Genomic DNA, 144,179 nt, shown 5'->3' with positions numbered 1-144,179 from the left:
TCCATGAAAAGCACAAAGCATAGACTTATCGCTTCAGTTTTTTTTATTACCGATTAATTAGCCGTCGATTAATCGTCTGTCAATACGACAACACTTTATGCTGTCCAAAATAGTTTCTTTCTTGATTTCGGATCCTGTCCATCTACGGAGAGAAGAAATCAGAGAAGAAATCAAACCAACATAAAACCATTAACAAAGTTTTCAACAAGGTTCACTGTCAGATTACTAGAGAAAAACAATTTTGAAAAGGTTCGAAAAACAAAATGAAAAGAAATCCAAAGAAGAAATGACCTGAAAGGGAAAAAAAGAGACTATAAATCCTAGAACAGTCTACAAAGAATGCTTTCATTTAGTTAACCATGCCACCATCTGTAAATTCAAAATTTTTTGAATTTCCACTGAAGATTCCGTATCAGTATTTTGATCTTTGAAACAAAACCTGTTCGTTCACAACAAAATACCATATCAATGTTGCGTACCGATGTAGAATCACGATAATAAATGTTTCCATGATCGATGTTTTTTTGTTGTTCCGGGTTCCCGTTATTTTCTTGTTTTAAAATCACCACAGAACAATGTGTAGTGAAGCAAAGTTACTATCTGTCGAAGAGTTACAGTTTGTGCATGATTTTTGCTTGTGAATATGCGTCATATAGAAATAAATAACAATTTTTTCCAGCAGAATTTTTGAAATAGTTTCCCTGCTCACCTTTCTAGTTTAACATGGAACTTTTGTATTGTAGCTTAACAAAAATTAATTAATTACCTGAAAAAAATGAACCTATGAGAGGTTAAATAGGAAATAGAGGATTAGAAACGCCTAAAATGTTGAGAGGAGGGGTTCCTCGCATTGCATCTTCTTAAATGACATCTAGCGCCAAAAATAAAACTGCTGAAGTCAGCAGTCTCCATAATTTTTCAGAATTTAACAGAAAATCGTTCAAACAATTATTTTTCGTACTTGAAAAGTCCTATAAATATATTGTTAGTAAATTTTTTTTTTGATTACGTTAACAAGTCGGATATAGTCCTTTTTTACTTGTTTCTTTTCAGAAGAAACCGCCTTTAAACGGACTATCTAACACTGTATCTTATATGACATCAAACATAGTCATCCTTAAGCGATTCTCCGATTTTCCACTCTATCATTCCGTTCATTTCAACTCGTTTTGACATATGCAGAAGGGTTACACCGTTGCGATCATTGCGATTCACTTCCAAATGTGTTGCGTTTTGGTCTTTACGACCAAAACGCTAAAATCGTTTATATAAAAGACATTGTTCAAAGACGAGTAAGATCCCTGGAAAAATCTCCAGGGAATCACCACTCGATTGCGTCTCAAATCCATGCCGTTTCTCTCATTCTCCGTGTACGTCACTGCGTCGTCTCTGAAAATTACTAATTGATTTTTTTTTCAAATTCTTCAGCTAATTGCTGAGAAAACGAATCTTTGCGGACATCTCTCCACTAACAATTAATGTTCATATTGTCGTGTGAATTTTTTTCTAAATCACTAAATCACGCAGAAAATAGCTTTATTCCAAGAAGGTGAAAGTTCTCGATTTGAATATTTATCTGAACATTTTGTTTTTCTCAGATACGTCGAATTCCTTAATGTAAATGACAATGAAAGGAACATTCCAGTATACTTCTTTCTGCGAGGAGTTTTTAACTTAAAAATGTTGGTGTTTCTGATTTTTGAGATGATGTGTTCCGTAATCCTTCTCCTTTTCTTACTTGGAGCTTACATTCCTCCCTGTTATTTTTAATTGACATAAAAAGAAAAAAAATTACTACAAAAATTCAGTTCCTCTTGTTCCTCTCTTTCATTGCGATCTGTAACGAAGAAATCTAAGGTTCTATTCACAGCTTCCTTTACTTCTTGGATTTCGTCCTATTTAAAGTTCATATTAAGATTTTTAGAATTGTTTCCGATCGTTAAATATTTCTTTTTCTACTGCATGTTTTTTTCTTCGGTTTTTAGCAGAGTATTACCGCTTATCTGCGTTTTTGCTACCGTGAGAAAAAAGAAGAGCAAGACTTCGCACTGCCGAAAGGACGAGTAAAAATAACGATATTCCTCTTTTTTTGAACTTTTTCATCGAAAAACATGGAATTAAACACGTCATGTGTGAACTACTTTTGCTGGTCTTAGTAAATAACATCCTCATTGATTACATGTAATTTTCAATTTTCAATAAGAATGACAATTCGATCAATTGTTTTGACACTGAGCCGCAATCCCCGATCTAGATAGTAGGGTGATTATTTTCCATTCCTGTTCATCCCCACTAATCCACTATGTCTCTTTCCCAGCAACAGCCTCAACCTCTGTCGGGCACAACAAATAGGCATATTCGTGGATCATATACTCGAGAATATTTTGATATTTTACAAATGAAAATATCCTTGAAATTAGCTCTCACTAGCCGACTGTTCCTAACACATTGATTACAATCCGAGCCACAGGGCTAGGTCGTATACATTTAGGTGTTTAATCCTGTTCGTAATTGCGTACATAGTCCTATTCATGTAGCATCCTGCGCTAAAAAGGTGAAAAACTAATAAAGACAAGATTAAAAGAAGAGCTAATACAAAAATAAAGCTAATGGAATGATTATGACCCACGGGTGGTCCTCCATAGATCAAAAACATCAAAAACGATAGAGATAACAAAGACTAGAAACAACCCATGAGAGATCAAAAATACTGATCTAATCCCATATCCCACTGAAATTAGAAACTTGCGACTTTGTCCGTCGTCGTCTGTCGCCCACGCATCATGCATGATCTACGGATGCACTGGGAAATCATCGAGCCTCAAATTATTCAATGAAGCAGTTTCCATCACACAAGAAATTACTCCCGTAGCATTTTTTTTTGCGTTTCCAGTGCCCCCAAAGCAGCATTATTGATTACTTCACAAGAATTTGAAAACTAAAAATTCCCAAAACTGGAATTGTATAACTATAGCACTTTTTGTTGACAATATCTATGGGAAAATACGTTCATCCAACGCGCAAATTTTGCTGCCACATCATTTAAACAACAATTCTGCTCAATGTTTCACTGTTCATTCTTATTTTTCTCAAATTCCCGATAAATCAGATAATAATAATTGTTCAAAGTGCTCACTAGACAAAGCGTTACTTACAATTTTTTTCAAATAAAACCAATCGATTTCAGTTTATTTTTTGACGCATTTGCAAGGTACTATAAAGCCATTTAATGATTTCTCTTTTACGAATTTTATTTATGATATCGTCATTATGGCATAATTTAGTTTATTGACAAATGGAATTCATGAAGCTGTTCTGAAGAAAAAAATCCCTGAAAATCCTAAAACTGGCGTCCAATAAAAAAAGAATTTTCGCTCATTGTTACATTATTCGAATTCTGCGAATCTTACAGATGAATTTTTTGTTTATATTCAAAAAGAGTAGATGATAAATGAGCTAACTAATGCCCCTTGCTATATTCCAGAACACTCTTTGTTCCCCATATTCTTTGTGTGGTTGAGATTTAAAATCTCAAGTAAATATTGATTATGGCAGATTGCAATTCCCTTGCACTTTTTTTTTACAGAAGTGAAGGAGAAATGAAAGTGAAAAGAGAGCAGACTTCGACCCGGACGTTGTTGTTCACTTACCATGAGAACTTATTCGAAGTTAGGCTGCATTTCTCCTCTTTTGCTACTCTCCATTTTTAGGATATTGCACGAGTAAATGGTGGATAAAAGGAGGTAACGCAGGCATTAACTTAAAAAGACAACTATTTGTTTTGCTTAATTTTTTAAAGCGAAAAAAAAATTGTATTGTATATAATTCTTACTTCGGCTGAAAACTTTTTTTTTATTTCTTACCCTTATTCCCCTATTTTATTACGTAGTGCCGCTGCTCCTACTGTCCCTGCTGAAACACGTAAATTAGTCGCGTAGATATAGCTGGCTTCACAGCGAAGGTCCTACATGGAAAAGAGCTTTCCGGCAGCAGATTGAAGTCATAGTCTTTAAACAGAAAGCAGGATAAGAATCTTTTGTGGACAATCTATTGCTCATTCATGTTTAGAAATCAAAACATCGTCTTTTTTTTAAAGAATTGGAAATCTCATCCTAACAAGCTGTTCCTATTCAATGCTTCCGAAAATGCTTTGAAATCCATCTACACGCATTTACTTTGGGAAATTACTTGGTTAAAATAAACTGACTATTTTATTATATATTTATTATTGTTTGGTAATGTTATTATTTGTTTATTGTCGTACTATTATTACTATTGTGATTGTCTGTACCTTTTATATAGTTCCTGTATTCGAGCGTTGCTTCAACTATGGATTAATAATGCTTGTTCAGAGTCCATAAAAATCCATCAAAGGAGGTGCTAGTGGCTTAAATATTACCACATTTCTGAATTTTAGAAAAGTTTTCGCCTATTATTGCAAACTTTATTGTTCTTGCGATTTCATTTTTTTAAATTTTCCCTAAAAATATATCAGGAAGAACACATCTTCCTGCATATTTTCGTACCACAAAAGTCTAATCGAATTGATTGACGTGTTTCCCAAGGACATTCTTTGTGGTCCTACCATCTGCAACGCCCGACAAGCACTTTCTTCCACTCTTGCAGAATGAGTTTTTTAAGAACGCCAAGAAATGTCAGGAACAAATCACTCGATCGTGCACTGCTCATAATTTTTAGTTTGGAATGTTTTGCGAGTGAAAAAAAATGAAATTCATAGTCGATGAAAATAATGCATTGCAGTAATCCTTGATGTGGTTTATTTTGTTACTCAAATGTATTGGATCACAGTGAGTTCATACAGAGATCAACCGAGAAACCTATTTAAGCGGCTACTATGAATAATCCTATAGTAATGACGAATATGGGTGTAGGCCCGACAGGATCGTCTGGTTTCCCATCTCACGAGGTTCTGTCCGCCCCCATATATTGCTGGATACCAGTCACAATTTTTTTTTTCTGACTCGTTGTGTAATGCCGCTCGGTGAGGGTTGTGTTACGAGTGGTCATGGTTCATTCAAAATAAGGATGTTTACCAGACCGAGGTCATTATCGCATCCTTGCACATTTTCACTTGAACCTTTGCTATCGTCTCTGATCGTCTGTAACTCTACACGGCTAGTTTAAACTCAAATTACTTATTTTATTACCATTAGTCTAGTTTACTGACTGGTCTAACTAGTATATATAAAGCCGCCGTTCTGGAGTACTACCATTCGCATCCGAGATGTATTTTGAATGCAATATTTAACACCGGGCGTATTCTATTGTTCGAAGTGTCAGTTGCTCCCATTCTAGGTATCAAATTTACCTCCAGAAGAGTCGAATGTCTATCCTGCATCAGGAAAGAGAGCCCACTTCATAATAAGTTCAGAAAAACCTGGATCGCATCCTTCACAGCTAATTTATGAGGCGAATTGCAGAAAATTGAGAAGACTTTGAAACATTTTTGCGATTTTCCACCAATTAAATTGCGTTTAAAAATAAATGCCATAGATTTCCTCACCCCGCTCACCCCTTACCCAATAGGGAAAAAGCAGATCCATGAATAGTTATCTTTTTTTCCCCCTCAAAACTATGTTTTTCCTCGCTTGAAAGCAGGTTTTTGCACAACAGAGAAGAAAAACCCTATGAAATCGTGATCAAATACGGTATTATTGTATTGTTGAATACTTCCACGTTGGTGTTTTTTAAGTAGATTAAATACAGTATCCAAGGAGGGAAATGTATACCAGGATTAAAATAAACAATATTCTCCTCCCTGGTCGTGTTGTGTCTGATTCCACCCACAATTTCGCCACTTAACTTCGTTGCTGATGCTGATCGCAACGCACAAAACTTGTCAGATTATGGCAATTATCCATCTGCCATTCAACTACTGGATTATATGACTAAACCTGCGCGTGATTTCAATTTTGCACACATTGTGTCTACGAGAACCACTTCAGAGGTGGTTCCACCAATTTTTTTTCCTCCTCATTCGATTATGATAGTAAACGCCAAAGATCAGTTGAATGTATGTTTTACGTTGTAATGAAAGCAACAACAGCCGTCCGACAACAGATCATCACCGCTATGTCCGGATTTTCTGCGAAAAATTTAACGTTCTTTGATTGTTACCATTCGATGTCACTCATTCCAATCTTCAATGTCATATTGTTTACTCTCCTGGTTCTTTTTTTTTCTTGTTCTTCCAACAGCTTATTGGGGTTCTGATATGTGCTGTAACTCTCATTGACAAATGAGGAGATGTCGGCGACAAAGGAACGTGAATTTTCGTCCGATATTGTCTATTTCAGGGACATTCTCGTATACACGTCTCATATCTATGCACAACTCATTATCTAATAATTTTTGCAGCAAAAATTCATAAAACATCTATAAATTCACATGAAACACATTACTTTCGCTTTACTTTGATACCTTGAAGTATGCTCTCCTTCAACATCTCTCCAATCTATCATGTGTCCTTTTTCAGGAATAGGGCGAAAGCCCTTCTATGTACATGAAACCACATTCTGTCACGTATTTTTCCCTATGAAGAAAATTACACAAAACAGAAATCTTCTGGGAATTTTCCAAAAAGATACTTTATTAATCGTGGGTAACTATAGACGAGGCTTCATTCAGCTGAGATTAAACTAATTATAAAATCTACAGACTCTTTGCTTTTCCTAGATTTTTCACTACAGATAGATAGATTTTTATTATTGAAAGATTTTGAAAGTGCATAGTGAAATAAATAAATAAATAAATAATGTACAGTTTCTCAGACATAATACAACATCACCTTTTATGTCCATGAAACGCCATTCTGTCACGCCTATGAAGAAAATTACACAAAACAAAAATCTTCTGAGAATTTTCCAAGAAGATAAGTTATTAATTGTGGTAACCGTAGAGCAGTTTTCATTCATTTGGTATTGAATTAATCATAGAATCTATTAACGTTTTGCTACTTTTCCCTAGATTTTTTTAGTGAAATAAATGAACAAATACTCTTAATTTATATTTTTCCACCCGTGAAAAAGACCTGAAGTTAGACATAAACTTTCCAGAATGTTTTGGTGCGAACAGCGATGCAAAAAGTCTCTTGAAATTATTCTATTTGAAAATCAAAATCTCAAAAAATCGACATAGGCGTTCGTTTTGTAACAGGTTTGGGTTCATTTTTTTGTGGATGTCACCGACTCATCGTTCCTAACCACACGTGGATTCGAAGTGAATTTGATCACGCAGCATTAGTCATCACCTCTTAAATCCAGACAAATTAATAACAAATAGATTGTCACTTGGTTTTCGTCAATTTTATCCTTCTCAATAATCATGCAATAATTCTGAATGATTATCCTCGGCTCACTGTTACTCCTAACCCTATATTTTTCTTTTTCACGTTCTTCTGCTTATTCTTTGCACATATGTATGATGAAAGAGTTGACGTAAACAAAAGTTTTCATTTCAAATGTTGCAAAATTTTCATACCATATTTATTATTTTTACTTTTATTATTCTCTTTGCATTCATTTTAACTGCCTACAATTTTACAAGTCTAGAATACTATTTTTTAAACAGATTTTAGTGCAGGAATTTTAGGAGGAAACTTCCTTTATAACTGTGGATAAGAATAACCACGTTTTACTTTTTTTTGACTCTGCCTTAATTTTTAATTTATTATTATATTTAATGGACAATGAAGAAACGCATTAATGCCATAGGATGACAACATTCTTGATGAAATTATTCTGCATCCCTTAAAAATGAGTGACATTCTTTTCTGTTTCCGTACCTCTCACTATTATCACCTTTGGCTAGAAATAATTACCTTAAAAATAGTGAAAGGCTCCAGACTACCTGTTTGGATTCGAAGACAAAGATCCTCCAAACTACCCTAATTTCTAAGTTAGACCTTCTAGGCTAAATACCTTAATATATGTTAGATTTCGAGTGAAATCCATGTACTATCCTCTTCAATAATTTTGATATGTAAATAAGTTGTTCGCTACCATGAACGTGTTTTTTTTTCAAAAGTATTGATAAGGTGCTTCGAAGAATAAGGCCACAATGTTCTATGTAGCAAAAAAAAAGAATTGTGTTTTGAAATTTTGTCCATTTTGTTCTCGTTCTGACTCATCTCCCTTTTTTTCTTAGATTCCTGTTCATATTTCTTCGAAAAAGTTACTTTATGTTTATAAGGTCTTCTTTCATAATTTCTAGTTATCTAGTATTGACGTAGAGTTTTGTTCGGGTTCTTCTTACGTTAGTTGATTGATGGTGTCAGAGAACGTTTAAGACATTCGGTGATAATGATCCGGAAACGTTTTCGATAACAACACAAACAGTAGTATGGTCATATATACAGTAAGCAGCGTAACCAGACCAATGTCTATATTCTTCTATTTGAAATCATACCATATTCCCTTAGTTCGTTCAATTACACAAGTTTATTAGATCCTCTCCTCGCACCTTTCCTTCTCTCTCTCACTTCCTCCTTTCCTTCTCCATTTCCTTCTTCCTTTCCCTCCTCCGCACAGCTTATATCTGTGAATGCTTTAGCGCTTCTTATTGAACGACATTTTTTCCACATTTTCATCTCTCCAACATAACATCTTATATTTATAGGGAACATGAGGAAGAAGAGTCTGAACGTTGAGGATATTGGATGCCTCACAACGAGAACTCGATATATCATTTTGTTCTTAGGTAAGAACTTATTTAAAATCTAGATATAAAAATATATGGATTCCCTCCTGAGCTATGTACCTCAATCATAACAACAAAATAATTCAAAAATCCCCTTGCCTATCCGAAAAAGTTAAATTTCATCTCAGGATCTGCATGTATATCGTCAATAGCGTCAAACATGGTTGTGCTGAACTTCACTTTGATCTGTATGGGTAGAGAATTTAATGAGGTAAGTAGATCCTATTTGGACACCTGTATTTTACACCTGTATTGAGTAGATCAGATCAAATCGATTAAACCTCTTGTAATTTTCAGACGAATCCAATAGATCTGGAAAACAGAGGTCCATACGACTATACACAATCCGAGAAGTCAATATTGATGTGGGCGGTTGCGGTCGGTACTTTAACAGCTGCATGGCCATTTCACTGGTGAGGAAGTTAATAGATTTTAAATGAGTTCAAATAAGGGTTTGACTCAATAAGGTTGTCTGAATAATTTACTCCAAATTTTGGTCAAAACATTTTTATTAATTCGGTTACTTTGAACTGAATAGATAAGACGAAACGCCAGAAATTGGTGCCTATAGATGTAGACTATCCAGAAATTGGGTAGTATAAAAAGATCCTAGGAAACATGTGAATAATTTGTACACTATGTATGTATAATAGTCAAAAAAAATGTTAACATTTTAGGTTCTACCAGAAATATGGAGCTCGTTACGTGTTTTTCACTGCCGGACTGATTTCTACCGTCTCAACAGCTGTAATGCCATTTACGGCAGGTTACAGTTGGCTAGCGTTTATCGTAGCTCGATTCTTCCAGGTTTGTTGAACTTTTCTGGAAAGAAGAACATCTATCTGAATCCAGTAGTGCATTTGTCTTAAACTATACAATAGAAAAGACGTTCTGTTGCCAATATTTACTCGACCCATCAACATAAAATCTTTGTAAAACATGTAGGGACAACTGAGCCAGAAAATCATAGAACTTTTGCTTTCTACATTCAGTTTCTCTGAAATCTTCCATCTTTTCTGAATTTTTAGACTAGTTCTACATGATTCTTTTTCTGTACCTGACATAGTATAAGAAACTTTGAATGGATAAATCAAGAAATTTTTGATGGATATCAAATTGCATCCACATTTTATTCCACACGGATCGAAAGTACTTCTGATCATCGGGATTAGAATGAAAATAAATATCCGATATTAGAGACTGCATCTTTTTACCTCACGATAACTCAGTAATTTTAAAGAACCACCAAATACTGTCGTTTCAGGGAGTCTCATTTGGTGCAGATTTTGCTGCTATCGGTCTAATCGTTGTTCACTGGGCTTCATTAAAACAACATGGATTATTTATTTCTTTACTTTCTTCATTTTCTCAAATATCTGTAATATTTACTATGCCAATTGCTGGTGAAGTGAGTCAATTTCAACTTAAATAACTTCTAAGAAATACTTTTTGAAAAATTCTTGTTTTAGTTATGCGTATCATCATTCGGCTGGCCGTCAGTGTACTATGTCCATGCAGCCGTTAGTGGAGTTCTGTTCGCTGCTTGGCTCTTTTACTACAGGCATATAACAGGATTTAGTTTCTCTTAGATTTATTTATTTATTTGTTGAGTTTCCTTTATAAACGAAAGCACCTCTGTTCCAGAAATACACCCGCCAAACACCCAGCTATGACAGAAATTGAACTTGAAAAAATACAACGTGGTAAAGGAGAGGTTAAGGAAAAAGAAGACACTCCCATTAAGGTAACCCTTTTTAAACTTTTCAACAATTCATGATTTTGTATATAATTGGATTAATTACAGGCGATTATGACAAACCATATAATGTGGTCCGTTTGGTTATCCGCTTTTGGTGAGCTCATGATGTCTCAATTCATCGTCATGTACGGTCCTACTTACTTAAAAGAGGTATTTTGACCACTTTTCGAAAATATAGGGCCTTCATACAGTAATTTTAATTTAAAAAACCATTACACATTGATGATTTTGAAAATCTGAAGGGTATTCTTTCCAATAATTATAAAATCCCCAAAATATTCAGGTTCTTGGATTCCGAGTAGCTGAGACAGGTTATTTTGTTGCTATACCTCGAGCCCTTCATTTAGCCTTCAAAATTATTAGTGGAATAGCTAGCGATAGGATCCAGTAAGTCTATTCTATTTTTGATACAATTTTCCATAACCTACTAATATCTTTTTCTTTTAGATTTTTATCAGAAAAAGTAAAAATGCGAATTTTCAACACTATCGCTTTGATGGTAAGTTACATATTTTCTGATCTCCTTGAGAAAAAAAAGAACACCGAAAGCAGGTCTCGATAAATAAATTACTTTAGGTATCTGGATCATTCTTTTGTGTGCTAGGATTTTTGCCAAGAGATTTGGCTAATTACGCCTTAGCCTCATTGCTTATAATTGAATGCTCAACAGGATTCATTTGTGGTGGATTTTACAAATGCGCTACATTAGTTGCAAGGTGTGCTACTTTAAAAAAATTCCTTAACGTTCACGGGAATCAATGGCCATTTAGAATCTGACAGTTCTAATTCAACAAACTTGTAGTGTGATGCGATAAAAACATCGCGCAATCTGGTCACAGCTGCAATTCATCCTAGAAGAAACGAAAACTATTTAATGAAGAAACAAAATTCTCAGGATTCGTGGACAATGGTAGATAAATACATCGAAAAAATCAACACCTTTGTACCTTAAGAAAACAGCCAGCTTTTTTCTATTATTGTTCAAAAGCAATTTTCTGACCAGGACATCTCCGACAATTACGATAGTAATAGTAAAACACTGAACATAATTTTTCGTAATTCGCTCTTAAATAGAACATTTTTGCAGTACTAATAGTATTATTTAATAAAAAGGATTTTAAGTAGAAAAGTCAGCTTAAATGCACTCCTCTTCTGCTTTAGTACAGCTCCAATTATTAAAGGAAAAGGAAAAAGATTAGGAATAAAGTTTCCAGTTATTATCCTTGATAATAATTGAAGCCCTTACCTTCAAGTCTGCATAATTATCCTGAAAGAACAAATAAGAAACATCGTCATCATTATACATGCAATTTTCGACGCTATTCTCAAATGAATGACTGGTGCCAATTAAAAGGAAACCCTATTACCAAGCTCAACATTGGAATACTACTAAGGATACAAGTCTTTTAGGAATAACGATATCCAGAGAAAGAAGAGTTGAACTTAGTGAAAAAATAGAAAAAAAATAGTAAAGCAAGGAGACATGGAGACATGTGACAATAAAAAAAGCACTTTTCTGATTCTACCTATAATCTTCCTTATTTTTCAGGCAACATTCCCACTTTGTACTGTCACAAATTCAATTTATCAAGTGCCTATCTTTGTTTATCGAACCATTACTGGTGTTCCTTATTTGTAAACACAACTCGTTGACCGAATGGAGAGTTGTGTTCCTATTCCATGGAGTTCTTCTTATTGGTATGAATTTTTACATTTTACATCTCCACGTCACTTTTTTTAACGGATTTTATATAACTGGAATCGTGTTGATACTTTTAGCATTCGTGGATTTCTATTATACAAACCCAGTTGTTTTTATGAATTTCTTTTGCGTGAAAGTGTATTTAGATATTAATGCTGTACTAGTACTTCTTTGCTTCACTTAGAAAACTAAACTACTTTTTTTCTTACAAAAATGCTAGTCATTAGAGAAGAATAAGGGGCAAAATCGAACACATAGCCGGAAAAAGGCGAATTCGTTAGGGAACAGAGGTAGATGAGGGGGAATTTGGGTTCAACGATCTACCGTAACAATTCTCCAATGACTTTTTTTTTAAATTCTTTTATTGTTATGAAAAATTCAATATTAAAAATTTGTCTGAAAATAGTGAGTATAAAGAAGAAAAAAAATTAAATTAATATTTTTCAGTCGGCAACATCATCTTCTGTTACTTTGCAACAGATAAACCAGCCGCATTCACTATACGAGAAACGAAGGAATCAGCCGAAGAGAAAAGGTGAAGACAATCCAAGAACATCATACATCCGCTTGGATGTTTGTTAACGAGTATGGTGCATGTACAACTGGGCTGGAAGCTATCTAGTCTGAGTAGTTTGTTCGGTTGGTTCCATAACGTCAGAGAATGTCAGCTAGTACAGTGTACACAACAACAAGGACATCCATAAATATACATATCGTGTTCTATATCCGAAATATTTTGTTTGTGTGCATTAGGAATAGTTTTTCGTACTGAATAGTACCTCACATTATTATGCTTCTATTAACTTCTCACACTTTTTTCATCGTTTAACTATATGTTAATGGTGTAATAATAAGCGATACTTGAACTTTTATTGAGAATTTCAAACGTAGAAAAATTTGAGGTTTCGTTCTTTTTTGATAACCATTAGGTTATGGAGTATAATTAGCACCATCTAAGATTCTAGCGGTATACTTTATACGTCTGCATATATCCAACCTCAAATCTAAACCCTCTCATATAATATTTACTAAGTCCGAATGTGATTTTAAACTTTAAAAGTATATACATGTAAATAGAGCACGTTCATTCCCTCTCTCAATCAAAAACCTTCCTAATCTCAGTAATAAATTGAATATTTGAGTGAAAATGTCTTCGGCATTGTTGTGAGATGAAAAAGTAGCCTAAAATATCAAAGAAAAGCAATTTTTTCAAGTTAATTTCACTAACTCAAATTCAAACCGTGGCGTGATGAGCTGGGGAAATGTTCGTTTGAACTTTTCCCCATTCTGTTGCTCCCGCGATAACGCCGAGCGCATCCAACGATATCGTCTCACATTTTTGTATGAAGTTGAACTCGGAACTGACATAAAGAAGGATTTCGTTAGATGTAGTGGATTTGTGAGGTTCCTTTTTTTCCTCATTTTGAACTTACGGTTGCAAAAAATCATGACCAATACACTACTATTCACTTTTTTTCGAGGTTAAATCATACCTCATACCGTAAAATATTAACTTTTTCTTGACCTTTAGTTTTTCCGCGTGAACGTTCTTTTTTCACGATTTCATGGAATAAAACGAACCATCGATTCGATTCGTATCCTATTTCATTGTGCAATTTTTGTCAGTATTTGACAGTTAAAATACTGTAATGAAAGGCATGTTCGTTTTTTGGCTTGGTCTTTGTAATTTCGATCGGAATTTTTCACTTATCTCCCTTTGTAAATTGCATTATTCTATACTGTTTCATTTTTTTTGATAAATGAACAATAAAAATAAGTGTATCATCGATTAACATTTTCGCTTATATTTCCAAGAATAATTGGCTTTTTTGCGACTGTGATCGATTTATTAACGTGGTGCTCTCGTACATGTATTCATATATTGTATTTATTTACAATAAACTTAATTGTGTTGTGTTTCCTGGCACAATGGAAATCACCTCACAATAATCAATCTAGTGTGCACAAATAATCTGTTTCATAGAATTAAGTGCACTAACATTCTCCTACGTTTTTTTTTCTTCTTTGCACGAGAATAAAAAAAAATATTAGTTTAAATTAGTTGCTTTATTACAGGTTGACGGCTGATGAGGAATGACAAAATCACATTATATTGCACAAGATATGACTACCACATCACTCATATATCTCACTGATGAACTTCACTCAACGTTGTGATTCCCTCGTTTTCCCTCATTATGATTTGACCTTTACTCATCTACCTTTCAGTTACGATGACGATCTTTGTTATACTGATGAACAATGAAGTTGATTTATGGGTTGTAGATCTTGTAGGTTTCAAAACTCCACAACCTTTGTTATTATCCTTAGTTCTTTTTTTTCGTTTTTTTTTGTTTCACCCACCACATATGTGTGCATCACAATACAAATTTAAATAACTAATTTGAATGCAATATTTAATCAACGTAACCCACGTGTGTGTTCGATAACTTGAGGAACGTTTCATTGGTTTTTTTTACGGATACGCAAATATTTACACACGGTTTTCTCAACGCAACCTCGAAAGACTGCGTTATGAACGTAGCGAAAGTTACTATTACAAATTTCCTCAAAGGAAAAGAAAATCCACAGAAAGCAAAAAATTAAAGGAGAAACTAGGACGCTCACGACTTTTTAAGGTTCTCCATCTAGCACGCTTTTAAGAGCCTACGAGTTTCAGTGTAGTGATTAAAAAATTCGAGATAGCGGCTACAATTAGGGTGATTTTTTTTCGCGCTATACAATTCTATCCCCACTATTTCAGGTTTCTAGTATTCTCTTTTAGTTACATTTTTATTTTTCAGCACAATAATCGCTAATTTTTGAAGTGAATATGATTGCTGATTAAACAACAGAACCTTACCAGACAATGAAATCCTATCTACTTCCCCAAGAATAAAGAGAAAATCAAAAGTCGGACTAACGTTACTTCAGAAAAAGATTATGGATGAAAAGGCGAATAAAAATGATCACAATAACTGTAACCGTTGTTTCTAATTTTTTTATTACTAGACCGAAGCACGTAAGTTGTTTAAAGGCATCACTCCACGAATCTGAGGTGGTGCAGATTTCAGGTGGAGTATTCGTATACGGGATGGGAGACTATAGAGAGGGGGGTGATTCCGTCCATTTCTTCCTAATTGCCGTAAAAAACGGCCCCGAAGATGCGGCGCGTGCACAAGGCTGGCGCGCTCCAGTCGAACTCCGTGTAGAAAATAGTGCGCCAGAACGCCTGAAGCCGTATCTTCCGGGCCGTTTTTGCGGCAATTAGGAAGAAGTGGACGGAATCACCCCCCTCTACATGGTCTCCCACCTCATATACGAATACTCCACCTGAAATCCGTACCACCTCAGATTCGTGTAGTGATGCTTTTAAAGCGTGCGAGATGGAAATTATTACAAGAACTCCAAGAAAAGATGATTAAAATGAATGACATACTTCAATAAATTTCAAATAATTTATAAATTTCCTTCAATTTAGAAATGCAAAAACTGAAACGCGTAAAGCAATAGCTGTTATAAACACTAAGTTTACGGTAATGAGTAGGTTCGGAGTGGAAAAAAGAAAAAAGAACCATGAATTAAAGGATAAACATTGAGACTGCTAGTATTTTCCTCATATAACAAACTTGGACTGGACTCTCAGATAAAATCCATACTTCGCCATAAAATTCTATTTTTGATCTTTTCGTTATTACTAATGAGTAACTCTTAAAAAGTGAACGAAATTCATGGATAAACCAATTTCTAGCGGAAATAATTTTAGAAAAATAAATTTTTTTCACAAGTAAACCTCTCGAAAACGATAGAAATGAAAAGAAATTTCGATGAAGACGATTATTCTTTGTGTTTGTGCAGATGTTAGATTTATTATCAGAAATCCTGAAATTCTCAAACTCTAGGAAAATCGCATTGCCATACCATGTAATTTTGTGTTATATAATATTTCCACATTTCCGAAATGTCGCTCTTAGTAGAAATTCAAAAGATTGATAAATCTACATACATTTTTCGTGTTTCAAGAGAGTTACCAAAATTCGTTCCAGTGCACTCCTCAAGCTCTGTCTGTTTTTTTTTTTTTTGATATTCTAGTGAATTCTTCCGTTTTCCTGGCTAGAGTATAAAAAGTGAACTTTGGAATGGACAATTTTGTCCCGTGAACAGATGCTCGCATAAATCTCTCTACAAATTTTGCAAAATTGCAGTTTTTATTTTTTTAAATGAATGGTGGTGAAATCGACATTACTGAAACGTATTTCTTGCAAATGATCACTTTCATCCTTCCAATGTTGGAAAAAAACGCTACATCACGTAACCTAGCCTTATAAATGGAAATAAAGCCAGTAAAAAATATTCCCTCATTATTTCCTGATCTATTTAATTCGAATTTCACATAATTTTTCCTACATGCTACATATAAACTAGGCTCATTAAAGATCTTTGTTGAAAATGTTTCATAAAATTCGAGTGGTCTCCGCTTCTTAACATGCTGCCAGAGAATATTTCCTTGGGACAATTTTACTGCTGAATATAAAGTCGTTTTAGGTTGGATAGCATTCGGATTTGAGAATAACGCATCCTGGAAATCTTAAAAGAAACAACTGTTACTCCGCTTACAGATATGATCGTATTGTGTTGTGAAATTAGAGAAACAATAATGTGTATTATCTTTGATAAATGTTTTTTCTTATTTCGAAACATGGATTTGTAGTGGTGCTCAGCATGATCGGAAAATATGGAAGATACCTGGTTACAATTAACAAATTCAAGCGATGATCCCATCGAAAGTTCCATCCTGACACTTGTTTTTCGAAGGAGAAATTCATGTCACACAACTGTTGTGTACGAGAACGTATTGCTGCCGAATCCACGTCAAAACATCGCGATGTTCTTTGAGGTTTTCTCAGCAAAGAGTTACAAATAATCTGAATAAGCCCGGCATTACTGTTAATACTTTCAGTAAGCAATGAATGCAGCAAAATGTTCCCCCTCAATCATATTGCATGCTTGAGGCATTATAGAGCGGATTGTGTTTGTTTAGCGGGAGAGTTCAGCAAACTATGCCATTCGTTGGGTACCTCAACAAGAAACTGCTAACTCTGATCTTCTACCGACCGCTCCGAACCGTTCAGGACTCAATCATACGCTTTTTTCCGGTTTTCGTATCTGAATCCGTAACCATTTTGAGAGTTTATTGCGTCATCTTTTTGATCCCTTAATATTCAAAAACTGTATAAATAATCATTGATTTCTTTACAAACAATTCCTTCCACATCGTGGATCTCTTTCTTCCTGAATGTTTATAGTTAGTGAAAGAACTAAGTTCTGTTGTCGACAATCACAAAATAGGAATCTATTTCAAAAAAAAAAAGGAAAAGGTAGCTAGGAAAATATGAGGAAAAATGATCTACACGAACGAGAAATCCATGAAAAATGACAGAAAAAAGGAAAAGAGGGTACCGAGATCCTACATTACGTGCTTTTTCCTTCTTCTACATGCATTATACCGTACTAGTATAAGTAGTATAGTATAATTTTGATGTAAAAATGAAATTAAACTGTATACTACCGATTGTGAGCAACTTGTGCTTTCAAATCAATTTTCTGTTTTGTGTTCGCAGAATTCTTTAATTGACCCAAATTTTCCAGTGGTTTGGAATTTCTTTAAATTTCAAATTGAAATTTTACATTTTTTTCATTTCAACTAACTCTAACCCTTGACTTTTCTTGAGATAAGAAAAAAAGATTATAGCTTGTCGGATTTTGAGAACGCAATGGCTACTTTATGTCAAAGTAATTGTCAAAGTCAGGAAATTATTGTTAGTTTAAAAAATTCCCATGATCGATTAGATCCAGATCTTTGTTGTGGGAGATCTTAATCGGTTCCGTTGGAAGCATCTGTTGCTTCGTCCGTTTTGTTTTGTTTATTTTGCCGCGAGTAAGAAATTGCTGATCATAGATCTATGGATACTGTAACACTAGCCTATTCACACCACGATCTTCAACCTTAGCCCGTTTTTTCTTCAAAATGAGTGTGGCCTGTTAGTTTGTGGAAGACAAATTCCTGAACCTTGTTCTCTAGGACGACCTCTCATATATCCAGTAATTACGTAGTTAATCCGAGTCTCTCACACGCTCGAATGACGAAGATATCCTTGTTAACTAGGAATTCCTGGTAGTTAATTTTGGTATTAAAACCCAAAGTTCATATTCACTCTTCGGAACTTTCAGCGGTTAATTCCTAACGAGTTTTTAACAAAATCCATCGATTAAAAAGTTCAAAAATTAGTCTTGAAAAAGTTGCTGAGTAATCTTACCTATCTTATCCTTATCTTACCTCCTTACGACTCCTGTACTGCCACCCACTACAAACGTATCTTAAGTAGATGGGAACTCGTACGTGATTCCCCATTGTATGAGAGATCTCGTCTGCATTTGCACCACCTACATTCACTTTGTGCAGTGTTTACGCGCAAACGTCCGGATTACCATTGGGATATTTCTGGCACAGATTTGTTCCATATTGTACTGTATATAGTCTATTGATTGATGTGAACATGGCTCTGCAAATAGTAATAATGTAATTTTGCAAATACTTTTTAGCTGAGATCCACCTATTTTTGCATGACGTGGCCTTTCTGGATCGATTTGAAAACTTATTATTCCCTTCCATTTTTTTCTATTTGTACAATAGGATTTTTCTCTCTGGATCGACACCCGTTTTACATTTCATATTCAATGATAGTGATATAAGGAACTAAATAAAATTACCAAAAAAATCGAATAAAATAGGTGATCTGTAAAATTCTAACAGATAAGCATTTGGACAAATGGGTAAGAATAATAATAGCTACAAATATATAACAATATATAAATATAGAATAAAATAATACATAAAATATGTAAAACGATAATAGATAAAATTTTGAGTGAATATATGGCACATGAACGCGAACTGTGAAGTTAACTGATTGATTGTAGTCGATGGGAACCAGCCAGAAAGATTAAAGATCTCTTACACCTAGTATATTACGGATCAGTCGGATGTATCCACGCAACAATGAGCAGCAATTCATAGATGCACCGAATATTACATCGAACTATGTCACTGGTTATGTTGATCGTTAGGACGATAACAATCACAATATTTTTTTTTCTGGAACACACACGTTGCTAAACGAAGCGTTTTGTGATCTACCTCTTATCCTGCTGCAATTCTTGCCATAGTGGCCCGAAAGCGCGGTCAAGATCTAAAACTTGTGGAATCAAATTTTTTCACGTGATTTTGATCTTGATTTCAAATCAATAAATGTCATATCCGAAAACCTTTGTCTCTTTTAAAATAGTGATATTCTACACCCTCCTTGGATATAGTTGACATCATCGCACGAATAAATTTCGGTAAATAACTTCGTCCTTGGATTCTGTGAATCCTCTTAATTCTGGATTTTCATGATTGTCTCATTTTGACTGTGTCCATTACAAATCACATGCTGATCTCTGCTAACTAGTGTGAACAGCATTTTCTCGAGAATTCCTCCACTCGTTTCTTTTAATTTCCCTGAAATATCACATAAATATTTTTTTAACACGAAAATACCAGAGAATTCATGTTTCCGTTGTAGAGCATAAGTCTGGACAAACTAAGATTCTCTGTGCAATCGATGAATCCATAAGGGAGGGAAACAAATAGGAATCGGTATCCTAGAACAACTACTAATGAAACGTGTTGAACAAGTAATTTGTGTTTTTACTGGAATGTTTACTCAACAAAACAGTCCACTTACATAAACATCAGCTGAGCGGATATTATGAAGCAAGAGTCCAGGAGAAGGAGGAGGTCATATGTCAAACGGCCACCACCACCGCGTATGTTCTGCCGCGATCCGTTCAAAACACTCTTTATTTGTTCTGTTTCCGGATACTACTACTACTACTACGTTCATTGCCAATGTTACATCATCGTTCGTTTGAAAAAAAACCGCATTCTATAAAATACATATTATTTCCCATTGTCGGATTTTTGCTATTCTCTTTCAATGTTTCCGCCAATGTTTGTGCAATTATTAACTGGAAAATTTGCAAAAATATGTATGTTGGCAATTTATTTCTCCGGATCTTTGCATGAGACGTGTACAAAGATTTTTAAAAACACAATTTAGTAGCTGGAAGAGAGGAGATTCTTTTTTAGTTGCTCATTCATCATTGCGTACTAACACATCTGTTAAGTGCACACGAAAATCAGGCCAACATAAACAAGCGACATGTGAAGTATGGATTGCTGGAGCGACAAAAAGTGGCATTAGATCCAGTAGTAATATGTTTCTTATTTTTCTAAAGAATTGAATCGACTAGGGATTTCTATTCCATCCAGAAAATGGAAGACGAGGCTAATTTATGAGGTGAGTACTGTGGTCTGAGTAATCTAAGTACTTGCCCTTGAAATCACTTAGAATCACAGCAAAACATCAATTTCTAGGATCTTATGGATTATTTCAGGTTGTTCAGAAAAATCCCATAGAAACAAAGGTCCCTGAACTTCTACAAATTCTAGGAACTTGAGAAGATACGTTAAAACAAATGAAAGCCAGTAATTCTGGGTGAGCGATGACGGCTCTACACAATTATCTCTAGGATAATGATCAGGTGGATCAACTTTGTCCTGCTTGGAGAAGTCTGAATAACTATTCCTCAGATCTTTTAAACGTCAACAAACAAATGAACACATAGTATGGATTTATACTGAAGCGGCAGCATTGCAAACTCGTACACCAAGTTAATTCGACATCTGTGTTCCTACGAAACAAAGAAATTGGGCGTAACAGTACTTTATGTTCACGTGTTCACGTAGTATGCATGATAACTCGTCCAGTTCCCAAAAAAATATCTAAGAATTTCTTTCATAGATATGCTGTGTGTAACTTCTGTACTTACGTCCTTCTGAACTTTGATACGTATTCTGAATGTTTTCAAAAGTAACTGAAATTCCTCGAATGCGAGGATGACAGTACCACCCGGACACATCCACATTTTAATTGTTAAGAATGAGCAGAATCATTGGGGAAAGAGAAAAGATTAGCTTAAAGGCATCACCCCTGAATCATCCCGAATCTGGGGTGGTGGGGTGGTACGGATTTCAGGTGGGTTATACCTACACGGAGTCGTAGATTATGGAGAGAAGGGTGATTACGTCCATTTCTTCCCAATTGCCGTAAAAAACGGCCCGGAAGATACGGCTTCGAGCGTTCCGGCGCGCCAGTTACAACGAGTTCGATTGCAGCACGCCAGCCTTGTGCACGCGTAGCATCTTCAGGCCTGTTTTTTTACGGCAATTAGGAGGAAATGGACGGAATCACCCTTCTCTCCATAGTATGCGACTCCGTATAGGAACTTTCCACCTGAAATCCGTACCACCCCAGATTCGTGGGGTGATGCCTTTAAACATCGTGTTTTTGTTCCACAGTTCTTTAGTTTTCTTCAAATAAAGTTGGTACGGTATCTCTAAAAGCTAGTTTTCATTGGGTTACTGTCGTCGCGAAATTAAACCTCTTCGCCTACTGTCTTCGGCTTTTTTTCACCAAACTTTAGAAACGAACTATTATAATGAATAATACGAAAGTATTCTATCATTTAATCATCACTAAGTATCCGCAACTGTTTGCATAATCAGCTAATCCTGAAAACTTCTTAAAATGTGAACCATAAGCGTAGTGAAGGAAGAAGTGATCCACAAAGAGGGGAAATTTTGTAGGTTCACATAGATTTATGATTTCTGAATTAGAACATAGGTTTGCGTCCGCTGAGGCAAATATCCTCCTCTGGTAATCTAAATGCAAAATTTGAGAGAAATTGTGGAGGCAAAGATGGTTTAACATCCGCCCTCATAATTCTTTACCGCTTTTTTCTTGTTCACCCTCGTTTTTCATGCCTCACTCGACTTGGATTAGTCTACTCTGTCACTTGTGTCCTTTGCTATAGAGCTACATACACCGTTTTCTGCACTCTCCCTTCTTCGGTACACCTTTTTCTCTCATATTTTGTGCTCATTCACTCATTGTCCTCTTTTCCCTGAAATCCTTCGGTGAGTTTCATCACAATCCTGGAACTGTTCTCGCAAAATCTTTTGAGACAAAAACAACGAAAAGTTTCATGAAAAATGCGAATTCCAATGAAAGTTGAAAAAAAAACAGTGTGATCGGTCCCGAAGTTGCCCTTTTATAAAATCCCGTAGTAAGTAACACCCTGAGGCACTATCTTGAATCTTGAAAAACGACGGATACGAGCTGTAAATGAGAAGTGCTCATTTTTTTACAGAATCTCAAATTTGACACATTCTTAACGTCAAAAAACAACTTTTTACTCAACTTCAGTGCATCTTCTTCAATTTTCTAGTGTAACAAAAGTGGATAACGGGGAAATTTCGAGAACTACAAACTGATCCACTACTCTTGACGACTTCATTAGTTCTGGAGGATCAGTTTTCGCAAATTTTTCCTTCACATTGATTAATATGCACACTACTTCCATAAGGCAAACAAGATATATTTTTAAATAACACAAGCACCTAAAAGTGCACATAATAGTCCTCAAAAATGTAGTAAACGTGGAAGAACAATGTTTTCCAGACTCTAGGCGGAATTTATTGTAAAGTTGTGAAGTTAAGAAAAACGACGTCAGCTGATGAATGATGAGCACTAAATTGTACGTGACTTCTCTTTTCAATTTTTTCAAACACTCTGATTTCTCTATGTACTCATGAGAGATAAGAGGGTCCATCAACAAATTACTGTAACTACTTTAAAATTCCATTGCAAATCACAGCGACAATACAATCTTGTTTTATTTGCACTAGGCCATTTCACCAATGCGCTTACTTTTTTCACGAATAAAACCATTCTTATCATTAAGGTAAAGAAAATAGATCCTCTTATACCATGAAATCTTTCCAGGAAGTATAGGTCAGTCATTATTTCGTGTCGACTTTACTGTTTGAATATAATTTCTCCTTCGAAAAAAAATTACCTTCAAAAAAAAATCTCAAAATTTATTGAAGTCATTTGAATATCTCTCAACTTATCTGACACTTAGAGTCTTCAAATAATCTAATAACAATGCTCTATCCTAGGACATAGGATCTCTACAGTAATCCGAAGATATATTTACAGCAATTTACCATTACTCCATTTTTATATCATGGGAAAACCTAACAAACAATCTTCAGTGAGAATTTTTTCTGTTTAATTTTAACTGGCGCTCATAGATGTAAATTCTGGACCATAAACCCATTTCTTTATAGTTACAGTAACCACAATGTAGGAATTGTACCACTTACAATCTTGAACTCTTTAGCATACTTATTTCTATTTGTCTTAATCAGTTCGGATGGGCAGAGCACGTTATTTGATATTTGCTTGTCTACTTAGCTACGGAGCACCTCTACTCTTCCTAAATTCTTTGTGATTAACCGCAAATTTTCTATTCTGTAAAGATGAAGACTGTATAGCTATTGATTTTTTCTTAGAATTAATCAAATAAAATCATTGAAAGTTCCCTTTGACGTTCCTTTTCCGTGACATGTTTCCGCCGAGGGAGAAGTGTCGATTTTCAACAAGGAAATAGTAGAAAGAGCCCTTCACAGCCGAGAAGCTGAAAAAGTGAGCTGGCTCATTTCTTGCCTGGTCACGTGTTCGACGAATGTAAACATGTGCAACACGTCATTGCAACTAAAGTCGCCTGACGCTTCGGGCGAAAAAAAAATGCGACGTAATAGATCCTTGACTCGTTTATCACCCATACGTCGTTTCGTGGCCTTCGCTTCCTCCTGCTTCTACGACACGCTTCGTTCAGGAGAAATGAGGCCACGTGGTAGTTGGTAACTGATTGACCTGAGCGTTTCTTTTGACTGTAGAGAAACTTCCACAAAATCCACATCTGGAAAATTTTTGAAGGAAATCGAAGACCCATCAAACTCCTTACCATAAATGTATACTTCCAAATCAGAACATCACTACCACAGTACAAACACCTGATCATGTCATTAATCCTGAAATTTTGTCCAGAGTCCCAGTAAAGAAGTACACATTAGAGATGCTAACATAGAGTTTAAGATCGTCTTTTTTTTTGTTCCTACTCAGTTTTTGTTGGTAGTCGCACTAGAAAAGACAAAAAATCCATAATTTATAGAATATTTCGTGTTTCTGCTACAAGAATTATGTCATTAACTAAATAACGAAGGAAAAGAACTTCATTCAAAGTTTCATGGATTGAAAGATGATTATAAAGATGATTGAAATATGATGAAAAAGTCCACATTTTCTCCCTGAAATACTTTTTGTTCCATTTTGTCCGCTGTTTCTGCTCAAGAAATTTTTCAGGATTTCTTGATTACGCAAACATTTGCAAATTCTCCGCGATCATCGAACGTTACAGAACTACATCACTATTCTGTATAGAATCAGGATCTGAAATGGAAAAAAGATAAAAATGGGAGCGGTCAAATTTATGTTGTGGTCTGATTAGATTTTGGAAAACTGGTTCTAGTGGATACCGTATCTACTGCAATTAAGGGAACCTGAGAGCAACAGGAAGAACAGGCACATGACTTTAGTTCACATCTTCCTCTATGCCTCAAATTTTTAACAAAACGTTTGTAAACAGGAGATTAGAGTGACTTCGTAATCCGTCGTCTCTTGGAATTCTCGGAAATCTTCCGACTTAGTTTCAGATTTAGAAATGTAGATTTGTTGGATCCAGTCAATATACTGTATGAGTGGATTTACTATCAAAATGTACAAATACTGTGTTTAATCACTAAAATCCACCTTATTTACTGTTCATTCAGGTACAGTATTTGTTTGGCTGATGTAAACTCGTACTAGGAGCCAAACAACAACAACAATTACTGTAATCTTGCTTCCTCCAAATCTTAACAAACTGTAAAAGAGTGAGGTCTTAAACATGAAAAGTCAGTTTTCTAGAAAAATCAAACATCCTGAAATTATGAAAGTTTCCTTGTCAACGGCGTTGTTTACACCTATCTAAGAGTAATCAACCAATTTTTTTTCGTTCAATATTATCTCTCACGTGGCATTTTTCTATTTATATAACCTATTACATGTAAAAAAAATTGAATGTGACAAAATTACTGGGATGACTGAGGGAAAAGGGCAATAGTTTTTGCTGTAAAGTGTTATTCCTCAAGAAGCAGAAGGATGCTCGTGTAGCAAAAAACTATGTACAATTCAACCATCATTTGAGGCTTTATTCAGCCCTTATGGGCTCCCCGAATTATTTCTTTACCTTGTTTACATATATAGTACAACCAATATTCCTAGATTTGTATTTATTTGGGCTCATTTATTTATTTTCGACTGCATAAAAGGGTATACAGTAAAAGAAAAAATGCAAAGACATGAATCTACGGAAGTGGGTGCAATTTTAACAGAAATAGCTCGACAAGATGAGTTTTCTTCTCTGGTAAACAAGAAAATTTCGAATGAATTTTTTTTTCTACGTGCTCCATGATTTCTTGGTGAACAACCATAGTGGGAAAAATATGTAGTGTCTGAGGTTCCAGGAATCTAATACCAACAAACACATAACTATTGTATGTGGGTAATAGATAATATAAGTTAAGGATTTCTGAATAGATTCCATCACAATGGTGCGAAGATATGAGTAAGTCATTTTTGGTCAGAAAAGTTAGTTTTTTTTTTTTCGTGAAGGTTTTCTCAACGCATTCAAAGAGAGGTTACGCAGTTATTCCTCCCAAATGGGTTGTGGATTGAACTCTTCATTTATGGTTCGCCAACAGCATTCCAACCAAACCACCAGCATAATTTCCTGCATTTCTAGAAACAGAAATATCCGATTATTTTAAATTCTCTGTATTTTCGCGGGCACAGTTAGGTCTCCGTTATTTTAAACTTATCATTTTGCTGGATTTTCTTTCCAAATGTGGGATATTTAGTGACTGTTCAGATAAGAAATTTATGACGAAAGTGATGCTTCCAATACTTCGATCAATATTTATTTTCTCAACACATTACAGTAATTTGTCATATGAGGAATTCATAGATTTGAATATAAGGGAACATTTTGTTAATGATGGCAGACACTTGATGATTCTTCGAAAACTTTCATTTTTCATACTATTTCCACGAGCTGTTTTCTGTTTACAGTATCCCAGTGTTTTTCAAATTAATCTTGATGTTTATATATCCACTAATTCTTTATCCCTTTTTCGTAAGAAAAAAGACTAACGTTAAATTATCACTTTTGTCTCGATCCATCTACATGCATAGCTGAAGAAACAAATGTTATGTCAGAACATTTTCCTGGAAATCACTCTGGCCATAACAAAAGCCATTATATATTTCTTGGAATTGCGAAACAACTATTTCGCAACAGCCATTTCTTCCAGAATGCTGCCTGTTCTCTTCTCCATCCTACTTTTCAACTCTGGATGCACTGTGGAGTAACATTGAAAGTTGATTTTAGGCTTACTAAAAGAGTTTCCATCAATGTTTGATTACTGTGTAAATTAGTAACTGTTCTTAGTACTTCTTAGTGTTGATAATTTGTTAAATTTCAAATCGCTATTGTAAATGTCTTTTTTATCTATAATCCAGGTACATCCATATAAGTGCACATAGTATGAAGTTACAATCCACGCTTGTGCAGTGGATTCTTCCGTATTCATCCTCTTCCACCCTTACCTAGTCGTATGATCCACATTTCCTTTGAGAAATTCTTTGTTATTGGGTCCTACCTTATGGAAGACTTCCGTTAAATTAAAAATATCGAAGTAGATTCGAATTTAAGGGTAAACAAAAAATTAGATATTTGTTTTAGATGACCATATCCTTATCGAAAACTCCTACGTATATTGTAAAAGCGTTCATTTACTTTGTATGGTGTGAAGGTGCCTTACATACTATGGTATTCTGGATATTATGTCGAAATATATGCATAGCAGAAAGGATATTATCCTATGTCAGGTAAGTTAAGCAAGATATCCATACGATTACGTCAATTCGTTAATCCTTCTCCTTTTTCGTAGATGGCTTCGATGGGGATTAATGGCTCATACAGGATTCGTTCCCACCGCATCAGATGATGCGATTGAGGTTTATTTGAGATTTCTACTGGATTTATTAGTAGAAGACCCTTCATATACTGTAAAAATATGAATTATGCGTAAAGGGTAATGTATTTTTACTTGATTTGACTTCTATGCTCATCGTTAATGTTGCAATATTGTTCGATACAGTACTTCGTCCCTACCATGTCTGAAGATAAATTTTCTCCACTCTCAGTCATATTTATCACTCTGTAATAGAAAAAAAAATCCTGCGAAAAGTAGGATAGGCTGTGACCGTTTTTTCCAAGGAAATGAGTTCTAAAAAATTCAGAAAAAAAAGTGAAATTGCCTTTCTGTGATCGTGTCTATCTTCCCCACAAGTAATTAATCAAGAACACCTTTGTTTGGATATCAAGACAAACAGAGCCTAGCAAATTTATATTCTCCGAATGGAAAGAAAAAGTATGGTATTTTATGGAGACATTTAGATATAAAAAAACTTCTCTTTGTTTCCGATATATACACTTTTTACACTACCATCACTTCTTAGGAGTTCCCTTATTTATTGCTTGCATTTGAAGACTTTGTGTTTCGCTGTTGTTCTCTTCTGTTCTTTTTTTTTTTGAAGGACCATAAAAAAATAGAAGAAAAAAAAACAAGAAGATTTCTAAGGACAGTGATTGGAGACATTCATTAATAGATCATATTTCCCTTACAAATCCAACAAATTCAATTTCATTTTTGTACAAATCCAGAATGATACATAATTATGTTTTAGGTTGGAACTCTTTCGTCGCCTAATTACTTTCTCTTTCGGCCGAGCTGCTCCTCCATTCGAATGGATAATTCAATCGGTCAGAGTCCTTTATTTCTCTTTTGTCTGCTTTTCCCTCTCTCCCTCAAAAATCTATTCCGGAAATATTGGAGCTATTCTCTACCACTTTAACTTGACGATAGTTTATGAAGAAAACGTATCACTTTACAGCGTATGTATCTGTTATTGGTGATTTTGTTTTCGAAATTCTACTATCCTGATGTCAGTAGAAATGTGGAAATTCTACACGATGACGTGATGTAGCCAGACTGCAAATCAACAAATTTCCACGTTTTAAATGAAATTGCAAGTGATTACCAGGAATGCGTCTAATACTAGCAAATGATGTCATCATCGAACCCATTAAATCCATGTTTTTCACGGATTATTCGCGGAACATTCTGGAAATTATCGTTGCTCTGATTATCGTACGGACACGTGGAAACATGGCGATGACCATCCATCATTTATCTCGTGATATAGCGCTATCTTATTAAGTACGTGTGCTTATACGTAATGATCGAATATCCCGAAATCTCTCGGTAACTCATTGAACACAAGCGTTTCCCATAAATTCATCAATCCTACCAATATACTTGTCAGCTAATTCCATATTCAAAAGATTCGTGGATGATTTCTGTGAATTTCATGAATATTTATGGTTTTATAAACAATGTGTGACGTGAAATCCGTGCAAATTCCTGCAACATTTTTCTCAGAGCTTGCATCAAAGAATTACCTTTCCTACATTTTTTCTTCAACACTTTTCGAGTACTTTGAAGCGTTGGAAAGGATTTAATTCGAACCATTTCCACATTATTCATATTCAGATGACAATTCGATGACAATTTCAATGTGGGGCGTCCATAGAACACACGGAGAATTCAAAGAGGTAAACGATTTATTTGTGCAAATAGTTTGTATGAGAACGATTTATTTTATGAATCATCCGATAAGCAAAAATTAGCTATTCGTTGATATTGATACATGCGCCAAAACGTTGAAAAGAATTGCAAATAACAAATGACAAATCGCCATTATCCTTGATTTTCATATAATACGACACATATCAAGTGTTATTACACATTTAGAGCAGATGGAATGTCTGGTATTTGTGATGATGTGTAGCGGAGCATTTTCGTGATATAGCATTGTTTACGCGATCGTGTGACTCAATCCGGGGGGTCAGCGGCTAATGCGTGAACACATAGAACGATCATAATACGGATCAACAAGGATATAGTCGTTCTTTGAGGTGGTTACGAGCGACGAGCGACCACCACCTTCGCACGGGGGCCCCAAACATCGCCGACGACTAGTAGTTAGTCGACTGGCCGGTGATCATTTGCAATCATTCGGTCTGCTACAATCTTACTTGGCTCATCGAATTGAGGTCAAATCAACAACTTTGTTTTGATACCCATCGTGGTTGTTTGGAACGAAATCGCCGTTATTCAAGGTCGAAAAAGTGCGTCCCGGGTAATCTTTCTTCAAGTACGGCAAGTATCTCACGTCAAATAATTGTCGGCTATCACGAAAATGTATCATGTGACAAACGTTATGACTTTGAAAACATCGCTAATTGCCGTATCTCTCCTGAATAAGATACGGCAAGAATATGATAATGGTACATTTCCGTATATCGGATCGCAACAGCTAACAAACACTATGTAAACATTCAGTCATTCAATGAAAAACCGCTTTGTAAACAGAAATGTTGAGTGCTGCGTCACCTAATAACCAAATCATCACTTCCTGGAAAAGAAGGAATAGTCGTGAGAACGTGCAAAATGTTGAGGACCATTTCGTGCTTTTCGTCCACTGTCAAAACATTCATTGGAACTTCGAATACTAGGACTTTTCTTTCATTTTATATATAAGCGTACGTACATAGTATTCGTCCGAGGAAATTTTTTCGACTTTACGATAGAATAAGAATGATGGAAATTCTTCGAAGAAAAAAAGCAGTTTGTTGTTTCACCTGTTTTTTTTTCTTCAAAATGGATGAATAATAGGTATTACACACTAGATACCTTTTTTTCTACTTTTTTATCCTGAATTTTGCTGCAGCAACAGTTTTTCCGCTATTTACAATCTCTTGGATTTAAGTACAACTCAAAGAATTGATTTCGAGCTCTAGCAAACTTCGTATGCTTCCGTTCTAGTTGACCAAACTCTTAAAGGTGGAAATCCAGGAAATGTGCAAATAATAATTTCGATTTATTTCTTTGTGATTTTATTAGTATCACAACACATGTGCATAAATTATGGAGATTCTTTTCAAATGTTCATTTCTCCTAGATTATTATGAATGATGTTATCCATCTGCACATCTGATACGATCATATTACTGTATCTTTTTGCTCTCCAGTTTGTAATTGATGTTTGGACGATTCAGGAGACGAAAATAACGATACGTGACATGTCCGATTACCATGCGACCAAAGGAAAGAAGAATTACAAGAGAATTCATGGTCGGTCTTCACTAATTTGATAAGAACCGTTCACTCTTAAAGACATTCGAAGACTAGAAATCGGTAGAAGCAGAGATCTAAACATTTCGGATTATTCCATTCCAAATGATTCATTCTCGTATCGGACCGGATACACACGAAGCGAATCAGCTGCAAAAAAAAAAACGTAACATCCAGACGTTCTATGCTTTTCATTGAAATATCGTGAAATCCATATATAAAGCCATAGATCGCGCATGTTCAAGCTGCATTTGCACCTTGGATCGTTTCACTTCTTGTTTTTTTTTGTTTCTAGAACCTTCTGAATCGGTTTCTTTCCACTCAACTCCGATAACTTCTCTTATGCCTAGCGCTATTCACCATGGGACTATGTATGTAATTGTTATCTACGTATCCCTCAGTCTCTTCCATGTCATTCTACGTGGAATGATGGTCCTGAAGTCCCATTTAGCGTCGGTTCATCACCTCAGATTCACGATTCGCTCTCTCTCTCGGGTGGTTACTTCACTTTAGTAAGGACGAACATCTTCTGTAGGAGTTCCCTCCCATCTGGAAGAGTTTTTTCGTTGCATCACTCTAAGACTCCGCCCATATGGGTCACATGAGTGATGACTACAAAAAGATACGCTCAAACGACTCTCGGCCGAGTTCGCGTATTCATTCTTCACAGTGTGGTCTGATCACAAGCCGTATTCCTCGTTTCCATATGTCGTTCTTGTGATTCTTTCGAGTCACACAGTGTTGAGTCAGACCTCAGTCTCAGATATCATTGGAATCCGAGATCCGCTGATTTTCATTCTCTGATCTCATGGCGGCTATATAGGTGAGCGCACACGGCTCCTCCTATGTTCTTCTGCACCTGCGGCGGAAGATGTCTCGTCAGTGGCCACACTTCATTACTAGAAGACATGTGTTTCGATCCACAAATTAGACTAATCAGGTAGATATCCTAAGGAACTTTGCAGCGGTTTTCCAGAGGTGCAAAATTACTTACTTATGTATCTTGGAGAAATCCATTGCTGTTATCATGATGTGAATGTTTTTCTTCAGGAAATCCTCGTATCGTTGTCGTTGATCCTTTTCAAAAATTAAAAGAAGATGAGTTCCACACACTGTCCTCTCGTAGTTTTCAGCTGTTGAGAGGAATTGACGATTGGATTTTGCCTAGTCACTTCATTAGTCGTAGTTTTTATTGTTTCCTAATTATCCTCGGATGCATTTCCTTTATTCGAACATTTAGTTGGGCAGTGAGTATGCCGTCAGGGAAGCCGAGTTCAGCTCACGTTAAACTTTCTCTAATGACTTGGTCCTAGCTATTCACATAACGTTTGTACTTTAAATCCGCCGAAAGTTTGTCTATGCAGAGGAATCCATACAAATATCTACTGGAAAATGGACCGCATTCATTCGAGGATCAGAATTTCTGAGCAGTCCCTATTCACGCCCGGCCGAAAAAAAAGCACAATTGGCGTTCGTTGGCCGTCCTATTCCCAATGTTTGCATGGATTCATTTTCGGCGTGTGTGAAACATGAATGTGCAATTTGGCAGCGTTTTTTGGCTTCACACACGCTCTGTGGCCCTGATTTCGACCAGTTTCCGGGAATTTCTCTGTGATATCTCAAGGATTCATTTGCCTCCCCTTTGAATACCTCATTCATAGCGAGCTGCCAAAAAGGAAACTAAGCGGAATTTCAGTAATCAATTGAAATTTCTCCAAGGATATTCTGAAGCGTTCTTCCAGAATTCCTTCATCCCCTCTTAATCCATGTCTTTCTCTACAATAAGTAAAACTCTATCCACTATATTTTAAAATAGTATGAGATCGCAGAACTGGAACATATGGCTACCATGGCTCAACTCCAACTGAACATATGCGTGTATGTGTGTGGTCTGTGAGCGATGAACCTGCTCGAAGGTCACGCGCTTCTCTGGCAAGCAGCCAAACAAAAATTTGGCATACGGCCAGCGCAATTTTTTTCTCCACTCTTCAACCTCCTTTCACCCAGACGTAGACATTTCCGCTCGCTCAAATAACACCATCGCATTGCTTATGGTAGTGACGGTCCCCGACTAAAAATCGCAAACGATGGTTTAGTCATCCAGAAATATACGTCCGACCTTAACGTTGGCGAGACTACTTTGATTCGATGAGGTGAGTCAAGTGTTGCTTTAAAAAAACGAATACATTCGTATGAGCTTCTGGCACTACCAGGCGCCGTCAGCGTTCTTCTTCAATATTCCAATACAACGATGAGTGATGGGAAACGTTCTCTTGGACGTTTAGTCAAATGTTCGCTTATTTGCACCTTCTACTTCAACATGAATTGAAGGAGAATTGAAAGAGATTACTTCGATTTTCTCATTTTTTCCCCCAATGAAATTGTTTTGAGTCACAGGGGACTACAACATTTAAAGTACGCCTCTAAAGAAAAAAAATGCGCCTCTAAAAAAAGAGTGCGTAGGGGATTTAATTTTGCTTACAGTTCCTTTTCCGTTTGTGATCATAAACACGAAATGTACATTGTTGAAGAGGATGAAAGATTGTTTATTGAGGATCCTTGATCATTTGTGGATTTCACCTAGATCTTAAAGTTATCTTATTCTGATTTCCAGGTGACTTTTTAAGGGCGTTGATGACCGCGTTTCGTTTAATTCAATACTGATACCGTTTGAATAGAAACGATATCAGTATTGAATTAAACGAAATTACTGATAATATGAAATATATCCGTAGCAGAAGTACTTCGTTGTGTCACTTCCTTTAATTCTTTTAATAATAATATGGAGGGACTTTGAAGAAGTTCATTTAGCTAGATTTCTTATCTAAGCAATGATTCATTGAGACTCAAATAGGAATGTCTCACTATTCATGGAAGGGACATCCATTTATCCCATGATAATAAGAGCTGATTGATCTTGAAATGATTGATACGACTGATCCATGTCTGCCCTCCTTGTTTTGTTTGCAGTAATTCGTTCAATTAAATTAGTTTAGTCTAATTTTAAGGTTAATATGTCTTATTTGTACACTCCTAGTGATTTCGATAGAGTAAAAGGTGACAATTTCACGAAAGCCACGGTGCCATTCGAAAAATATGACCCCAGTACGTGATCCCAATTCTCGGAACTCGCTAAAAAAATTTCTAAAAACTTGCAAAAGTATTGTATTTTATTACCAACATATATGCACGAATCTCGACACATTTTATACCAACCAAAAACCTAGATAAACATGCTGAACGGAAATGTTTATGCATATAATTGCTCGAAAAGTGAACACTCGGTAGTGAACACTTACGGAGGCCAGTGTTTTGCAGTGTTGAGAACAAAGCGGAAAAATGCTCGAAAAGCGCTCCTCCTTTTTTTGAAGAAGTCAAAATATCATTAACTTCTGATTTTCGTAAGTGATGTTGATGGATTCAGCATTCCACGTACTCGTAGCATTTATTTGCATGAGATTCGCACCACGAACGTTGCTCTCAATGTCATCACTCTGGCTGACACTTCGCAGCTCCACCTCCCACCTCCTTCATCTCCTCCTCCTCCTCCTACTACTACTACTACTACCCCTCCTACTCCTCCTACTGCTCCTCCTCCTCCTCGCCCTCTTCGCATTCCTTTTCTACTCACGTCGTCGCTTGGCTCGTTCAACTGCTGCTGCGAGGCTGTTGTGCCGAGTGCACTTTGTTGTTTGCGAGCTGGCCACACACACACACACACAGACAGACGCACACACGCCAGCCCGTCAGTCTGCGAACCGCTCAGCCACGCTGCCGGCCAGCTAGCTGTTCACGTCGGATTTCGAGTCTAACCGTCCGTTGATCTCTGCACTCGTCTCAATTTCATGCAGCTGTTTCCTGTCATTTGCAGCCGCGAAAATTCCCCTTTAATTACATGCTTGAATTACCGTCGATAACTATTATTATTTAATCGAATCCTATACCTTTGTCGGGTTAACATTTCTCCTGTTTACTCGGCAGCGAATAACGGCTACCAATCATTGTTTGCCTTTGTTCTCGCACCGAAAAAAAAACAACCAGTGGTCATTTTAACAAGATATATATCAGGGTCGAACCAATTTTGCTGGAACCTACAATTTTGAACGATTGAAATTGACGGATTGAAATGGAACGACATGATATGGAGTCTTCTTTTCGTAGCAATAGAGTTCCAGAGGGTCCCTGGGTAGCTGCTCATTTTCTGAAATTATTCGTTACGAAAGGGAAAACGTCCAGGAATGTAGTCAACCGTAGCTGATTCCAATAAATGGAAGAAGTAATTCTTGAGCTGTGCCACTTCTCATATACTTCTGTGTCTGTTAATTAAACGTTTCTTTTTTCTTTATCTCCAGGTTAAAGAAACAAATTTGAATTTTTCTTAAATTGAACGTTCTTTGACAGAGCGTACCTCCCTTTTATGTTTGCTTCAATAACTTCTAGGGCTTGCTAACTGTAAAAAGTTCAGAAAGGCTCAGGCTTATAAGAAAATTTTTCCGCATTCATTCTTCCGCAATAACGAATGTATTTCTTCGAAAAAAAAGCATAATTGCGAGTTTTTCGGAAAGTGAAGAGGAATTGTGATTCATAATATGTCCATATCTATGTGTTAGAGTTCGTTTAATCAAGTTTGTTTTCCTGAATATATTAAAAATATTTTGTCGTATTAGTCCTCCTCTAATCTCTTCGAGAAGCTTTTCTTCAGGGTTAGTCGTCCGGGGACAATAAACAATACCCAAGAAAGCACCTGTCTCTAGAGAAAGAGTGAAAAACAGTCAATTTCATATCTGTATAATTTCTAATTATTTATCCTATTTTTGAAATCACGTCACTTTTCTTCGAAAATAATCTTTTTTTTCTTTGCATTCTATTTCTTTTCATGCTGCTGCTTTCAGAAAAGTGAAAGAAACCCGGTTAAATCTTTCCATTCCTCGAAAAGAATAGAGTATTCTCACTTTTAAGTCAACTTTTTATTCTCAAGAGAAAAAAATGTTTCGCCCCCGGTGCACCGAATCTATGCGCCTTCTTTTCCTATGTACCGGAAGAAAAGCGTGTTGCCTCAGTAACAATGTATAGAATACGTGTAATGAGTTTCACGAAAGGTCGCAAAGAATAACAGTAGAATAGAGTTTTCCATGAATATTCATTGAGGATTGCCATAATTAACGCAAATTGATCTATCACTTCTATGCAGCAAAAATTTCGATTTTTCACCAGTACATCTTTTTTTTTTACAAATGAACTCTCTTTATTTTGTTTTGAGTGAATTGATGTGGGCAAGTTATACTCCACTATTCTCTTCATTCGAGGTCATTTCTGAACACTCTTTACTTCTGAATGATGTGGCTCGTTCACAACAAATTTTAAAAGGACTATATATGTGTAATTGAAGTGGTTTTTTTTTTCTTCCATCGCTCATTCATTCTCCTTGATTTTCTGTGCTCCGATTCGTATTTAGTGGCGTTCATTCCAGACTGCATCATTTCATTTTGCATTGAGTCAATCATCGAATCCCGTAGTCTCTGAATTCCCATGTACTACTTTACACTTTCCATATTACACCCAACGCCTGTTTTTCCATATAAAGAAGAGATTCGACGGCCATCATTGATAGCACTTGGAGCGTCCACCACTTAACGATCCTTATCAATGTTTAATTCTTGGACTATATCCAGAAACGTAGTGTTGGGCTAGTGCGACGTCTCTGATAACTCTCGAGAATCGTCGGCGTCCTTCGTTGTTGGCTACGATGCGATGGGCCACCCTCGTGATCGCTCCGCCTCAGCCCCGGCCGTTAGATCTGCAGGTTGCAGAAATGTTTACGCCCAGATCCATTTTCGGAACAGTGACTTTCGTGTTCCGCATGGCTGCGATCGCGTTGCTGGTCGGCGACGACGTTGGCGCCGGGGATTCGCGATTCTCGTCCTGTTGTCGTCCGTGTGCTTCGTCCCATCGCTCATTCTGTTGCAGTTTTTTTTTCCAAATGCATATTGAAATCGTTTTGCTTGGTTGAAAGCCAGTCTGGCAACCGCCCGCTCGGAATAGGATATCCTGAAGTTTTTCCTCACGTCATTTGTCCACACAATCATAGCTTGAAACTTCGTAATATTTATGTGATTTGCTTCTGATGATGTCTTCTCCAAAGTACACTCGCTTGCAGATACCACCATGTCGTCAGCAGAGGTGCTACGTGGTTCAATACAACCACTCGGCATAAACACATCCATGAATATTCAGCGAAGTGAGGTAGGCATTCGTGTTAACTGCACCTTTACACGATTTCTCTGGACTCGCATCCCAGATTAATCCTAGAAAAACCCTCGAATTCAGCTCACTCATTCTCTTGAAATTTTCATTGAATTTTAAAATTGCATCATGTCTTCAGAACACACCAAGCGTCGGATCGAATATGTCGTCGTTCCTACAAAACGGTCAAGGTGAGCTGGTGTTTTTCGGCATCTTTTCGTTTCGCAATCGCATTTCATCCAACATTTTAACGGAAAACCATCAAATAATTCTCGTCGCTCTCGTTCCCGCCCCGAAAAAAAAAGCGAACAATTACTATTTCATGGATATGCGCGCATCGATGCTATATGTCATTGAAATGCGGTACGTTCCCGCGTATTTCCCCCGTTGGCATTCGTTGATGGAATCGAAAACGTCTGCGAGCGATAAGAAGGCAATTATTGCGTTGCCTGCAAAAGAAGAATAGATCGAGAGAAGAGCGACGACCGAGCAAAGGCCAACGTTCGCCGCCGCCGCCGCCGCTGCCGCCGCTGCCGCCGGCCGGCCGACCTCAGTCAGTGTGCCTCCGCACCCCCGCGTCCGGCCGCCCGCCCGCCGCCGCTTACCCGCTCATTCACTCACGTTTCTCACGAGTAAATAACTATGCGACCACACGTTGCCACAGCCACAATATGACGCTACGAAAAAAAAAACGTCGCTGGAATGCGAAGGGGACGAATATTAAATTTGCGGAGGACGTTCGCGACGTCAACTCATTAAGGCTCGGCCACAGGACGGCGTTGAGGGATTCTCGAGGATCTCAAGGTTTTTCGACCTTTAGAGAAAACTAGCTACGAAACATTTTTTTTTTTTTTTGGAAAACACTTATCCTAAGTGCTGAATATAATGAAGTGTCGAGTTTTGTGTCAGATTTCTGAACAAATTTGATTACCGCGAAATTCTCGGTGGAGAATTCCTATGTTAATGCTTTTAATATTTTTTTTGCTAGTAATCCTAACGGTGTATAGAATCTAAAGTTTTTTTGGCTCTCTCATCTTTCGCAGATTATTTGGCTTCCTTATTTATTTTCAATTTTAGCCAGAAAAAAAATAAAAGCAAAGGTTGTAAGTATGTTGTTGGAGGAATTCCTCCAAGAACACATTTCAACAACATTTCTTCGAGGCTAACAGTATTGGAAGCTCTGAAACTACAAGAAAATTGTAATTAATTTATGAGACGTTTGTCCATCAATTACATTACCAGTTATTTAGCCATGTTATAGCTATGTATTTTTCATTTTGTGTCTCTGTCCACATCGAATAATTATTTATTGCGGAAGAAACTTTTTCGTTTCGAGAGCTTCCTGTGTGCTGCTATGTAAAATGGACTTCTGGAAAAGAACCTTGTGAAGAAATCGTAGCGATTTTTTCAAGGAAAATGAATCCGTTTTCGAGTTCATCTGAACTGTAAAGTGGGAGAATTCTCGTCTAGGCTACGCTTTCGATGCCAGGGTTCTAGAGAGTTTTTTTTTTCTCCCGCGAAGCACTATACATCCACGTTTTTCATTTCGAACAGCTGCGATTACTCCTCGAGGACCCGGCACAACCTCGAACAATTCACACAACTCATTTATTTTCTCCGCCGCTAAAAAAGCACTTGAGTTCATTCACGAGTTTGTTTGTTCACCATAGAAATCCACAACCTAACGCATGGATGAACCACAAGGAAATGATTCATAAAAAAATAACTCATAAATTTTACTTTCAAATTTTCTTGAAATATCCCGTGTAGAAAAGCTATTTTTAGATCGAGTCCCCATCGACCGACCACTATTTGTTAACACATCCATGACTGCACAGAACAGAATCGACTTGTACCGACGACTTGACGATCCACCACAGGACAGCGAACCAGCGCTACTATTCCGACTTCCTTAGAAATGTCAGAGGTGCTTCAGAATAATAGCAGATCACGTTATCACGTGCTGCATTTAAGGACTACAAAAATCCGTGTCGTTTGTTTAGCCATGTTATCATTGTAAATACGTTGTTTCGTAGCTGAACATGGATCGTCTACGATCCAAAAATGTGAGTGTGTATTTGTCGTTAGTAACCGGCAACAAATGTTGCACAGACGTATTAATGTCAGAGAAACTTGGCAAAATGTGATCGCGTTCCTTCATAGATGTGTAGATATAGTAAAATATTGTGTATAATAGTGAAATTTCGCTATTTATGCATCAGTATCAGCAGTAATGGCGTAATAATTTTAGTCAATAATTTTTTAGTAACGTGATCACATAGCCTTGATTGTACACATGTCTGTATTCTACGGTCCAATCATTCGCGTTCGCAATTTGCTCAGTTGTTATTTTTATGTTAGACAGAGTCGTTTTTACTTCATCGTCGTATACGCCGAGATGATGCCCCAAATTTTTAACGGTTGACATATGAAAAACTCGGTGAAATAGTAGTAAATGTAGAACATATCCGTTGTACTGGTATTTGTCGATACATGGTTGTCTGAATTCTTTAATACAATTTGGTTACAACACAGGAAAGTCTATTTGAGTGTATTATTTAAAGCGTAATAAAGCTTTTCTACTGTATATATTTATATGAGGAGATGCTTTGCTGCTTGGAGAGGTCATAATAATTTTTTTAAATCTCACCAGAGTTTTTTTTTTTACCCTGTCCCTACTGAATAATAACGTATTTCATCACTGTAATGTAGCAGTTCTACGAAACTCCATGAGAATCTGAAGATTTTCGTAGAGTTCACTTGTAACTATTTTAATTAAATTTGAACAGGACACAAGTATTCACAGAAAAGAAAATACTCCAACTTCAACGTTACTTAGAATCCCAATTTTAAGTTCCGGATATGCTTGCCCCGTTTATCTTTTAATTACAGTCCAAGGTTGAAAATTGTGTTGTATCGATGCCGAGAGAGTCTAATTACAAGAAGAGAAAATTATTGCCCATTACCTTAAAAGAATTCCAACAGTTCTTTTTAACACGAGAGAAACTATCCAGAAAAAGAACCATCCCATTATTCCGCCTTCTCGGAAGCATGCAGCACGAAGCAAGCTTTTGTTCCTTCACCCATATTTCTTGCATAAAATATTCTACGCAGTGAAAATTTCAAGCTTATATAGAGTCTAGGAAGCCCATAGCCAAGAATGTGGATAGTAAATCCAGAGAAAATAATCCTAAGCATTTATGTGCGTAAAAATTTCAACATTTCATCACTAAACGGCATAAAATCATGGATAATTCAATGTTAAAGCCTATCCGGACACTAATATCGTATAGAAATATATCTTTTTATTGCTTTATAATCACATAAAAATCACAAAGCAAGTTTTTCTTTTCCGAATGGAGGAATGTTAGTCAATCAAAGGAATGATCAGCGTTTGTGAAGAATTCTAATAGTCGTTCTTATAGTTTAACATATTTTTTGAGATTCACTATTAAAAGTACACTTACCATACTGTAATATGAATCCTAGCACCTATGAATATGTCCGATTAAGACCTATAAACGCGCTCTAATCGTAATTTCTTTGCCGCCGGCTGTAAACATGTTGGCCTCGCGGAGAATCGATCGGTGGGCAGGTTTTTTTGCTTGGACATCACAGTTGTTTCATGTGTCAGTAGGAGCTGTGGTTTCGTGGAATTTTCATGTTTCCAGAACTATTTGTATCCTTTTTTTTCACAAGCTGATATCAAGGTGAACGCTAAAGGGGTCAATGCCTTTGATAACACGGTTCTTTCTTTTCTTTTTGTAATGTTTTCCAGACGTTTTTCTTCATTTGACGTCATCCATGTCCGTTTACGTTCTCGCGTATCGTAATACACCCTCGTCAGTTTTCTTTCTTTATGTTCTCGGTTGCAAAGAAGAATGATACTATGTGATTAATTACATTACATCTGTATAAGAACTTCTCTATTGCTGTAATACGTTGTTCCTATACGACATTCTCGTACAATTTCCCTTATACCCTTTGTTTTATATAGGTTTTCGAAAAGGTTTTTATTAATTTATGTTGTTGATAATTGTATTTGCAGATAGTTTGTATCTTTTTTAGATATTAGCATCGTGTATGAACATCCAGGCAGCTGCTAGAGGGATTTTACGACTGGTCCTCCAGAACTTTGACCAAGCTGCTGCATCTGGTAAGAATTAACTTCTAAATGCTTTCAGTTCCATAGCAATTGTTTTCGCTGCTCACAATTTCTCTTCTTATTGTTTTTTTAAATCACAATTTTATACCAGGACTCTTCGTCAATTTCTATCATCTTTCTGCTTGATTTGTTCTTAGTTATTTGGTGCCAAAATTTTATTTATGATTATTAGGTCATGCTCTACTTTTTTAAGTTTATCCTAACGCAAATATTTGCACACAATGTTTGATCGGTAACAGCTGCTTTCTTGAAATATTATACCGTGAGAGTGTTCAACTTTTTGTCGTTCCGCCTGCAAAAACTACTTGGTGGTTGAGAAAGAAACATTTTCGGACCATTACGATAATAATTTCTATTTTTCAGGCGGGTACGTTGGACCTACCGTAAAAGGAGTTGGTTTAAGACCAGTGCAGAATCGAGGGGTATTGTTGAGGGTTAGTTTTTTATTGCCTCACTTTTTTCTCCTTTTTGTTTCTTTCGAAGCGAATCGTTTATTGTAGTGATCTTATAAACTTCCTTTTCATATTTAAAAGAAAAATCAGGAGTGCTTCATCCATAATCTTTTTTAGCGCAGAGCCTGCAAGTGCATTTCTTCCCTTATCTAAGTAGTTGCGGTTTTTTTTTTGCGTAAATCTGTTTCCTTGATGTACAGATAAGCAGGAATAGCTCAAAATCAAACGTATTGATCTTTTTCACGTTTCTGATTTTATTAACTAAACGCGTTACGTTACGCGGAAGCCTGAGCCAACCGATCACAATCGTGCCTAACGCAATTTGTGAGTTGTTTTTCATTATAGGTTTGCGATTCTGAGGTTTATAACTAAATAGTTATTACTTAGTTAGAAATAGCCTGAGCGTTGATCATGCGTGATGGTAACATAAAGTTTCATATTAATAGCATTTGTTAAAGTCGGTTTGAAGGGTCGATGAACAAATTTTTATGGCTTAAAGTCGATCGACTTGCTGATTATATCGATGTAAATTTACCAGTAATTGAACATCTGCGAATTTGTTTCACCTGTATCGCTCAAAAAACCTCAATAATCTCGATGTTTTCCAATTAAATGTTATATTGCGATCTCTCATCTTTATCTCTTCTGGTTTCTTTTTCCTTCAAGCACATCTATCAAGATCACCTTTAAAATAGCTACAGTCTGGCTCATGGATACATTCATTCAGCCACTCGTTGTCTCCGGACGGACTTTTATCCGATTTGAGAAATACGTCACTTCCTGTTTAAAATCTCGCTCGCAAACACGTTATCATCATTCATCTGAACTATTTTCTTAAGCGATCGTTCGAACTGGTAGAAAAACGGTGATATAGGGTATCTACAACCCAATATTCCATTATCTATACGTTTTTCTTATGAGTATGATATGTAAACATTTGTTTGTTACCTTGCAAAATCGAAAGACTACACCTACAGTGTCAAGTAATTACGGCTACTTTCCAGTTATGCCTCGTAGCCGTCTCGTCGCTGTACTTTGGTGGTTTTATCGCCCATAAAGGAGCGTCGTACCTGGAAGAGAACGAGATCTTCGTTCCAGCTGACGATGACGATGATGATTAGCAATATTTTGTCAATCTATATGTGTGCATATAGTGTTTACAATTATTATTATACAACAATTATTTGCACATTTGCCTGATTATCAGTATTATACGACATCATAACTGACGTCAAATTTGTGTGTTATAAGCGGGTAGGTGTTAGAGCAGTTTATTCCACTGTTTTTAGATTTTATGATTTGATCCGAAGTGCGACAGAGAAATCTACTATTGATTTATTGACTAGCTAAGTAATTAATCTCACCTGGAATCTCTTTTTCGCTTAGATTTGTGCATATTCAGTATTACTGAATAAATGATTTGCTTTTATTATGTTTATGTGATATTGAGGAAAAAGAGTGGACTGTCCTCTTCCCCTACAAATTCGTTCGTTCTAGTTCTTCCTGAAAGTCCTTCCTGTAGGGTTCATATAGTGCGATGGATCTGTCAGCTTATAGTTTACTGCCACCACTGGGACGTTTTTTATGGATGCGTCTGCTTCACAACTCCTTATATCTGTCAAAATTTTATGATAAAATTGAGACTTGATATTCCGTGTTGTCACACATGGTCTAGTTGATGATTCTGAACAAGTGAGGGCAATATATCAGAAAAGGTTAAGCGAAAGGCAGATATCTTGCTAAAAAAAAGCCAATCTTTAGATATTCTGGCAGATTTTCGGTAGGGTTATGATCGCAGACCTTATAATGTCAGTATTTCTCATTTATTGACTACTATCAGTGTTTCTAACAATCATATGAAGAGTCTGATTTGTGGAAATAAATAATATTTAGTTAATATTAAAACAGATCCAAGGAAACAGGTGGAAATTGTAAACGAGAATTAACTAAGCTATTCGTATGGTCTGTGTTTGTAAAATATTTCTCTAAATGAAAATTCATTTATATGTAGCTCAAACATTGATGAAATTACCTAATTTATATTAATTTTGATAGCGACAGTAATTCCTGATTTTCAGAGGAAAAATGTATCAAACTCGGAATTCTATCGAAAATAAGAATATTGGATAATATCACCAATTCTACAGGATATTATCCTCTTTAAATGTGTGTGATGTTTCATCGCTTTCAAGTTTTTCAACTCTTAAGATTTGATTTGTAATCCGATTGAACTAGGCCAAGCTGGGCAAAAAACATCTGACCTTTTCCGGCAATTTGAAAGAACTCTATGTAGACCAATGGTTTTCATGAAAAACCCCTATCTACAACTGTATATGTTATCCGTTTCAGTTCCTGAAGAAATATAAGATTCTGGAAAGTTTGGATCAATTTTAGTGAGTCTTCTAGAAACTTGTTCGTGGAGAACTTCATATCACTACTCTGATCCTGTAGAAAAGGATCTCTTTCCCACAAAGAATTTCCTAATTAATAACTTGAACCAATGTAGTAGAATAAGTACCAAAGAAAATGCAATAAATTGTGGAAACTATATATGAACTAGTAAAAACAGTCTGATATATGGGGAAAATCTTACAGAAATTAATAAAAACAAATAACAGCTATGTGTTGTACACATATATACGGGAAAATTCAACAATTTTTTAATTTTTTAGTTTATGCTAAACATTCATTTAAATACTGCGTATAAATTCGTCTAATCTTGTACACCTTAGAGACCAAAAACTTGAACAAATTGTGGATTGAACAGATTGATTCAGCCATGTGAATATCATTCTGGCACCACTAAAGCGAGGACAACTCTAGAAATTTGTTATTTGCTCTTCTTACAAAAACTATAACTAGAACTATAGTAAAAAAAAATTCATTTTCTATTAATCTTCGCCTATTTCACCTTACGGTAACATATGGTTTTTTTGTAAAAGTAGAGCCCCCAAAAAATCCACTAACTGGAACGAAATCGAAAAAAATCCAGTAGCTGAAAAAAAAACATTTAAACCCTTTAAAAATCGTAGCTGATATATTCACATGGGATTTTATTCAATTCTATAAGAAACTCGCTCTTTTTTCTAGTAGATTCGTGAATAACGACTTCGATTTATCCCAAGAATTACAAATGAATCTGAACGAAATTCTACCGTATCATACTAAATAATTCAACCAAAACTTTAATGGTTGAATTCTTACATTATTATGTATAAAAACAAATTGTTTACAATTTTAAACTAACACTAATATGTCGCCATTGATCACAATGTATTCGATGCCGGTGGCCTTAGTTACACATTTCCTGGCATGTCTTGAAAAATGTCCTTTCTTTAACTGGTGATTTGGACGAAGGCGGCAAATTTATGCGAACGCGCCATCGCCATCAACAAAGTGCTTCCCACGCGAAGCCCGGGAACAACGCCGAATATCGTTGTTCAAATTTTCTCATCAAAACTGGGGGAAAAACTTTGAACTTAAACACTTGCACTTAAAATCACAGGGCACATCACAAGAACTTCAACTCAAAAGGCCTCGCTAGTTGTTCAAAAAAAAAACGCGTGTGAGGGAGCGTTCCGCCGACATTTCACTCAAAGTTCTCATTTACTGTATATTTTTCTTTCTGTTATGCACTTAATTCTGGTTCAGAAACAGAATTGTTCGCTTACGATGAAAATAGTAACAATACTGGAGTATTTATTTTAGGTCTATGAAATTCTTTGACCTTTTTCGAGGATCCAAAAACCTAGATTTAGAACAATATTGCAATAAGACAGTTTAAGGCAGTAGGATGCTGAAATTGTTACTTTGTAATCGGTTCTGAAAAAAGTAACCTGTAAAGGGAGTTACAACTTTATCCAGTGTCTCTTCTCATATTTTTGTCGCTTATTTCCATTCACATTTTCTTCCTGAAACTAAAAAAAAATAATTGCTATTCCTTTGTTTACATATGAGAACATTACAATACAAAAAAAAATATCGATGGCATCTTACATTATACATATCTTATATACAAATAAAAGTAGATGCACTTAAAGAATGAAAAAAGATATTTGTGAGAAATAAAGGATAAGAGGAACTATGAGCGATATATTCCCTCAAAACGAAAGCCGTTGGATACAAAGGTGAAGAGAGAGGATCAGAAGAAAGGAAATATCAGAATTCCCATAGAGATATGAATATGGAACAGTGAAGTACGATAAGAAACAATAATAAAATAAATAATGAATAAAATAAAATAATGAATAAACAATATCCTAGAACCGATGCACCTTACCTAGAACATGAAAAATTACTGTGATTGTAAACGACTAGGGTCCACCTGAGCAGCAGAAAGAAATAAAGAGGTTTTTATGAGTTCTTGAAAAAAAATTGTTATAATTTCCCTTTCTCTACTTGCAGAATATTTTTAGGTGTGGTTTCTTTCATAAATATTAACATTTGGTGAAAATTCAAGACTGTAGAACTGAACTTTGAGTCTGATCAGAAAAAAGTGATCGATTCGGCGCCATTCTTGCCACGTCGGCCTGTATGCCACCTTCCCATATCCTGCTGGTTTTCAACTGTGTTGAACCTCTTTTTTTGCACTTCATATAAATTCTATCCGTTTATTTTATTAAATGAAGATGAAGGTGAGAATAGTCAACAAATTCCATAAACTTTTGGCTATCAAAACCACTGACGGATTCTAGGAATCCTTGAGGTATAATTTCATATTGTGGAAATTCTAACGGAATGATTTAAAGTGAATCATTTATCACTCATTTAGAGTACCATTACAGTTCCAAAAACTGTCCAAAATAGTTCTACTCTTTTTAAAATTAAAATTATTAAAATTTAAAAGTTCAAAAGTACTTTCTGTTTGCTCTTAGATTTTGGATAAGAATTCGTGTAATTTTCAGTCCTAGCATTTTTCTATGCTTGTATCAGTTGTTTCATCGTTGATTGGAACCCGTGCATTTCTCTTTTAGGACAATGGAAGGAAAAATTCTTAGAAGGCACCGCTGAGGCCAGCACAAAACCCGTTAACTGCATATTTATTACCAATTGAAAAAAAAAGTTGACGAAATGTATGAGGTTTCTTCTTTTGGACAAGCCCATGCAGGTTAGAGTAGAAGTCTGCGGTTGTTTTTCCCATTAACATAGTGAAAAAAATATTTATTAGATCAAAATCTTAACAGAATAATTGATCTGGCATCATTTATAACTGCGTTGTTTGTATTTATCACTTGTATTAAAAATAAAATACAATAAAATATAAAAAAATTGGGGATGATTATTTATTCTGGCCCTATCTTTCCTTCTATTTTTACTGAAGCTTCCAACAAAGGTTGGCTCTAACAAGAAACTTTTCAAAATTAAATGGAACATCAGTCATAAATATGACTAAAAACAACTGAAATGTGATAGAACACACTTCCGATAACGGAAAACAACTTCCATTGGAATTCTTCTTCAGTTTTTTCCTCTTCATCACACGTGCATTTCTGTACACCATCCCCTCACACAATCTTTCTATGTTACTGTGTTCGGCTCTTATCAGATCTGATAAGTCTACATATAGTATCCATCTATGTAAACGATTCAGATTTGTTAGAAGATCGTTCTTTCTCTTCTTTCTCTCCTCTTTTTCTATTCTTTCTTCTTTGACCACTTCTGCATATTTCCTCTTGACTGTTTTTCACCTTTTTCACTCTTGTCGGCTTTTCATCACAGCTTATGCTTTAAGTTATGCGAGAAAATTGGTAGTAGGTAAATTTAGATAAATTTTTGGTTAAGCTAAACTTAGACAAGGTGTTAATCTGTCCTTTTTCCAGTCAGGATGATATCAAGCTTTCAGGATGTAAATATGACCACCGGAATCGGTTATATTGCCGTAGGTGAAAGTGTTACCGTACACTAATTCTGTTCATGACACTCTTACTATATATATTCATTGTTAGCCGTCATTTTTCCTGGATGAGTATCTGCATCAAAGTACTGTTACACTATCAGCTAACAATAAATTTCACTGATTGACAAGAAAAAAGACTTTGTGTTCTATTGTAAAGAGTAATGTGATAATTCTGGAGAAGGAACAGCCTTTATAAGGTTAACGTTATCCTTAGTTGTGTTTGTCAGTGATAGGCACAAAGCAATATCCTGGAGAGCTAATCTCTTTTTTTTCATTGCCTCAAGTAATTGATTGAAGTTGTACTGTGCAGTACTAAATTGTATAGTCGTGATAGAGTGCAAGGGGACTTCTATTTCTATTCCAAAACATCTCTTTTTTCAGGATAACACTATTTTCAACAGGGCTATGGCTAACAACGTGGATAGTGATGAGGAACAATTATTTGGTGGGTCATATTTTAGAAATTTTATAAAAGAAGATTTTAATACACATCAGATTCAATCACTAATATTTGATCTTCCATGAAAGTTTTTCTTCGAGTACAACAATAATCGATGAGTTCAATAATGCGCTTACAAGTTGAATCAATTAGATTTTAAATTATGGACATCTTAGAGTGAAACAATACGGTAGTAAATCAAGAGATCACTCACATCTACGAATCCAGATGAGTCAAAAACATCCTGCGAATTAACTTTATGCTCATTTTAATAAATTTCTGACTAAGCAAAACTAGGAAGGTGAAGTGAAACAAAAATTTCTGTTCTATTAGTTAGTTGTACCTAGTAAATGCGATAATGGAGCCAGATAAAAGATAGTGACCTGTTCGTAGCCCTGGATGTATCCTGAAACGTTTCGCCGACTTAGAATTTCTAAATACAGAAATAGTAAGAAATAATAAAAGATAGGTGCTTCAATAGTACGTTTTTAGTTACTAATTACTTGAAATTACTAAAAACTTGCTTAGCTTCGAGTTAAAGGTCCCAGGTCCCACTTACTAGACAGATATGTGCCCTCATCATAGATCTGTCAATAGGTCTGTTTGACCATTTGCTCAAGACAGCATGTCGCTGTTTTCACAAGTGTGGATATGGGCTTTGTCCCCGCTACAGTAAGCAGTGGTAAATAACAAATAAACCACATACCTGCCAGAAAATTGCATTTTCTAATTTATAGCCTAATTAGATTACTAGCCTAGTGAGTAGTTTTTATAGCTTAATTAGCTTAACTAGTAATTTTAGATTAATTATTAAATCACTGTCAATAACTACGGTCAAAAAGTACGATAACTTACCCCACATAATATTTCTGTTGTCCGTGGACAATAAAGTAGGATTAAGTGTGTATTGTATTAGCGATATTCTGATCCTCCTGGAGGTCGGGAGTTATTTCCACGAACAAGTCTTCATTCTCATCCTTAGATAGTAGATAATGAGAGTGTTTCCAATTCTTGTCGCTAAAGTAAGCTTAAAAATGTGTGTATCTCTGAAGAAATGCATTCTTGGAACATTTAAAAAATAGAAAATTGGTTTCCAGATATCAGCTTTAGTGAGAAGGTCCTTCTTATTAAACCTCGGTATAGTTTAGAGGGTAATTTTATTACTGACAATTAATGATATCCAGTTATGGAGCTACTAACTATTTATCTAATAATTATCAAGAATTTGATCCACTTCACTCACAACAAATCGTCCAGCGTTTACTTGAAGTCGATCGGACCTAAATTTCTCGTGTGCAAAAATTTCTCTTCAGTGAAATTCTTCAATGAGATTCAGAGACCACTGTTTATAAGACTTCGTTTTACTTAAAAACCTCTAAAGGAGGTCTTCAGATAAGAATACAAAAGAGTAACATTGCCTAAGAATTTCTAAAAATTTTCAAGTAAAGAATTCTAGCTTTATCGAAAATAGATATAATAGGATAAAATAGATAAAACATCTGAAATAATTTTCATAATAATAATCCTCATCAATGTAGAATTGATCTAATCTTTAAGGGGAATCATGACAGTACGTGTTCAAGGAAGGGTCAGTTGAGCGTATTCTTAAGGATTGTGTTTAGCACGATGCTGTACAAAAAAAAATTGAAAAATATTACCTTGAAGTTTGTTCGAAACAAAGATTAAAAGACTATCTCATTTGTTTTCACTTTTCGTTCAACAAACTACGGTCACGTAACACATCCAACAGTTCATTTTTATTCCAGGTTACAGTGTTGTTCATCTTCAACCTTTGAGACAAAGTCGAAAACAACCATCACTTTTACTGATACAATAACTGGATGATTACTTCCACTAACTTTTTTGGTTTATTTCAAAAAACCTTTCGAGCACGTGACGCCTTCACAATTTTTCCTTCTAAACGTGCAGATTAAAGTCTCCTATATTTACGAAAACAACAAAAAAATATTCAATATTTCCCTTCACATGCTTAGCTCAGCACAGCTCCTAAAACTGCAAGGAAATAAGACGAAGAATAATTCTGGTTCAGAACTTTACGATTTGAGCCCCTCATTATATTACATTTCGAGAATTTCCTTGAAGTTCAATCTAATGTGGTCCTCTATGTATTTTGTAGGACTCTGCGGTAATTCAGGAACGCGGATCACCAGGTTCGTAAGAGGCCTACAGAAGTTAGAGCTAGCTAATTTTATTACAAGAAGAAAAATAAAGAAAAATCTTTATGATACTTTATGAGGTGGTAGTAAATCACACAAAAATCATCTGTCATTAACAGAATGATAACAGCTGCCTGACTGAGGAAAAGAGGAAGAAACTTTTGTAGAAAGTTAGCAGTTCTGATAACACCAGCGGATTTACAAATAATCGCGTTTTTTTTTACGTTGCGTTAAGAGCGGATCTACCTTTACCAAGATAGTTGCTTATAAAAGTGTTGATGTAACCAGAAAAATCTGCAGTTGCAAAGAATGGGCTTCTAACATTCATTTGTTCAAAAAGATTGCTAAATGATGTTTATTCGATTGAATATAACTCATAATCGCATTGCTCCAGGAATTTGATGATCATAAATTAATATTCAAATAATAGGAACATTTTGTATGACAATTTTTCTCAATTAAATTCAGTAGTTTCAAGTGCGCTTAATTACTGGAGTTTTTCTCACTAAGATATGATGGTAACCTTTGAAAAAACAAAAAACACTCGAAGAAAAATACTGAGCTTCAATTTTTCCTAAATCAAGTGCAGGGCTTCGCTCAAGAGCGTCCAATATATTGTTGTCCACGCGAATCATACGAAAAATCGATTATTTTGATCATAGTTGGGAAACGTTGGAGGATATATGATCATAGATATAAAAGTAAAAGGGTTGCTGTTTAAACTTGCTGACTCCTCAATTTTTTATATCTGCGATCTTTACAAAGGGCAAATATTTATAATCTGATGATTTCTCCAGGAATTTTCTTAGTTTAACATTCCAGTGGCTACTATTTGCACGAGGAAGAATTCCCATACTTTTATTACTGAAATTATGTTAGTGAATTTTATTATAATCATAAATATCGAAGCTATGAAATCCTTCGCTGATCGCATTTCGTTACGACGGAAGGTCGAGCATCGATCGGGTACACAGGAGGCAGTAAACATCCCAGCCACTTTTGCCGTTTCTCGTCCGCCTGCCCGAATGGACAGTGGTCTTAGCAGAGTTTTTTTTCGGATTTTTTTTGCTAGAAATCTGGATGTCTGCAGCTGATAATATTGCTTTATATCTGGAAAGGAGTAAATTACCCTTTTTTGAACTTTGAATTTCCCATGTCTACTCTTAAATCGTATTTTTTTTAGCGACTATACAATATTATATGATCTGTCCTTTGCTTTAGTAATTAATCTTATTTTAAATTCCATTCCAAATAATCCCGTAAAAGCTGTAAACTTTTTTTAGTGAGAGCAGTAAATGTTATAGAAATTTTTTATAGTGCTTAATTTCCTCAGAATTAAAGCAGAATTGATCGTTTATTTTTTTTTCAAAAAAAAACTTGAAACTCTTGTTTTTCGATTAAAAATAGATTAACTTTTACTTTCCGTACTTTTTCTGGCTTTATAACACTGCTCCGCAAAACGATACCAAAGAGAATTTATTGCTAAGAATTATCAGTGGTTTTCTTAGCGCTGTTATCTTAATTCTACATTGATTTCAACTTGTTCCCACATTACTGATAAGAAAGCTTGAACAGTAAAATATTTTGTTGTAATAACGGAAACCTTTGACAGCGAATGATTCAGTCGGTCGAATGTTCAAAGCATCCGTGTGGGATGTTGTTGTGAGCTCCACCTTTTGTTCGGACAAATATCGACTGCCAGCTGCACTTTGTTGTGGAACGCTGAACAATGATGACCTCGTGATAACAGCCGACCCGTTGTTGATTGTCATTTCTATTCCTGTTATTTCAAAAGAAAAAAAAAACAGACTGTTTATTCTGCAAAAACATGTCGTCATATGCTATTTTTCAACTTTACAACTATTAGTAAATATCCATAGATTGCTTTAGAACAATCACTATAGAATGGCTGTGAAAAAAAAATAATCGCGAAAATATTTAAGGAAAATAAGGACTCGCTGTAAAAATACATCCCAACCTTTCATCTCGCCTGCCGTGTTTATTTTGTTTTCAACTTGTTTACAAGGGTCTCTCGAGCCCACCGCAATGAATCTTCCTCCGTCTACAAAAATATCTAAATAAAGGAATTTTACTAAAGAAAACGTACTAGGAACCAAGAGATGAGCTAAGATTTTAGTAAAATTTCACTATGGATGCTATTTTTGTAGATCCTTGAACAGCTAAATCAGATCAGAGGAGTTTGTGTGCAGAAAATCACTTATTGATTTTTCTGTCAGGTGTTCATTCTCTTCTTCATTTTTCTTTCGTTCTTCATCCCATTTCGTCGTTACTAAAATTAATGTTTTGTATTGTGTTATTCTGATATTTTTTGTTCTTGCGCAAAGACTTCATTCGCAACAGCTGACAGATTCTTTTTACTTCTGTGTAGCAAATAAATTTTTTTTCTGGCAGATAGATATAGAATAGAGATCTCCATGATTTTGCTTAACACAAATACTTTCGATCCGATGAACTGTTCATTTTCATTTTTTCAAACGATTCTCTCTTTCTTAAAAAAGAATTAATGTTGAGATTTACTTAGCTGATTGGGGAGAGTATGATCTTGACCCGATCATTTTCATTCGTGGGACAGAAGAGGATAAAAATTTTCCGAAAAATTTAGAAGAGACTAGCAATGTACTCCTTTCAGTTGCATGATGTAAACGTATTTTCGCAAAAAATTCGTGGAATTTGTTTTCAAGTTGAAGACATTCAAAAAAAAAGCGACAAACTCGAAAAACTTATTATCGTGCTTCCGTTTTGAAATGAAGCCTTTAAGAAATTAATTTTTTCAAGATCAGCGTAGAGTTACAATGAACGAAACCTCGAACACGTATGGCATCGAGACGAATGCTATGACCCTGCAGAGGTTCGTACTGCATGAACAAAGAAAACATCCGTCGGCTTCCGGTGACCTCACACATCTTCTCACTTCACTCCTTACAGCTTTCAAGGTTTGTATCATTTTACAAATTTTATCTTGTTAGCCACGTATTTTATTTTTTTTTTCATTTTTTTTATTTTTATACGACCATCTCCCTTCATCATTGTAATTTCACGGCAGATAGAAGTCATTGGAAATCTCACCTAGTTTTAAAATAACCATAATTTCGATTTAAGGCTATCACAAGTTCTGTACGAAAAGCTGGACTAGCTCGACTATACGGTATCGCCGGAAACACAAACGTACAAGGAGAAGAGGTTCAATTCTTTGAAAACTATGAACCATAATCATTTTAGATTTAAATAATCTATTTTAGGTGAAAAAGCTTGATGTTCTAAGCAATGAGCTTATGATTAACATGATCCGCTCCTCTTACACTAGCTGTGCCATGGTTTCCGAGGAAAACGACGACGTAGGTCTCTTTACTTGCATCCGTTTCTTTTTTTAATGTAAGGTAATCAAGGCGCATAAATCAAATGAACTTTGAAAGAGGTAAAAATTTCCGTTGAGGTACGTTGAGGTAAAAATGGTGGTCTGTATAGATCCAGAATCTCAGTACAGAAACGGGATAATAAATAGTTTATATTTTAAATGATTAAAAACCAATAGATATGCAAAGAACAGAAAAAATCTTATAATTTATGGTCTGGAACTAAATTTTCTCTCCAGGTTATCGAAGTGGATGAAGGAAAACAAGGAAAATACATTGTCACATTCGATCCTCTCGATGGTTCATCCAATATTGACTGCTTGGTGTCCATTGGTAATTTATTTATTTACATTTGTTTTTTATTTTAATCCAAACCTTTATTTAACTCACAGCAAATAAACATTTTGTTATACGTTTCTTCTACAGGCACAATTTTCGGGATTTGGAAGAAACACACTGATGGACCAGTGACAAAAGCAGATCTATTACAATCAGGAAGGTAAGCTGCTGTTATAATAGTAATAAGTAACTAGTAAAGAGTAAACTTCAGAGCAATGGTAGCAGCTGGTTACTGCTTGTATGGATCCGCAACAATGGTTGTGCTTAGTACTGGACGTGGTGTGAACGGATTCATGCTTGATCCTGTATTTTTTTTTTCATTTGATTAATAAATTCGGTGACAATATCGCTTCTTTTCAGAGTATCGGAGAGTTCATTCTAACTAATCCGAAAATGAAAATGCCTGAAAAAGGAAAGTACTACAGTATCAATGAGGGTTACGCTAAACATTGGCCAAAAGCATTGACTGAATACGTTCATAGCAGAAAGTTCCCTGAGGTGAGAGGTATTTTATCTGGCTGTTTTACTTTTTTTAAAACAACTACTTTTTAACTACTTATTAGACCATATTTAGCTTTTATTTGATATTGTTTCGCTGAAAATAAAATACTTTACGTTTATACCATACAAAACCGTACCGTATAATTATTTGGTGAGACGAAGACCAGAAACAAAACCCATTTCTTGAGATATGATGATGTTATTTTCCCAGGACTTCTTGAAAAATGTTAGAACTCGTTCAATTCAAATAAAATACATATGCAGAGGTTAACGAGGTGGAATCCTCTTGAAGTATGTCCAATTTATCTTCATGGACGCAGGGATTAGGAGTCGCACATGTCTTCCTTGACCTAAAAGTAGCACATCATTAGAATGACGTATGGGAACTCCAGAAAACCCGCTAAGTTAGGTTTTAGATTACGGAAAGCACCGTGGCTTCGCTCAGTTCTCCCTAATCTTCGTAAAAAAAGCAACGTGAAAGGCGGCGTTCTTTCCTACGAAATCATTGCAATGCTCCACCCTTGTGCACGCTTCGCGTCTACGTGCGAGCGTCGAAGATCAATTAGGTCGGCTCACTAACCTATTCAAGTATAACCAGTAAAGAGGCTGCAGGTGAGACCGAAGCATCTACAAAGGGACACGTTCTGACGTAAACGAACAAACACCGTCTCCACATCGTTTTCAGGATGATTAGAAGAAATTGAACGGCGCCACACTCATATTCGTAATCCCTACCTCAAACTCTAAGTTTTCCATATTACAGCAGTTTCATTATATGCTGTCTCTAATCGGTAAGGTGATATTTTCGCCTGACGCCTGCTGTTACCTGGAACTTCGCCGAGGCGTGTCATTCTTGAATAAAGCTCTACCCAGATTTCTGGATCTACAGCTTTCTGGATCTAGCGCACAGAATTCATCCATTTGTCAGTGTTCCAGAGCTTACGAAACTTCGTGTCTCGCCTGCTGAAGGACTTACCAAAGATTCCACTCACCTCCCGGATGTTTCACCTATGTGGGCTGGGCTTTCGCGGTGTCTTTGAAGACAGCAATTTTTTAAACAATATCTATATTCCGATATTATTAATAGTCCGAGTAACTTCCGTCGCATAAATGCGCAAGTAGTATTCCTCGTACGTGCCTAGAGTGTACACTAAAATCCCTGATTGCACTTAGTAAAAGCAGGGGACCAAGAAGGCAAAGGTACCAATCAGACTCGTATGCTGGGACTCAGGAGTCGCATTTACTGACTTTAGCTGTTGATTTGAAACCTTGATTTAAATTTGAAAACTCATAAAATACTGGAGTTTGAGCCGTAAATGCAGTCACAACTCCAAAAATGGTGATCATATGCGAAATTTCAGCCAGGCAAGAAAGGAATGGCCCAACGATATGTTGGATCGATGGTTGCTGACGTACACCGTACACTTTTGAATGGTGGTATTTTCCTTTATCCAGCAACTGCGGATGCTCCTAAAGGGAAGGTAGGTTTATTCAGGGATTTGAGCATCCGGTTGATACTAATAACCAATTATTTTTCAGCTTCGTTATCTTTACGAGTGCGCCCCAATGGCTTTCCTTATCGAACAAGCAGGAGGAATAGCGACCACCGGAGAGGTCAGCACATTCTTGAACCCATAATTTCAGTTCCTACGTCACCAAATTTGAAGATCTCCCTAGATTATTTCTTAAAACTTACTCGTTTTAGCGACCAGTCCTCGACCATGTTCCCACCGACATCCATGAACGTGGCATTATTTATTTGGGTAGTAAACTTGATGTAGAAGAATTACTGTCATACTTTGAGAAATATAAGGAGTGATAGGCTCGCTGTGATAGAATGTTGCAACATGACATAAGGACTGTTTTATTTTGAAATAAAGCGATTCAGTTTGATGCTTGTGAGAAATTGTTTATTTTTTTCTGAAACTTGAACATTTTCACTCTTCCTAAGGTAGTAATTCGGGAGCACTCATTCACTCTCAACATACAGATATTTGAAAGATCACACATCGAAAAGGAAAGAAAAGTGGCCTTGCCACAGGAAACGTTGAAGATACAGGGTTCTGTTCATTATGTTCGTTGTTTCTTGACACTTCCTGAACGCAGTTGATTTCTACTGATAAAATGAAATGGTCATTTCATGGTTAGACTTTATTTGAGCAGTTCTTGTAAGGTAAAATGTAGTGAAGAGGTAGGCCACTCAACTGTGCTCCAATCGACTTTTGCTTCGGCGCCCAAAAGAACGTCACGTGAATGCAGAGACCGTTCTTAACTGTCGAATGCGGATTACGAAAAAGCCATATCTCAGGCCATTTTCAATTTTCTTGAAAGTACTATCATGCTATATAATAATGCGTTTAGTCCGTATATGTGTGTATGATTTCCAGTGTTTCACAAAAAATAAAATACTTATTAAAAACGTAAAACTTTCCGCAACCGAACCAGCGCTACCCACTTGATAGGCAGGCATCTGTCATAGAGCTAGCGTCAAAAATTATGTGAAAGTATATGAAATACCCCATAGGACAGGTTACATTCAATTGTATATTAAGGAGAGCATACAAACCTATATGAGCATGTTCATCTTCAATTCTACAAAGCAGTAAAAGCGAATAACGCTTTGATTATACAGCTGGATTGAAAATTTTGTTTAGCGCATTCAGAAATCACAAGCTAATCGCATTCTCTTTCGAAATATTTTTACTGAAGTTTTTCAAAGGTGGTGTAACTTTTTCTTACAGATCTGAAAAAAAAAACTAAGAAATTGTAATTTATAATTCTTCTCTGGCCAATATCTTCACAAGTTTTACTGGTATAACACTGACTATATCCAACAAGCAATTACGTAAAACTCTAAGAATTACGTCCATAAATTTCGTTGCAGAGAAAAGGTGTTGTGATGTTCAAGAGTTTAAAAGCATCACCCCACGAATCTGAGGTGGTACGGAATGGCACGGCTTCGAGCGTTCCGGCGCGCTCTTTTCTACAACGAGTTCGATTCGAGCGCGGCAGCCGTGTGCACACGCAGCATCTTCCGAGGTGTTTTTTACCCCAATTAGCAAGAAATGGACGGAACTACACCCCTCTCCATAATCTACTATCCCGTATACGAATTCTCCACGAAATCCGTACCCCCCCAAATTTTGGGGGGAAACCTTTTAAAAAACCACAAAAATTTTTTTTTTAAAAAAGGGGGGGGGGGAAACTTTTTTTGAGTAATCGACGCAACTCAACTAATCAGCGTCAGATTCGTTAGGTTATGCCTTTTTCCCTATTAACCACTTTGGAAATGTTCGGTTTTAGTAGTCACAAACTGAGGTAGACCGAACGAGATGACTTGAGTAATTTTGTTGTTATGACGCAATGATTCGTTCTAAGAAAAAAAAAGCCATATCAAAAATTTCTATTTTTAAAAGTAACTCTTCGTCATCAAATAGTTATTTAAATTCAAACGTATTGCTGGTTCACAAATTGGGGGGCAAAAGAAGATTGGTTTTTTTTTTTTAGGGTTTTTTTTTTTTTTTTTTTTTTATTAAAAGAAATTTTTATATTTTTTTTTTTTAAATTAAAATTTTTAAAAAAAATTTTTTTATTATAAAAAAAAAAAAAAAAAAAAAAAAAATAAATATAAAAATTTTTTTAAAAAAAAAAAATAAAAAAAAAAAAAAAATTAAATTAAAAAAAGGATTTTCTGGAATGTTCTGGAGTGAAGTGTAATTTCCATTATTCTATTCAAGATTTGTAGCGTTTTTGCTGGCATATTTTCCCACGGGTGGCAGCGTTTTACATCATGTGAGGCGCCATTTTCTGGACGATACGATGGTCAGAATACAGGATGATAATTAGGGTTAAACCGTGATGCTAGAAAGTCCAAGAAAATCTGGAATTATACCAAGTTATTACAGTTTTCCTGTCTACATTCTGATCAAATAAGAAATTTGGGTAGGGATTTTACGAATCTTCGAAAATACTTTAACCCTGCGTTACAAGCGTTGGTGCGGATCTATGGACAGAGTTTGCTGTTCAGTTTTTCACGGCTATAGCTTAAACGTTACTTACTAACAGTACAAGACAAATAAATACATGAAATACACAGAATTAAGGTACGAATACCTAATGACACCATATTTCAAAAAAAAACACTCCTACGCTTCAACTGACAACTAGCCGTTTGATCGATTAGCGCCTTGATCTGCGCCTCATTTGCATATCAGTAGCAGCGCTCTCGAATTTTTCATTGTTTTCTTTGCTTGGCATTCCATGTATCTGTGGAATTCTGGTTCTGCTTTGATTTCCAGTGATACTTTTGTTTTATTTCCTATTTTGGTAGTGAATGAGGACCTCTAACCCCTTAACTCGTAGTTCCCGTAGGATAAATGTAGTGTGGGGGTAGGGGCACATAACTGCGCCCTTATTTATTGAAGTAAATAACTAGATCAATCGGAACCCTAAAGACCTAGGCATTAGTCTTAGTGGATCTATGACATGTAAGCTAAAGTTTTTAAAGCTAGAAAAAAGGAAAATAGAGCTCCCAGAAATAAGGGCGCAGTTGAGAGCCCCCCTCCCCCTAACTACATTTTCCCCGTAATTCCTTCGTTTTTTTTTTGTTTCCGCGTCTTGGTTCCTTACTGTTCAAGTTTTCTGGATAATCTCTAGTCTATGCGATTAATGGATTGGTAAATTTTCAGAGAAGAAGATGTCGAGGGAAGCCTATGGAATCGAAACGGATTCTATGACTTTACAGCGTTTCGTTTTAGCCGAACAACGTCGATATCCGAAAGCTACGGGTGATCTGACCCATCTGCTCACTTCCCTCCTTACAGCCTTCAAGGTACAATAATTTAACAGCTGGAATTGTAGTTGTGAGATCAATGAGCCTCTAAACGCCTCTTAATTAGAGCTCATTAATAGTGCCGAAATTTTTACAATTTGATTTCTGTGTATTTCTAAGAATATATATAGTGTTTTCCTGGACTATTTCGTATTCCAGGAGAACAGGTACTTTTGTATGTAGTGTCCTGGAATATTTCGTTGGTAAGCTTCAAAATTGAGGCTCATGCCCTTAAAGTTTCTTAGCGGTTTTGAGGTTCAGTAATCAACTCTGAAATGATCGAGTTTGTCTCGGGTTAGGTTTTAGGCGGTTGCAACTTCCTAAAAGAGTATATACGAACTGAAATGGATACGGCACTGGTAAAACAATATCCTAACCAAGCCAAAATATGGTGAAAGAAAATTGAGGTAATTGAATGAACTGGATAGGATTTAACCAATTACGTGGGGGAAAAATAGTTGATGAATCTTGAAAAAATGATCAACGACTAGCAAGGTTGATATGTAAGGTTTTTGTGATGATTTTTTTCTAATAACCACTCTGTTGATTTGTATAATATTTGAATCGGGACCACTTTGTTTTGCAGGCGATCTCTAGTGCTGTGCGGAAAGCTGGTTTGGCTAATCTTTATGGTATCGCCGGTAACATTAATGTCCAAGGAGAAGAGGTTAGCTTTATTGTTGTCAAGAAAACAACTTATGCACAACAGCTTATAATTATGATGACTGTTTCATTTAAGGTTAAGAAACTGGATGTACTTAGTAATGAACTAATGATTAACATGATTACTTCTTCCTACGCCTGCAGTGGAATGGTATCTGAGGAGAATGAGCAAGTAGGATAGATTTTTTCTTGTAAAATTTAACGGCGGCATATTACAAAATTTACAGTGTTCCATTCTTGACATATAGTTGACGAGTATGAGCATGTTCGCGCTCAATTCTACCTACTAATCCAGGAAAAGACGTGAGAAACAGCTTTGGTTGCACCGCTCCCTCCTACGATGCAACTTTTTACGCGATTGAACCGAAGCGATTCCGTCATCGTCCAACTAATGTAACTCAAACGACAGCCAGTAGCCCCACTCTGCAAAATCGCGGACGAGTTGCAGGTTGTCGCTGTTCTACTATCCGTAATAAGCTGCATCGTTGATTACATCGGTGCAACCAAGGTTGTTTCACACGCTTTTTTTCTGTACTACTACTGAAGGTTGAGCGTGTTCAAAGTCAGCTTATTCGTGAACTAGGGTTCTACTCCTATTTATTTGTTGTGAGATCCCAACATTCTAAAATTCGCGATAGACTGCCTTTAATGCTGACTCTCAAATCTGGCAACTTAATATTGAATTATTGCCTTTTTAGATTATCGAAGTTGAAGATGCAAAACGAGGGAAATACGTGGTGACTTTCGATCCACTTGATGGATCTTCTAATATTGACTGCTTGGTTTCGATAGGTTACCACATTTCGTTGTTCTTATTTGATGAAATGGATATTTACAATGCTGAAAAATGTACAAAAAGTTCTCAAAATATTCTAAATTCGCCAAGATATCAGATTTAAGTAGAAACTGATTACAATTACGTAGAGTTTACGTGAACACTACGCATGTGGCCTTTGGAGTAGATCATGTTGTGAGGATTTGCTTGAAATTCAAAATGACTTTAAGTACCTTCAAGAGCAGGCTATTATCCTCAATTAAGCAGGTTTTTGTTCATGATTTCTACTAGTTTAAGGTGATTTTCCTCTGAGTATCTTGATCTTCAAAGTTAAAAATATTGTATATTATCAATGGAACATCTCAATTATAATGAAATTATGAGATTTCTGAAATGCAGGTACAATCTTTGGAATATGGAGAAAAATCACTGAGGGACCTGCTACAAAGGATGATTTTATGCAACCAGGAAAGTGAGTTTCTATTATCGTAGTCTTCCTATGTAGGCAGCAACGTCATTGTTAGTTTTATTTGAGGGCAATGGTAGCAGCTGGCTACTGCCTCTATGGTTCGGCAACGATTGTCGTCCTTAGTACTGGCCATGGAGTCAACGGATTTATGCTTGATCCAGTGAGCAATTTCTTCTTCATCCTTGTATTTTTTTATATCGCGATTGTTGTCAGAGTATTGGAGAATTCATTCTTACTCATCCAAAGATGCGTGTTCCGGAGAAAGGCAAGATTTATAGCATTAATGAGGGATATGCAAGGTATTGGTCAAAAGGTTTGAGTGAGTACGTTCGCACAAGGAAGTTCCCAGAGGTTCTGTAGAAATACCCCCATTTATCTCTTTAGCTTTAATATAGACTAGTTTCTCGTTATTCCAGGCTGGTAAGAAGATTATGGGGCACCGTTACGTTGGGTCCATGGTTGCAGACATCCATCGTACAATTCTTAATGGAGGGATATTCCTCTATTCGCCCACTAAAGATGCCCCAACAGGAAAAGTTGAGGGGATTTGTAGGATGATCCCGTCTTAATATTCTTCACTTGCTTTCTTTAGCTTCGTCTTCTCTATGAGTGTGCGCCAATGGCGTTTATTGTCGAGCAAGCTGGAGGAATAGCTACCAATGGCAAAGTGCTTGTTCCCCTCTTTTTCCTTCGAATTTTATTATGTCTGCTTTTGATGACCACTTCAGAAGCGTATTCTCGACGTCGTTCCGGAGGATATCCATCAGCGCTCTACTCTTTACTTAGGTAGCAAGAAGGATGTCGAGGAACTCCTGACTTTCTTCGCAAAAGACCAATAAATTGACTCTCCACCATTCTTCCCAACCACCACAAATTTTGAATGCTCAGTGCTCGAGTTTTCTAGGCGATGTTCTCAATTAAACGTTTGTTAGCTGGATTAAACAATTGGATTCTATATTGACAGAGTAGTTTGAGTGAGTTTGAGTTCTGATTGACTGCCGTCTATTATTAGCTAAAACGAATAGAGAATCTGTTAATTATTAAACACAATTCAACAGTCGTTTGGAATTAGGCTTGGTGTAACAATGATGGACAAATACCGCCTATCAGAGCAGAGTAAAAACGAGCTGAAGCTCCGTACAGTTCCGTAAGCGACTGCGCGGAGAATGCATTCGATATCCATGGTCATAAGTGCACAAAATCACTTTGTACTAAACACATTAAACACATCACGCTTGTAACTGTGTTGTTTCTAAGAAAGAAGCCTCAACCTTTTCAATTTGTGCTGTTCATAAAAAAGCACTCAGAACAGTAATCTCATCTGCATCAACTACCAACCGTTTGTATTCAACACTTTATCGATGGACCCATAGTCGCAACAAGAGACAGAAAAGACAATGTCGATCAAATATACTTCACGCATTGTCACTTAACCGTAAGCCTCCGAAAGCACATCCACTTAATCTAGCAAGAAAAAAGTATATTTCCGAGTAAATGGTAAGCTGAGAAACGAAACACAAGTAAAATAAGGAAAATGAGAAGCCAACATGAAATAATAAGTAGACGAATCGCTTCAAATAAAGGAATTATTAGAAAAAAATACAAATGACAAACAATGACTACTTAACATCAGCGCTTGTCGCGAAACTAGATTTAGATTTTTTCTTCACGGGTGTCGCATTTACGTCCTGGTTATCGTGATACTCAAAGTCAGCCGATGAGTTTGTGGAAATGTCGCCCAACGATCCAGTTGAAGACAGCAGCATTCTGTGCATGAGTGGATAGATTTCAGATTTAGAAAAAAAGAAGAATTATGCCAATTATTCGTTTCATTTAACTTAGAAGCATTCTGCTTATTTGATAACAGAGCAAATGCGTTGCACCTGTACAGGGTCGAGCATGCGTTAGGATTTTCGGTGCACAGTGTAGTTGCCTAAAGGAGGTCGTAAGTAGGAAAAGCAGAAGAGTAGAGAAGAATGAAGAGGGGATTGAAAAAAGGATACGAGTCGATAGTGGTACAACATCTCGATGAAAAAACCGAAAAGAGAGCACCTGCTCCACAAAGACGATAATAGGATCTCGAGAGTGCTATTCCTTATTGGACCGAAATATTTGTGCAATGGGACAAAACCCAGACACTTAAAAGTTTCTTTATATATATATACATATATATATATATATATATATATATATATATATATATATATATATATATATATATATATATATATATATATATATATATATATATAGAAATATACGTACGTTTATGTAAATGAAACACAGGAAAAAAATGTGAATTTCCCCATCTTTGTCCTATCTAAATTTCAAAAAAAAGTTGGGATATCTGAAAATAGTAATCCAGGAATTTTGTAGAGCAATACTTCTACAAAACATAGCCAAGGTAATTTTCAAAACGCTCTTTCAAGTCGAGTCGTGTTCCATCAGAAACGCACAATGGGTCAGCTAATTTAGAAAAAAAAAACAACGAAAGAAGAAAAAATCGCATGCAAACGGAACATTTATGAGGAACAAAGTTTGTGTTCGCTATGTACCTGTGCTCCAGACGATCAATAACTGCATCAACATCCACTCCAGGTCGGCTTTCCAATACACATCTAAGGACCTCATTTTCCACCTCTAGTTCTCTTATCCTCTAAAAAAAATGACATTTGAAACAATAAGTGGAACGAGACCTACAAAAAACCCCGAGAAAAAGAAATTGCCTTACTTGAGCAAACGCCTCGTTCATCCGTTTTTCATGCTGAAGCACCTCGTTCACACCCCTGGCCATAAGTGCAGCATTCTGATAGAATTTTTGTCTGATGTTGTTCTGAAATTGCTAATGTTTGTCAGTTGCTTACGCTTAATCAGTTACACATCATTAATTTTTAAAAAATTATGCAGTTTAATAGATATCAGGACAAACTCGAAATGTGATACATTGGAAGACAATTTTCGTCCATAAAGCCAACATCTTTAAATCCTGTGCTTATTTTCTATATGCTTAAGGATTGCTTAGGGAAGTGAGGACTCCTTTTCGTACACAAACTGCATATAATGGAAGGTATGGTAGAGTCAGAACAACATGAGGCACGGTGTAGTTGCGCGAACGGTTGCGCTAGAAGCGGTGCGGTGGAGCGCAGCGGTTAAGATCGAGTGAGGACCCCTGCTACCACCGTTCATTGCTGCAGTTCGCAAATGGTCCCACCTCGATTCCAACTGCCATCTCCACCGCGACGCCCCGAGCGCAACCGTCTACGCAACTTCACCATGCTTCGTGTTTTGACCCGTCTATAATCCTTAGGATGCAAACAGCGAGTTATCTGATAGGATACCTACCTTAAAACTTAGGATACCTTCAGTTGTTTTCATCGAATGCTAATGATACGCTGTATTATTGCTAGGCATAAGTTGTCCTTATCTGGAAACCGGAAGCCGTCAATATAGCCGTGAACTTTCCACTAGATATGTAACTGTGATTACGGTAGACGCAAAACTAGTGGTCCCATCTACAGTAGGATCAAAACGACATGAAGCACGGTACAACTGTGTAAGCAGTTGCGCATAAAACGGCGCAGTGGAAAAGGCGGTCGGAATCGAGGTAGGACCACCGCAAACTGCAAGGAAGAATGGTGCTAGCAAGGGTCCCTCCCCAATCTCAATCCGATCTTCACTCCACCGTACCGCTTCGAGGGCAGCCACTACTTTCGTGACCTCAACAAATACAACTTAGCACTACTAAAGATTAACTTGTAACTTTTTTACAACGAAGTTATTCAGTTTGAATAATAGAAAGCCCAGGGTTTAACAATATTGCGTAGAAACGAATGGAGGAGTGAGAAACAGGCATGAAAATCGGAGAAGTAACAGCTGTAAGAGCTTTACTCCAGTACTTAAACTTTACAAGAGAAACGTTTGCGTGGTATTATGAAGTGCTCGGAGAGTGTATCGTAACTACTCAGTGGAAATATAAGACTTCAATACAAAACAAAAGTGAGGGTAAAGAGAATGCTTACTGTTTCAGCATCATTTTGTCTCTCCGAAGGGAGAGACAAAGCGTTATCATGACCAAAGTGAGATTCCAACTCCCTTCTATGCGACTCCATGACAAGATGCAGGGTCCACTGAGCGTCTTCATACAGTTGACGAAGCTGTCGGTTTTCAGTGTCCAAGTCGCGGAGCTGAAGACTCAACTTCAACAAACCCGGGAAGAGGAGCGCGTTTTCAAAAGAACACAACCTTACCTGTCTATTCCTATTCTCCTTATGTTCGGTTTCAAAATCTTGACCGGGGATATGTCGCTAAAACGTCAAGAACATGTATTCGAAGACAGAAATACGAAAATGTAAGTCGAACCAGAGGTGTATCACCGCTTCTTCTTTGGATAATATCCGCGACGCGATGGGCGTAGGCAAGTGAATGATTAATCTTAACATTTGAACTTTCACAACAATACCAGATTTATTCGATCTATTATTGGCAATACCCTGTCGCTTTCTTTAAGTTCTACGACGATCCGTTGAAAATCTTTGATAAGCGTGGGAATATCGATAGGGGTTATGAATGCCATGCTGTGAGGAAAACATCTCACATTGAAGACAATGCAAACATTAAACAACGAAGATAACAGAAAAAAGCTCACCTGGGGTCAATATAATGTGGGTCAGAGTGGTAAAATGGAGTATTGTTATAGTGAGTCTCAGTATCGAAGAATAGATTGCTAATGTAACGAGAGTCAATATCGTCGAGTAGCTCGTCTTGGTAGACAAAACCAGAATTGTCGAAAAAATTCTGCTCGTTTAATTCAGCGTTCACACTCTGATCTCTCAAATCAGTGTCACTACCAGTTAAAGTTCGATCAGATTTCGCATCCAAAACAGAAAGCTGGAACAGGAACAAACAATCACTACTTTTTTATCTCCTCAACTCCTTCGAATCCCCTCTCCAGCAAGAGAAAAACATAGAAACTTGCGAAAGTAAGCCTGGTACACAGAAAAGTAGGAAAAATCGTTACCATATGCTTATACACGCGTATCGCTAAGGCGGATGTTGTGTGTTTACGGGTAAGATACGAGAAACGACGGCGTTTCAGCTTCATCGTTGGACGGCAAACGAGACTGTGTACCTGTTCATAAGTAATTTTATTATATGATGTGATTATGTGGTAGTAAATCACGAACAAATATGCAAACAAAAATAATGGATTCAATGTTCGCGATGAAAAACCCGAGAATAAAAGTTTCCTGAGCTACCTACGGATTACTTCTTGTACATTATAGGAGACAGAAACAAACCATACCTTCTTCCAGCAACGAGCCCGTAATGAAAACTTTGGAAGCGCTTTTCAGTACGTATTCATCTGAGAGAGAGACTGCAACCTTGTTTCTTTACAGGTACCTCAATCCAGCATTACACTTGTAAGGCATCTCAACAGGCATCATGGTCATGGTACATGAGGGTGTTTAATAAGTTCTCCTCTTTCCTCCCTATCACATCTCTAGTTACTGAATTAAGTGTTTGGAGAACTCCTACACATAGTTCGAGCAGAATAAGCCTGAGTTGATGTACGTTATGCATTTTCGAACGCTGCGACGGAAAGAGGGAGTGTGCGTCTTACGAAGAAAATGGGCAAGGGGGGGGGGGGGCAGCTACCTAAGCGAAGCTGTTCGTCGCCGACTATATCCTCTCACTGCTCCGGTTCTAGCGATGGCATGCGTACTAGACTCATCATACACCATAGGTAGTGGTAACCTTGGCTAGTTTTTTTTTACGAGAACACATGCGAAATATTTTCAACGTGCCAAAGAAATTAGAAGTACAAGTATTAATACACAAATTTCTGAAACTATGTGTTGTTTCAGACTGACATTCCGCTTTGACGTCGTTAACTTTTCCATGAAACATCATCAAGGTATTACATGAACAGAGCAACGATCGCTGATGCACACATCGCTTTTTTTCAGTTTCTATCTACTACATTCACACAAATATGCACCTAATGTTGAATATGTCTCAATGTTTGAATAAAGGACATCTACATACTCGACAATATTTTAATATGACTCACTAGATGTGTTCACTGAACATCTATGATGATTGTGCTTCTCGTCAGTTGTTTTGATTTCTTATCTATTCCCCTGACTATTATACATTGTCAGGAGCACATCGAACCCTCCAGAACTCAGCAGTTTACGTTCTATCTAATATTGACTCTAGAGTTCACGATAACGTTATCGCCTTCAGCTACTGCAAATTATCCGGGGTAAAATGTCGTTTCGGGAGCACTGAACCGCGCTCTTATTCCTAGATGTAGATAGGTTAGTAGGGGCCCTGAAACCTAAGCATTAGTCTTAGTCCTAATATATAAATATATATATATATATAAAGATATAGCATATATAAAGCTACTAAGAGAAAAAAGTAATATACAGTCCTCAGAAAAAAGTACGCGGTTGAGTGACCCTTCCGCCAGGGTAAAATGTAGTGAGGGGCACTGTGTCGTTCCCTTAATTCTGGAAGTAAATAACTGAATCAGTCGGGGCTCGAAGACTTAGCATTAGTCTCAGAGGAACTATGACATGTAAGCTAAAGTTACTAAGAGAAAAAACTATGACATGTAAGCTAAAGTTACTAAGAGAAAAAAAAAGTAAGAAAGAGCATCTAGAAATAAGGCGCCACGGAGTAGCCCTCCCCAACTACATTTTCCCCCACCGCCTTAGCTACACATTACCCATTTATCGTACTATTCATTTTATCTCCCATCCGCGTTTCAACATTACGACAGGTAATAGACACTACAAGTATTTTTCGCTGCGTTTCCTGTATATTTGCAAGTACAGTCTTGAAAGGTAGACTGGCATAGATAGCCTATCTGCCAGCATACACTTTTTCGTATCTTCCGCCTCGTTTGCTCGGAACGTATTCAAATCAGAAGTTTGTTGAAATGTTGGTATTGCCCGGAGGCAGAGACTATTCAGTACTTCGCGATCTGTAAAATTCACTCGAACAGCGAGGGATGGGTACAGATAATCAGCCCCTCTCCTAAGGTGAATTGCCACAAATGAAGGTTTCTGTATCAATGAAAGATGAAGTTCTTAGTGCTGGTCAACCCTTTCGGGATGCACCAATGCGCTCATCCTCAAACCAAAACATTTATATCATTCCGAATAAAAGAAAAAAAACAACTAACAGATAACTAGTGTTCAGTAATAGGGAGGAGAGGTAAATTCTGTGCAACAAGAGCAAAGTAACGTGGTTTTCCGAAATCGATCAGAATCCGTTTCTTTTATGTGGTATACGAAAAATATAAGCGCAGTAAGATTCTGTAACTATAGCATGCCCTGTCTATAGGAGAACAAGCTACAATGCCTGTGGAAATCAATTTTCCTCAGGAAAATTTGAAGAGGTACTACAAGTCTTGTATGCTTTATCTACACACGTCGATTTTTTTGTCTGCAATGAAACCTTCGCAAGTCCCACGTGAGAAATCCGTCCTAGATAGATCTTTATCCTATACAAAACAGCGCTCCCCCTCCTTGCGGTTTTCAGAATAACTTCGAACTCACCTACACAAATAACTTGTCATAACTGACATGACTGTCGCCCCGTCAATGCTCGATGACTGACTCTTCTTCACATGCAAACATTATTGTTGTTCTTTTGAATAATCGATAAACACTTATTCGAACAAAAAAACGCCTTCCTCTCTACAACACGAAAAAACCAACTGTCTAACACAAACGCGCTGGCAGCGCTCACGTTTGCACGCAATTTCTAGGGGGCGGGTGCAGTTACGGAGGCTACACTATATTGAACGGTAGAACACATTCATTTGTGGCCATCTCGATTTCTCTCACATAGTGCATGTTTTTACAATTTGTTTGCACATTTAATCCTAATCCTCGTTCATTATGGTCACGACAGCGTGTATGCGTCTATTTTTTCGGCTTATTTCAATGTTTTCCTCCGCATTTACCCTCACTTGTGGCTTCGATTCCAGTTCCATTTTCAGGTTTCTATATTCTATAACCAGTTATCCAGATTAGTGGTTCTGTCGAAGTTGTGTCACTGTTCTTTCATAATAAAACAACATGTCGGCTAATGTAGCCCTTTCTTCAAGGCATCGGTAAGGTTTTATCTCATGAATTGCTTCTTTGCTGCTATAACAAAATGCTAGTTTATTGTAGTACGGATATGGCCACATTGTTTGATGTGTTTTGTGAGGTTGGTGCTGGTGGACAAGATGGACTCGCTGTTATATTAACCAAATATCCTGAAGATTACAATGATGAAACAGCTTTAAAAAGCGTTCGGCAATTTAGCTTTCCCTGTGGTCTCAAAGAGTAAGTTTATTATTCCAGTTCTTCTACAGAGTTAACATAAATTATATGCGTGTTGCAGTAGAAGTTTTTCTTACAGTAGATAAATTCAAATTCGATTAATCACATTATAATATGGGTTTGGATTGAGATTATTTTTTGTACCTTGTATTCATCTTTTCTCACTTCATCCATGGATTGGAGGAGATTTCAATGGATTTTCGTTTTTATATATGCTTCTTTCTACCTTAGTTCGTTTAATGCTTTCTTTGCACATGCTTTACCTTTTTAGACCTGAGTGGTTACTTTTAATAAATGCTCTCATGGTGAAAGAATGTAGGCATATTTATGTGTTCTGCATTTGCAGAGAAGCGGTTGGAACTCTTTTAACACTATTTCGGTTACTGTTGTGTTTCTTTGTGCAAATGACTCATGTTTGTTGCTATGCATATCGTTTCACCATGACCACTGTGTCGCTTCAACGATTAGGAGTAGAATCCTCCAATGTCAAATGTCACATAGCAGTGAACATGATGCAACAGCTGACTGGACAATCATCCACTCCAAAAATTTTGTCAAAAATGTCACTCCGTCCTTTAAGGTGAACTTGTGTATTTCTTCGTCATGTGATTGAATAGAGATGGAAATATTTCTTTTTCACAATATTTCAAGAATCTAATTTTCATTTAAGATGTTGCTATCTTTCGAAACATTTGAACCAAACAAGAAAAAAGCTCGCCAGTTTGGATCCAAACCTACCTATTCTTCGAACCAATAGTAGACACAAACTGTTTTTTTTTGGTAATCAGGTATTTTAGAGTTGAATCTGATGCTGTGCAACTTTTTTCCTTCGTACTAACGGACTCTCAGTCCCAGTATACTTTCGGCTACTGTCGGTTCACACCAAGAAATAACACGTGTATTTGTATATTAAGGTTGGTTTCTTGACCTTTAAATTTGTTGTTTTCTTTGAAATGTACTTTTTTAAAACATTTTCAGTGGTTTTTCATGGCCAGGAGTTTTCTACAAGATTCTCAACCACGTTTCTTTAATAATGAACAACGGAACGGTGAGTTTTGTTCTAATTTTGCTAGTGTTTCTGTTAATTATTATTGCTGTCGAACGAGCTTTTATAGTATCGAATCTAAATTTCAGCAAGATGATCTCGATGCTATATTAACTCGAATTTATCATACAGATATCCCCAATATCGGTGATACACTACAGTTTGAGTGTCATAATGGGATGCACGTAAGTTGCTTTTTCCAATCACCTTTAAAATTCTAGCTCTTTGTTCTTGATACTTTCCAGTTCGTCTCTTTTAAATCCTTATGTTTTTCAGTATAATTTTTGACAAAATCAAAGTAATTACAATTGTCGATGTTGCAGAAACTTGAGGTGAAAGTGCCTGACATTACCAAACTACCCACTCTCCGCGAGGACAAATTTATGTTAGAGTTTTATAACGCAGTATCTCCACGACAAATGTTGGCAATCTATGCGAGGTAGGAATGCTTACATTCAAATGGTTAGTTGATTTCTTCTAATATAAATTATTTGTTATTATTTATAGCTTGCTAAAAGAGCGTCGGATCATTTTTACTGGACGAAAGTTAAGTCAGCTTAGCTCGTGCATTTATGCTGCGTCAACCCTTCTTTATCCCATGTTTTGGTGGGTTTTTCTGCTAGCGTCTTTGTTTTTCTTTAAATATATGGAATACTTAATTTCTAGGCAGTCTGTATTCATTCCTGTATTGCCGGAAAGTTTGCTTGATATGGTGATGGCCCCCATGCCTTTTCTGATAGGAGTGCCAAAACAAGTCATGGAATCCAACGTAACTATGTTTTACGAGTTCACTTTTCAATACCCTCTTAAGAGGGTTGAGATTTGGATTCTGTGTATTCTTTTCCGGGAGTTGAGTGATGGCAGATTCTTCTCCAGGCTCATTTTATCGCCTTTATACTTGTACAGTGCATTATTCACCATTAATTAATCACAGTCGGGTGGTTCAGGTATTGAAGGATTTGGGTGAAGTAGTCATAGTCGATCTTGAGGATAAAACACTACAGAGCGCCCATAATGATGTGGCGGATGTTCCCAATGAGGTGCGACAACTTCGTTTAGAGGCTATTTTAAAGAGAGTGTTGTGTTCATCTAGTGTTTGCTCGTTCTCCTGCTCCTTTCCAGGTAATAATATATCTCAAGAGTCAGTTGAAGAACTCTTCCGATATGGGCGACTCAATGTCAAGAAGCTTTCTTCGCGCGAATGTTCTGCTTTTTGGTGGATACAGGATGGGTTTTGTTCGCAGCGAGTCTACAGGGGTTAGTTGAAGTCTGACTCCCAATCGTTTTCACTATGTCTATTTTTTACAGTAGAGTAGACCAAACAGAAGACAAAACTGAAAACTCCGCACACATTTCACATTATATACAAAATATTTCAACTACTTGTGACATTTATAAACCAAAAGGGTGTAGATTTTCTTAAATAGCTCCCTCATTTGTGGCTTCGATTTCGACTCCATTTGATTCTTATTACTTTTCATCATACATGTTATCTCCTTTCTGCAGATCGTTCACTGGGACAAAGAGAAATTTGTGCGGGAGCAAAGGCCATCTTTCCAACCGTATCTGTCCTCACTTATTGGTACTGATGGGGTGCAGTACCTTGAAAGGGTACGCACTTTTCACAGAAACATGTTGTAGATAGTTTGACTTGACAAGTATTTTTTACAGTTCATTGAAGAACGCTGTCGAGCCCTCAACAGTGGCCTACCAATTTCGGACGAGTTCGAGACAGAAATTGCTAATATAGATAAGCTGAAAATACAAGTAATATTCTGTTATAGCTATTCTGACTAATTTTTTACTTCTGGCATGCGCTAATATTCTATTCTCTATCCTATCCTTCTGTACTTTTTGTTTTACATGCAAAAGGTCTCTTCCTTTCCCAAAGATTCTGACATATTCTAGGCAGTAAATCCAGAAGCGATTCAACAAGCGATGCAAAGTGTAAGTTAGCTATAATTGTGAACATAACAGAAAATATCGACGTCGTGCTGTCCTGTCCTTCCCATTTTCCCGTTCCTTGTACTTCTTACTTATTAGTAGTGGTCAAAATATACTCTTTACTCAAATGTTGTGTGCAGTTTTTGTCCTCTTTCGTATGAAGGAAATTTGCTCCTCCCTTAATGTTCAGTTTTAGGTGAAAGAAAATGCCAGCGACGTTATAGGAGCGCTGAAAGACCGAGTAACGGGTATTCAGGTAAGTTTTTATTGCAGTATATTTTTCATTTACCACTCTTTTATCCGGAAAAAAAAATGATACAGTCAGTAAGTTTAAATTTGTCGAAGAATTATTGAAATGTGCCCAATTCTAAGAAAATATCAGTGACCCAACTCATGTATGTTTGTCGATAGTCCAATTTAAGCAACAGCCAAGATTGTTAACAAACTTTATTACGGCTAACGTTCCGGCGCCGTCGCCTTCGTCACAGTCTGGAAAGAAAGGATATATCACAAATGATCTGACTTTCCAGGCTATGACGAAGGCGACGACGCCGAAACGTTAGCCCTAATAATTTTTTTTAGCAATCTTGGCTGTTGCTTAAATTGGACTATCGACAAGTTGCAACCTCTATGCCCAGATTCAAGGAAAATCGAACTTTCGCACTTCATGTACGTTTGTTTCTCAGTCTTATTTTACAGATCGGTGCAAAACTCAACAAATTAACACCAAAGGAGATTCGGAAGCCCAAGAATTGGTCATTGAAAAAAGCATCAAAAGGAGGTGGATTTGAGCCGATGTCTTTTGACAACATCCAGTGGCGTGATCCGGGGGTGAGGGATAGTTCAGCCATGAGAAAAGAGGGAGAAAGTGCGAGTGGCTATGAGGTCTGCTCTACCCACATCTGTGTGTGTGAAGGTCATGTAGTTTGTACTCGACAGTTCCTCGAGGGATCGACGAATTCTTTACAGGCAGACAGCGACTCCTCTCGAGAATCTTCGCCCCAGCCAACGGAACCTTCAAATGTACCGGTTGCTAATTTAATCGACTTTGACACACCGGTAGATAGTCCTTCACCTTTTAGTAACGTGGGCTGGTCTACAGTTTCTCTTGCACCTCTCTTTGGCCAATTTTCACACTTCATTTTTAGTTTCTGAATACGGGTAATCCTTTCCTTCCATCGCCATCTTCATCTGCACTTCCTCCAGTGCCATCAGTAAACCCTCGAGCCCCGCCGGTGCCTTCCATGCCACCGCTTCCTGTCGGGTTAGTGATTACGTACTTTTCACTCGGTGACATGTGGTCGAACCGCTAAGAATTTCGTTTCAGCCAGTCCACATTTTACACGTCAGCCCTTGATCCATTTTTCGACCCCTTCAAGACGCCAACTAGTCCGGAAGAGAAAAGCGCAGTTGAAGCAAAGCCAAAGAATAAATGGGAGACTTTTGATTGAGAAATGTGCTCTTACCATTGACCGGGTCATGATATACGCATACATTTCTTGTGATTCACATGTTTCTTTCATATCATTTAGCTTTATTCGCCTACTTCTAATCACAGAAAGACTGGTTCATTTGTTATTCGCAGTACAAGGTACGGTGTTAAATAAATTTTAATATTAGATAACGAGATTGACTACTTCTAACTGAGCTTACCAAATTTCAACATTCTTTAATACTCAGCCGTCGAGGAACTTGTTAGCTATTTTACTGATTGTATTTGATTTTTCATTATGCATCATTGATTAATTGAAGCGACTGTACAGGTCAGCGAGAGCTTCGGTGTTTTGTGTGGTCATGATGTAAGCTTGTGTAAGTGTAAGTGTCATCTTTGTCACACTTTGTTCTGGTTCACTTTGTGGATGCCATATTTAGACTTCTGTTGTCTCATCATCTTCATTTTTGTTTTTCCTAGTCTCAAGTTTTCACGGCATTTATTAGGTCGGTGTTCTTCCCTATATTCACTGTACAGTAGAATATTTTTAAATGTTTTTTAAAAAATACGTATAAGTAAAGATTTGTTTTTTGAAAAGTGGTTGGTGTGCAGAGGTCATGATCCTTCCACAAGAATACACAGCTCGTTATGCTGTAAGCTCTTGTAAGTGTTCGAGGTTAGGGGACCATTAGTTGTTTTTTTTTCTTATTTTGCCTTCGCAGTAGGTCCTTATCTCTTTCATCTTATTCTGTACTCGGAAGTGTTTTTTGGAGAAAAATTAACCAATTTGATGCAGATTTGCGTCCGAGAGTGTTTTCAGAAGTTTTTCAAAGAGAGCAAGTCAGAATACTATTGCAGCATAAAGTTATCAGTAATAGTCCTATTATAAGGGATTTTCTGGGAAGAAATATGACCATCAATACAATGTTGTGTAATTTTCGATAGCGATGAGGGAATCACCTCACAGTGTATTAGTTGACTGCATATTTTATCAGTGACAAATGTACGTAAACGTGTATGTTCGCATCCTTGTCACAATTCTCCACGTTCGATATTTCTTTGTGATCCAGCCAATTGAACTACTTAGTGTTTAGAGGAATAAATAGAAGTCTCATAATAGCTATATTACGTCGCAGCTCTCAGAATCCAGGAAAAAAAAACCAGCTCTGATTTAGATGGTGAGAGTGTGATGCTCGATAATATGCAACTGATTCTAAATTTACAGCTGCGGCGTACCTGCGTGTAGCGCCTTCACATGCTTTCCATTTAGCGGTGTTTGTTGTTTCGTAGTTATTAATGTCGAGCTTCCAGATGACTGGTCCTCGTCAGTTGTTCGTTACCCTTGTGCTTTTCACTTTATAAATGGGTAATTTTGAAGGTTTAGTGTCAAATAAACGTGGAGTCCGTTACATCGTCAGCGTTTTCGACAAGAAGCTTGACATGTCACTGTTTATTCTGTTTTTGAAGCCTCATGTTTTCATCACTATGAGAGTCAATCTATTTCATTATCCTTAGCAAGTCTGAATGGGAATTTCACCTATATCTGGGATTTCAAAGATGTCCTTGAACGTCATTAGAAAATTCGGAGGGGAAATTTTCCAAAATAAGCTGTTTTAATACCATCTGCTTCTTTTCAATGCATGAGCTTTTTAGTGCAGCGAAAATGGTTCTCCTCCCTATTTTTTTCTGTTCGCACGTCTACCTTATCCCTTTATCAATGCAATTTCCTTTAGAGCTAAATTGTTTTTCTTACATTGTTGTGTGGTTGTCTCTTCACCAATTTCAACAGAATGGAATCGCCGGAAACTGTCATTATTGTATTTTCTGCTTTCTGTACTTACGCAGAGACACGATTACTTTCATGTTACAATTTTGACAGGTTTCTGTTTCCAATCGAATGCAGAACTATTTTGAAAAGCAGACTGCGACCCTTTTCCTGCTTGTTTTAGCTGGGCTTTTCTCTTTCAAATGTAACCATCTTACTCGATTTGTGAGTTAATCAGAATGGTCCTCGACAACAGAAACCAAGATGCTAAGGTTGTTAAAAATGTTTGAGTGAACTATAAACTCGGAGTCTTGTGTATTCTCGCACTGGGAATCTACATTTGCACAGCAACACGCGTGGCCTTTTTTTTTAAATTTCATTATGAATTGGTCGTGTCGATACGTGGGAGCAAACCATAAATTTTATTAACTACCAAAATTGATCAATTTGCATGTATAGCATGGGTGATGACGTCAACAGCGAAAGCACAAGCACCATCGGCGACGACTGGTGAGTGATAGCTGCCTTGTGTGTTTATCTGTTATTTCTTTGAATGTTTCACTCTTTGTTTCTGTACAGTCTTCGATATTACGTTTCTTCTCAACAAACTACTTAAGTTTTCATAGGGTAAAAGAGAGTGACATTTCGATTTCGTCATTGCCGATGGACTGTAATAAAGAAATGGTGTCAAGTTCTAGTTTCGTGTCATTTATGAGTGATGCGGAGGGTAAAAAAATGCTCTGGGTGGTGAGTTTCACACTCTTTCCCAGAATTTTAAGGAAGAATTTGTTGGTGTTCTAGTCATTTACTATTCCAGCGCCTTCTCGGTGTTCAAAATCGCCCGAATCCTCTTGACGATTGGGACCAACTCTACAATCTAAATAATCAAGTCGGCCTTAGGAATGGTTGGTGATTCGTTGTTTTTTTTTTGCTGTTGTACCAGTTACTGAGAACTGTGTTGTTTAACTTCTGCGTTTCTAAATCAAAGAAAATAGTGAGTTGACGAGAATATAGCTATTCATGCCAGTCGAAGTTGCTGAATTGTATCGGTGTCCTGAAATCCCTGGAACTCCTTTTTTGAACTCATCTTTATGCGATTCTAATTCGATTCAGTCCTAGAGTTCTTCTTTTGTTCCTTTTTATGCCTCATTTCCACACGTGTTGTTTTTGCATGCAATTGCCGGTTACAAAAACGTTTAGGTATCAATGAACTATTTCCAGATTGCCGGAAACTAGCGAAGTTGTTGGACAACAAAAAGTCTGTTCCAGAACTCGAATCATTCATGACATTGTATTGTAAAAAAAGGAATGTAGATTACAAAAAAGATAGTGGTTGGATAGTCGTAAGTATACGTGCCATACTTGAACGTTTTCGGAATGATATTATATAATATTTGTGGAAGTTGCATCTTCTCTGCCGATTCCAGGTCCTTGAGAAGATCCTGAAGTTTGAACTTCCGCAAGAACACCTGTTCAATGTGTTTTTCGCATTCACTACAAAATACATTCCAAAGTTGGTGATATTTGAATGATAAATTTACTTTACCGGTTACAGTACAATATTAAGAGTTATAAATTCAGAGAAACCAAAGAGAATGCCCAAATTTATGATCTGTTTCGTCTCTTGCTGCAGTACCATGATCCTCAAATAAGGTGTCTTTTTCTTCTCTTATTTTATCAAACATCATTTTTATGTTTTATTTTCTTTTTTTTCAGTTCTCATTTGGATTCTCTGAAGTGCCCTCCACATTGCTATGCGAGTCAGTGGTTCTCTACTGTTCTTGCTGCTAGTGTTGGCGATGGAGTGTGCAGAGCTTTGTGGGAGTTGTATATAGAGAAGGTAAGGAAATCCAGAAGAGCAGTTATCATTAAGAGCATAAGTTCATTCTGTTACAGGGTGATCCATTCCTGATTTTTTACATGGCATTAGTACTTATTATTAATGCGCGGGACCAGCTTCTTCAGATCGGTTCGGATAGAAGGTGCACATGTTTCTTATTTGGTTTTAAACTCTGGCTCTCCTTTCGTTCACGTAAAATCACTTTTTTTTTGTTTTTCGACAGTTAGGGTTTCTTGCTTTCTCATAATACATATGATACATTTTTTTCTGCCATATCTTTGTCGAATCTAGTCAGTCTCGTAGCAGAAATAGTATCTGTTGACTATATTCGAAGGAAAACGGTCTTTTCTGGGAACGCCACATTATATTTGTAGATTTACTCGATTTATTCTTTTACGGATGGTTTGTGTTGATGGTTCATCCAATCTAAAACTTTCTCAGAGAAGAAGCGTTGGCAATGTTAACGGCCCTGCCAAATCAACTCACCATCGACGATGTGCCGGACTTCGTGCAACTCTCTGCTTACTACGCGGATCGTACTCCTCAATGTGTTCGTGAGGTTAGTTATGTTTTTTGTGCATGCATACTTCACATAGTCGCAGTTAGCATCCATTTCTTTTGTCAGGATTTCCACTACTTAATCTTTGGTTCTAATTATGACGACGAAGTTGGCGAAATGCAAGTTAGCAAGTTACTTTGCTTGCCCGTTACTGTTCAGGAATTAACCAGAAAGGAGCGCGGAGCAGTGCTGGTTAGTTGCCCTGGATATCTTCCTTGAACTTTCTTGAATATTTTTGCTTTCCCGTTCTCAAAAAGGAACATAGGATGGTAAATATCGCAAACGACATCGAGTCTTCCGTAGAAATTCGCTTCTAACTTTTTTGAGAAATGTTTTTTTCTCCAATCCTGGAGTGATTTTCTTGTCGCTGACTTTACTATCCTTTTTAGGCTTCAAACATAGCTTATTTTGTGATTGATTGCCGTTCTAATGAAGCATATAATAGTGGGCACATTTACGGATCGTTTAATCTGGATTGTCAGCTGGTGAGTCCCACTTTTTCGATTTATATCTTTTTAGAACTTGCCTTGACCCTCTCTGTTTACACACTATACTTCATTTACGACTTTTTATTAGAAGTTCTCTATCATTCACAGTTTTGATGCTCTTAATCTCATCCTCACCTTGCAAATACTATTTTTCAGCTAGTCGATGCTCCAAGTCAATTTGAAATGGCCTTAAGCTGTCTTGAGTCATACAAAAATGACCAAAAATTTGAGGAGCACATCTGTTTTTTCGGCTATGGTGATGAGGATCTGGTGGGTTCCAGATGTATTTGTTCATTTGGGTATGTATGATTTTTGGAGTGTTTTCATTTAGGATCAGTTCATGAATATGGTTATCGCACGATTTCTTCGAGATGGAAAGAGTCATGTGACATTTGCTCAAGGTGGTTATCATGGTGGGTAAAACTCTTCTACCAATATATTGTTAACAGTAAGAATGTTTCTCTTTTTTAAGAAACCCCATGTCTAAGAACAAAGTTAATAGTAGCATCGGATTTCCTGCACCCCAATTTCTCCTAATTTCTCTTGTTAAAGTCGTGCAAAATAAAGGCGTGGTTAGAAATTCACTTGTGGGTACACAAGTTTCCTACAATTTGAGGTTTTTCAGAGAATCTCTCCTGATTTCATTCGTTCTAGATTAAAATAGCAGAACATCTATTAGTGAAATGTAATGTAGGGTGAGTTCGTATTGAGGGGCTGCTTAGGAAAATTACCATATCGATTTTGGGAAAGCGAATGAGAAAATTAACTGTTAGTCTCGTGTTGCAGTAGGTGGATTCCCACGTCCAATTTTTTTTTTTCTCAGGCCTGCACATGGTACTTTCCGAGTCGAACCGCTTGCGTCTTATTAACTCTCATGATGAGTCAAAGTGCCGTGAATGTGGGAATGCTAGTGCAGCTAGAAGCTGGGTAGAATGCACAGTTTTTCTTTTCTTTCTTTTTCTTTCGACAAATGCCACATTATGTGATTGAAACATTTCTTGTGAGAGTATTCGGAATGTTTTTCAGAAGCTGGTGGGCAAAGTGAAAGAAGTAGTGATTTCTAAATCAGCGGCTGTGAAGGATAAAGTGAGTGAACTGGTAACGCAGGCAAGTCCTGGATACGCACCAGTCAGCGAAGTGAAACATGTTGTGTCAGCAGATCGATATGGGAAAAGGTGTGTTTTTATCGATTACTTTTTCATCCATGCACTCTCATTGCTAATGTTTTTTTTTTCAAATTTGTTATAGTGCAAGATGTCGGCATTGGTTTATGCCTTCGTTAAGTATTATTTCCAAATTTTAACAATTGTTGTTTATCGTTGCAGAAATTGTGTTGTGCTAGTTTTTTGTAGATCTATTGTAGAAAAAAAACCTCTGCTTATTATGAGTATAATCATATTTCTGATTTTGTAGACATTAAAGATTACTAGAACTCAAAATATTAGCGAGTTGTTTGAAAGCTATTTCATTTCTGAATGGATTTTCTAGACTGACGATGTAACCTATGTAGGCGTAGGCTATTGTCAGTTAAGTTACTTATGAAATAAAGTAGGAACTGACGTTGAGTTTCTTCTTCTTCCTTCCTCCAAAGTGCAAATGAGCTGCGAGACGAAATTTGAGACATACTGCGATGACTAATAGAAGAATTGCATTATTGCTGAAAGGATAGTGTGAATGCGACTTTCAAAATTCTATTCAGCATAGAAAGCGAGGGTTGGAAGCGTGAATTCTGTTTAATAGAAGGTGTTTTGAAGGAAAAATTTGAAGGAAAATTCTTTGGACAGGCCACATATTCAGAGCCATTCCATTTTCTTCAAAATACTGTTTTAAAAGACAGTCACATTTAAAATATTTGATTTCGTTCAATTTCCTATAGCAATTCTCTAAAGGTGGTGAAGATTTTGAGTAGAAATCAGAGTTTACAAGAAATTACTACAGTAGTCTGTAATTGAATTATAAATACTTATTCTTTGAGACCTGTCACCAAATGGTGTGCTAATGTACTACTGCCGTTCTGAACGACTTAGAACTATAATGACACTTAAAATAACTCCTTGTTTTTTTCATTATATCTTCGGAGTGTTCGCCGGTGACATAAGAATTATCATTCAAATGAGGACATGTCATTCAGATACCGTAACGAACGATCCGTTTTCTCAATCGATGACGACTCAAGCGACGAAAGTGGGGGTGCGCTGTTCAACAAAGCGAATGGAAAAGAAGAGGTCTTGTTTACCTTTTTATTACCTGATAACTGCTCTTGCACATTCATCTGAAAACATCGAATTGCTATTCTCTTGATTTCATCCATATATTGTAGTAACATTCAGCTTCTTCTCGCTGACCAAGCTGAATTCATCGAACGTTTTCAATGTCATGAGCTTGGCGATGGCAAGCTTATGATTCCTTCCCACATTGCCATCACTCGTACTCATATGCATGTACTAAGAGACGTAGATGGAAAGGTTAGTTTTTCTTTGGTGCTTATGCAACAGATTTTTCATAGGTACTGCCTCAAAGTTGCATAACCTACATTGAGACTTACATTTTTAACTTACATTAAGCTGCTTGAATCCTGTCTTCACCCTCCAAAGAAAAGAAAAAAAAAACGATGCGTAAAAAACGTATGAAATGTTTTACGTCTTTATGAAGTTGAAAGCAAAATAAAACTATTATTGAGAACCATACAAAATCAATAAAGGAGTAGCAAAATAGTACCCTTGTAGGGTTTATCTTAATTTAAATTTTCTTGAGCTTTTGAGTTATGTTCTGCATCTTCTTTTTTTGCGAGATTTATTTTTTTAAAGCTTAACGTTGTCACTTGATGCAAGATAGATGTGCTTTTTTTAGTTTTATATTTATGTAGAATTGAAGACCGTTCTCTTTTGTCTCAAAACTGTTGTTTTTTAAGCCCGGGTTTGTGACCACTGAAGCCCGACACGCTCTTTCATCTGTGCTTCGAGTTACCAGTAAGAAGAAAGTACCTGAATTGCTGACCTTCAAATTCGGCTACGAAATTAATGGAAATTCAAAAATCACCGCCGTGCATAAGTGAGATAAAGTTATTTGTAATTTGATAGCATTAATTGTAATGAATACAGGTTCCTGGTCCCTAAGGCTGGAGAGTGCGCGAAAGCCGTGAAGACTGCTATTTTTGCTCTTCGTCCATTATCCGATTCGGAATCGACGGAAATCAACTTCGCCACGAGCTGAGACGATGATTGAATGAATAATATCAACTAATGTTATTCAAATTAGCCTTCGCTTCCTTATTTAATAAGTGAAAATTCCAATTTTTCTTTGTTGTGAGTGACGATCTGTGATGATGGACAAAGATGGCCACGAATTTGATTCTGGGATTGGGATGGTTACTTCTGAAGGTGCAGAATTATAACGTAATTACATTAAATCAGTAGTGGCTTTTCAGTCATTCACTATCGGTCAAATCATTCACATTTTGCGGTTGCTTTTTGTCATTATGTCTTTGTTTTTTGTGTGGTGAAGATGGCCCTAAATATCATACTTTTGCGAATAATTTCCCCTAGTAACGCTGAGACATTAACCGTCCTCGTTTCCAAAGTCCCGTCCCCTAATTACGGTTGTGTTCCCCTATGTGAGACTGTCCTTTATGTAAAATTTATCAGTAATATATTCGAGTTCATTCCCGAAGACTGTCACAAAATAATTCTCGTTATATGAATGACATGAATGTGGCCATGATACCAACTTTCAGTTCCAATATACTTGTTCGGTTCTGCTTTGACCGTTCGCTGTATGAAGTAATATATGTACATTCTTCCCTTGCTCCTTTGTATGTGGTTTTTCTTCCTCTTCAATTGTATATCCGTTTTTTTTCGATCATTTTAATGTGTTAGCGCCGATATTACTGCTTTAATCACTTCTGGTCGGGTAGTTGCAAATGTGTTGTGAAAAAGATATTTATAAGAAATTTATGTGCTATTCTATTTATTGAGTACAACATCTGGTTTTCCTCCAGATTTTACGTAGACGACTGTAACGGAGAAGGAAGTAGTTGACGATTTCACATCACGGTCATGGAAAACAGGTTTAGGTGTAGGCGTATCGCAGCGTAGCATCGATTTTATATGTCGATTCCTCATTGTCTGATAGCTTTCGAAAATTTAGAATTTAATAACTTAAAGTTAGTCACCTGGGTTTACTACAACTCATCATCATTGTTTTGTTCTCTCCCATTTTCTGTCTAACATTTCAAATGTTCTTAGTTCGAGTTTCTTCGAGGGATGCAAGTAAACACCGAGGACATCACAGTCAGCTGGGGCCAACAACCTCACCCGTTGGACTCTACATACGGAAAATGGCGCATGGCTGTATTCCAAGATGTTCAAGAATCCATTGACATGAGCAAGCTTTATTTTCTTTATGATCCAATTGCTGACGAAGGAAGCGGAACTAGGTGTGTTTGTGAAAGATTGTTTTTTTTTTTAAATTTCACTTAGAACGTTCTTAGTAATACATTCGACTTGCACTATTTATTCCCATTATTTCGAAGCGTTCTTCTTTTTATTCCTCCCTCCTCTCCATGTAATTGTTTACTGTGCATAAGCATAAGTTTGCGAAGCACGTGAATTTCCTATTTTTTTCGAATACCTTTCCTCTCTCTGATATCAAACTGCTACCAAACATTTCCGAGTAGAAAAAAAAGACTTTTTCCGCAGTCTTATTTTGTACTTTTTTCGTTTTTTTTTTTCATCGGACTGAAAATAGTATATTTCCGTAAACAAATATGTTCTTAATCTGTTCTCAATCTCGCTCTAGAGAAACACCAACCCATAGTGAAAACCACAGAACAGTGACGTCATGGCGCTGCCGTGATTATAAAGTAACTATGATAAACTAAAGATTTCTTATATTTCTTGAACTTATAATTACTTACTTAGTTTGATTACATTAGTATTGACTTACAATTGATACAGGAAATTCTCGTACGTTTAAAAATGTTTCCTTTTCAGTAAGAACGTTTTTATTTGCTATAGTCTGCTCAAAAAGACCTGAAGTTTGGTGCTCTTGCGTAAGCTCGACGCAAGATCATCACAAATTTCACTCTCACTACAGAAATGAAAGCTTCAGTTCTTTTTGACTTGACTATAGCACTGGAAATATCTGTAAACTGGCATTCAGTATGTGTTGTTGAAAGTAATCTTATTTCCACACAAATAGTATTTTTGAGATAGTTGTAGAAATAAAACCAGCTAGTGTACCGAGTTCTGTAGCGGAGTTCTTCCTTAGACTGAATGGCCTCTATCTCTTAACGATTCGTACGATACGTCAGCCTTCCCATTATTGCCTTCTTGTTATGCTAATCACGATAGAATAGTGAGGAGACACGAAATTTGAAACTGAAGGCTATCGTAGTACGTGTTTTTCGGTTTCAAGGTGTCCCCCGACGAGAATTCAGTCAGAAATTTTGCGTGGGAGGTTACATGATTTGAGATGCTTTACCTATGGTATTTTTTATTTTTAAAGGACGTATCTTAACACGCAAGGTTGCTTTGACGTCATAAATGACTATGTGAATTGGAAATTATTATTATTAAACGTGCATTATTATCGAGACGAACGATCATCGTTGCCTGAAATAGACTGATTTAGGTACACGCTTGTGTAGTGTACTACAGTTTAGAAGCATTCAGACAACATTGACTCAAAATCTATAAAGCTTAATCGGTTACAGATTCCTTTAACTTTATTGTAAGATGTAGTTCAGCTGAAGTCAATATGTTATAGTAAATTTATAAACAATTATGATTCACTGGTCTTATCTCTTTCATACTTTCAACACGGTAATGCATTTCTCCGAATACTCTTTCCAACTTTTTTTTTCAGTGGAACTCGCAAAGGATACCCAGGATTGGTAATTTTTGATGTGAACTTCAGATGTTTTGCTGGAGAAATCCCGCTGCATGCTCAAGGTATCAATTATGTATGGCTTGTTTCGGTTAGATTATCTTTCGCTGTTCTTTATTTCTTGGCGTTATCTGACTTTTCGGTTCATAGGCACGATGAAGTTCCTGTTTTCTCTCAAGTGCCCATCTCCTCAAGGTGGCTCTGCTTTTGTGCTTGTGACGGAAGAGCAGATTTATGGACAAATCCGTGTGAGTTGTGAATACCTTAGTGAAATATTATAGATACCATTTCATTTCGTTTTATAGTCGGAAATTTTTCAAATTAATTCTTGCTGATATGTTGCGTATGTACTCTACTCAAAATTTTCTAGAAAAATATGGAAGAAAGAAATTTTCTCACTGATATGACTGGATATCAATATAATATCCAATTCGGAGTTGATTTTGTGTCAGAATTACAATTTTCCTTCAAAATCTCGACGAAGAGTATGAAAGTGGCTCCCATATAAGTACCAGCGGAGAAAGTTGTTATGTTGAGGAGTTTAGGGAAGAATAGTTTCCACCTACTCTTACCTTACTACTATTGTGGACACCTCATTCCCGTCATCGACGAAGTGCCAGACAACGAAGTCGATCACAGAAATGGGGTCTAACCGAAGTTTGATTACAAAAACTAAGTATTCTGAGGTGTTATTATTGGAACGTACCAATATCTGAATGAGGCTTTCTTAGTAATTCTTTTTTTATATGGAAACGTTCTCAGTACAAGTTAGTATTTTCCATTCTTAAATAAGATCATGTTTATATTTCATCAAACATGAAGAAAAACCATTAATATTTACTTATGAAATCCTCATGTTTTTTCTTCCAATTTTTAGCTGCACGTTTTTCGTTTGGATCTCGCTGCCGATGGTCTTTCAGTGACCAACTGTCGTCCTCTTCTCAATCAACCTCTCAGTATTGGTGGAGAATATATCGCTTCTATGCGCGAAGATGCTCCAGAAATTGTTGTTATGGCAAATCCAGGTCTTCAGGTATGTTGATCTCCGCCCTACCTGACGTTTCCATTTGATGTCGGAATGTATGTCCTTATTTGATACTTTTATGTTTTACTACCTATTTTCAAATAAGAGTTGTTACTAAGGTATGGAGAATAAATGCTATGGCAGAACAACCTCAAGCTCCAACGTCGAATTTCACAGTACCTGGAGCAGAACTCCAACATTTCTACGATGGATTTCTCAGTAATGGGTAAGTATCTACCCATTGAAATGTAGGTTCATATCATTGGCGAAACGTTCCCTTACTCCTCATAATCGGAAAAGCACATACACGGCACGCACGTACACAGCGCGCACATATTCGCCTGTGTAGTTGTTAAATTGTTACTAAGATGTCTTGAAGGAAGCAAAAAGTTGCTCATAGTTGACTGATTTCTTAAGGGGGACTAAGGAACGCTAAACGGTTGCAGTGTAGATATATACCATCATACTCCATGAATGTGAACATTACAGAAGCGTCCATTTACTATCTTCGTCTCCTGATGGTCATCTGGATCACTCTCGTGTCCATGTACTCAATTTGAACTCTCCAGGACAAGTAATTTTTTCGTTACTGATTTAGAAATTGGAGAATTTCGTTGATATGTCTGTCATGCTTTTCGTTTTTGAAGATTACTACTCACAACTGTACACCTGATCCTCAACGAGGAATGCCACAGCCCAGGAAGAATGCTGGAATTGATGGTGTTGCCAGTTAGTTTTGCTCTCACTTTTACTTACGTTGCTCATTTCAAAATAGTACGTTTACAAAGACTCCTTTTTGTATACGAAACTGTTCACTCACTGTTTTGTGAAATACTCTGATTCTAATGTTCTAGACGCTATTCTTCTTGCTGGAGGTGAAATCGACCACGGGAACTACAATGTTGAACGCTTGGTTGATTACTGGATGCTGGACACTAGGACATTTCAGTGGTTACAGATACCTGCGCAGATGCCTTGCCCTCTGATTGAACCTAGGCTGACCGCATGTAACTCAGGTAACTTCACCCGATATTTTGTGATACAAAATCTACTGGGGGATTTTTGGCGGATGATACTTTGAAACTTTTCTATTCTGAAAAAAAACCTTCAGTTTTAGATTAACATACGTGTGACATTCATAATCTTATGTAATGCACCTTCTGACCGTTATGAGGGATTCTTCTATTACTGTTCTAATATATTTTCACTGTACCGGATAAAACGCGAGAAAATCCGATTTTTGCATGGTTGTTTACTGCGACTGGGCCTTAGACCACAAAAATGCGAAGTCTGGAAAGTTAAAATAGTCGTGCTAAAATTTATCTATCATTCACAGAGATCCATGATTCGTGTTCCCCGTTTTTGTGCAAGCATTAAATGAACGTACAGAGAAAATTTACTTTCGCTTTCTTTCGTAAAATTCGAAAACGAAGGGTACCACACAAGTAGGTCCCACGGACGTTGTTCAAGATCAACTCATGATTTTAGGCATTATTTATTTGTTGGCGGTTCTTAAACGATAAGCTCAAATATTAGCTGTTTTCGTAGGACGAAAAGGGTTTGTATCCAAATCTTTCACTGAGAAGGCGCATGAATTGCTGCGGACGCACTGCGTTAGCTCAGACTAGTGTAAGTTCCGGCGACCGCATTTGATCTCAACTGGCACTAATCAAAATAGCAGAGCTGCTTCATAATATTGTTTGAAAAGGACTCTAGTATTTTTTTTTTTCAGGAAATATTTACCTCTGGGGTGACTTCGACCAACCACTACCTGGAATGCCGGCCGGTGGTACTCATCTACGTATCATGAAGGTGTCAGGAATGGATAAAGCCGGTCACCCACCTTCGTATTCCCAAACGGTATCTCAACCACCAGCGTATCCGACGCAATCTCCTTATCCACAACAAGGAGGAGGAGCAGCACCTCCGTACCCTTCCTACAATCCAGCGCAAAGCAATCCAGGTTATGGAATGCCACAATCGCAACAGCAGCAGCAATATCCAGGATATGGAGGTGGCGGAAGTTACGGAGGTGGTTATGGGGATCAAGGAGGTTATGGTGGACCCACAGAGGGTTTTCATCAGGTCCCAGCAGGTCCAAATCAAACGGCTTATTATCCACCACAAAAGTCAAAGAAGGATTGTTCTATTCAGTAATGGGTTTGGTACTGTATTTTTTCCATATTCCCCATACGCAGTCATAAAATCTACTTCTGTATGTAATAAGCCTCGTTAATAATCATCGCTTATAGATAACTTTTTCTTTTTTCCCCCCAGATAAGCGTAATATATGTATGTGAGATGGTGTTTACTTGTGTAATATACTGCTTCGGTGTCAACGGTTTTGTCGGTAAACTTTCTATAAATCAATTTATCTGCAAGGGACTGTGTAATGCTTGCCTGTATGTTTTCTTTTTGATTACTGGATTCTAGTAAATTCGTTGCAAAAGCAACCAATAGCTGCAGTATCAAATAGAGTGATTCCATACCCAAAAGATCCAAAAGGATCTAACATTCTTCTGGAATAAAATAATCCACACAAATATTTGATTTAAGCGTAACAAACTAGCAGGTGGAGCGGGTAGACCTGCTAGAGACTTTTACTTGGTTTCTGGATTTCTTTTCGACTATTTCCTCAAGATGCAGAAGATGAATCTACAAGCACCTCCAGATTACATAGCACGATAGAGCAGAATTTTTTTTCCATGAAGAAGGAAGAGTGTTAGCATTGGGCTTCTGGATAAGATTTGGGAATTCTAGCCAACAGTAAAATATTAAACAAAATATCTGCACTACTCTTTGCAGTAGTTTTTGAATGAATCGACTGGGAGTATCGGATAGGCTCGATTGAGTAATCCTATGAATCAGTTTGGTCATCATCAGTCATCGACGAAACGTCATCTAAATGAAATTTACTCAACAATTATGTGTTTATCATAAAGAAAATCCAAAAATTCATGGAATACATGTCTTAAGACTACTGATTTCCTCTGGAGTCAAATGTATTGTAGCAAAATTATCAACTATCGATGCGCTCATCGGTAGTATAGCTTGATTAATTTAAGTCTACACCGACTCAAGGATCTAGCTCAAGGATATCCAGAACCACATTTGTACACAAATATAATTTCCAAAAGGTGAAGATGATATTCACAGGGTTCAGTGTTTTTCATGCACAATTTAAACCATGTGCTCATTTAGCTTAGACACATCTAAGATTTCAGGATAACCATTAGGGATTCGCTTGTATGACAGGATTCGTTTTTTTCCTTTTCTTTTTGCTTTTTTTCCGTCCGTAGTTGCGGAAATGTCTACATAAATGAAAATGGGCGGAGCGTGCAAATAACACGTTGCTCTAATCATGGGATGGATTTTGTTCGTTCACAAGCATCGTTTATTATTTATTGTCATGCACCGTGTAGATAGCCTTAGGATGAATAGAAGCTCAAATCCTGCTGAACACTACTCTCTTTCAGACACCATCAAACATTTAGCAGATGTTTTTGGTGTTTTGGTTTTTTACAGGGATATTTAAGGATTTTTCCCAACATTAACTGTACATAATGCGTCGAAACGTTCAAATTTTACACTAATTTCCTCTAAAATTTACTCTACGAGATTTAAAATCATCTATTCACCTTCCATAAACTTCTTTGAGTTCATTGAGAGCCGTGTTCTCTGCTATATATCAATGAGCACTTTTTTCAAAGTTAGACAGATGTAAAATAAGGTTTATTAAGAACATTTTAAGGTTCTCAAACACAAAACTTTTCTTTCATTTTTCTCACTTTTCTGATTTATATTGACAAGAAGTCGGACGTGAATTATGTACAAATAAAATATTCCTCAATTTATATTCGGTAACATACTTCGTTTACATTGTGCTCTTGAATTTCTTTCTCATCTGAACATAATAATATTTGTGCCTTGTGTCAGGATTGACAATCTAAATGAAATTTTCGAAAAGACAGGTGAATTAGTGTTGACAATTTACTTACTATAAACACGAAACAGATGACTTAAATTGTTTTATGCCTTCAGCTGGATTTGATTTCGCTTTCTGCTTGTTAATCATGCAGTATTCTAGAGGAAGAGGGTTTTTTTTTTGAAGCTCTGGTTCCAAATTTGTAAATGGCAACAGAATGGCAGAAACGACCAAAAAAAGATGTTTGGGAAAATTAGCTGGTGGATATGAATAGAAATGAAATAAACAGACGCTTCAAGAAGTACAGTAATCTAACATTTGTGTCATTCTATCAGACTCATGCAAGGCTCCTTCACTTCATTCTTAGTCACGGAACCGGGATTCTCTTCAATATCATAGAATAAATCACAATTTTGCATATCATTTAGTTTTAGGAACAGTTTTTTTTCCAGTACATCTGCTTTAGATATACGCTTGATTTATAACTTTTGAAGGATCGAAACCTTTTAAATATCTCTTGACCTAACCTATGTATCCTGAAATCGGAATAATTCTTCGGAAATATTTTCTCCTGACAATCTAAGAGTTTTTAAAGTAATAGATTTTGAGAATGTCTTACATCCTAATTATTTTGTTAGCTGTTTTCTGTAATACTACCATTTGTAAATGATACTGTCCACAAATCAAAAAAAATATCTATAGGAGTAACAATTAAATTAAAAGCGAATGTCTACAGACTGCCCTTGTGCCTGAAGAGTTATTTTCCTGCAGCTGTATGTATTTGTAATTTTCTAAGCTTTTTATGTGGTCTTAGGCAATATAATTTTCGCTGAAGCTAAGAACAAATTTGAATAAATGTTGCAGTTTCAGTTTCAGCGAAAAAAAAAAACTTTACACTTGTGCTAGCTTTCTTTCTTCACAATTTCTCAATTCTTCATTATTTGAGTTTGTTACCACACTAATCCCGTTTCATGAGAGACCCTCTGGAAAATCCATGGTATCTGAAAATGATGAAGGGGCTTACTGATCTCATCTTCCTGGATTTGTCTCTCTGTGAAAAGCATCCGTGTCGTGGTAGCTAGCAGCTTCCACCTCCCTTTTCCTAGAGTTACTGGACCCCTCAAATCTACAAAAATTATAGCGATTGACTTCTTCGTTGAACTATATCGTTTTTATATATCCTCACTCCTAACAATATGGTCAATGAAAATTTTGTTGGGAAATATCGATGTAACGGGTTGGATTAGCAACAATGCTAATGCAGGGATTAATCAACATCCTGGAATTGCTCACCCCATTTTCTCCGTCGGCTAATGGTAGGCTATCCTTGCACTCTGTAGAGATCCTGTACTTTATCCACAGTATAAACACACCCGGTAGTGGTGTTGTATTTATAGTTCCGAGTGCCAAAAATAGTTCAGGTAATAGACCCACCATAGTTCCACTCCTACTTGCTGTTTTCAGTCTTATTCTAGGAAATATTTGGGGTTTTTTTTTGGGACTACACTGAGTAGGATTTTTGTTCTTTGCTTTAGCGCTAGTATGATATCAGTGGAGCATAAGCGGAAGATTTGACTGTTAGTTCATAGCGAAAAAAATAGAACAAAGGTCTTGACGGGTTTCAGGACCAAATCCACTTTCAAGTGTCAATTGGAACATGACTGGAGGGTTTTGCTCATGTGCATAACAATGCAGTAAATGGTTTCCTTTCTTTGCATTTCGCTTGTCGGTTACTTTAATTGACCATAAAGTTTAGCTTTAATCGCTTTGCTCAGTTCGAATGAATTGTTGTGTTCCACATTTTCCATCCTTAGAGGTTGTTCTACTTAATATTTCTATCATTGTAAAATTGTTGCTTAATAAACATTGCAGTAGTAAAATTAATTGTCACAATTATTTTTCAAACATCTAAACTATACGAGTAGAAAGTGAGTTTCTCCTTTGTTTTATGGAAACTCCATATTTTGAAAGTGGAATGCAACTCACAATTCCGTTTTTTTTTCCGTAACACTTACTTGTTTCTCCTTCCAAAAACATCGAATGGCTTTTCCATTCTGTTGTGGATTTGCTGAAATGACCGCAGCAAACATTAATAATCAAACCGTTCGTTTTTATCCGTCCATCCATTCACCATCACATCAAGATTTATTCAATTAACGGACTACAAATTAATGAATTCTCCCTTTTTTATAGTTTTACTCTATCATCTCGTTAACAAAAGAACGTCCAAGGGATACAATTAAAAGTTTGAGGGAAAGTTCCACGAATTTTCTTCGCCCGAAGAAATATGCTTTCACTTGTACTGACATGATTTGGAATGAAACCGGTGACCGACATCTCATAAAATAGCTTTTAATAGTTATCGCAACATCAGAAGATTAGTACTGGGATTCGTTCACTTAATTTACACTTAATTTCCTTTTTTTAATAATAAACTTTAAAATTAGTTCGCTAGAAAAGAAATTATCTTAAAAGTCGCTTATTTATGGGTTTATTAAGGAAGTTCTGCGAAAAAGCACAGATAGGATGAAATCCCAAAATAAATTATTACAAATAATTTGCAGGATAATATATAACTAATACCACTGGCAACAAACATATTTTCTTGTGGTCGACCATATTTCTAGCGTTGTGGGAACATGTCGAATAGCACGCAATATGCGATTAATTACATTTTTTTTGTCCTGAAAAGTGAATAGCAAGAATTTTCCTGGAGCTGTGACCGTTTATGATTCCCAAAGGTAATAATACGAGCTACATTTCTTCACAAACTCTGAAAGAGACGGATTTTCGGCTTAAAAATTGAACAATTAAATTGAATAAAAAATTGCATGATGTTGTAAGAAAAAAAAAGAAGACTACCCAAACTATCCTTTCTGGTATTTTTGACATTATCCAAGAAAATTGCTTTGGAGGAATTCTCTTAAAAAATTGAAAAATACATAAGCATTTTTCATGATTATTCGTGATATTTCCAACACCATTTCCATTTCAATTATTTTAATCAAGTAAATTTTCAGGAAAATGACATTTATACATAAATGATCCTTCGAAAAAAAAAACATCACTAATGAAGTTCATCATTTATCCTCAGCCAAAACAAGTCGATTCTTCATAAGCGAAGGAATCAAACTTGGTATCACGCGATGTTAACTAAAAATTAATAGACTAGTCTTTAAAAATTAATGACATGTAACGCTGTTATTTCGTGTGATTCTTGAGCTGCTTCCTATGATAATCCATGACACATTATATAGATACATTTGAGACATCTTGAAGAGTTCTTGAAAGTTAACCAAAGCGACAAATTTCTCTCGATATTCTTGTTTGACTCTTTATAGAGTTAGGATTATGTGCAACAACTTTCTGGATAATCAGTATTCAATTTAAAATCATGAATTCTAGTCAATTTCGTCTTCACAACTGCTATGTACGCTCGGAGCAAAAAAAAAACATCCAGTTTTATCGCTGAACTTGTTTAGTGGTGCGTTATTCATCTTCGCCTGACCTCCGTCGGAATTTTTAACTTTTGAATACGTATGTATGGATTTCGAAAGTGATATTGTGAGTGTTTTTTTTTGAGGAGTCCTTGAACTGGCATATGTAAAACGGTTTTATATAGTTTCAACGTCAAATAGCAAGTAATTTCGATTTGTTGTCACATTTCTAAAAATTCTCTTGCTCGGGTCGTTCGAATGTAAAATGTGCTGAATATGCGTTTAACCGATGCACTTTGAGCATTTCACGCATCACGCACTTTATTCCTTACTTTTCTCTTCCCTTCTTTGATTCGTGTAATTCTTTTCTCATTTTTCATTCAAAAAACTCCAAACCTCTTTACTAAGTTTCTTTTGAGGTATTTTCTTTTACTAATATGTTATATTCTTGACAAAAATCTGAATTCAATTGAACTCTAAAACGACTGATAAGAACTAAAAACTATTGTCAGTTAAGATTTTTGGAACAGAAGATGGAACAAAGATCCGTAACAAAATTATTTTGACTACGATTTGGTAAGAAAAGGAATGGATTGTAAGTAAAAGTAGAAGGAAATTACGTACATGAAAAATAAAAAATGTTAGCATCAATGACAAGAAAAAGATTTTCATTAAAAGATTGCTCTGTGAAGTGAAATTTTCCAAAGTAGAGGAAGGAAATGTGCAGGAACAAGACATGGATGCGAATGTTTGAGGAACACGGTAGCGCTTAAAAAAAAGAATTGTAGCAATAATTTTGTCTTCGTCTCCTTTGTAAAATTTGGAAATTCTGTAAAAAACGGAAGTTTTTTGATTCTTATGGTAACGGCCGTACATATTTACGTAAGAGGGTGGTCGTAAAATGAGCATCCATTCATCTCACGTTTCTTATTTTCACATCCACTACTACTCGTATACATATATATGGGAACGCTGTCTTATGGTGTGTGTAATCAACTTCGCCTAGCCTGAGTCCGGACCCCCGCTTGACTTATTACCTCTATTTATCCGAACCAGTAACACTGTCCATTTCCATGGTGATCCTTATTTCCACGTTGTCTTACTCTAACATGAAGTACTTTTGGATTTTATTGGTTCCTCCTACTATGTGTACTTTAAATAATTCTCGTTTCCCCTTCCCCATTTCATCATTCGTCACGGTATCCGAAGTTGTCATGACGGCGATAGCAAATTTGAGGCGTGCTTCAGTATGGAATGTGTACAAGCGGATGTGGCATCGTCGTCCCAGCTTTCTATATATCTAATTGCGACCAACACGCTGTCCCTTGCGCGTTTACTTCCTCCAATACTTGCATTTCCATGACGGATCCTAAATAATTCGTCGACGTTCATGGATACGCAAGCGTACCCGATTTTTCAGCTGCTATTCACTTTCACGCCTCTCATTTACTAGTTATATTGTCACCTGTCAAAAAATTCATAATTTAAATTTTGTTAGTTGTGCTTACTAAAGTCACTCGTTACACACCTCAATCAACGTTACTCACCTGTTCCAGGCAGATCTCTCCGGAAGCGTACATAATCAGACATCACCACCATCAATTACTGTTAGAGGAATGTCCTCATCTGCTCCGGAAGTTCGTGTCGATGAGCAGCAATATGCCGCTAAAGATGCTTCAGAGGATGGAAAAGACATCAGGGAAGAGTTCAAGTAAGTAAAAGACAGTCAGGAGGCCGCGAAATGATGATGATTCTACGTCATTGCTAGGCATATCACTATTTTACTATGCGCTTATGTTATTTATACGGTTAACTTTTTCCAGAACATGTATAAATGAAACTCTTTCTACTGTTTGCCGTGTGGCCAGCTTCAAGAAGAAGAAAAAGGACTCTGAAGATAAGGAAGACACAAAGAAAAAATGATGAGATCACGTCTACGGCGTTATTTTCGCCTACATTTTTACTTTTTTTATGGTTATTTTTCATGTCTGCATTTTCAAGTAGTTACAATTCAAGAAGATCAATCGTAGCATTCGTAAATGAATTAGCTTCGTTTGGCTTGGTAATTACTTTGACAAATATCCGGAAGTTTTTTGAACTCGCTACGATCATATTGGGGCACTTATATGAGGTATGGATATGAACTGCTTGCAGGGTGTGCCGTAGATCCTCCATCAGTCATGACGTTTATCCTAAAAGTCGGTTTTATAAGATTCTGGCAATATCAACTGTGTACAGAAAAATTAAAAGCTTAAGTACAGAGATATTAAATGGATTACTTATTACCTTTCATCTGAATTCAAATTCCCTGAAAATGTATTGCCTAAAGTCTTTGGCGTTGCAAACATAGACTTTGTCCAGATCTTCTATTTTAAATATATTTTAAACAATTTTTGACTTCCTATGCGGTTAGTAGTTAGGTCAACAACATATGTCTGTCAGTTATCATTTCACAAAAAAAAAGAACTTTTGCTGAGTGAAGTCATTCAAATCCCAGTGTTACATAGAAAAACCCAATCTTTAGTATTATTTTCTGGAACAGAGGAAATCAAGGAACTGAAATCCGGGCTGTTTTTCTTTCTTTGAATTAGTAGTCGTCTGGTTCCCCTTGAAATGAAACTTTATTATGAACCAATCAATAATGATCAAAAGAGCTTTTTCATTACGAGAAATTCCTCTGAAAGGTAAAGTCAGAAATTCCTAAAATACGTGGAAAATGTCGTCGATTTTTCTGATCTCATGCTTAATCACACTTTAGTCTCCGGATTTACGAATTCATTTAATCTCAGTTGATGGTAACTTACTATGATGTTTAATAATTTTAGCAATGTTCTAGGATAACTTAAAAAATAAAATTAGTATGTTTCAATTTAAAGAAAATTATACAGTATTACAGCAAACACTGATTAAAGAGACAAGTCAGGATCCGAAAACTCGAAGCTTTTTCAAAAATACTTTACAAAACCAAAGGACCTATTTGCGGAGACGTGTTGCGCACCCTGTACAGCGACTTCGATAAAGTATGGTTGCTGGGAAATGTAACTGCTCCAATTCCGCATGCACATTTGATAACTTTCTCTTCGCCCAATCCGTCTTTTTTAGGATTCCCTAGTTTCTTGTTTATGTATTTTTCTTCGCTTGATTGCGTTTCTCAGCTTTTCCTAGTTTCTGTTCATGGATATTTTGTTCACAAAAAATAAAAATGAAATTTTCTTCAATTCATCGTAACATCATCATGTTTATACAGGTTTGCAGCTAAACCGAATAAGTTGTGGTTAGTCGGCGGAAAATCCTTCGTTTACATCCGGAGCAGAGATGATATTGACGGATGTCCAAGCTATAATTGAGCCTCCTTATGACACATAATGTGGCCGCTTCCTCGTTATACCGATGACATACACTCAAAACTTGACCGCCACGTTGCCATGGTTGTTTATTTGATATTAATGGAAGCAGAGGTAAGTGCTGCTAATGATCATACTGCTATTATTTACAGCAGCTGTACATACTTCATTGCCGAGTTCAACCGCAGCTAAGTGAAGGGATTTACAAAAAGGATTTTTTATAAGCCGATTTAGGAGATGAATGGTCATCCTTAAAAAAGAGGCGAAGGGAGAGCGGTAAGAGTGGATGTACTGAACCATAATTTCATCCCAAAACTCCAGCACCTCCACGTTACTGTATGTACGTACAAAAACGTGGTCGTGACGTACAACAATTTCTCTCTTTAATATATTATTACGTTTTAATGTTTTATTATTATTTCTTCCGCTCCTTAACCCAACACATACATGTGGTAACTCCATGTACAATAAAAATTCGATATCCTTAAGTATGGATGGATAATCCACATACCAACACCAAACCTTAAAACGCTGGAGAAACTCTAATTAAGGTCATTTCTTGTCCTTACAGTAGGGCAATTGTTTTGATTAATGGGGGAATCTTTACGCAATACTCAGCCACTGTCGGTATCCAGAATATCCATGTTAGAGTTCGACTACTGCCTTTACCAACTTCTTAAAGTAGTAGAGGTCTAGTGAGAACTACGTATTATCCCTCGAAACGCCGAAGTTCTCATTCTGATTTTAGATTTCCATGCAAACAATTTTAATTTTCTACTGGTATAATGGGTTTGAGAGACTTTATTAGATTAGATTTTACTAGATTTCACTTTATTAGATTTAGTAGATTTGTACTAAAGTTTTATTCCTTATATGAGTCCTTGAAATGCTATATAAGATTTGTGGCACTCTAGAACTCACTACACTTCAAGGGAAAACTCGAAGAAACACACAGATAAAATGGTGAATCCGAAAATTTCGCTATTTCATAGAAATTCTAGAATATTAGGTCTCCTCATACCTAGAATTTAAAGTGAGTTAAAAAGTTTAAAAAAATTGAACTTGGAGCTTAGTGGGTAGAGAAATAAGACCATAGAACAATACAATACAACATTTTTAAAGGAATTCATCCCTCAAAATTTCGAAGTTTCATCCAGAATTGCTGCGAAAGACAGAACGCGAGGATGGTGCTTAATCGTCCCTCTACGGGATTATTGAAAAGAGATAAAAGTGTTTGGAGTTGAACAATAAATCAAAACGAGAAATACAAAAATTGTCGTTGAGATATTTTGACGGTCTTCCTAGATTTGGAGCGCTTAGGATGTTGAGAGCTAAAATCAATAGCCTTCTCCTAGAAAACAGTTTTCCATTCGCAAAGAAAAGAATTTTTGATGAATGAACAAAGGAAAAATAAAGCGGATGAAATAGTTAGTTATTTGGATTTGATTAAGATACGTGTGCATCAATAGCGAACCTAAATTGTTGCTATGCATGCGATCACAAAATATATTCGTGCTTCCTTCAAAACATGGAAAGTGAATACGTTTTCGAGAGAAAAATCGAGAAATGTTAGTTTAGCAGCTTTTTCCAGATCTTTTTCTAGATCTTTCAGATGCAGTGGATCGAACACCGATGAAAAAAGAAAGATAAATGATTTATTTCATGAAATAACAAATCACATACATATTAGCAATATGAAAACGTTGACAATCTATAGCACAACCAAAGCGAAGTATTCAGATGAAATATATATTCACACCAAGTGAACGGAACGGATGACGTTGGAACTCGTCCATAACGGGTGTGACAAGATCCGTTTCAGAGAAGTTTCTCGAATCAATCAACACAATACGAGAAGCTGGAGGATTTCGGTGGAGGATTAAAACGCATACTGAGCATACATACAACAAAACATGGTCATGGAATTGTTGTCATCTATATCTAAATTTAGAAAAAAAAACGTCATATTAAAAAAAAAACAGCTGCTTCGCACACTTGAACTATCTTATTAAAATTAGTAGGAACACGAGAAGAAAATGAATAAGAATAAACAAGGAATAAGGGAAAATTCATGGAAATATACGAACAAAACGTGTCGCTCCGCTATGACACGTAAACAAAATTTCATACAAAAATTCTATCACAAGAGGAAATGAATATAGGGCAGTTATTATGGCGGGAGCAACCTTAACGCTATGCACTTGACAGACTAGAGTACGAAATCGGTCATCGGTATTGGATAAGTGCTACATTTCAGGATAATAGCAAATATTTTTGTATCCGTAAATGATGTAAGCTCAGGCTACATTCCCATGACCAGATTCAATAATTCTGTCTTGAAGTTTCGCATCAAAAACCGTAGAATTATTTATGATATTTCAATTCTCACTGGTGCACACATGACACAATTCCAGAATCTGGCCATGAGTGTTGGGAATATACCGATTCCATTAGGGGGTTATCCATTATTTAAAGGTAGGGAGAGAAAATTTAAAAAAAAAAGCCAGCTGGAATGATAGCGGCTAAACTTCACTGAAATTGCAAGTCTCAAGGATTTACAATATCTACATCACTTATCGAACAAAAATAGCTAGGAATGGAATAAAAACGCTTAGTGCTGTCGCTGAATCTGCTACAGGCCCAAGAGCATCCGGTTCCGGTTGAACCGCTTCCACTTCTGATGATTCAACCTAAATAGCATAATAAAATAATCGAAATTTTTCTATATTATTCGCTCATTCCCTGTGATGAACGCTTTGATTAATACTAATTTTTTCTCGGAAGTATTACGGATGCGGTTAGCACAACTGGAACTATGCCGCTACCCGATCCTTCCCAGTACAGTTCACAGACACGAAAGCGTAGTGTGTGCGCCACGAGCAATTGATGATTATCGATCGGGTGTTGCCATTCTATAGAGTTTGATCGATAATCACTAATTAGACGATGCAATCCAACGCCATTGCATCTGTGAACTCTACTGGGAGCCATAATTGTATGATGGGTGGCGGCTCATATTGAAGTGATGGGAATCCAGAACAGGTTGAGTTCGAATTTCTATTGCAATTTTTGGTGACCTAAAAATTTTCAAACTCATTCTAGATCATAATTGAAAGATCGTTCGTGACAATTTGTTACAATTTTATCAACAAAAGAGTATATGCAGATGAACTTTGTTCACTAAAAGATATAATTTCGAGGAATCCAGATAATCTCTGATATCCGTATCCGTAAAGTTATTCTAACGATGAGGAACGCTACGACTAACGATATATTTACACGAAAATAGAGATAACATGAGCGAATTCATGCGAGAATGTCAAATAGACTGAACAAATACGAGTTAAGTGCTTTAAGGTCCTCGAAATCGGTGATATGCTGGGATATTTTAATGGCCAGACATTTTATCATTTTCTGTTCGCTTTTGACAATTACGGAAAAAATTATAAATTATTTTACCTCATTCGGTTACATTTTTTGTTTTTAATACACTTCGCTAAACACTGTTAAGATGGTTTAGAATATTTTTCAAACTATATATTATGTTGAAAAAGTGTTACAGATTAAATTGTTACTGAAGTTGGAAGTATTGAATAACATCAGTATAAAGTCGTGGACTCTTCTTTTGACAGAGCCCAGGAACATTAATTTACGCTATACTTATTTTTGAAATCCTATTCTGTGTTTAATGTTCCTATTTTATCACACACCAACTATTCGAAAAATTATTTAAATTTAAAATTTTACTAAAGATTTTTCGTAAATAGAATTTCTTTGTCCTTTCTGTTGCGTAATTGAGTAAACTGAGTAAATAAACACAAATTCGAAATGTAAAGCGTCAACGAAAGTCACGAAATGAAAAGCAGGATTAAAATATAAAATGGAAGTGAACCAGGGGTGAGGGTCACTGGTGATTTCCAGTGTGGTTCAACAGTAGATCAAAAACTGTGGATCAATGCTCCGCCTCAAAGTTCCAGCGCGATCCATAAATTCTTGGACCTTCCGATCTCGAATTCATTTTCGCTGCCATCTGTATAACAGGACAAAAATATCGGATAGTTTTTTGATTGTGTTCATTTCAAACAATTATTCAAGAACAATGATATTGTCTAGTAGATCAAATTTACTTAGTCATCTGATCAGGTCAGGTCCACCACATTCTGGAATGTTCTTCACAGAATTCCACGAGTTTGGCGTTTTTAGCGTTTTTAGTTCATCTGTTCTCTTGAATAAGAATTTCTGCCACTTTGACTGTTTGCAATCCTTGGAAAATAACAAATCTCCAGAACGAATTAGCTTCTTATTTTCTTTCATTTTCCATTGCCCAGCCAGTTTTTCATTTATAGAAGGATTAATTCTTTGTAAGTAATACATATAAACTCCTCACGGATCTGTCTTTCTGTTGTGAAAGAGAAAATTACTAATTTGTTGTTATTCTCAAGAAGAAAACAAATTGTTGAGAAACTCAAGACGAACACCAATTTTCTATTATTGTTTTCACCTAGAAGTAGGACTCTGATTTTTTTTCCTACTCACAAGAATTAGTGGGGAAATATCTTGAATTATTTTGAATTTCTCAAGCACTCATCTGATCAAAGAATCGTTAGTTCACACTCCATTGATATAGTTTTTTGTGCTGAATATTACCTCCACTTTTTATTTCATAATGACGCGACATGCAGTTTCTGGACCTTTGTCGTTAAAATTTTCCCATTTCAAGAAGTTTTTTGTATACGTTCGTTTTGCTCGAAAATTTATACCCAAATTTTTCGAAAATCTTCATGATCATAGGATTATACGATTAAGAAGACAAAATAAAGGAGAAAAAAAGGAAAGTCTCCTTCGGGTATCATTTACGGCGAAGTTGTAAAAATTTTGCAAACAAAAACGTCATGTTTCCGATTCAAGAAAATTTCTACAACCCTATAGGTGATGAGAAATGCTGCCTTATACTATTCGACATCGTATACGGGACCTTCAAGAAATATTTCGGTCGTAACCGGGAGATACTGTAAAAATTATTTTTCAGCTAGGCTTTATCCCGTATACAAAATAACCTGGATGGAAACCATGCGAATGTTTGCCGCAAAACGAAGCAGATGCGATTTTTATGCGAAATTTCGAATGCAAACATGCCTTGTTTTCCTCTTCCGTCTCCTCTTCGGGGATTTTGCAGTCCAAAACACATTTTTCAAGTTTATCAACATGCAATCCCTGAAAAATAGATGTTTATGTGATGATGATGATCCACAAATCGTAAATAAACACAAAGCTATCTAACTTGAGAGCATCAACAATATCAAGGGGCTATGTTGGAAAAGAAGATTTTTATATTCATTGCTGCTTATTCTGCATTTCCAAGAACAATTACTGTAGCATACTGTAAAGAGAATCTGTACGTGTTTCAGATGGATCCGTTGTTCTTGACGAACATCAAATGCACCAGCTAACAGTCGAAAACAAATATTAGACACCGGGTTTATGGTAAAAAAAAGAGATGCCGGCTCTCAGATGTGTATTTGCGTACGTGTTCTAGTCTGTGTGCTTTAGTATTTTCCACTAATCCCCTCAAAAACATGAGAAGCAATGTATTTTTCTGCTAGAACAAAGTGGAAATTCTCGAGAATCTAAACATAGATGAAAAGGGCTTGAACAACTGACGTAAAAATAGCAATGTTCACACAAACAAAACAAAGCAGCATCTATGTGGGAAAACCAAAGAGTGCAAATAAACAACTGGAAGCCAGAGAGCAGTATTTGTATGGATTCGAATCAATTTGAAGCCGTTCTTTCAAAAAAAAAAGTTTTTCGATGTTAACAGCCAAATATTTAAAATTTCTTGGTTCCTGGAAATGTTCTTAGGATCTATATGCTTTTCCTGGGACCAATCAATAATAATTACTTTTTTAAATAAAAAAACATCATAGAAACAAAGGTTTGAAGCTGGTAACGTGAGGCCAATTGAAAGAAGAATAAAACGGTTTTTTTGCGAACGCTTCAAAAAGGTAAAAATAGTCTTCAAAAAAATCTCACTATTTAAAAATTGCATAAATTCATCTATAGACACGCTGAATCTTCATTGAATTTATTCTAACAAAATTTCATAAGTGTAGCTTGGATTGGCAACGTCTATGAATTAAGAACTGTCACCATTTTTTTATAAGAAAAAAGACCTACCTTGAACATGTTCGTCAAGGATTTGCACATAAGTTGCGCAGCTTCATGTTTACTGCATAGATTACTCATCGCTCGAATATATTCTTGTAGTTTCATATTCAACTATAATATATGATATTTGAAAAGGAAACAGATTCCTAGAAACGTATCCCGGAAAAAAAACACACATACATTTGCACACGCTTCTTCATCATCGTCATGTTCTAAGAACTTCTCACTAAGATATGTCCCTGCCGACAATGTCATTTCACCAATCTTCTCCTAAAATAAACATTAACACAATCCATGTGATGTCACATCTGGATATGGGTTTGTTTCAAGGATCTGCTTATTGTTGTCAACGCTACGCGCAGGTGTGCAGTCATGTTACACTCCATCTACATCTGTTCGACACGTTGACCTCAAAGGTGACAGACAAGACGACAAGGCAGGTTATAAGAAAAATCCCGACATATAATTACAATCCTGAGAAAATGACAGTTCCTTCACATCACCAGTGAGTCCTTAGTGAGTGTAAAAAGAACAATTTTTCGAATTGAGACCTATAACTTACAGATTTAAGGCAATCTCTGTGTTTGGTGAGGATTTCTTGTCCTTCAGCTGAACATGCATATGTAAGAAGATAATAGCTCTAAAAATCTTCTTATAAAGAGCTATACGGATCAAGGATAGTTGAGGAAATATCCAACCTTTAAGAAAGATCCAGAATCTTTACGATGTGTTAGTAAATCTGAAACAGTATTTGATACTTCAATTACTTCACGATGTGAGCATTGATGTTGTTCTTCCAGATCATCCTGAAATTTTTATAATTATTTGTATTTTCTTCGAATGCTTCATTAGATTCTCATACGTTATGTTTGTACAGCAATATGAGGTGGTGAGGTGAGCGACCTCGTCTCGAGGAGGTCGTACGCCTTCAATTCTTCCGCGTGGGATATCGCTTTAATGGTTCTTAATAGGTAGCTATGCGATTACGATACATGAAAAGGTGCCGACACGAGAGCACTAGTCCCGTATAACCTCATTGCCACTTTCCAGACTACTGACCTCAATAACAAAACCGATATTCTGTAATTACAATATGGTAGTTAATTATTACCTTGGTAGAAAAAGAGTAATGAGAGGGTAAAAGTGCGCGAGAATCAGCAATACTGGGATAATTCGAGGTTTGAGGAAATCCAAATTCCGTCTACTGTGCGGTGTACGATAATATAATGCTAGAATATAATGATGACCTTTTCAAGGAAAAATCCAAATCCACGGCAAGTGATGGATGGGAATTTTTCAAAACACTTATAACCAATTTCTTCTTCTTCGAAGGAACATTTAACTTTTTTCTCTACACTTGGGATATTTTAGCGAGTAATTGTTTCGTTCATTACATATTTACGAGTTCGTCATTTTGTTGCTGATCGATAATGTAGAGCGTCCCCAAATTCAACTCTATCTGTTCAAGGGAACTACAAAAACCATGAAAGTTCTGTGGATATAGAAATTCATAAATTTTCAGCATGCCTCGAGTGATGTTGGCGTTCAATCAAGTATTTTGGTGCTTCGGCTTGGAAAATGAATGGCGCCTCTTCAAGAGAATTGCTCAGAAATTTTCCACCTCTGCTTTCCTATCGAATAGCCATTAGTCCATAACTTAGCAATTCGGGAGTATGCAATTTTACCTCTTTTTGTTTTTTTTTTGTCGAGTGATTGAGAACCACCGAGCTATCAACGCAATACATTGTGCTAGAGAAAGAAGACTACTTTTATTGAAAGCTTTTGTTTATCTTTCATCTAAAAGTTGCGAAGGTTTTTGTTTAGTTAAAAAAAGGAATTTTACGAGTAAAAGAGAACATGCTTTTCCAAAAGAAGTTTTAAAAAGTTAACAGTATAGCACATCTTTCTAAAACTAAAGCATCTGTTTCAAAGATGCAGAACATAAGACTTGGAATTGTGTGGAAAAATGAAATTAAGATAACGAAGAACCCTTCATCCTCTAAGCCCAGGATAATCAATATCGCATGCGAGAAAACACAAAATTTAATGGAATTTTAATGCGTGAAAAGAGCGAGAGGTTTCTTTTTTTCAGATGGTTCTACCATAGAGTAGAAAGAATATACGTTATAATACAAAGAGCATGGGTTCGATTACTTGGTTTTTTTAATTTTATTTTGCCATGGTTAAGAAAAAAATGATAGTATACAAGTTGAATAAAATGTTCGATATCAACTTAATGTACATGTTTACTGCAAATCTCTGATCCCATTTAACTGTTAGCACATAACTTCCCTTCAAACATTTTGATTCTTTGCAAGTTGGCAGTTTTTCAAATTCTCATACATATCTGACATGACCTCTTGTTTTTCTATCACTTCGCTGCTGCAGTATAAATCAACTGTAATTCCCAGGACACCTCCTTCATCCTCAATCGTCTAGTTCTTGCCTGTGTTTTCTACTTGGCTTATTCCATGACGGAGCGTATTCAGCATGGCGGCAGTTTTCAATAGCAGCTACTTTGCATTGATTCTTTGTCGCTCAAAACAATTACGAATCGCCAACATTGGACCAAAATCAAATCGGAATCAAGTGAAATGCGACACAATGAACGTAATTCGTGTAGTATTTCAATGTAGGGAATGATTCGATACGGTGGAACGCGTAAGGATTCGTGGAAATGGAGCTCGGCTCGTTAAGCGACGAAACTCATCAAGCAAAAGTCAGTTATGCGTGATTTTCCATCAGACGAACGACGTACATTCGAAGCTTAACCGACGTTCTTCGCAGCTCACCGAATGAACAGATTCCCTCGAGGGCTCAAGCCCACGTTCAAATGGCAATCAAACGACATCGCAGCCATATGGAATCCTATTTGGGAGCAAATTGACCGACGACTCCCCGTGCACAGCTCGAAGCGTTCGTGTGACTTCACATGATTCAAACATTTTTGCGGATACATTTATCATTTGATGTATACATGGCAAAAAAGAAAATTTGCAAAAAAAAACTCGCTCACAAACAGCTGGTGGTCATGTTGTATTCGTCTGCAGATATGTATGTGCATCTGGGAAAACTGGGGAAAATCGTGCATTTAAGAACGAACATCAGTTTTGAAATATCTATTAAAATTTATAACGCACATAATTTTTTTCTGAAATAAAAAACTGCTTTCTGAATGCTTATGTTCAGTTTTTTTTTGCGATTGAAAAGTATTCCTGACGATCGATCCTAGCAACGACAAACATCATCTATTCGATGGTATCGGTATCGGTCCCGATTACTGCTAGCAGAACTGAACTACAGAGGAGATTTGATCTTTTTTTTTCGGAAGAGGAGCGAAGTGGGAGGGAGATTCACAGCAATCCAGGAGATAAATGTCTGTGAACGATTGGTATTTGTTTAGTGGTAGTGCCTCAATGGTTCTTCTCACAGCCCAAATATTATTTAATTCTTCGGAAAGAATAATGAAATTCTATCCTTGAAAAACCAAAAAAACTATGAGAAGGTTTTCACGGACAGTATGACTTTGTAGGCAGTACGCTTCATCAGACTGAGTTAAAAGTAGGATAAATGACTTTAGAACTCTAGAACATATCTTTACACTGAAAATATGCAAGAAATAAACAAAGCACAGCAGAAGATTTGGTGTAATTCCATAATTTTCTATACGCTCCCAATGAGGGATTAAAAAGTTGCTTTTTTGCCCGATTGTCTCCCATCCTTTTTTCAAGAAAAATTAAAGCATACTAAAAATATTTGATAGAATTAAATTTAATGAATCTTATCTATTTGTGTCTGTGCACCCATTAATTGTTTTCATTCGCTCCATATGATACATATCGTTTCTGTTTTCTTTTTTCTGTTTTTTTTTTACAATTATTGATGTAATTGCATAGCAATGTGAATTCTTCGCATTTCTTCTTGAAAAAAATTGATGAAATTCACGGATTTAATTCTAGGAGTTTTGTTCGCACAGATAAATCACTTCTTCTCAATATAAGTTCAAAAAAGCGAAATATGTAGAGATCATTTTGAAGAGAGAAGAGTGGAAGTTTTCCTCAGTTAATGATCAAAGAAATAACCAAAAATATGAGCATTTATAATTTCGAGAATATGTCAACAAAGACGTTAAAGTCAAAAACAAACACATCCAGGAACATTCCTTCCTCTCTTTTTTATTTTTGATAGTCTGGATGAAACTTTCTGATACGTACCACTATGTATGTCTTTAGCAAAATACTGGAAAATTATTTTCTATCAAAATCTTCAAGCAGACTCTCTTCTAGTTGAAAACCAAAACAGGAGAGTTGAAAAATTTTGACAGAAGGTGAGCAAATATTCAAAAAAGTACAAAAATTTGTTATGCTATACGTAGCTGTGAAATTTCTTCCCAAAAATGCTTAATTTTGGTAAAAATCGACGACAATCTTCTTGTAGTTATAAAAGATTCATAATCATAGTAATGTTAATGGAGAGAATAAATACGTAAATATAAATATAAGATTTTTAGAGAATATAGGCTAAACTTAGTAAAAACTTGTTGCAAAAAAAAATTGTTCTATTAAAACAAAAAAAAAGGTTGCAGAGAAAATACAGGACGCTAGGAAAGCCTTTTTTTTTAATTTACGACGACCACCACTAATTTATTGCGCAGATGATATTATATTCTAACTCCATATGGCTGCTGAGCAGTTCAAAGCAAGCAAATATCCTTAAACATTGCCTTGGATAACAGCATCCCTATCATTTTTATTCTGTGTAGTAGCAGCTGCAGTTAATAGTATTTATTTTGAAATAGGAGAAAAAAAGAAGTGTGGGTGTAAAAAATGTAAAGTGCAGAGCACTTGACCAAAAAAAAATATTTCTATTGATGAAAATAGTACGATTTCCGTATCCACATTTCCAGCCTCACCGAGTCTCTGCTTCTCAATGCCGCAGGGCATCTAGTATAGCAAGAAGTCCCCTCTTTGCAAGGAGCAAGTAACGTGGAATCGATTTGTGAGTGAGTGTGAATGCATGAGGTGATGTGAGGTGAGGACGTTGCCGACGTTTGGCATGTATTCAGGGAAAAAATCGTGTCGATGTCGTGTCGCATTGGCGATTTTCGCATCGCACGATGATTTTGTCTGCCCGTCGTTGACACGGGCGTCACGTGCACATCCTTCTAACCGCGATTTCAAATCGCATCTGCTTGAACGAAGCTGACTGGGCGTGGATGGGTGCGATGTGGATGACTTTCTATTTGTCAATCATCATGTCCGCGCCTACAATAGGCCAGCTGGAGCGCAGCGCCGACCGGCCACACAGAGGCCTTACCGAGGATTACAGTATTCGACCTGTCACTCAATAAAAAGTGCAACGCACAATTGCAGCCACGTCCGAACATCGACGCTGGTTGAATAGGTTGATGTCCCTGTTCCATGTTTCCCAAATTCTAGGGTTTGCCGGGATGTCCGGGAGACTTGATTAGGTGCTAACCACGTTGCCCTCGGGTTCGTTTCATTTCGCGCAGCTAATTCGACAATGAGACCCGTCGCGAGGGGTCATGCCGCCGCCGTCTACGGACCGACGTCATTATCCTCACTCCGTAATTTCATTAAATGCTGGGAGTCGTACACAATAGAGACAGACGGACGAGTTATCCACGAACCTCTCAACTCCAACTGTTGTTGGATAATAGCGCTCAAACAGCCTAGCGTGTGAACTGTCATCTTCAAGTGGTTCATCTGTTCGCTAATAAGACCTATATAATCGCAGTAAATTTAGTATTCTGCAAATCGGCGCCTACGTACGCATGCATATTCTACGTATATGGTCCCTTGTGACCTTAAGAAGCCATGAGATATAAGGTGGGACAGCTGCATGCTGGTTTAAATAGGCGAACCATATTGTCGGCGTGATTCTTGCGAAGCGTTGGTCTCGTCTAATCTGCTTATTTTCAATTCACAGTCGCTGCGGTTACGGTCAGCGACCTTAGATGATTGTTTAGCGCATTAGTTATGCAAATCGTTGTCGGTTGATTCGCTTGAAGACCATCCCGTTCATTACTGATTTCATTTCCGTACTAATCAAGTATGACAAGAGAAAATAAAAAGAGGATGAAAAAGCCTAGGATATTAGTGCTCGTTTGGATAGAAACACCATTTCAGATTTGTAGAAGGGATACGTGGTAGGAGAAACAGTTGTAGATTGAATAACACTCAGAACAGAGTTCCTCATCCTGCATCTTCAAAATCCAATTTTATTGAAAATTTGAAGTTTTACAACAAAATTTGCTCAGCTTTACTTTTCATCCAAGGATTTGAATCGGGCAAAATAAGTGTGTATTTGCTTGGATGAGAGCTGTAACTTTACAGGAATCTTCTAATAGGAAAGTGCTTTGACTAATGGTTCTTCTAGGCCAAATCTTTCAACAACAACAAAAAAATGTGTTTTCATTTGATAAAGTTTTATACGAAGAAAAAGAATTGGAAATAGTTTTTTTTCGGTCCATCTTCAATTTTTTAGTTGCTACATAGTTGTTTTAAATAGTCAATAGCTTAGCTAGTAATATATTCTTTAGAAGAAGAGAGGTTTAAAGTAGTTCATAGGAGTCAAGAGGCAGCAATACCATGAAAAAGAAAAAAATCTCGTTCTACTAAACTGAAAATTTAGAAAATGAATAAAATAAAATTATGATGAATCCATGAATTCATGAGCAGAACGCAACGATAGAATCTGAGTGTATTCCTTCAATGGCATAATGGACCAATTTGGAAAGCAAACAAACATCAGGAATAGGGTCAAAATTCAAAAATTCATCCAATTTTGCATTGGTGCAAGAGGCACTTTGGAACTGATGAATAAATTACGCTCACGCAATAAGCAAACATAAAACGAACAAAGAAGAAAAAAATGAAATAAGACGATGATGTCAGAGAGGAAAAAAACTCACTTTTATGCACTTATCAAGCTCTTTAAGATGTGTACACTGATCTGATGTGATCGTAACGACATTATCCTTCAATTCATACAATGTCCAAGCCCATTCATCCAGAATATTTATGAAGCATTTCACTAGTCCGACGTAGTTGCACTGCAAATAAAGAACAAAATCGATTTTTAAGATTTTTTTAAACAAATACATCATTGAGTGCACTCAATAAAAAATACCTTATAGTGATTATAGTAATGGCGAGTAAAAGACATTTACTTAAGGCATTTTTTTCACTTTTTGAGGCGCTCAATAACTAGTTTGATCTCGGTACAAATTACGTAATCAGAACGTACTTGACGTGTTCACGATTTTTTTTTCGTTTCGTGCATCATACTGAAGCAACATTTTGTTTGCATATGCCAACGCTCACTGGCTTTTGGCGGGCAATTATGCTTAGGTTTCACGCGAGCCCGAAAAGCGTCCGATGAATAATTCCGGAAAAGAGTGAGAACAGCCACTAGATAACCTTGTAGAATCAGATTCAACCGTAATTCGTACAAAAATTTCTTATCATTGTATTTATTGTTCTTGATTGATTTTTCGCTTATTTCTAGATTGAGTTTAGAGTAAATAGATGGAATGAACCACATATATATGTATATCCGTAAATTCAGTGGCATTGCTATAATCTGCTCTCGGATTTAAGGTGTACTTGAAAGGTACTCTATTTAAGGAGGACTTATCCCCAATGTGCAGGTGCCTCTGAAGTGTTTCTATTGAGGCGGAACAATCTTAGTCGAACACTTGGATTAAGCTTAAGTACAACTACAAGTACAACTACAACACCACCTTCTCTATTCTCAGGATATGTACGTAATCACGTACCGTTGACTCTTGAGCGACATTGAGCCGAGCTAACACGGCGATGATACAGACGAGGTACCTCATAGGCGATGCGTTTAATGTCTGGAAACGAATGGATTGCGAATAAAACGATATAAAAATCGAGTTTCCATGGAAAATGTCGACTTTGAGGTGCGTAACAAATAGATTGCGATTCTGGAAGTTTGCAACGTTTTCGTGCTTTAGAGTCACTTCATGTCTTTTTTTTTCTCGTATATGTGCGAGATATCTGTCTTAGGCTGGAAACACACGTCAATACTTCAAAAAAAGAACGACGCAATAACAAAGAAGGAAAATGGCACACAAGTAATGCCTCATGCTTTGAAAATGAGTGAAATACGAGATGAGTTTAGTAAACGAAACCAATAATCACGTCTCTAAAGTGCTTATAAATTACCAGCTGAGGATTTTAGCCAAAGTGAAACTAAGAGGTAGCTTAACGATCGATACATCTGGATGAAAGACGAGAGAACCCCTATCGGGAGGATTCACTGAAACTCAATGAACTGAAGCATATATGAGGTGAGCGCAAGAGGGTAATGCACACTATGAAAAGAACTTCTTCCTGAACAATCTATCGTTCCAATGCAGTATACATACAAACAAGGTACGCAAGAGTTAAGTAGCAGCCAGGGCTCTGTAAATGGCATGCGAGATAACATTATTAGTAAACATAGTTGTATACGCTATCTAGCATTTTAAAACAGGTGAAAGACATTTGTTAGTCATTGAGCAGCAGGGATCAAGAGGTTCAGTGAGGTTCAAATGAGGTATGTAGATGGCTATTCAGCGGCGCTGAGACTGGCAAAAGCGACGATGTGTTGAGATTTTTGGCGTGTCGCTAGTCGGCCGGCATGTACTTATGCGTGATTTGAAGCAGTGGGCCCGGGGGTCCCGATTATTGCCCCTGCCAAACGCAATTCAGGTACGAGATGGCGTTTTAAGAGACTCACTGCTCGCAAAGTGGGCGCTACTTTCAAGAAAGACAACACAACGCAGTTCTTTATTCCATTATCTAGGTGGTTGATGGCACTATGTGCATGGAAAAAAAAGAGAGAAAACGCTGGGAATCAGCAAAATCAAGGATGTGCAGGAGTAGTGTAATAGAAGCGTCACGTCACAATCTATGACAAACAACTAGCGATAACTCAGGAAGACAGCTTTGGAAACGATGAGGAACAGCAGCAAATAACTTCAACAGTGCACTTATGACTACGAATATGAATAAGAGAGCGTATAATGCGAGAGTCAATGAAGTCGAGTAACTCTTGCGGCATGCGGTCGAGGAGAATGTGAGGCAGTAGTCAGTTGTCGCCGTTCGACGACAATATTGTCATCCTAACGACCGAACAATAGCATATTGCATGATCGACGCCTGATATAATATGAGTGGGTAAAAGAAGGAAAAATGAACTAGAAAGGAAGACGAAATAAGTTTGAAACATGGAACTAAGCTGACTTCGGGATTAATCCTGACAACGTTGTAGTTTACGCGAAGTGCGCGCTCCGCCACAACAAATGTTTGTATGAGCGGCTGAAATGTGCTTCTGGCTTCTGGCTTCTGTTGTATATAAGCAATACAGGATACGAGGACGATTTGTGAAGGGAAGAAACGTTGAAGGAGGTGCTCGATCTGACCAGTCACACATTGTCCTCCTCCACTGATGGATGATAGATCCGCGATGAGCTCGTAGTGAATATCAACATAAACACCTTACACACTACAGACTCAAGCATCATATCATTCGCGCTATACCCGGAGCTTGGAGTGAGTACATAAAGAACTACGTAAGATCGATAAAACATGGAACATCAAGCCCGAACTAGAGAGTTCTTCGGTTTTTTTTTTCGAGGAGAACAGCAAGAGTGGGAGCTGAGGAGGGTTGCGCGTGAGGGCGCGGGGTCCGCCTCATTAGAGGGGAAGGCCACAGGAAGGAGGGGCGGGTACCGCAGCAGACCAACTAGTAAAACACGAATCGTCAGCCACAAGTCGACAACTCTTCTTCAACGAATCCGTGAAAAACTCGTAGCCGTATGCACACGAAACAATGGGATTCTGTAAACTGAGCGCTTTTTTTGCCTCGTTTTTACCTCGTTTGAAGTGTGTAGTGAGAGAAAAGCGTCTGAAAAATTCTGACACGCACACACGCAGAGCACCTATGAGCACTTAACTGGAATGTAGGGCAAATAGTGGGATTGTAGTACAGGGAACTTATGTTTTTGAGTGTATGTTTTGTGTTTTGTTAGCAAACGCTGCTTGTCCACTAATCCTTCGCCCCGGTGCTCCTCTATATCGTATTTCAACCGCCGCAGCACTATCTGCCTGCTCCCTCAGCCTCTCGGCCTCATCCCCCCTTCACGACGGCTACGAAATGTGAAATGTGAATACAAATTTCATGCATTCACTACATCGATTCTATGTTTTAGATAGTTAGAGAAGCGTGTTGTTGGTGAAGGGACGGGGAAAAAACAAGAGCTATGCAAAAACAGCTCAAGGATATCGCAAAAACCGAGTAGGAATCAGAAATTCAACAAGTGCACCAGACAATTCCCGATGGACGCAATTAGAAAACACTTTTTTCGCTGATTTTCAATTGGTCTCAAGGTCTGAGAACTCGGGAAAAAAACTCCGCTCGGATTACACTTAACGCAGACTACGAAGCACGTGAGCAATCATGCTTGAATTGCTCCCTTATGTAAGAGAGGGCAGAAGGATGTGCAGGACGACCTTTTTCACTAATCATAGGTTCCTAAGCGGTTATTAGGATCTCCAAACCGTCTCCAAACACTGTTAACATTTCCAGCTGTACTGCGATCGTATCCGATTACATACATTAAGAAATTGCTGCTAACAATGTCTAGGCGAGAATAGTGAAAAAGAAAAAAGTAGGGAAAAAATTAGGCATCTCCTATCGATACCTGTTACTGCGCAAATATTTCAGAGTTCGTAGAGGAGTATTTCTCGAGCGAGGATTAGGGCTTTGGATGCGAATTCGTGCAAACAAACATTTACTTTGTAGAGGTCCTCTTCGTGCGCTCTTTTCAATGAGATAAGATGAGGTCGATAGAACGATACTTGTGTGCAAAAAAAAAAATTTGATACTCTCATAGATTTACGAAAATCAAATTCGCGGCAATTATTTGTAATATCGAGCATAAAGTACAAAAAAAGTAGGGTGAAGTGAAATTCTACGGATTCTTGCAGTACATAACTTTCTATTGAGTGCACTTTAAACAACTACACCTCATTTAACAAAGTACCCTTCAAAGTCCTCATTTCAATTTTTTAAACCGATCGCTCAGCATTTAATATTTGAACCTTGTATTTTTACGCTTAAAAAATGGAGAAGATACTGAAAAGTGACTGAAATTAACTACATCCGGATTAATTAATGTTATAGCAACGACAATATTTGTTTGATTAATTTCTTGATCTTGATTTTTCATCAGAGATAAAATGTAAAAGTAACAAAGTCAAAACATTTCTTCTTGAAATAATAGAACACCCAAGATATGACCTTCAAATGACATTTATCTTCGGAATTCCCATCATTTCCAGCTTTAGTGATATTTGTAAGACGTAGTACTTACAACCAATTAATGTAAGGCGTAATTTGAATTAAACCTCATTTGAAATTTCAGAAATATCGTTGCAATGAAAATTAGCAGACCTATTACGGACCAGTTTTCCACCAAAAGACACACACATCGTCTAATTGTTCTCTAGGTTCATAGAAAAACATTTTTACAAGGATAAAACTTTTTGTAGAATGTTGATTTCAAAACTAAGATTTCCAAGACGATTTATATTTATGTGACTCTGTTTTTTTAAAGTAGGAATCGATGTAAATCTATGCTTATTAGATACATTTCTATGCAAATGCCCCAATTTGAGATTTAAAATGGTTATCGGTAGAAAGCTTCCCTAAGGAATGGTGAATGTCTAAGGAAATTCAGAAATTTCTCGAGGAAATAGCAATAGCTGTCAGAGAAGCACACAAAATAGAGCAAACGTGACTCGGAAATGAAGGAGTTCAGGAGTGCGATTGTGTGTCAGTTCTAGATCTAAGATTAAAGAGAAAATATCGTAAAAATTTAGTGAATTATTTGTTGAGATGAGTAATTCACTGTCGGTTTATGATGAGACTGACGACTTGTGCACTCATATTAGCGAATGAGCGATGTTTGCGCGAGTCCACTTAACCTCATCGTATACAAATCGCGAGATGAGAGTGTATCACTCACTACTCACTGTGGTGACATCTCATTTCAATAGCTGACAGTAGCAATATTTCGGGAATATATGGAAAAGATTGACAATTGTTGTCGTACGTGGATGACACTAACTGATGACAATATCCTTGAGGTGTGATGATGTCTGGACGTCGAAAAGGGGTGAAGAGACGATTGAAATAGCTGACTGTGAAACGATTTGCTGCTGTCCTCGCAGCTGTACTAACAACCGCCTCTTCGTGATGCGCTTTTTACGAATTCTGGAAAAGTTCGAAGCAAGACTGCAAACGTTCCTAACCAACTGCATTTCGATGCCGACCAGTTTTTTTCCGCATTGTTGAAAAGCCACCGAACGACGGAAATAGCTGCCTAATTGCTGGATTCTTCGTTTCGGATGTTGAAATTCCGGAATTCTTAAAAATGACACACAGGTTTGTAAACCACTTCGTGTCGAAGCAAATGCTAAAAATATTTCGACAGCTGAAGTAATCACATTTAGCTGGCTTGAGAAGATGTCAACAAAATTTTCAGCATTCAACAAAATTTGTGAAATAAATAAATAATAAATATATGTTCACTTTAGAATTATTTTATTGAATATTGTTCAAGTATGACACTAGTATTAATAGTAGCAAACTGTAGTAAATGTATATCTAAAGAAAATAAACATACATTTTTTTTGTGTGAAATAACACCAGATCTCTAAAATGCAGTAAAGGAATATATTGATATATGTAATGTAAAATATGCTGTAAATATAGACTTTGCAAAATATACTACGGGAAAAACTGCAATAGATAAATTCGATACCTTAATGAGTTTTCGAATATGAATATTCGTTAGAGAAGATAAAAATAAACCAAAAGGAACCTCGATATACTAAACCAACTATATTCTCATCCAACAGACATCGGCTTCTCTTTTCGAAATGTTCTATAGCGTGGACGTGAATAGGTAGAGGCAAAAATCCGAGGCTCGTCTCTCATTGAAATCCGAGAACAGCAGTCATAAGAGCAGCAGAGATCAGAATTTAGTCCTCTTTCATGCTATGCAGCAAAATACATAGAACGTCCAGAGACCGTTGTTTTTTTTTCGATGCAGCTTCCGTTTTGGTCGTTTCGTGTGAGTCAAAAACAAAATGAAAGTCAAAATGTAAATAGGGAAAAAAGGAAGGTCAAAAAGGATCCAAAAGATCTCCTAGTTTGAGATAAGAGCGATTTTTAAAGCCCTACAGCTCTTCTGTCGCAATATTTGAGAATAATCTTTGGAAAGCTTTTTTCCCGAAATAATCTACTGGTAACCGAACTTGTAACGGCGAAATTCCCATAATTTTTTGATTATTCACGAGAATGGAGTTTTTTTTTTTACTTTGAAGTTACTAAGTTGTTATGTATGTATATGTACTAAATCTGTTAAAAGTTACATTTAGCCACTTATAAACACGAATAATTTCCGTACAAAACACAGTGCATTAGTACTATAATGTAATAATAAATAAATAAATAAATTTGCTTATTCGTATAAAGGTGCCAGAATTACTCTAAGCATTTTCGCATTTTTTACTTTATTACGAATCACTTTTTCATTCAAAAATACACTAATAATTATAGAATATATGCTAAACTTACAGCTTCTAGTACAACAACCGCTAGTCCTATTTGTCCGGAGATTTTCCCATTGACGAGACTGGTACACTCGGCTACTTGTCGCTTGACGAAGATACGCTTCGGATAAACAATTTAGAAGACGAACAAGCGGAGCGATGATGACGATTTATACGTAATAACGAGAGCAGATTCATTCCATCGCACTTATAATTACTCGTATCCTCATCCTCAATCCAGCTGGCCATAGACTCCGTCTCTCTCTCACTCCTCTCATTCATCAATAATTTTCCCGCTAAGCTATGAAATTATAAGTAGATTGTTGACCAAGCATAGGCACAAGAGCCAATGGATATTTACACACCTGCCAAAACTACGTAAAGGGATCATTTTTAGAACAATCTATCACGATTACTGTACGGAAATCTAATAACGTGGAATTAAAATAGCAAAAAAGAAAAAACAAAATGAAACAAGATGATTGACAACAGTACAATTCTCTCTTCTTTTTTTTCTGCTCTTTCCTCTTTCTGCTACTAATTTGATAGACTGTATCAGATTTTGTTACCTGTGTAAGAATAAGTGAAACTATTAGTCAAAACTGGTACTTTTAACGACTTAATTCACTTAGTTGATTGTTTACCGCAAAGTTATGTACGATCTGTAGTTAAAGACTATCATATTTTTGCAAAAGGACCAAGAAAAATATCCATTCCCCCGTTCAAAGATGCTTCGTAGTAAACGTGAATTTTAAATCGTGAAATCCGGCAATCGTGATGAAATTATGGAAATTCATGGCTTCAAAGTCAAGTACTATTGAAGAACGCACGAATGAAATGAGGAAAATTGTAGTGCAGTCGTAGCGTATGTGAGTGACAACACATATCCTGAAAGCGTTCCAAGAGGATGTGTGAGCTGGACCGATGACGACAATTATGTACCAATGTATCGCTGGCACTAGTCCAATACGTCTGAAAATTGAAACCTAACTCAATCATATCCACCAAGTCCACGTTTCGGGAGTAGAAGAGAGCGTTACAAGAGAAGATTGCGAGGATTTTTCGAAATTAAAAATAGATGAAGAGATAATACATAGATAGAGGTGAACTGCTTGAAGCTAAGAGGAATGATTGGGAGTGGCGTATTTTTTTTTAAGATTTTTTTTTACTTTTTTTTACTTCTTTTTTTCAGAAGTTTCATGAAGATGTGTAAAGTCTTTCAAAGAAGTTAATCAACTCCAACAAGTAATACCTCAACGTTTGCGTACAAGTGGTCATCAAAACAGAATGAAAGGAAGAGGAAAAACTTTTGCCGTAAAAAAAAGGGCAACAAAGAAAAAAACAACTGGCATTTCTTTTAAGTCAAGTGGGGATAACAGTAGGAGTTTGTAAAACTTCTCGAAAATTTCTAAGCGCATGGGAATGTGAATGGATACTAAGGATACCAGTGATAAAATCAGATGAATAATGAGAAAATAAATTTAAATATTTTATCATGACAAAGAACAGCTGTAACAGTTTTCTCTTCGGTACTATCAAATGTCTGAATTACGGCAGTGGTTGTGTAGCCGTGCAGCTGTTGATATAAAAAAAAGGAACTAAGACTGATTATTTCTCCAGCTCTGTGAAGGTAAGCGCAGACTGTTGGGAAAATTCATGAAGAAAGAGGAGAAGCGTTTGAAAAATGCAAAAGGCGTGCAAATTTCTATCTCCGAGGGTTTCTCAACTAATTAAATCTAATGGGAATGGAATCCTAAGAATCTCAGCGCTTGGTTTTCTTCTTCATATTTTCTGGAATAATGTGAGAATGAATGTAGCTGGAAAATGTGTTAATTTACTTTAAAGTGTAGCTATAGTTAAGAGAAGTGGACGAATCGCTTCAACTATTTGTTGCTCGAGTCATGCATGAAAAGTTAATGAATGGCAGCGACGTGCAGCGCTACCCAACCGAGCTCATAAGCTCTGGATTAATTTGAGTTTCTGGAACTGAAGTTACGTGCCAAAGATTGCTAAGCAACTTATGTGTGTTCCGTTTATGTTGAGGACAAACCGAAGAGAGTAGGATCCTATCCGAAGAGACGCATACGGTTTCGTTAGGTCAGCGGATAAATATGCTCAGGTTACTCGAGTAATCTTAGTAAGTTTCTATTAAAATCATCTGCCGTTTTCGAATGGCGATCGAACACAGGATCAGTTGAATTTTCAAATTTGATTATTTGCAAAGTTTTCACAGGAATCGCTAAAAAAAACACTTAATACATAACAAATTAGAAAAGAGAGCCGATTGGCGTCGAATATTGCTTTACAACATGAGAAAATCGCACAAAAGAGAATGTTCTATACAACGGAACTAATTCACAAAAAAAAACAACTAAATAACAAGTTTCATCGCTGTGTCTCGACTATATCTTACGAAAGACTTCACAAAATTAAGAAATTTTCTAGTGAATAGAAATAGAATAGTGCAAAACATTTCCATAACCGTATTCCATTCTCATTCCTTAGAAATCGCTACAAATTTAATTATCCATTCAATAAAATGGCTAGATGTTGATTTATTTCCATGTTTGTTCACCAATACCACATAATCAAATATTTCCTTATTTTTCCGATTTTATAAATTCAGAAAGTAATGCAAGGAGAGTTTTCGACTACAAACACTTTGTTATTCACTTAATATAATGCTATATTATTAGATTTTAAAACATTGTTCTCGTGCTATCGAGTTTTTCTATGAATAGGGACTAAATTTTCATCTTGAACCTCAGCAAACACATTTTTTTACCTTAAAAAATTCTGAGTCAGATGAAAGAAAGAACGTAAACTAAATGAGTTTATGAAAGTCGAGAGAGACTGTTACATAAAAAACCATTAAAAAAAACAGGAGATTAGAGAAGAAAGTCAAATGTGTATGGATTACTTGTTTATTTGCTTTTTGGTATTTTTTGAGGAATTTTTTAATTCGCAGAATAAACAGAAAGTCTCCTCAAAACACTGAAATATAAAATTTGAAATTTACAAGAGCAGATGTTTCGTAGCTATAAATTTGACCTATTTTTACGAAAGATAAAAAAATTCCACAGTCCTCGGGAAACAGAATAGTAAACGACCGACCAAAAACCGCTGACCTGGAGCGACAGGTTTCTTAGAAGGAATGGTAAGAGGTCGAAATTAAGAGAAAAATGACCTCGGTCAACTTAACAATTGGACGACACTATATTACTGTAAATAGCCATACAGTGTTCACGCTTGACCGACACGCGCCGTCTACGAGTTGCTTTTTTTCTACAAACAAAGAAAATGGTGTACGTGTCCTTGAAGGAGGTGAATTATGTATCTTATTAGAAATGACCTCGAATACTTTTTATGATATACATTTGAGGACGTTGTATGACGGAGAAAATTGCGTTTTTTCGGGCACAATTGGAAAATCACCATTTGGCTCCAGGTTTAGACCTTAACGCTACCCATATACGTACGAAAAAAGATGAAGATGGTAGGAAAAATCCACAAGGATTCAGATTATCAGAACGTAGCAATCATCACTTAGATTAGCCTCGATAATCTCTTCCAGTTCTACGACTCGACAGGATTCCTAATTGCCCAGCTCTCATTATACAAATGGCAGGTAATTTGAATGAGTGCTCGATAACTGAGGATACGCTCGAGTGTATGCAATTCTGGATGAAGACAGCAATAAAACAATCCCGCTCAGCTCTACTGACTTGGCGCCACAATGACACCGCGGCACTTAACGCGATCATCTGGACCAGTAAATCGAGCCGCTGAAAAGCGTTCTGGATCGTCCGTCACTCATCGCACTTTTCGGTTGAACGAGCACACAGTTGCAACTGAACTCTTTCAGTGAGAATGAGGAGTGCATGCAAGTCTTGTGATGAGCCTTGAAGCGTAATGACTCCTGTTTCAGACGGAATGACAAGATTAGTAGAAGGACTTGAGTTCAGCTTAGTAACGATTAAAAGATGCTCACTTGATTTTGAAGAAGAAGTAAGGAATTATTCGGGATAGCTCACTGAAGCAGCACATATCTGATATCTGAATTTCAAAAAATTTTAGAATTATGCGGATTTTATTGACTTGTGGAAAAAACAAAAAGGAATATTTATATGTATACATACATTATCCGTTATGTAAGCACAAAAATATTTAGTGCAACTACAAAAAGTACTAAAAACCTACATATTTCTACTCCTCAGATATTTCAAAATACAGAAGGTAAAAATTATGTAGGATGTGTCACTCGTTATTTAGTGAGGACTTCCGATTTCTTATTTCGACACGTGCTGGTTTAGTGAGGTCATTGAAAGGATTCAAAGTGAAAAAAATCAACATTTAAAAACGGGAAGGAAAATTATAAGAGATGGTCAAATAGCTAGAACTATAACGTACATCCAGTTATATTTCCCACTAGCGAAATAAATGTTTTTAGTGGCGAACCTTTCCATGGTAACGAAGCCCGGGCTCTTAATACGAAATGCTATTTATGAAAACCCTAAATTAAACGTAGAACCACCCGATAGTACGGAAGAAAAAAATTGAATCATCTTGTGCATTTTCAGGATTGGTAGTAGCACTTAATTTATTTCATTTATATTGTCGTCCAAACAAATACTGCCCATTCTAAACAACTGTTGATGGCATGTACATATGTACAGTCCGTACATTCGTAAATGAAGAAATAAAGATAGAAATTTAAAAAAAAACAAAACGCTTAAAATAGTTTGAAAGCGTTCCAGAACAATGAGAAAATCCACAATCATTTCAGTACTTTGAAATTTTCCAATATATTCACATGACAATTATTCCATACATTTTTTACTTCTTGTTAAAATTAGGAGCTAGAAACATATACCGTACTTTTGATCTCCGAAGAAGCATACAACAGAGTGTGTTTAATGGCATTTTTAGAAATTAAGAGTTATAAAAAACTGTAAAAATTTCCACGTTGTTCGGTTGTCGTTCGGATTTGTGGTGTTGTTCTTAGCACATATATCATACAGTACAAATTACAAAAATTCTGTAACTACAAAAGTGTCTTTATCAAAATGTGCACAGACATGTGCAACATATGTCGAAATTCTGGAAATACTATAAATAAGCTATTAAAAAAAAACTACAAAAAGGAAAAACTATAAATTCTAAAAGTAATATTGCTTTCTCTTTCTACATCTTTTGTTAAGAATTTCAATTCGTACAATTTTTTGCTTCATGAGTTTTTTTTTGTATTCTAAGAGAGCGTTATATGTATACGTACACGCAATATTCTCAGAATGAAATAAATTTTTATCTTGAACTAAATTATTTTAACATATTCCCATTTTTTTAACGTAATGAGACATGCGACAGATTTTACGACTACGGTTTATTTCCGTGCACATCATTGTACGGAAATAAACCATAGTCCATTGTTTGAAATTACTACTGTAGAGGAATCTGTAGTGAATTCTCTTTTGAAAAAAATTCGTGTGAATATGTGGAATAGATGAGGAAGCTGTACGAAAACACCTCATTAACTAATTGGCTTTGTTAAGAGGTTGAGTGCTGTGCTGAAGCGCTTTCGCGGAACGAAGAGGTTCGTGTGAGGTCACAGATGGCATCAACACAAAAGCAACTAGTCATCAACTGTATGAATGGGAACAGTAGGTCCAGAACGTTGAGATCCTTCTGATGCACTCCATGTAATGTGGAGGTTTCTTGGGAAGGAGGAGGTTAATTAACTGGATTTTTTTTCTACTGTGTTTCATCTACATGTCATCGTATAGTGAGAGATGTTCGTATGGAATGAGGAGCAATGCTTTGCTACAGCAAGCCATTTGGGACGAGTGTTGCCATGCTGTGATGTTAATAGGGAATTCCTCGAAAACAAAGCCTGAATCCGACCCGATGAGGACAACAAAATAACAAGCGTCGAGAGAGTTGACCAAAAACAGGCTTTTGACTAGAAGAAGTGGATGGAAAACATAGTAACCACACCATTACATATATGTACATATTTACTAAAGAGTAGTCTTCCTCGGATCCATGTTTCATCTGAATGCGGATCAGCTTTTCACACATCCATTAGAATGTGTCAGAAAAAAAAACTTTAAAAAGTGTAAAGGCAATGAGAAATGGATAGATAATATACAACCGTTTCAATTTTCAACAACCATAGTACACAAAATATTAAACTTCAAACTACAATGGAAATGGAGGAATATCCAAAATTTTCTTTTCTTTTCCTCGACATGGACAGATCTGCTGTAAATGGTCAACCCCAAACGTCAAAATCCAGAGCTTCAAAAAAAAAAAGGAAAAAAACTACTCAGAGAGATTTCTGTCAATACAGATTAAAGGACATGTAAACATCCACTACATCCGTGAAGTTCTTCCTTTGAATTAGCGATGAAAAATGAGAAAAGAATTAATTACAGAACGAATTAGAAATAAATAGTGGTTTCCATTGTAAGTATGGACAAAAAACGGTATTTCTCAAAAAAAATATGTGCAATTTTAAACCTTTCAAAATATTGTTAAAATACAGTCCAGTAAAAATAAACACGTGTTTGAAATGCATTTGGGTTATGAAGGCTTTTCTTAAGGATCCTGGTATGTACACCATATTTATAAAGTACACTTGCATTACTTTTGCAAAGAAGTTCATGTGCACTTCCTATATGGGATCCTGAATGAATGAGTAGATCCCAAAAAGCAAACACTATGAATTGTTTCTACAAGTTTTTCTTTCCGTCCTGCTTCACTCGAAACAAAGTCGATGGATACATTCTGAGAACCATTAATAATTCTATATATTAGTAGCTAGAAGGGAAATTCTTATTTGTTTGCAGGAAATCTCAGCTCGTCGGGAAAAAAATAAACAAGAAGCGAAGACTCCTTCAAGGATAATCATTTCAAAGTAACGGAATGGATGATCAAACACATTTGTAACCTCTCTTGTAGTTTATTTACTTAATTTTCTTTTGTTTCGTCCTCAAAAATCGTACGTATATGTACGAAAACAAAACGATTTGAACAAAAATAAGTGAAAAAAGAAAAAAAAAAGAAAGAAAAAAAGAAAAGAAAGAAGAGGAAGGAAAAAATAAGTGAATTAGCTGGTAAGCAAATAAGTTTTCAGAGCCACTGAGTGAATAGAAAATGGTAAATTAATGGTAGAACATGTAAATGCTGGAATTTTTTTTTAGTATTTCTTTATTCTAGCTTGATTGTGTACATATATAATACATACATACATATGTACGACATCCCCGATAAAGATTCTAGGATTTTTCGAACAAGATTTACGTTGTTATTCAGTTTACTTCTTCCGTGGTTGTATTACTTCGCATTCAATGCATACAATACACTGAACTCGATTTATCAAATTGAGTTTACTATCGAATAAATTGGATTCAAGCCACACGTAACATCAACAACACGGAGATCTCAAAAACTGAGACCTCTAGAAGCTGAAGTTTTTACAATATCGACTACTCTCGAAGGCACTAAAATCCAAGAAGCGGTTATTCAAAAAATAAAGATGTTAGGAAAAAATTTCAATCGTCACAGGACTTCAGAAGTGGATACATAGTCTCTCATTGAGTCAGTGATGACACCTATTTCAGTCCGTATCATTTCGGGAGGGATTGAAAAAATATATTTAACAAAATTGAAAACAACGTTCAAATATTCTTCTTTTCAAGGGAAAAACTGCATGTAATGCAAGATGTAGGATTAATATATCTATTTGCCGACGTACATATACTGAGAGTGGATATTATGTGTTTGATGTGAACGTTGGCAATTTTCCACCATGCCCACTTACGTAGTAAACAAACATGTTGTTGATTTGTCCAATCCACAAATACGAGTATCTAATCTAGTCTCTAATAGGTGAGCTAAGTTAGTACTTTCTGCCACACTCCTCCGGAAGATGGAGTATTCTAGGATTTCCAAATGTTCAAGTAGATGTAGGCTAATATGATACGGATAAGGATAAAAGATAAAGTTTCTGGCGATAGGATCCGCTTGGGATGAGCCACCACGTCCACATCAATTCAGAATCGTTCGAGGTTCATGAACGTGTAACTGGCCTGTACAACGACTTCCAGGAGTTAGCCGATGAGTCAAGTCAGTAGTTTAATTACCCAAGTTTGAGGTGTTCGGGATTGTATGGGAAAATGCCATCGAATTCTTTCCAAGAGCCTGAAACAGTTCTAAAAAGGGTACAAGAGCTTATTCAAGTGGGGAAAGGGTCAGATGCGCTCGATACTCTTCAGGATACAACAAAGACTCGTCGATACAAACAATGGACAAAACTCTCGTACTGATAATCATGAAGCGTGTGGAGCTCTGAGTTTTACTGAAGAAACCTCATGTCGCAAAGGATGCCCTTTTTCAAAACAAAACACTTACTTATCAGGTTACAGTGAAGTCGTTAGAAACTGTAAAAGATCATTTTCTACAAATAGCGGGACAAAAAACCGAAAAAGCACAGAAAACGTCTATTGAGAACGTAGATGAAATATGTAGATGATCTTGGAGACGTTCCCGAAACGCTGCCCCTGTCCCTTTTCTGGCGCTGCTACTCAAGATCGTACGTACAGAACTTTCCTGGCGCCTTGGCTTCCTTTTCTTTGGGACACATACAAGAATTGCCTAGAACTTCTCCGAAATAATGCACAAGTTGAGCACCTATATCACCGCATCACGAGAATGTCCTTCAAATTTTGTTCCACATATCAACGCCGCACTGAGTTCCGGAAGCTATACGAGTCGCTACGTCTCCACTTGAATCAAATACAGAAATATCATTATCTCGCCCACGTGGTAATATTGAGCTCTCCGGAGTCTCCAACCATGATGCAGGATACTCGTTTACATATTTCAACTTAATGCTGCTATACAAATGGAGCTTTGACATGAGGCATATATTTTCTTAGGATTTCTCACCTTCTGTAGCAGGAGAATGACCTGCCAACTCATCACTCCTCACGCTTTGAAGGACCAGTCTTGTTGTGTAAAATTCAGGCGAAATTCTAGTGAGCAGTGTTCCATCTTGTTTTTTTTTTGTTTTATGGCGCACCTGCAGGTGTTTCAATAAATAAATAAATATAGAAGCGCTGAGGATGTTGTTTATGGCATGATGCAGATCAGCAACGACAAGGTCAAACGAATGCTGAAGCCGGCAAGCTACGTTAGCTACTACGACAAGCTTCTTCTCAAATCCTGGAAGATTGGGAACAGCCTTTTCCACGCAGCTGCTCTACTGCAAAAGTTTCTCATTTAAAAGGACATGAAAAAGTCGTTCACGGCCGAGGAGGCTTAAGAACAAGCAATCCGTGTACTTCTTGCCACCTTATCAATCCCTGATGGAGCCGATCCTCCATCAGATCTCGCTCGTCATCTCGATATTGAGGATCAGCATCTCACTAATATACGCTTGTTGTCAAACCTGTTACGTCTTCCAATTGCTCCTGCTCGGAATGGCGTGTTTAAAGAAGCTTCACGATTAGAGTACGGTTCCAGAAATGGCATCAGACTCCACAAATGCATTATACAAGCTACTGGAAAATAATTTCGCTCCTTTAAGGGTTGCACAAGAGGTGGAGGCTTAGCTGGTAAAAACCGATCGTCCCGATCAGTGAAAAAAACAACAAACAAAATAAAGAAACATATAGAAAAACGCAAGATAAGTGAAATTCTTAAAGTTCTGCAAAGACCTAATTATTTGATATAGTTTTTCAAAAAAGTATAATAGATTATTACTGTTGTTGTTTATTTATATTATAGTATTGAGAATTCTCTTTCAATCCAAAAAATCCTTACGAACGGGAACGTCTTAAAGTTTGTCCAAATATGTCTCTTTTCTTGGTGATATTTCAAATGGAGGAAGAACGCAAATAAAACGCCAGAATTTGCAGAATCATAGCCTGGAGGAGTAGGAAAGAAATTTAGAGACTGAAAAAAAAGAAAATAATTCACTTAATGAGAAAATTTTTCATTCTCAAACTTCATTAAAACTATTTTGCAGCACTAACAAGAACTTAAGTTACATCCAACTCCATATTGTGGATAATTTGCTATGATCGTGGTTCAATTCAGGATAATCAGTTCTAGAAATAGGAATAAAACGGCCAATTTGGACGATATATCGGTCAATATGCGGATCGTTGTGACCGATTTACTCTACAAATGCATAGTAGTCTTAATAGCAATTGTTGTCCGGACATGATCCACGATTTGGGTAGTCGGCCATCCTCTTTATGCCTCTGAGTCTCTCATTTCTCAAGTCACTCGCCACTAACAGCAAATTTGTCAGTGAATAGTGCTGATTGGTTCTATTTTGCCTTAATGGGAATTTGGGGAGGGCAGAGGATTGAACTCAAGCTTTTTTTCAGCGAAGAATCCATAAGACATGCAATTGAGGAACGAATTTTCAGATAAATTGACTATACAGAGCAGTTTCAAACGAAAATTTCTGGAATGATAAAATAAAAATGTTTATAGTAGCGAACCTTTGCAAAATAGAGGAGGTAGAGGAAAAGGCGAGGAAATATTTCCAGGAATAATCTCATTTCCTATGTATTCGTTGACAGCGAGAGCGACATCTTTGCATGTGGGCTTCACCCAGCTGTTGTCAAAAACATATGTGGTAATCCGGATACACAATATATGCGGTAGAATGAGGACATGACCTGAGATCCAGTCTGAGCTTATGTTAGAACTCAGAGCTCAAACAAACGGCCGCTTGCACTTTCGCTGTCATCAAGGATTATTCTGGAAACAGTTGTGGTTGATGGATAAGCGCCAAGAGCTGCTAGTGTTTTTTTCTTGAATATTGGATAGATTGAATCAGAGATGTAATTTCTAAGCTTCGTAAAGGGACCTCAACCTCTGAATTTTGAGCGAAGGATGAAGAAAAAAGAAAAATATCACATGGTTTAAATGTAATAAAAAGTACTGTTACTTCAACAACTAAGGTCTTAATAGTACAACAGAACTGGGATTCGTGGGAAAAACTTGTGGGAAAGAAAATATGGGAAAATTTTAGGTAGGAAGTGTCATAGGACAGCGACATCCGTGTGTTTATTGATTTGGTACCTGCTTTTGATCTTTGATAGGTCAACATTTTATTAGGAGGACACGTATTTTGCCTTATATGCGTTCGATCCAGGAAAAAAAAGTCCGCTACCGCTATTATTGATTTTATATATTATCAAAATCTTATATATCGTGTCACTTATATTTCATGAGCTTACTGTATTTATAAACGGCAGCGAAAAAGTGGCTGAATAAGCCATTTTAGTCTTCTTCTTCTTTATTAATTTTCCTCACTTTTTAAAAATAGAATCACCGTGAAGGAACAATTGACAATGTATCGAGCATTGACTGAAGTACAGCGATCACTTCTCTGCCGATCATAAAGGCGATCCTGGATCCTTATATATAACTCTGTTCACTTCAAAGTTATTATTGGGATTGAAACAGCTGCTCCGGATTCAACGTCAGTTCATTCTATCGCATATCGCTGTACCTGCGAGGATCGATGAGTGAATAGGTGAAGGATAGGTCAATTGGACCTATCGAATCCATCCTCCTTACTCCGGAGTCGATAAATTGGTGCCAGTCTGGAAGAGAAAAAAATTTACTTGTTACATCAGCTCGCCTACGTAATTCATCGTATACGCTGCATGTGCTTTAATAAACCTCAAATGACTCAAAATTAAAATTGAAATCGTAACCGCATCCAGAAAAGAGGTTAGTCATCATCGTGCGCTTGATCTTTTATCCTTCAATCTACCACTTACATGATCTACGGTGGATGAGCTGCATTGGAAATCTAGGAACCTCCTAGCACTTATTTTTCTTGCATTAGTTCTACAGTTCCTTTTCTTATTTTTCTTGCATTAGTTCTACAGTTCCTTTTCTTATTTTTCTTACATTAGTTCTACAGTTCCTTTTCATTTCTCAGCATCGCTCAGCTAATCTTCGCGGCTTTTCTTCATTCAAAAAAATACTTTCGCGCCATGCATTGCTAAAGAGAGATGGTTCGCATATGTTTAACTACTTATCTTCCACATGTGCCTTCCATAAAGAGTTTCTAATGAAAGATTTCGAGAAACATCTAATTTTTCTACTATAAGCTGCAGGAATACTATGAACAGCTTGTTAGTTTTCCTAATAATAATCCATATTCCAAAACTTAAAGTGGTGAGTTAGCTCGGCTCGAGGTTGGTCCCGAAGAGATTCCCTACGACGGTTAAGCGAAAATTTCGTGCTGGCAATCTCAAGTTTCATTTTCATCTTGCGAGGATTGTGTTCTTGTTTTCTTCGGATTTTTTCAGATGATGTTTCTGTGCTTCTGCTTATATTCTGTTAACCAAAGGTGACTGTAAGTGTTTCCAGGGTTGCTGTACAACTCCTTGGGTATGCCTCGGGAATTGAATGGGGTATGTGTTATATAAATTCTGGGCTTATCTGTTTTTCTTTCCAAAAATTCTAGATTAGAAGGGAAAGGGAAGATCCCCTCTCTTGATCGAGAAGGATGTTGAGCAAGATTGCCGAGACTTCGTAAGATTTATATTCTTTGTGTTCCCAGGTGCACAGCAATAACTCAGCCGCCTCACTTTCCTCCCTCTGTGATGGCCTTCCGCATGAAGAGAGGCGTAAGGCATTAAACAATCATTTTTGTGGAATCCAAAAACAATATGATGATACTGTTGCTGAAATAGAAAAGGCAAAAAACAGTATTGAAGAAGCTCGAGTCAAGTGAGTTCTTCTCTTAATTTTTCTACCATGTATTATTTACTTTTCATACCACTTTTTGTAGATATGAAAATATGAATGATATGATTCGAACGCTCGAACAGTTGAGATGCAGTTTGGAGCAGCATATTCGAACGGTTCGATTGAATGAGAGTTCATTCGCTGGGACATCGTCAGTTTTAGAATATGACGCTGCTAAAAGTCGTACAAATAACTTGATTAGTGTAATAAAAGTGAGTTTTTCTCCTCGCAATAGTGTTCTTTCTTGAGCGCCGTACTAACTTCATGTAACATTATTTCTTCTTAGTAGAATGCGTATTACAATTTGATTTCATGTTTTTTGTCTGGTAGTTTCTTCAACGGATTTTCCTCGAACTTATTTGGTTACTCAGCTGATTGAAAGCTCAATATCTTTTAATAGTTAGACTTTTTTTCACATTTTCAATGACATCACCTCATTCGGTAGTTCAGCTGCTCACAATTTGGCTGAATTTGGCCTATTCAGAGACTGACACTATCATGTTTCGCTTAGTTCCAGCACTTAACTAGTGATCTTAGGAAGTGTTCCTTTTCCTTACTTTTCTAATTCTGAAGAGTAACTTCTAGGCAAAGTCGCAATGGGATCGCGCCAGAGAACTTCTAAAAGAGGAAGGACAAGAAGACCAACAAAAAATGTATGAATGTTTAGCTGATATGCAAACTAGCCAGGAAACCCTTGCTAAGGTTGGTTGCGTGATTTCTCAACTGTTTTCTTTCTATATATTGATAGTTTGTTGGTTTTAGTTTGTCCCGAGTGGATTCGACACTAAAGAGTTCGAGGACATGAAGGATCGTTTCTTAGCTTGGCAAAGTGCTGCATTAATTTTCGCCATTCAACAAGCCGACTTCGAGAAATTGGCGGAAATCCAGAAGACATATGAAAGTCTTGGACGTAAGGACGGTGAGTTTTCAGGACTATTTTTTGATTAGATGCGTTTATGGCATCGTTAATGGAATAATTTCCAGAGTTTGTTTCGATCTTCCGTCGTGTGTCCATCAATAGGTTGCGAGAGTTCTCAGCTGATGGACCATCAGTTCAATCCATCATCGACGCATTATATAAAGAGTTAGAGTTTGTATTCACGCACCATCACAAGTGAGCACCTTTGTTTTTCTCACTTTTCTGAATTTATCTTTTCAAGAAAGAGCTTTTGTAAATTTTCTTTGTTTACACTGTAGCTATATTTAAGTTATTTTCTGGTACTCCTTTTCATTTCTTAAATTTTCGCATATAAGAGCAGTGATTTTGATTACTTAATGAAGAAACTCCAGTTCTTAATTTGAAGGAAGGTTGTGCAAAAGCTATGTCTCAGCTTTTCATTTAGTTTATTTTGGTTTTTATGACTATTCTTAAGGGTTCTCCGCCGATTTCTCGATGACGATGCCGCCTCCACTCTCCTTTTCGAAGCAATTCAAGAAGGACTCAAAGAGCTCGACTTAACTGACTCATTCAGTAACCGTATTTCTGCAGACGAGAATCCAATAGAACTTCTGCAGAAGACATCGCAGGTGCGAAATTCCTTTCTGATCTCATTTTCTTACGTTTCATTGGTCCACATTGTTTGTTTGTTTACAGTTTCTCGACACGCGATCTGATTTATTGTCAAAAATCCCCTATCTAACCAATATTTCGCATCAGCTAAGAACTGAAGTCGTACATGATCTCGAAACCCCATTCCGATCTGCCCTCACTACCTACGTTCTCTCCAAGATCAATGCTGTAGATCTGGTAAGTAAATTATTTGTTTTTTTTTTTTGAGTTCGGCTTTGATTATTAAGTTAGTTTATCTATTCTTTTTCCTTCTCCGTCGTTTTCTTTTTTCTTTTTTTCTTCTTCGGCATTTGAAAGACGTTGCGTGCGTTCAGATTGTGATGTGACCTCTGTTTTTTTTTTTTAATGCAGAATGCGTATTAGATGGATAAACTTATTATGAATGCGTCGCTGTAGTTCATTATCTCAGAATTACTGGTTCTTATAGCTGTCGGTGGAAATAACAGGAATTATTCTGGAAGGGAGATAAAAATTGTCGTATTCACCAGATCCTTCCAAAATGAACTTGCGGTCCACCTCCTCTCTGTTTTCCTACTACTACTTTTTTGGAGCTTTTGTCCATGCTTTTTGTCTATTCAAATAATCATTTTTCTGATTTAGACAAGCGGATCATTTCGTGCACGTGTGGAATCGCTGAAAACCGCTATTGCTGAGCTCCTTCATCTTCTCACTGATGTGTTCGTTCACAGTGAGGTTTTGTTCGGACGTACTGTGAAGAATGTAGTGCAGCAACCGATTGATGTGAGACTGTACTTCTTTTCCTTTCATTTTTCAATCTATCGTATATTCTAATACGCTTTTTCTCATTGTTCCATTGCTCACTTAAGTTTTCATCCAGAAAGGTCTGGAGAATTTCCTGGCCAAATTGAAGTCGTGGGAATATTGGCTAGATAGTCAACGCCGCCCACGTTCATTGGAAGATATTATTGCAGTATGCTCAGCTTCCGGACAACTTGTATTTGGACTTCAGGAGTTCAAGACCATGGTAACGAATGTAGAAGGTGAGTTTTTTTTTTCAAAGAGTTGTTTGTCTTTTTTTTAATAAATTAATTAATTAACCCGTCTAGCGTCTTTGTCTCCGAATATCAAATCGGCTCTGAAATGGAATAGAGGAGTATGTGACCTTGTTTTGAAGACTGCAATTGACAAGGTGGTAGTGAAAATGAAAGCAAAAATTGAAGAAATCGTGAGTTTGGCGTTTTGCATTTCGTTTTTTTTTTCTTGTGATTAACATACGTTTTCATCGTCTTCATATTCTTTTTTCTTCTGTTCATTTTCTGCTTCTGGGCTCTCATTCCAGTTTTTCGAATTTGATAGTGCTTTTTACTAGTTCATCACTGCTTTAGTTGAATTGTAAGAAATGCACAAAGCAGCTTAAGTAGCGTTTGCTTCTGCAGATGCCATGAAGTGTCGCTTATTTAAGACTTCCTGTTCGAATTCGAAAAAAAAGCAAATTTCACATTTGCTCTTTTTTGAGGAGTCAACTCATTTTTGCATTTTCGTGAAAGTGGTCTTTTAGAAATGTGCTGTGCCTAAGGACTCGCGCATGACCAATCTTCCGGCATTCAGCACCTCTCCTCATGAGTACATCACCAGTGCTGGGCAGGTAATTTACTTTAGTTCTGCTTTATTTTAACCATAACACAACTTTTTCCTGGAATTCAGCAATTTTACTGACTATCATAGTTGTCTGAATAATTTTGGACAGAATTTTCTTATATGAATTTGATCTTGGTTTCATTTAAGAACATGTGAAATAATTTCAGCTCTTGCTTTTACTGTTAACGAGCTATTTTTTTTTTCTTCTTTCTTTTTTCTTTTTTTATCTATGTTGGTCCATCTTTTCTCATTTATGTGTTAAGGAACTACTGCAACTTTTTCACCTCTGGGAGCAGTTTTTCTTGGACGACAATGTTGTCCACTCCTTCTACATTGCCTTGAAGAAAAAGTTTGAAGGTATTTTATTACTTTTCGGTTTCCTTTTATTAGATTTATATTCTATTACTTCCAGTTTCTCAGCATTTTAATACTATAACTCTTTTTTTAAACTTTAGGTGAAGAACTTTTTAAGAAGACCGTTGCGGATGTTGCGAATAGTGTAATCACGGAATTTGTATCGTCAGTCGGCGATCCAACCACGTACTCGAAAGAAGTCGCCAAACAGTTTCACGCTGACACTGGTCAGAATTCTTTTTTAATGTATTTGGAAATACTAGCTAAACTTTGCATTAGGAAGTTGTCTCAAATGGAGAAGTCGTGAGAACCAATACAAAAATTAATATTTCTTTTAGTGTTCCTCAAAGATGCATTCGAAGATCTCCGAACAGGAAACGTGGAACAACTTTCCGCACTAGAAGCAAGACTTAAAAATGTGCTCAAAGTGTAGGTAGCGCTGCCGAAGTTTTAATATCGTAGAAGGACAGATCCGGTTTTCTCAGCAATTTAAAGTTACATGTAACGGAATTACGGATTTTTATTTATGTGATATCGTTTTGGGTGATAACATTTGTGTGTGTATTTTAAATTGTTCTTCTGGGACATATTACATAACAATTTTTCTTACATGTCTGGAAAAGATTTTTGATGCGGGAAACAGTGTTATGGGACCGCTCCTAATTGAGCCATGAATGTGCTTTCATCAAGCATTAATTTGCATAAGAGAAGTACAGCAGATTCTATGTGATAGAGTTATTTGACAAAGTATTTCTATTGTTTTCTTGGATCATTTTTTTTTTGACTCGAGTTATTCCGGAGAAGAGAAGTTGGACAGAACATGTTTGTGATCGAAACACCATCGAATTGGGTGGTTATTTTTGCCTTATGATACAATATCAGAGGAGTTTGTGAATGAAATATTCATTTGATGATGTGAAGGATTCAGAAGATAAAGAAATGCAGGTTCTGTTACGGTAAAAAGAAATGCTGGTACACGTATTTAAAGTGCTTAAGTAGGAATCGTCAGTACAGATCCGGAAATTGAATGTTTTTTTTTGTGGCGCTGGTTAACGTGTGATCTGAGGAGAGTTTCGTCTCGGTTACTTCATTGTTCAATCCATTACAAAGGAACCAGTTTATTAATTTTCGTAGTTTTTTGTTAGAAGTAACTTGATGTCAAGCTAAAAAGACGGATAATATCTAATCAAAGATATAAGGAAGATGATTTTTGAAAGAAATAAGAGATCACTGAATAACACTACAACACCTACATACATGGATATGTGACAAGAATAATCACAAAAGTGTGATATATGAGACAATGCTGTATTATTGTTTAATTAGCAAATGCGGACCCATTTAAACCCCAAAAAATGCTCATAGCAAGGGCAATAACAGCAATACCGCCGGTTAAACCGACAAGAACATACGATTGTTTGTGTTCAAGTTTTACAAGATCATGTTCTCCAGAAAGATAGATTAGTTGAAGTTCAGTGAGTGGAGTTTCGACTGAATTCCACATAGTATCATGCAACGGAGGACATTCTTCAGTGGCGTTTGGTAGGAGGATTTCGATCAATTCCCATACCTAAACGGTCATAAATCTGGTAGTTGGAATAAGAGGACTATATTCACGTTCCTGTTATCACTTCCTTTTTTGCGGCATAACACACTGGGCGGTACAAACATCAAGCAGTGGCACAGTTTTGACTCACGGACCACGTACACATCACGTATAGCGCTTTTTTTTAAAGGAAATCATTTTAGGTCTTATATATAGCTGAAGATCTTGCAAAAATCCAGTTTTGTCCACTTTTTTTCCTAAAAATTCGAATGACCACTTGGGGAAAGTTTAGCACATTGATCAGTTTCTGTGAATTAAAGGGATCACCCCACGAATCTGAGGTGGTACGGATTTCAGGTGGAGTATTCGTATACGGGATCGTAGATTATGGGGAGGAAGGGGGGGGGGGGGGATTCCGTACATTTCTTCCTAATTGCCGTAAAAAACGGCGCGGAAGATACGGCGCGCTATTTTCTTTAACGAGTACGATTGCAGCGCGCCGCGTCTTTTTACGGCAATTAGGAAAAAATGGACGGAATCACCCACCTTTCCATAATCTAGTAGGCCGTATACGAATACTCCTCCTGAAATCCGTACCACGTCAGATTCGTGGGGTGACACCTTTAAGGACGACTGTAAACAAAATTTCTTCAAATGTGCTTCTCTTTTGGTGGATTTATTTCTTCTACGTTAATATTTTATTTTATTTTAATTTTTTTTCTATATACAGTATCATGTCTCGTGTAAAACTTTATTCCTTTTTTTGATTTTCAGAGATTCTCCCAGTTTTAAGATTCTTGGTGAAATCTATTTAAATGAAAAAGAGAATGAGCAAATGAAAAAAATATATATATATTCGTCACTTACCGCATGAGGAGTATAATCCTGGAATAGTATACTGTAGCTGGATTGGTGTAAAAGAAACATTTGTCTGCACGTTACTTCATCGAGAAGTGGTAAACGTCTATACAGTACGACACTCATTGCGGCCGGTAGTGGAGCTGGTAAGTACACAGGTCGTACTCCCGTATACATGTACGCAGTTCTGAAATTTTTGAATTTCTTTTTTTGTAAAAATCCGACTCCTTCAAAAATTAAAATTTAAAATTGAATATAATTACTAACGTCTCATGAATGCTTAGTTTTTGGTCTAAAAATTTTTTTATGAAATACGCGGTAAAATCCTGAAGTTCTTTGGATCCATTATATTTGAATCGAATCGATAGAATATATTAGTATAATCTTATTCGTTACTGAATTGCGGAATAAGCAAACACAATAAAACCATTTAAAAATACCGTAGGATTTAAACAGAACGTTCCTTAAATTTTCCAAGTAAATGAGCATTTCATAGCAATATCGATTTTTCCCTTTAAAATCGCTTATAGCGCAATAACTGTATGCATTCAGATATATCCCGGATTAAAAGAATCACATGGTCTTCGCTGTTTTGTGTTAGATTATTATTATTATTAAAGCTGATTTATATCTTAGTAAATGTCAAAAATAATAATAGAATAGTTCAAAATAATAGAATAGCAGAAAAATATAAAATATAATTATAGAAAATAGAAGAATGTTAGAAAATGTTCCTGAAAAATCCTTAAACATTCCACTTTAAAATATTAGTGAAATTGATGTTCACCTTGCAATATTATTCCAATACTGTAGTGGACATTGTCGTTCATTATTGATAAACACGAGAAATTTCTCCGAACAATTTGAACTGCTTGAAATTAGATCATCAAGCGCTGAATGATTCTGAGGCATTTCCACTTTCACATGATCAAGTGCAACGATCCATCTCGATACAGACTGCTAAAATTACATCAGAAAAATTTTTCTTATAATAAAGTACGCGAAAACAAATTATTTGACAAAATTCCAGGAAAGATCCCTGACCACCTTTCTTCACCTCTTCAGAATTCGACTTTAAGAAGATAATTAGTGTCTATATATAGTTTTTAACACTGTCAATCAATATGATGGTGAGCTGATCGCAAAATGTGTTAGTCGAGTGTTTTTGTGGAAAAATGGAGAAATTCTTCGGATTTGTACACTCTGAATTTTCCCTAATTTCCTCTAAGAAAAAAAATCGTTTGAAGGAACTTATATCATGTGCATTAACTAACACCAATTATAAAATTTAAAATATTTATATGAATGTAAAACATGTTGCCAAAGGAAAGTGGATTGGTAATAATTGCGAGTGTGTATTACTAACATGAATCCCTTCCTCTGCCAATCCCGGTGCAATTAAATGAATCCGAGCTATAGCATTGCTTAGATCTTTGAAATACTCCACAAAAACAAATATATGCTTACGCCCAATTATCTTTGTTTTTCATATGAAAAAGAAAAAATGCAAACATAACAAATAAAAAAAAACATGCAATATATCTGAACCTACTCTACTCGTAATATTTCCTGTAAAATACGTAGGTGTTTGAGCGATGAAGTACACCAAAGCAGGGAATTGTTCTATTCGTGATTCGTTTATAGAAGGAAGAGGCTAAACGGGGAACTTAGCTGAGTTATCAAAGAAAAATCTGGAATTTTAATGGATCACCTTTTTATAGGTATAGTAATGATAGCCAATTGTTTCACTTCCATGATATTGTTTGTCTTCGTTAATATCGCGAACCCATTGTGGTATCTGGAAGAACTCTAGGATTGATTACTGAGATAAATAGTCGAATCGATCTCATAAAATGTTCTATATTTGATAAAATAAAAAAAATTGGTCAAAATTGACTTATATGATCCTCACATCAAACATCCAAAATTTTTTCTAGACATTTTTTGTTTCAATTCACTAGCTTTATTTGGGAAATATTGCCATAGTTTTCTGGGTTTTTTTGAAGTTATTCTAATTTGACCATGTCTCTGGATAACTTTTCAGTTCTGATTCTGGATGAAATGACTTTAACAGGTGTTCGCTGGCTAATCTTACCAAGGAACGTAGTCTTGGGCAGTTCCTTCGGCATAACAACAGCACTAGCCGGCCGTATTCACTACGCTGCTCAATAATAGCAGCAGTTCGAAGGAAGGCCTTGTCAGCAATGTCTGAAAAACTGAGGACTTCATTGAAAATTTTTTTTTCAAGTTCTCTGAAAAAAATGCGATACCTATGCTGGATAGAATTTCCTGTAATCCCTGTCGTTTGAATACAGGTTCTCCAAAAATAACAATAATTAGAAAACTGATTTTTAACAGCATGATATCCTATGTGAACGGCACTACTCTTCCAAGGTGATCATAAATTTAGATGGTCCCTATGGAGATGTCGTATCTAAACAAGCATCTGTGATTAAAAAAAAATGATAGCACCCTAAATCTGTTTTGGGAAAAGATGAAATGGGATAAGTTAGCGATTCAATCAACGGGAAAAAAAATTAAATAGTTAGTAGTTTGATGTAGTGAACATAAGTTAAAAATACGACCCGTATGATGATCTGGATCAAAATCAGACAATATGAAAAGTCGACATGCTGCTTGTGAGCTGCGGGAATTACACTAACCGACTGGCATGTGCTACGGATATGCGCAAAAAACCACCCAACAGACCTCCGCCGAGTGGAAAATTACGAAATTTCTCCTCGAAAATTTCATTTCATGTTGCAGCATTGGAACACTCTATAACAACTTTGTTATTAGCTTTTCGAGGTAATGGAGGACACCTAATCATATTTTAAGTGATATTTTTAGGCATATATGTACACCTCCCAGGCATTTAGTAGCCATTGGAACAATTAATCCGTCCGGATTGCGGTTATTTAGAAGAAAAAAAACGCGATCTCTTGAAAATCTCTATGGCAAAGCCCTAGTTTTCTGTATGGAATTTTTTCATCCACAAAAATCGATCAAAAACGTAATGGATTTCAAGTTTTCCTTCAGATAATCGCGTACAAAAACGTTCCCACGTGAAAACGTTTTCAAAAATGGTACCACAAGAATTTTTCACCTACATTACGTCATCGTTGGTTCACTGACTAATTAATTTGTCTATTTTTTCGTTTATCTATTCAAATAATTCAAATATTTCAAATTCAAATTCAATTTCAATTGAACTGTCATATGACCTGAGAAGTGGGTACGTTGGAATCCTCTCTTTTACAAAATTATTGCCGTTCGATCACACTTACGCACAATTAGTGTGGAAAATGGTCACAAAACGGTAGGCTTCGCAGGAATAACTGTAAACGTTGGTATCGCATCGCTCCTAAACGATCCTCTCTTCGTACATACAGTAGAATCGCCAATCCTTCGAAAGAAGACGAAAAAGACGTGGATCCGCGTCATTTTCGTCGTCACACTTCAATTGGATCTCTATTAAAGGATAAAGGATAGATAAAGGATAAAGTGTCTGGCGTCAATCAATCCGCATGGGATCCGCTACCATGTTCACTTCAATTCAGAATAGTTTGAGGTTTACGAACGTGTAACTGGCCTATACAATAACTCGCGTGGTGTCAAGAGAGTGTTTTTATCCTCCCAGACAAGTCTGGCACTAATTTATCGACCCCGAAAAGATGAAACTGATTGGCACCAAGACGGAATCGATCGTACAGACTGCGGAACCTCTTACCGACTGCGCTACACCAGCTAGAGTTTGATCTCTATTATAAAATCCATATAATAATAGATTTGTGTGTGCAAGCCCTATCAATCGCATATAATTAGAACTCTTAAAACTTACCAGCAAAATACTTTTTGAGAAAATTACCTGTAGATACACATTAGAAAGTCTGAGTCTGAGATAATTGCACCCCAAGGACATATGATTTTTGACGTGAATATGTATTTTTAGGAAGTAAAATGATAGTTACATATTCTTAATGAACAGGCGTTTTCGAACACTTTTGTATCTCTAACGGCTATAATTCCATAGCTGTGAAGATTTTGAAAATTTGACCAAAAATGCTTCAGCTCCGTAAATGAGCGGAATTAGTAGCTTAAAAATGATTTTCTTACAGGATCCGCAAGAAAACTATTTGTTTTAGGATCTCCTTGTCTCTCGACTTTCCAGTTCAACAAAATTTTTTGTTTTCTGCAGCTGAAGTTATAACTTAGGTGTTTTACATTAGTTATTGTGATTTTTGGAAGTTCATAAAACGTTAACAAATAAGGTGTGCCTTCGGTGAACACACCACTTCAGAGACCAGTTCTCGTACTATGAATTTTTTAATTTTTTTTTCCCATAATATATTCAACTGCGTTTAGTTTTGAACCTGTGAAGATGAAAACGTTCCGTGTGATTTCACAAATAGCTCATTTTTCTGCGATTCGTCGGAAATTTTTTTCAAATATCAAGTGGATATGTTTTTTTCAGGAGGAAGAATTCTATTGAATGGTGTTGATCTAAAAAAAATCCTGTATCATTCAAATATTCATCATAAACTCTAAACTTCTATGGAAGGTTATTGTCATCTAAGGCACGCCGACCCTCCTCAGATGCCTCAGGCCATACATCGAGCTACGGCAGTATTACAGCGATGATTACCACATTTAAAAAAATTTACTACATTTGTAAAGAATAGAATAACTGCAGGCAAAAATGTTATACCTACAAAACGATATCCTTCAGATGTATTTTGTTGACACTAAGAAGATGTTTTTTTTTCTTTAAATTCGTTTTTGTTTATACAGAATTGTTTTGTTATTATCACATTCTAGATAAGGTCATTAACACTAGTTTTATATAAATTAGAGTTCCCTTGTTGTGTATCGAAAAAACAATAAGGTTAAAGGTGAAATTAATTGAGATCCATCCTTTTTTAGATCATGGAATAGTTACGGAGTATTTTTACAAAAATTAGGTACATACGTTGTAGCTGTAGGTAGCATTAATAAAATAGTGAAAGTTTTATCACTTTAGCTCAAGATATACTCTTAGTTTTCCTACTTATGGCAGGTCCGCTTCATATTTTTCATCTATGCATCTTCAGATCCCCATTTATCTTGTCGTCCTGGGCAACAACTGCAAGATGCATTAGAGACCATCACCTAGTCAACAGATATGAGATGAATTTATCTAATCTTTTGAACGTTTACCGTTTAGTCGTCCTCCTTTACCCTCAAGTTAGTAATTGCTCAACGATTCCGTTGTATCCATCATCTATTTTGTGCCGTATAGGTTCTGTTCCTCCGGAGTAACAAAAATACTGACCATTCGAAACGTTGGGTGTCGTGATGGACTCCTATCTCTAGAATCCCTTCGTTTTTGGAACCATTAGGATTTGACTTTAAAAAAAGGAGGATTTTTATTTAGAAACACAACTTATCCGAATGCCCTTAAACGAATCAAAAATCAAATTTTAACACGGCCAAACAGAGAAGATGAATTTTCATTTGTACATCGGAGAAAAAAAAAAGAAACCGTCAACAGCTCATATATGCATATAAAAATCTCTCATTAAATAAAACAAAGTAAAATTGCTACACATTAACTGAGGTGAAGGAAGGAAACGAATCAAAATTTAGATGAGGGTTCATCACCGAGCGCTCTGTCAGGCGGTATATGCACAACTATTCAACACGGAAATGATTAGGTATTTTATGAAGAGGAAAGGAAAAAAAAAAGAATAGAAAATACGTAACCAATTGCACATATACACACGAAAATTTAAAATTACAATTGTATGAGGAAATATACGCGCTGATATTACCGCCATGACACGAATCAACAAGGAAAACAATATACTGGTTACCGGTACTCATGACAGACAAGTTGGCACAACAAAAACAAAACACATCATTTTTTTCTTTCACCGAAAACATGTAGAACTCTCACGTTCTGAATGAGAAGAATCGAATAATGAGGAGAGATAGACACACGAACAGTACTCTTCAAATATACTATATAATAAATCTGTATATAATGTGAATCACTAGCCGGAACCTATCGAATCCTAGAAAAGAAATAAAACAACAACAATAGAAGTATGTTACATTTTACAGTAACATACAGTCTATACTCTCTATAGATTACCCTCAACATGTCGATGTGTGCACACTTGTATGTTAGGTAGCGCTGCGTTAACACCGGCGGGAAGCGTAAGCGTATTCGTTAGACGATGTTTAAAATCAGAAAAAAAGAGGAGTTCAAAAAAAATTGGAGACGAGACGAGGATTTGAAAGAAATTCAACGACAAAACACCGTATCTGATACACTGTTTTGACAAATAATTAACCAACAAGAAAAAAAAATTCGATATTAATTAGACGATTCGAAGAAGCTCGATGGCACTGGGACTATGGGGTGGAGATAAAATTATGTACGAGCGAAAATCCTAGGGATTTATCACAATGTGGAATTATCACTCTATCCAGCACTAAACGACGATTGTATTTCGTGTGTGTGCTATTAAAAACTGCTCTAAACGGCTATATCCTACACAATTCCTCCAAATTACTTATACATCTACCAGTCGTTATCATCACAATATAAGAGGAGTATGAACATCTAGCAAAGAAGCTGATTGCAATATAAAATATAAACACTGAGAACATAAATCACAATTCAGCATAGATATGATACAAAGAGCTAGAAGAATATGTACGACATCTATGCACTAATTGACGTAACTTACTAGTTAGGTTGTTAACAAAAATGCTACTAAAATTGCCGAATAGACTTTCTATGCCTTCAGGATGAGGGCAGTTTTTACGAGGACGAGTGTTGAACTGCAGCAGCGGTGAGAGATCAGTCATGCAACATATGTCTACCTCTATCAAACGACGACAAACGAATATGGCAGTCACCGGTACGGCAAATTAAGAGGTGACGATGAGGTTTGTACTGAAGAGTGACGAGACCCGAACTCATCATGCTCTTTTCATACATAACTCTTTCACAAATGGGTCCACCTCCCAATTTTTGAACAATTCCATCACTTGCATATTCTCTTCATTTTGTGCAAGAATATTCTGGAAAAATGACAATTTCATAACAACAACAACAAAAAAAAACAGCTGAGAAATTATTCTACTCCATAATTCTAAATAATAAGGATGTATAGCAAATTTCGCAAATTTACTGATGCGATGGGAAAGATGAATACACGAAAACCAACGGTTTCTATCTTTTTAAAGACGTAAAGCTATAAGAAGTATCGTTTTCTGTTGTTTTATGACGTACAAACAAGTCTATGATCTAACTGGATCGCCTAAAATCCATTAACGGTTCTCAATAGGTAAATCCTTCAAGAAATAACAGCCTTAAGTTTCCTTTCCACGGCTCTAAAGATATAATATAGGCCTCCATGCCAAAATCTTGTTCCTAAAAGGTGATAGTTGGATTTAAGCGAAGTTATACCTATGAATCTGAATGCATTTTTATTCATTCAACTCAAAACTGTGAGGCACAGCCTCCTTTTTCACGGAGTAGAACGAATCTCACTCTCTACATGTAATGGCTCCCTCTATTTTCTTTCCATACAACCTAGGCCAACGTTAATGAGGTAAAACTCGTCTTGGATGTAGGTCCATGCGAAAAAGAAGGGAATAAATGTATAATTTCAATTCAAACGTGTGAGAATCCTAGGAAAGCGGTGCTATAATGATACCAGTAAATAAGAAGCTCATTCCGAATCTTCTCATGGGTTCATTAAGTCTTTGAAAAGGCCAGTTTTAGAAAAAAGACGGTTTCAATTAGCATAGATAATTGAAATAGTTTCGAACAATCAAAAAAACGGGAATTTGCGAAAGAAAAAAGAAAAAATGTCTAGTACAACATTGAACAAGTAGGTATAATAAGAGGCGTAAAGAAAAGCACCAAAAGAAAAAAAAATAAAAAAGTTTCTTATTTTGCAAAATAACCATTCGCTCCGAAGGATTTTGTCAAATATATTTTACGGATGCAATTTTCTCACAGTTTTTCATTCATATAGTTCACCCATGAATTATAATTACCCACGACAAAAATATAAGACTCATGAATGCTTCTCCTCCGATATTGAGCTAGTTTAAAAAAAATAGAAATAAAGTTATACGCTAAATTAATATATGAGTCTTATGATAATAAGTAGTTCGTAATTAATTCACCTGTATGCTAGCTGTCATCATCAACAGACTCCCGTATTTTTGTACACCAGCGGATAATCCGAGTTTATTGGTAATGCATGTGAAAAGAGCGCTAAGGTATTTGTTTCGTTCCTCATACACATCTGGTTTCGCACGACTTGATAAATCTAGCGAATCTAAATATCGGTCACGTTAAATGTAAAAAAAAATAAGCTTTTATCCTTAAATCGTTCATTCCAAATATAAAATAAAATTATAATATAAGTATAATATGATATATAAATATAATTAATAAAAGAAAAGAGAAAAATTCAAGAGCTATCCAAAAAAAAACGTACCAGGATTAAAAAACAAGGCCGCTTTAAACGTTGCAAATTCGGATACAGAGAGTTGAAGCCGTCGAAACGGCAGCATAATTTCATCCATTTGTCGTGTATATATCGGCCGACAACCGGATAATTGTACCTGTAGACACAAAAATATATTATTTAAAGAAAATAAAAGAAATAATAGAAAAGAAAAATCACCTGTTGTTGTGGTTGCCGCATTATAAAGGCACCATTTTGAAATACAATTTTATCCGGTCCATGATCAGGTGAATAGAAAACTCTATTAAGGAGGTTAAATGCAAAGGCGAAATTGCGCACGAGTGCAAACTGAAAAACGGAAAATTATCGTTAATTGCATCAATGATGGTGAATGGGAAATGGAAAGGTTGAAGAAAAGAAGACAGCAATCTAAACCACATTTAATTTACTTCTAATAGTTTTCAACAAACGTTCAATTTCCTTTCAAAGTTAACAGGTTCTCTGAGGTTTCCGTAAAACGTCAATTTCGTGCCCGCTTCTGCCCTTGAATTAAAGGCACGTGAAGGTTAAATACAGTATGAAGTTGCCGTAAAAAACACCCGGAAGATACGGCTTCAATGTTTTGGCGCTTTTGTACAAGAGGTTCGATTGGGGCGCGCCAGTCTTGTGGGGGCCCCTCTTCCGGGCTTTTTTGGCAATTTTGAACGAAATGGAGTGAACCCCCTTCGTAGTCTCCGTCCCGTATACGAATACTCCACCAAAACCCCCCCCCAATATAATTAAAAAAAAAAATGAAGTGAAAAAAAAGGTGATGTTTTGAACGAAAAGTGCGTTTAAGAAATTAAAAAGGTTTGTTATTTCAGAAAGAAAACAATAAAAGAATAAAAAAAACAATAGAAGAATATGGATCTTTACTAGAGTTCGTTCTTTATGCTATATTTTTATTAGTAAAAAATAATTAATGTCCCCTACTTCTTCAATCACAACCACCACCTTTAAAATTAAATTCTAAAATGGATGAATCAAATCGTTGCAGCCATGCAAATCAGCAGGAAAATATTAGATATTGGTTCAACAGGTAAGGTTTTTTTTAGTCTTCAAAAAAAAAATACAGCAAATAATTGAAAATCAACGTTCCTGCTGCATTTAACTGAGGAATCATTCTAGGAATAAGTGCTGGAGGTGAGTTGTAATTGATGAGAGTTTGCGGCAATTAGTAAGATTAGCTATTAAAATTAAAATTAGCTAAACATCTACGATCTTTA

The 144,179-nt window shown here is 36.4% G+C and overlaps 12 protein-coding genes across 24 annotated transcripts in view; 8 read left to right on the top strand and 4 right to left on the bottom strand.

The window, feature by feature from the left end:
• RB195_025866 (uncharacterized protein) overlaps positions 1-14,277 on the top strand; it is a gene marked incomplete at both ends in the record, with an annotated part of 21,571 nt that extends 7,294 nt beyond the window's left edge. The window contains 14 exons of one of the 3 annotated variants that reach the window (XM_064214190.1): positions 8,638-8,718; positions 8,847-8,929; positions 9,016-9,131; positions 9,396-9,525; positions 9,983-10,126; positions 10,188-10,279; positions 10,363-10,462; positions 10,523-10,627; positions 10,761-10,864; positions 10,925-10,976; positions 11,054-11,193; positions 12,027-12,175; positions 12,627-12,714; positions 14,256-14,277. In XM_064214190.1, the coding sequence (XP_064070070.1) occupies positions 8,638-8,718; positions 8,847-8,929; positions 9,016-9,131; positions 9,396-9,525; positions 9,983-10,126; positions 10,188-10,279; positions 10,363-10,462; positions 10,523-10,627; positions 10,761-10,864; positions 10,925-10,976; positions 11,054-11,193; positions 12,027-12,175; positions 12,627-12,714; positions 14,256-14,277 (1,406 nt within the window). Of the gene's footprint in view, positions 1-8,637; positions 8,719-8,846; positions 8,930-9,015; positions 9,132-9,395; positions 9,526-9,982; positions 10,127-10,187; positions 10,280-10,362; positions 10,463-10,522; positions 10,628-10,760; positions 10,865-10,924; positions 10,977-11,053; positions 11,194-12,026; positions 12,176-12,626; positions 12,719-13,710; positions 13,724-14,255 lie in introns of those variants that run through there. The other 2 variants (XM_064214191.1, XM_013454055.2) reach the window with 2 other exon arrangements.
• Positions 14,278-27,032: 12,755 nt separating this feature from the next.
• Positions 27,033-38,708, top strand: RB195_025865 (uncharacterized protein; the record flags this gene model as incomplete). 3 transcript variants are annotated; one of them, XM_064214188.1, is made up of 9 exons in its annotated part: positions 27,117-27,178; positions 27,241-27,307; positions 28,040-28,115; positions 28,906-28,967; positions 29,331-29,468; positions 30,474-30,549; positions 36,707-36,792; positions 36,932-36,983; positions 38,578-38,708. In XM_064214188.1, the coding sequence occupies 9 exons, from the start codon at positions 27,117-27,119 to the stop codon at positions 38,706-38,708; spliced, it is 750 nt and encodes a 249-aa protein (XP_064070069.1). The 3 variants fall into 3 exon arrangements, with proteins under 3 accessions (XP_013309508.2, XP_064070069.1, XP_064070068.1); XM_013454054.2 differs by lacking the exon at positions 29,331-29,468 and having other exon boundaries at positions 27,033-27,178; XM_064214187.1 differs by lacking the exon at positions 29,331-29,468.
• Positions 38,709-38,834: 126 nt separating this feature from the next.
• RB195_025864 (uncharacterized protein) lies at positions 38,835-42,530 on the top strand (the record flags this gene model as incomplete). Of its 2 annotated transcripts, XM_064214186.1 has the most annotated exons (4): positions 38,835-38,858; positions 40,861-40,948; positions 41,321-41,391; positions 42,414-42,530. In XM_064214186.1, the coding sequence occupies 4 exons, from the start codon at positions 38,835-38,837 to the stop codon at positions 42,528-42,530; spliced, it is 300 nt and encodes a 99-aa protein (XP_064070067.1). The 2 variants fall into 2 exon arrangements, with proteins under 2 accessions (XP_064070067.1, XP_013309507.2); XM_013454053.2 differs by lacking the exon at positions 38,835-38,858 and having other exon boundaries at positions 40,876-40,948.
• Positions 42,531-47,233: 4,703 nt separating this feature from the next.
• On the top strand, positions 47,234-61,712 carry RB195_025863 (uncharacterized protein; the record flags this gene model as incomplete). Of its 3 annotated transcripts, XM_064214185.1 has the most annotated exons (21): positions 47,711-47,750; positions 52,718-52,875; positions 53,042-53,122; positions 53,182-53,277; positions 53,535-53,628; positions 53,722-53,794; positions 53,846-53,939; positions 53,995-54,132; positions 55,497-55,616; positions 55,675-55,749; positions 55,841-55,898; positions 58,824-58,966; positions 59,553-59,633; positions 59,706-59,801; positions 60,328-60,421; positions 60,804-60,876; positions 60,940-61,033; positions 61,087-61,224; positions 61,290-61,409; positions 61,466-61,540; positions 61,602-61,712. In XM_064214185.1, the coding sequence occupies 21 exons, from the start codon at positions 47,711-47,713 to the stop codon at positions 61,710-61,712; spliced, it is 2,052 nt and encodes a 683-aa protein (XP_064070064.1). The 3 variants fall into 3 exon arrangements, with proteins under 3 accessions (XP_064070066.1, XP_064070064.1, XP_064070065.1); XM_064214184.1 differs by lacking the exons at positions 58,824-58,966; positions 59,553-59,633; positions 59,706-59,801; ... (5 more) ...; positions 61,466-61,540; positions 61,602-61,712 and adding an exon at positions 47,234-47,287 and having other exon boundaries at positions 47,687-47,750; positions 55,841-55,954; XM_064214183.1 differs by lacking the exons at positions 47,711-47,750; positions 52,718-52,875; positions 53,042-53,122; ... (6 more) ...; positions 55,675-55,749; positions 55,841-55,898 and having other exon boundaries at positions 58,832-58,966.
• A 780-nt stretch (positions 61,713-62,492) lies between these two features.
• On the bottom strand, positions 62,493-65,974 carry RB195_025862 (uncharacterized protein; the record flags this gene model as incomplete). Its single annotated transcript, XM_013454050.2, has 9 exons — positions 62,493-62,640; positions 63,429-63,529; positions 63,605-63,706; positions 64,893-65,057; positions 65,121-65,177; positions 65,233-65,304; positions 65,363-65,447; positions 65,519-65,760; positions 65,891-65,974. 9 exons carry the CDS (start codon positions 65,972-65,974, stop codon positions 62,493-62,495), a joined length of 1,056 nt encoding a protein of 351 aa, XP_013309504.2.
• A 2,992-nt stretch (positions 65,975-68,966) lies between these two features.
• Positions 68,967-73,655, top strand: RB195_025861 (uncharacterized protein; the record flags this gene model as incomplete). 4 transcript variants are annotated; one of them, XM_064214182.1, is made up of 18 exons in its annotated part: positions 68,967-69,001; positions 69,063-69,218; positions 70,013-70,129; positions 70,194-70,263; positions 70,350-70,445; positions 70,584-70,699; positions 70,768-70,866; positions 70,927-71,029; positions 71,208-71,300; positions 71,383-71,517; positions 71,767-71,871; positions 71,932-72,027; positions 72,169-72,207; positions 72,401-72,460; positions 72,904-73,035; positions 73,174-73,263; positions 73,353-73,468; positions 73,532-73,655. In XM_064214182.1, 18 exons carry the CDS (start codon positions 68,967-68,969, stop codon positions 73,653-73,655), a joined length of 1,782 nt encoding a protein of 593 aa, XP_064070061.1. The 4 variants fall into 4 exon arrangements, with proteins under 4 accessions (XP_064070061.1, XP_064070062.1, XP_064070063.1 ...); XM_064214180.1 differs by having other exon boundaries at positions 73,174-73,290; XM_064214181.1 differs by having other exon boundaries at positions 72,904-73,089; positions 73,174-73,290.
• Positions 73,656-75,861: 2,206 nt separating this feature from the next.
• Positions 75,862-81,501, top strand: RB195_025860 (uncharacterized protein; the record flags this gene model as incomplete). The annotated part of the gene is made up of 19 exons (XM_064214179.1): positions 75,862-75,911; positions 76,028-76,148; positions 76,219-76,306; positions 76,623-76,744; positions 76,829-76,914; positions 76,983-77,054; positions 77,118-77,241; positions 77,298-77,383; positions 77,683-77,800; positions 77,867-77,992; positions 78,190-78,285; positions 78,445-78,558; positions 78,620-78,701; positions 79,112-79,215; positions 79,315-79,463; positions 80,420-80,513; positions 80,619-80,753; positions 81,200-81,339; positions 81,390-81,501. The coding sequence occupies 19 exons, from the start codon at positions 75,862-75,864 to the stop codon at positions 81,499-81,501; spliced, it is 2,019 nt and encodes a 672-aa protein (XP_064070060.1).
• Positions 81,502-82,550: 1,049 nt separating this feature from the next.
• RB195_025859 (uncharacterized protein) lies at positions 82,551-87,355 on the top strand (the record flags this gene model as incomplete). Its single annotated transcript, XM_064214178.1, has 9 exons — positions 82,551-82,723; positions 84,154-84,239; positions 84,325-84,422; positions 85,052-85,207; positions 85,318-85,424; positions 85,688-85,772; positions 85,846-85,927; positions 86,053-86,214; positions 86,931-87,355. 9 exons carry the CDS (start codon positions 82,551-82,553, stop codon positions 87,353-87,355), a joined length of 1,374 nt encoding a protein of 457 aa, XP_064070059.1.
• Positions 87,356-98,477: 11,122 nt separating this feature from the next.
• RB195_025858 (uncharacterized protein) lies at positions 98,478-109,936 on the bottom strand (the record flags this gene model as incomplete). Its single annotated transcript, XM_064214177.1, has 8 exons — positions 98,478-98,594; positions 101,041-101,118; positions 102,082-102,183; positions 102,253-102,342; positions 102,635-102,712; positions 102,771-102,878; positions 109,007-109,147; positions 109,874-109,936. 8 exons carry the CDS (start codon positions 109,934-109,936, stop codon positions 98,478-98,480), a joined length of 777 nt encoding a protein of 258 aa, XP_064070058.1.
• Positions 109,937-128,155: 18,219 nt separating this feature from the next.
• Positions 128,156-132,469, top strand: RB195_025857 (uncharacterized protein; the record flags this gene model as incomplete). The annotated part of the gene is made up of 15 exons (XM_064214176.1): positions 128,156-128,176; positions 128,326-128,495; positions 128,557-128,725; positions 129,099-129,215; positions 129,276-129,432; positions 129,498-129,627; positions 129,887-130,040; positions 130,108-130,260; positions 130,684-130,824; positions 130,922-131,084; positions 131,151-131,269; positions 131,603-131,689; positions 131,946-132,039; positions 132,138-132,263; positions 132,375-132,469. The coding sequence occupies 15 exons, from the start codon at positions 128,156-128,158 to the stop codon at positions 132,467-132,469; spliced, it is 1,896 nt and encodes a 631-aa protein (XP_064070057.1).
• An 885-nt stretch (positions 132,470-133,354) lies between these two features.
• On the bottom strand, positions 133,355-136,801 carry RB195_025856 (uncharacterized protein; the record flags this gene model as incomplete). The annotated part of the gene is made up of 7 exons (XM_064214175.1): positions 133,355-133,606; positions 134,450-134,627; positions 135,228-135,400; positions 135,993-136,094; positions 136,152-136,238; positions 136,536-136,648; positions 136,711-136,801. 7 exons carry the CDS (start codon positions 136,799-136,801, stop codon positions 133,355-133,357), a joined length of 996 nt encoding a protein of 331 aa, XP_064070056.1.
• A 4,608-nt stretch (positions 136,802-141,409) lies between these two features.
• RB195_025855 (uncharacterized protein) overlaps positions 141,410-144,179 on the bottom strand; it is a gene marked incomplete at both ends in the record, with an annotated part of 8,819 nt that continues 6,049 nt past the window's right edge. For all 3 annotated transcript variants that reach the window (XM_064214172.1, XM_064214174.1, XM_064214173.1), the window contains 4 exons: positions 141,410-141,511; positions 142,628-142,782; positions 142,945-143,071; positions 143,134-143,262. In XM_064214172.1, the coding sequence (XP_064070053.1) occupies positions 141,410-141,511; positions 142,628-142,782; positions 142,945-143,071; positions 143,134-143,262 (513 nt within the window). The remainder of the gene's footprint in view (positions 141,512-142,627; positions 142,783-142,944; positions 143,072-143,133; positions 143,263-144,179) is intronic.

The sequence above is a fragment of the Necator americanus genome, chromosome X (genome assembly GCF_031761385.1).
Source record: "Necator americanus strain Aroian chromosome X, whole genome shotgun sequence".
NCBI classification, from domain to species: Eukaryota; Metazoa; Nematoda; class Chromadorea; order Rhabditida; family Ancylostomatidae; genus Necator; species Necator americanus.
Note: the sequence above shows the minus strand (reverse complement) of the source record. Positions and strands in the feature narration are given on the sequence as shown.